A 120,464-nucleotide genomic window follows, 5' to 3' on the forward strand; every position below is an offset into this window, starting at 1 on the left:
TCAAAAAGAATGGAATGTGGGATGGCCTTGGAAGAGCACCCGCCTAAAAGATATCCTTGTGTGGGCTAAAAATTAGGGTTTTCCTACTAATCTAGCTCCAAACTCTAGTGGGGCATTGCATAGAAAGTAAGATAATGATAATTAAAAGAAGGAAAATACTAGTATGCCGCTAAGTTTTGTCCCTCATTTTGACTGGTCATGTATTTAAATTTATTTTTTACTTAATGGTTAAGGAATTGACTTTTAGTGTATTAATATATTTTTTATTTTTTAACAATATTTAAAGATGTTTAAAAAATGTAAAAAGAAAAAGAACAAAATAAAATAAAATATAGAATTTGTAGTAGTGGGCACGCCCAGCGATCAAAGCTGGGTGACATACTAGCATCACTCTTAAAAAAACAGTGGATAGATTCTTTTTTTTTTTTTTAAATAAAAACATCTTATTGTAAACAAGTTAAAGAATTTGCTAAAAGACAACTGGTATAGAAGTTGTCATTTTATAATTCATTTATTAGCTATATAATAAAATTTTAAAATTTTAAATCCTAACATGTCAAAATAATAGTTAAAAAATTCTTTTAAAAAATAACATTTTATTATGTGATTGTAAATAAATTATATACTACTTGTGTTAAAAAAAAAAAAAAAACAATTTCCTTTGGCAACAACAGCTTTTCCTTTTTTTTACCATATTTTTAAGGAGAGTTGCTACGTACCACCGGCTTGGGCAACCGGTGTGTAACCGTCTGACGTGGCACGTCGACATCTGTCAGAAAGTGAAAAAAACAATTGAGAAGTTCAACGCACTTAAAATTTTTGGCAACACGCCTAGCATCCCGGAACTTATTTTTTAAGGAGAAGTCCAATAAATTTTAAAGAGAAAAGATATTTGTATTGTAAATTGTGTAATTCTAGTGTAATTATTTTAAAGAAAATGAATAAAATATAAGATTTACATAAAAAATTAATTTTTTAATAGTAGATTTCACTATTTTTTTAAGCAATTACGCGGTAGTTGCACACTTCATAATTGTATATAGAATTACTCAATTTCAAATTGAAGTCCAACACGCCTAACATCTCGAGAGAGAAGAGATCTGAGAAGGGAAGAAGCATTTTGTGCGTTCCATCTTTCATTTTTCATTGGAGACGCCCAAACCTATTTTCAACAGAGCATTTCATTTGAGAAGAAAAACACCATTACTAGGTATCAAGTTTTTTTTTTTTTTTTTTAAAAAAAAAAAGAAGGAAAATACTTACAGTCATTTTTGGCAATGAGTTTAATTTTTTGACAAAATCCTTTAATTCAGAAACCATATGGGTCTGAGAGTCGCCGAGTAACAAAGCATTCCATCAAAAAACGCTTCAATACAGTTAGACTTTCTGGAAGGGAAGCAAGATACTATCTGTGTTTTGAGGATTGAAATATATATGTGCAGTATAATGCCAAGATTTGGTTGAAAATCTGGTTGAAAATAATGCCATGAATCTGCAATCATACTGTAGATGGCAACTAAGAAGGGACTTCAATGGTTTTACACTGGTTAAGGAGAAGGGGACGCGGGAGCTTAGGGAATTCTAGGAAAAAATAGACAAAAGGTGAAGGGAAAAGGAAGAAGGGGATGTTGGGAAGAAGAAGGAGAAGGTAGTAAAGACTAAAGGGTAGAAGTCGAGTAAAATGGTGTTTCATTAAATTACGTGGCGAGTACCCAACGTGTGCAAATGCCGGTTGTATCTAGCTTTTTTGATTTTTAAGAGAACCGTACGGAAAATATCATTTTACAATTTCATAATAAAATATTAATTTTTTAATTGAAGGATATTAAAGTGATAATAATAATAAAAAAAAATTTTTAGTAAATATTTTATTATATATATAGTTGTACATTAGTTATTCAAAATTAAAATATTTTATCTCATCTCATATAATTATTACAATTTTCTTAAATTTTCATATAAAATATAATAAATAATTATTTTTAAAATTTTAAAATAATAATATTTTATTTAACTTTTAACAAAATATTTTATTTCAAACTTAACTGTATAATTAAATGAGACCTAAGTTATGTTTCTATTATTTCTTTTTTTTTTTTTCTTTTTTTCTTTTTTTTATCATCCAAGTTTTTTGTTTTTACTTCTGGTCATCAACAGCAGCTTCTCGCCTTCTCCAGTAGTGGGACGTGGAGGGACTGGACCTGCCAAACAAAGTTGCGGACCTCATGTTTCCGCTGTAACAAAACAAAACAAAATTAAAAGAATTTCTTTCCACTAGCCAATGAGACTCGGACAACTATCGTCCCCTCCGCTGATTTCCCTCCTCAAATTATTTTCCGTTAAACTCCTTTCACTTCTGGAGCACAGCCCCGAAGATACAGACACATCTCTCTCTCTCTCTCTCTCTCTCTCTCTCTAGCAGAGAGAGGAGAGAGTCATTTCAAACTTGCACGCAAAGCTCTTGACCCCTAAAGAGAAAAAAAGAAACTTCTCAACCCCCCTCCCCCCCTCCTCCACTCTCTCATTGGAATTAAATAAGGCACATCCTTTGCTTGGACTCGGCTAATAGACACTACCCGCTAAAAATAATGGCAGTGCTACTCCCGGCCTCTGCTTTTTCTTCGTTTCTTGGACTATCATCACCATTATCGCTACCCAATAAATCCCTTAAACCCTCCCTTCCCTTTCTCTCCACCGACATCGCGAGCCTCTCTTCGAGGAAAACACCGAGTACTGGCACCGCAAGTAGATATCTTTCTCTTCCACGTGTAGCTGCTCCTCCAACCACAACAGCATCTCAGGAAAACCGAGAAGAAGAAGAAGAAGGAAAATACGTGGAAGAAGAGGATGGTGTTGAGGATGACGTCGGTGACGAAAGCTCGTCTGGTACCAAGTTCTCTTGGAGGGATCATTGGTACCCAGTTTCTTTGCTTGAAGATTTGGACCCTCATCTCCCTACCCCGTTTCAGCTTCTGGGTCGAGATCTCGTGCTCTGGTTCGACAGGTCTGCCCGCGAATGGGTTGCTTTCGACGACAAATGCCCCCATCGCCTCGCCCCCTTATCTGTAACATAATTTCTCCCTTCACTCTTATTCTACGCTCCAATTTTTTGTGAGAATTGAAGTTAGGCTCTGTTTGGTTGCTAACACAATTGAGGATAAGAAAATAATTGAAAAATAAAACCTCACCCTATATTCGATTTGTTGACCAAAAAAAAAAAAAATAATGAATGAATAGTATAAATGAATAACTAAGTAGATAGGGAAACTTAAGACATGTGTTGGTGTAGTGTCTCGCAAATTCTTTAATAAATGGGGCTGTGTTTTTTTGTTTCCCTCCCTGTCGTTTTGGTTTCTACTTTCTAGAGGAAATCGTTCTTTATTGGGTAGCGAAGCGCTGGAGTACATAAAATTCAATATAACTATATCTTTAATTCTTGTACATTTTCCACAACCGAGTGGGGAATTGGGTTCTTGATGGGCCGTCATGATCCTGAGGAGTTCACTGATTCTTAGGAAGGGCGGATTGATGAAGGCGGAAACTTGCAGTGTTCATACCACGGTTGGTCATTTGATGGGTGCGGATCTTGTGTTAGGATCCCTCAGGCTTCAACTGAAGGTCCTGAAGCTCGTGCTGTTAAGTCTTCGAGAGCGTGCGCTACAAGGTTCCCTACTATGCAATCTCAAGGCCTGCTCTTTGTTTGGCCGGATGAGAATGGCTGGGAAAGAGCACGTGGCACCAAGCCTTCTAGGTGATTGATTCACTTCAGATCTACAATGTGTTTAAATATTTTTGTATTGATTTAATAATTGAAGTTGAGGATATAGGTTCGTTATGATATTTTAAAAGTTGCCAGATATAGTTGATGGCAATATGATGGATATCTTAATAAACATGCCATGTTATGCAGGCTGCCTGATGACTTTGATAAGGCTGAATTTTCGTCGGTGACAATTCAGCGTGATCTGTTCTATGGCTACGATACCCTCATGGAGAATGTCTCTGATCCTTCCCACATTGATTTTGCTCATCACAAGGTGTATACTTTTAATATTTTAAAATGAAATTTTATTCTATGAATTAGGGGATGAACTGGTTTGGTCTATGAATTTATGCAACTTTTCGCCAGTGTTGTGTGCACTGCCAATGATGCTTCATCATTTTAACAGTCATTTTTAATTCACTAAGAATATGATCAAACCTGATTCTCATTCTGGATTTGTGCTTTAGATAACCAAACCACTTTTTAACATTTGAATATTTGCAACCATGAAACAAATGTAAGGGCTTGGCTAAATTTGTACAGTGCTCATGGCTGAGTTTCTCTGTAATATTGAAGGAATTGTTGAATTGAAGGCCAGACTAAGATAGGAGAATAAGGTTCAAGCAAGTGACTCTGTGTTTTGCCTCTGCAGACAACAAGCGTTGTCTAGATGAAACAATTTTCTTCTAATTCCTTTTAAAGCCTGACCAGTATGTAAACTCTGGTTCTGTAAGAGCAGAAATCAGTTGGTATATTGCTTAATGTGCCTGGGTAAATCTAATGCTAAGGTGCCTCAATGCTTCTAATGCTTATCAGTCTGAGTAAAAAGCTAACTGTGCATATATGTTGGATTGTTACTTTCATTACTTGGTCAATTTGTATTTTTCTTATTGACCTTTGGTTCAGAAGTTTTTAAAAATACAAGCATGTCTTTGGTTGGCCATGTTTTTCTGACAGGAATATCCTAGGGGAACTTGCTAATTATAAATAATGGTTAATAATTGCACTTTTTATAATAGATGATGGATAACTTCTTTTGTTTGGTAGAATACTCATGTACCCAAGGGAACTCGAATAGTAGATATCACCCACCACCCCGTGCTTGGGGTGGGTAGATGTGACATTTGAACCAAAGGCCATTGACTATAATTAATAACTTTCCATGTTGCTTATAGGATAAATATATTTTTACAGGTTACAGGAAGGAGAGATAGAGCCAAGCCTCTGCCTTTTAAGCTAGAGTCTAGTGGTCATTGGGGCTTTGCAGGGGCGAATGATGGCAACCCAAGGATCAGTGCTGAGTTTGTTGCACCTTGTTATTATATCAATAAGTAAGTTCATCACTCACACTTAAGTAGTTACAGATGCATACTTCTTACATTTAGCTTTGATTAAGTGTTGTTTGCATGATCATAACAAATCCAATGCATATGGTTCTTGTATCTGGTTTGGTTCTCGCATAAAAAAATTATTCTTTTATGTGATTGCTTAGGAGTCTTGAGTGGCTCCTTAATTTCATTGTATAAGTTTGAAGTATCAATAACAAAAATATATGTAAAGAAGATCATGTGAGGCTTAGCATCAAGGGATTCTTCAATACTGCTTAAGGTCAATACCTCAAGGCTATCTCTTGAGGCTTCACTCTAAAGTTTATCATGAATACGTTTATTTTGGCTCGTTAGAGAGCGCTGGGACCTAAAGGCTATACAAGAGGAGATAGCTGAGGAGTCAACCCCAGGTCCTGCGTAAGACGTCAAGATGCTTAGTAGCTAAGCTAACTGGCGTATTTTGCTTGAGATTAATAAGAGATGCACTAGATGATAATTTTCCTCTATTGTGTAGCCGTCATTCATAACCCTATGAAAAGTATATCTAGTTAACCAAGCTGTTACAACTCCTAGTGAATTTAAAATCTATGACATACTTTCTTATCTTCTTGAAATCAGTTTCCCGAAATTCCCTTTTCAATTCTTAGATGCTAGAGAATTATTATTTTAATTTTACACATCTGGATCCTACTCATACTTGTATTGATGTTTAACAGAATAGAAATAGATACAAAGCTTCCAATAGTTGGTGATCAAAAATGGATAATATGGATTTGTTCCTTCAATGTGCCAATGGCACCTGGGAAGACCCGGTCTATTGTTTGTAGTGCTAGAAACTTCTTCCAGTTTACAATGCCAGGGCCTGCCTGGTGGCAGGTAAGAATTCTTCAATCATACTTTAATATTTAATTTAAAATTTGACAGCAGTAAGATGGGTGATCCTATTATTTCTCTCTTTTAGTTATAATCTGACGAGAGCATACTATTTTCTTATGTAAATTATTATAATTGCATCTTAAAATGTTTAGCAAACTTGGTATATTTCATTATGACCTCTTGTGGAATAGGCACCGTTCAATGATAAGATATGGCAACATTGTCTGGGAAGTGATTTGAGAGCTGGGACCCCCATATTTTGAGGTTTAAGATGATAAACTTATCTTTTACATTGTCTAAAATGCTGAGAATGAATAATTTTCATTATAAGATGAAGGTGTTGCTGAAAGGCAGGTCAAGGTCCTTCATAACTTGTGAAGATCATATAATCTCATATCTTGAGTTCACACATATTAATTGTGCAGATTACATTAGCACTTATTTGGGATCTAGATAATTGGAGTATTAGAAGGAAAAGAAAATGGAAAAAAGTCCTGGCCCACCTCTGTTATTTGTAATTTTTTATGAAACACATCCAACCTTTGAGATTATTATGAAGTTAATTTGTCTCTAGCATCATCCTTACCTTTAGCATCTTAAATAGGCTTAAACAAGAAGATGGGTTGCACACGAACATAGACATGTGAGACAAATGCCCTGCAACTGCTGAACAGAGACTGAGTAGGAAGAATTAATTATTGCTGAATCTGATTTAATTTGAGTGGAAACTGTTCCTCATCTCTAACCTATTGATGACACACTAGTTTGTCGTTTGGGCAAAGATGCTAAAATTAAGTTCACAAGGGTCATTGTTTGGTTTAAGGCAGTTTCAGTGCTTTGCTTACTCTTGGAAGACAGTGATCCTTGTCAAGAGGTTGCATTTTTGTGTCAAAGTTTGGCATGAATGACTGAATGGGTGGAGACTCAGTATTGGGGTGGAAAATGTTTTTGATATAAACATGCTTTAAAATCATCTGGCCCATTGTGTCCTCCACAGATGGGAAGGGCACTAGAATGTAGGGAATCTACAATGAAAGGAACAAGGGATGGGCTTTTGAGTAGGGCTGAGAAATAGTGCAGTTCTTGACGATGATATCATGTGGGGAACACCCTTAACAGAAGAAATTTCTTACTTCTTCAGCTCTAGTTTTTACAAGAATCTGCAAGTGAAATGTGGTACGGTTGTCTTGAGAATTCTAGCTTTGTAATTGCCTCCAAAGAGTATAAGTTACAATGTTGCGATTGTTTTTTGGTAATCTTCCAAAGGGTTGTCCACAATTTCTAATATTCATGGTTACAAGATACCGTTAGATGTATTAGAGTCATTATTTACATGGTTGCTGGTTTTTTGTTTTGATTTTTTGGTTGCTGGTTTTTTGTTTTGATTTTTTGTTAGTTCCATTAGATCAGCTTTACTGAATGAGGACCTTTTGGTGCTAAGCATGTAAGGTTGATCATATAAGCCATTTTACTCCGCACGTGTGTGTGTGTCACCCACACCTATAATGTTTTTGATCGCTCTCACTCATGCATATAATATAGATGCCATTATGTTCATAGAAGCAAATGTATGCTAGATGTGCTGTTATTTAGATTTAGCAAGTTGTAGATATCCACATGAAGGAAGTTCATCTTCTCTTTCATTCCCTTTTTTTGTGCTTATTTTCTAGTTATTCATTTAATTTACTATGATTCCATTTACTATGTAACTGAATAATGCAAACCTTACCCTCAATATTTAATTTTTCTTTCCGTTTTAAGGAGTGCTTGTATCGTTATAACTTGAGTTCCTCCCATGTATGCATTGATTTTAGGTGGTTCCTAGATGGCATGAGCATTGGACTTCAAATAAGGTGTATGATGGGGACATGATTGTCCTTCAGGGTCAAGAGAAGGTCTTTCTTTCAAAGACAATGAAGGGTTCTGTTGATGTTAATAAGGAGTATACAAAAATAACATTCACACCCACCCAAGCAGATCGCCTTGTCTTGGCATTTCGAAATTGGCTGCGGCGACATGGCAACAGCCAACCTGAGTGGTTTGGCATAAGCAACCAACAACCTTTGCCATCAACAGTTTTTTCAAAACGTCAGGTATGGAAACTTATTTTCACTCACATTTTTGGAGCTCTCCACCTTCCAGGGACAAAAATAAGCTCTCTCTCTCTCTCTAATCAAGGAAGAAAGTAAATCAACAAATACAAGATAGACCTGCTATTTAGTTTCTAAGATGAGGCCCATACAATATCTGAATTTATAACAAGAGTTGGGAAGACACTTTGCTGTCAGATCCCGAGCCCCTCTTTTCTTTTCCCTTTTCTTTTTCATTGTTTTCAGAAGCTATGAACAATAAAATAGACATGTTTCTAAGGTACATGAAGCACTTTCGTACATACACATGCACGCTGGCAAATATGCATATGTAGGCAGAACATGTTTGAAATAAACCTTAAATTAGAGAATATCTTAGTAGGGGCAGCATGTCCTGTGGGATAAATTGATGCTGCTACTGTTTTTATAGTTTTCGGCTTCCATCGTGTTTCCCAGATGTTGGATAGATTTGAGCAGCACACTCTTAAATGTTCATCTTGCAAAGGAGCTTACACAAGATTCCAGGCATTGCAGAAGTTTTTAATTGGTGCAACAGTTCTCTGCTGTGCAACTGCTGGGATCCCTTCAGATATGCAATTACGGATTTTCTTGGCTGGGCTTGCACTTCTTTGTGCTGGATTGGCCTTTGCTTCGCATGAACTACAAAAAAACTTTGTGTTTGTTGATTATGTACACGCTGAAATTGATTAGAAAGAGATAAGATGATGCTTGGGCACTGGCTGAAACTATTTGCCTAAATGCATAGGCATTAGAAACTAACAGTGAAATCAACCTTTGTCCAAATATACAGAATCTATGCCAAAACCTGTACAGAGAATTTGTCATTCAAGTTATATGTGCCATTGTCAAAATGAGCTTGCTTACAGCTAACCTATTTTAAGAGTCGTTGACATTGTTTCTGTTTTAGATAAATACTCTAACCACAAAGTGATTACATAAAAGTAACTCAATAAATTTATGTGATTTGTCAAATTGTAAAGTAACTTTTATTGTAAAGCAGATCTGACAAATCACATGAAGCCACATCAATCTGTGGTATTACTTTGGTATAATCTATTTGTGATTGTAGCACTCCTCTCTCTTTTGTTATTTTAACAGTTCGACATAGTCATTGACTCAGTTGCCTCTGTCAACCTTAAGTCGGTCGATCGTAAGATATTTTTTTAAAATGATGATATTCTTATAATTCTGTTTTATAAAAAATGTCCTCTATTTAAATAGTTATAAAAAAAAAAAAAAAGGTTGTATATTTATCATTTTTCTAAACAAAAAGCAGCCTGCAAGAGGTCTTAAAACTTTGATTAAAGAAATTTTCTTCAAATTTCAGCTTAACTATACGCATACATAACTACAGGCCTGCGGCCTGAAAAAAATTACAGGGAACTAAACAGCCATCCTTTCGTAATCTTTACTAATGAAAGCATGCTGCATCAGATAGAGAACTTCCCCGCCAAATAATTTATGTAATGCAAGGAAATGATACAAAGCAAAAGCAAATATCTTTAAGCCAGTGCCTCAAAATGAATAAAAACAAAAACAAAAAATACATCTCATTCATTCCCTGCAATGGTTGACAGATACACTTAGAAAACTAATATGTGCCATGTCACTAATCAAAGTATGGCATCAAACTGATTATTTCTCATGAAAACTGTATGAACTTTGTTGTTGTTTAAAATCAACGAGCTGATGGAACCTAGACCACTGATTCCATTAGATGCCCATCAAATTAATGGTACCCTCTGTGGGATCAAAGCCATTCCGCAACATCTCTTCTAACCATATCCTAGCCTCAGCTTTCTTGCCACGTTTTAAAAAGCCATGTACTAAGATGTCATAAGTCCATCGATTAGGTTCATACCCTCTCTTACACATCCGATTGAAATACTCACAAGCAAGGTCCATATCCCTCCTGCTTAGTCTTCTCAACAACAAATTATATGTGTAGGTGTCGAGCGGGAAGCACTTTTCAATCACTTCTTCCAAGTTGTCAATATGTTGGCTCACAGTAACACGACCAGAAAATGCACCAACGAGCAGGCCAAGCATTGAAGTACCACCAGAAGAGCTCTCATCCTGTACTTCTCTCAAACGAATCCAAGTTTCATAAAGCTCTTGAGTCTTCAAAGAATGGAACAAGAGTACATTACCGATAAAGGATGTTACATGACGGCCGAGTTTCTCCAAATCATTAATAAGGTTTATTGCAGTATCATACTTTTTACTCGAGCACAAGAGCTTTATTAGAGACTCGTAGCATTGAATACTTGGAACAATTCTATAATCCCTCATCTCCCCGAACAAATCCAATGCAACATCCACCTTGTTGACTTTGCAAAGACCAACAACCATGGGATTGTATAGTTTCCCTCCAATCTTTCTTCTCTGGTGCAAATCTCTAAAGAAATTCAAAGCATCAGAAATTCTTTCGCTTTTTAGATAACTCTGCAACATAAGAATGTGAGAACTCCGATTGGGCTCAACCCCACTTCTCCGCATCATCTCAAATACTTCTCTAGCCAGCTCAGGCCTTTTGGCATGGCCAGCTCCGTCAATAAAAAAGTTGTAAAGCTCACAATTGGGTTCATGATGAGACAACTGGATCTCCAATAATTTGAGAAATTGCTTTTCCGGATTTTCCATATCACACAAACATCTAATAACAGCTCTGAACAAGGCTCGAGTCGGGGTGTGACCCCTTTCTTGCATCTCAATAAGAAGTCTCGCTGCAATATCTCCCCTGTTTGACTTGTTAAAACCATGTATCAAGTTAAAGTAAGTATTCATCGAGGTAACTTTATTCATTCTGTTAAGTTCCCCATGTATTAAATACCCGTCTTCTACCCTCCTAGCCTTGCACAAAGCAGAAATAAACCTGTCGTATATGGAAGTACTTGGCATAAAATTCCTCTGCAAGGCAACCATGAGCAACTCCTTCATCTTATCAAGCTTTCCCTCTCTGCACAAAGCATCAGCAAGCACAGAAAACATTTTCCTACCTGGGAAATAGCCTTGGTCAATAGAATTTTTTAACACACGATATGCTTCATCGATGCTTCCATCACCGCATAGAGTATTGATCAAATAGTTATAAGCCATGCTATTAAGAGAGAGCCCGAATGCAAACCTCAAATTGTACAACTTGAGTGCAACATCAACCATCCCGGCTTTACAAAAAAAGCACAATGCTGCATTCATAGTGACCTTATCAGGGGATATCTGACCCTCCTTCATCTCCATCAGCAAATCACACAATTCCTCGAGCCGATTCTCCCTCAAAAGCCGACATAACAAAACATTGTACCGAAACACCTCAGGAACATACCCTTCCATTGACTTCTTGCTCCGTAGGAATTCCAAAGCCCCATCTAACCTCCCAGCCTGAACCAGATCCCTCATCCACACCCCATAAGCATTCTCCATTGCAACCATCCCCGACTCCCGAAACTCCTCGACCAACTTCCCTGCTTTCTCAAACTCATTACTCTTACAAAGCGCATCCACAAGCCCGCTCACTCCATGGCCGTCCAATTCTCGTCCTTCACTCATCAACCCACGCAAGAAAGCCTCCGCTTCGTCCAACCGGTTCTGCTTGCAATAATTCTTCACCGTTATCGAATGAGTGATCCCATTCTCAAAACCTCGCATTTGAATCTGCTTAAGAATGGCATCAACCGCGTCGAAACAACTCTCCTCCACCAAAGCATTCAGAAGCACGTGATAAGAAAAAGAATCCAAGTCAAGACCTTGAAACCGCATTCTACCAAACACTTGAAGCGCAATATCGGGCTTACCCGCGACAGCGTATCCCATGACCAAAGTGTCGTAGAAACGAACCCTATGAAAGTATCGCTGTGTCTTATAGTTGTGGAGGATGTCGAGCATGAGGGACATGAGCTTGGCCTTGGATAGGATTTTGAAGATAGCGTAGAAGGTGGCGCGGGTGTGGTGGAAGCCAGGCTGGCGGCCGGCCCAGTCGAAGAACTTGAGGCAGGAGAGGACGTCACTGCCATACCCGAGAACCTCCAACACGAAGGATTCGGAGAGACGGAGGCCAAGCTGAGAGAGAGCGAGGTCGGCGGCGCGGCGGGAGGGTAAATCGTCGTCAGCCTGGGCACCTAAGATGCCGAAAATTCGGTCCAAAAGTTGGTTGTTGTGGAGCTTGAACCAATCCTTGAAGGAGGAGGCCAAGAAGTCGGTGGAAGCAGGGAGGAAATGAGTGTTCTGGTTAGAGGAAAAAGAAGCAGTGTAATAGAAGTGGGGATATAGAGACAAAGAAGAAGACAAGGATTGAGAGGTGGAGATCACGGTGGCCAGTCGGGAGAGAAAAGCATTAGATTTGGCTACATGTTTCAGCGAGAGCATTATTGGGATTTCGGATTCAGACTCAGAATTTGGAGTTTCGCGAGAGAGAGAGAGAGAGAGAGAGAGAGAGAGAGTCACTCTACGGCCACTCCTTCATATCCTCCAAATTCCCCATTGTTGCAGGTGCAGGATCTCTCTGCATCTTTCGCTCTCTCTTCCAACCCAACTGGCCCTTCCCTTGCAGAATAGATATACATATATGTGAATAAGGACCTACGTTTATTTTTGTCCAAGTTTATGCATTCGTATTCGCTCCGACTAGGGATACTCATTAATGCAGCTCCATGGCTCGATCTCCACCTCTTCGTTTGATGGAGACTATTCTTTTTCTTACAAGAACGGCTATAAATATAAAGAGATTATATAAAAATAAATCTACAAACTGACGTGATTTCATGTGATATATTAAATCTATTTTATATTAAAAATAATTTTATAATCTCATGTATCGCATCAAGTCATGTCAATTTATCAATCTATCCCCACTTTAGTTTGTTTCTTTTTTTTTTTTTTTTTTTCTTAAAAGGGATGTCACATGTGATTATTTGATAATGTTGAAATCACTGGACATCTATCTCGATGACTTGAGCATTCCTTAATCATCATCAGACTCAGGTACAAAATACCAACTTCTTTTTACTCTTTGATGCATTGATTTGTACCCGGATACAAATACTTTGGAGAATGATAAGATTCAAAATGTATTTTTTCAGTTTTTCTTATAACTAAGTAATATATCTTGGGTTGAAAAAATTATCAGAAAACTTGCATTCTATCAAAAATAGGTAGATGAGTAATCTCTTTTATATTGTTAGGGTAATTTCAGCATCACCTCCTTCCTTTTCACACCACATATAGTTCTTTCTCTGCTTGCTCTCCCATTACTGAAGTTGCAGCATTAGATCTAGGATTTTCACTTATTACTAAGACTCCTACAGACACCAGCTCCTGAAGAGTAGAAAACAACTATAGGAGTACCACAAATTTGTGAGAATAACCATGGTACTGTAATCATTTGTGTAAGTTTCATTTACATGGGCTTAAAAAGCCATAGGTAACTAAATAATCATAGAAAGAGAGAAGAAATCTAATTTAGCTACAAGAAGCTGGAAGGGGAAAAAAAAAAAAAAACTGCATTATCAGTATCCTAACATTGTAAATATCAAGTTTCAAACTTCCTGTTCCTCAAAAATGTATCAACTTGATCAAAAGGTAGGTGGGAAATTCCACAAGAATGCAAGCATTTTATTCCATTTTTACCTGTGAATAAAACTACTTGCAAATGCTTTATCCCTTCCTTGTTCATTTGTAACAGCTTAAGAGTCTCTTTAATACAAGGAAAAAATGCTTGAGGCCGAGCACAAAAAGGCTGAAAAATAAAAAACAATGCTTGCATATCAGTTTCAAACTGACTGACCCCACTCTCAGAAAATTGAAACTCATTTGTGAGAGTGGTGCAAGAAATGAAGTGATCAAGCCCTTCAGCCACACTTCTCCACAAATCCAAGAAGTCTTTTGGATTGAGATTAGTCTTCAAAACATGAAGCTGACTTCTAAGAATGTCTAGTGCTTCAACGAAATCACTTGACACAACTAGATCCATGGTTGCAGGAGCCAAAGTTGCTTGCTCTTGCTGTTGCTCAAAATGTTCCTTATTTTGGACATATTCCCATGAAAGATTTTCAAATTCACGAAGAATAAAAGAAATTATCTCCATGAGCCAATTGGTTTCAAGCTCTGACAAGTTAGCAATTTCTTCTCCAAAAAAGCAACTGGAGTCTATACTTTCCTCTTTATTATGGAGGTTAGAATCATTTTCAGCAATTCTCATCTCCAGGATGTCTACATCATCACTCCACTCTTGCAGTTTAGATTCAACAAATCTGGCAGCATTAATTAGTCCGCATAATCTGACCAAGGCATCATCATCAGAATTGTCAGGAGAGAATTCAGTTCTCTTGAACCGCAAAAGCAGAACTTCGAAGAAGTACCAGAGGAATTTGACCACAGCTGATCTGATAAATTGTAAACGTGGAAATGTGGCTGGCATAGTTTGGCATCTTTCAATCAATTGCCAGGCAATTTTAAGGGTAAATTCTGCAATGAATGGAGCTTTATGTTCTTCTCTAGTAGAAAGAAGATATTGATCAATGTCTGTGTTGATGTGCAATGCAGGTCCAGTTTTGTTATCGATTTTCCAAGCTCTCTCATCTTTCAGTTCTGCTTTTAGTTTCTTACAAGCATCCTTGAGCTCTATCTTTGCCCAAAGCTTGAGCCAGTCAGGCTTATCAACAAATATCATTAATACTGATATGCCTCTAGAAAGCCCTTCAAAGCTTTCAGATCCTACCAGGAAGAGACAAGTTTCCAAATTTACGAGCGATTGCATACGCTTATCAAAAGAAACTATAAGGTCTATCAGATGAAGCCATGAAGTCATAACTTCAGATTTCGAATGTTTTTCCTTGTATCTTTCAGCAAGACGAGAGAAAATCCTCTTTGCTAAAAAACCGGACAGAATTTGGATCATTGCAGAAACCCAAGCTTCTTTAGCGCTACAACTTACCAATCGCGCTTTATCAATCAAAGGCTGCAACACATCATCCACTCCGGCAATAAAATCCCTCGTAATTTTATACACAAGAGCAAACATAAACTCAGGCTGATCAGCCCATTTCAAAAAGTGGTATTCCATCCGTGATGCAATGGGAGATACCAGTTCATCAATGGCCCAAAGCTGCATACTGTACTCTTTTCTTCCTAAAATATTTAGCTGACGTTCTTCCCTTCGCTTCTGCAGATGCTGCAAAGCACAAAGAGCTACAAAGCTATGAGAATAACACTCTCTTTTGTTACCTTGCATGAGAACTAGAGGATTAGGGAGGCCAGATATTTGTGCGCTTTCAATTGTAGATGTTAAAAGTTTTGGTGGCCATCCAAGAGAAACAAGAAGGGCTCGGTGTTCGGCAAGAACTTGTGGCCTGAGAACACCCAAAATTTTATCTACCCTTGTATCAACACATTTCAAAAGATTACACCACTGAGGCTGGAATTTTACAATGCTGATCAATACTTCTTCAATATCGTTCATGAATTTCATGGCTTGAAGCAACTTTTCTTGATTTGGTTCAGAGTCCTGCATTCCAAAAACATCTTACAGTGTTCAGCATTTGCACTCATCAACTAATCCACCATTTCAACATGTAACCAGGAATATTGAGGAAAAAAGGAGGACAAAACCATTACAGTAGCAATTGATGAGTTTGAAAACTTTGCAGCAAACATGGCCCCGGAATGGCGACTCGTGGCACAGAAAACAGCATCCTCGAGATCCCCAATCTGAGCCTCTAACCGTAGAACAGTCTCTGAAATATCAAGAGGGTATTAAGCTTAGCCTCCAGAAAGGGGAAAATAGAAAACGAAAATATACGCAATAACCTAGGCATAAGAATCAGATTACACAGTCAAACCAGATGAACCTATTTTGTCCCAACTGGTATGCATGGAAGTAAAGAAATACATACACCAACTGCTGGCTAATAATGAAAGAGGTGGAAGTGAAGACATAAGGATCTGTTCACGTTTCGGTCTCTTTCTCTCTGACATGCACTCATACGCACAACGACAAAGTTGAACTTCAGAAATAATCTAGCATCATAAGTTATTTCGAATTAAGGGATTTTTACTCTTGAAAAATTAAATACATAGCACGAGTAGTAAACGAGACGAAGGAATGTATGCGAGAGTATACAATGCAAATGAATGTGGCGAAAATAAATTGGCAACAACAATACTAGAGTTTTGACAAGTTGATCACAAGCAGACTTGGAAAAACAGACAGCGAAATCGATATTTATTTTTAATTAAAAAAAAGAAGAAGAGAAGAGAGATGGAAGTCCCAAACTCACCGATATAATGGCGGATATCTTCTATTTGCTTGAGTTGCTTCGCAAGTTGAGGCAGCTCTTCGCCCAACATCTTCGAACGAAACCCTTCTACAGTCCAAAAAGAAATTAGAACAGTTTGATTTATAATAATATGAATAAAAATAAAGTTAAAATCAAAATGAATGAAACCAAATAGTTGAGTGGGCAGAGCAGCAGAAACGAACGAGGGAAAGTGCGGAGGCTGAGATTCTCAAGCTTGAGAGTGACATTATGAAGGGAGGTTCTGGCTGCAAATGAACGAGAGATCCACGAAACAGCTCGTCTGGCGATGTTCCTTCCAAGGGCTCGGAGATCGTCGTCCAGATCAGCGCAGCGTCTGGTGAGTGCCGCCAATAGATGAGGAGATCGGAGGATTAGATCTTCGCGGGTTCGAAAACGTTCCTCCAGAAAAGCGAATTGGTGTGGAGAGAGGTCGCTGTATTTGGGCAAGGCCGGAACCACCGGAGGTTCCATTGAAACTGCTTGTACACTGAACTGAACCTCGTACTTGTATTATAACTGCATCTACAATGAACTGAACATCGTACTTTATAATTTTCAGCTAATTTTGGAGGAGGCGGTACTCTTGTCTCGTACAAAGGACATATTATTTTTATAATAATATATTTTATAATAAAATAGTAAATTAATTAATAAAATAAATTATAAAATAGTTGTAAATGTATTAACATAAAAATTAATTCTTCAAGTTCAACATGAAAAAATCATAAGAAATTATATGTTTTTCTTTTTTTGCAAAATAGAAATTCATTGAAAACTCTAAATTTGAAATCTTTTTTAAGATATTAGATTGATAAAGATAATTATGAAATTGAAGTTTCTAAATTTATGTAATACATTAAATTTACCTTACTAAACATTATGATTTATATAACAAACTAAGACCGGAAGTTTATAAAATAATTATTTATTTATTTATTATTTTTCAATGGTCTAACTTTTTATCTTTTGAATTTCCTCTTTTCAAGCTTTGTCCATTAGACATGTTTGGATAGTGAGATGAGATGAAAATTTTATGAATAATAATAAGATAATTTATGAATAGTAGTGAGATAATTTGAGTTGAGTATTTTTTATATTTTAAAAAATAAGAGAGAAAAAGTTGAATAAAAAATATTATAAAATTAAAATATTATAATAATATAGTTTTATAATATTATTTTTGTTTAAAAATTTGAAAAAGTTAGAATTATTTTTTATTTGAAAGTTTGAAAAAGTTGTAATGATTAGTTTGAAAAAAATTATAATAATTAATTTGAAAATTTTACATTTGAATTATGTTTAAAAATAAAATGGAATGAGATAAAATGAGATCAGATAAAAATTTTGCAATGATTTATATATATATATATATATATATATATATATATATATATATATATATATATATATATATATATATCAATTGGTAAAGCTTCCAAATGATAGGTACGGTGAAGGTGGGTGGATGCTCATCACCTACTTTCATCTCCACTCTTTGTGCTATAAACAAATGTAGCCTAAAAGAGCCTAAGGGAAACAACTCGATTAGTACAGAAGTTAGACTATTTAACATTGTTTAAGATTCCATTGTGAGTGGTGTTTGTCTGTTTTTAGCCTTTAGGGTTGGTCCGGTGGGATGGTGCTTTTATCTTTTAAGATCTTGGAGTTTAAACAATTCTATTTGAAATCTTTTACATCACACATTATTCACTTGCTATAATTTAATTGAAAAATTTTATTTAATAGCCTTACACCACATACTTGATAAGAAAAAAATAATAAAAAATAAATACGGTGTATGATGAAGTCTTTCAAATCATCACAAATCACATCGGGTTGATTAGCGAGAAAAATTCTCTCTTCCAACGGAGTTGGTGAAACATAAAAGCAAGTGTATGATATAAAATCTTGTTTGTTTTTATAACTATTCTCATTTCATTTCATTTCATTTTATCTAATCATTATAATTTTATCAAAATTTCACACAAAATAAAATAAACAATTCAACTTTTTCAAATTTAAAAAAATAATAATATTAAAAAATATATTTTAATAATATTTTATTTAACTTTTAATTTTTATTTCAACTCATCTTGATCTCATCTCATCTTATCTGCGAAAACAAACTAGACCTACGGATAACTCGGAGTCTCGGGGCCCATCCCCAACTCGGACTCGACACAAGGCCCATAGCTGACAAAGATTTATCCATAATCAAGGCCTGGCCATACTGATTCAAACCCACTTAGCAAAGAATCCACTCCCTTCGAAATCCTCGTCAACCCGACAGACAGACCCAGCTTCCCTTCCCTTCCCTTCCCGACTTCACTTCTGCACTGCGCACCCACCACAATCACACCGCGAACTCCCAACACAATCAAGCTCCTCAAAAACTGAGCAAGGGGGTCTCTGATGACACTTTCTCCGACCCTCAAGCAAGGAGCTCGATGAAAATAGAGCCGGCTCTTTTGTCTCTTAAGAGGAAGTCAGATGAACCTGGTGGAAGCTCTTTTGTCCCTAACAAAAAACCCAACTCAGTCGAAGATGGTGAAGAAGATTTGATCCCTCTCCACAGCCTCCAAATCACCATTCCCTCATCCACAGCACTTGCTCTGACCCAACCTCACCATCTGATGGTAACTGATACCATTTATGAAACTCATCTCCATTCCCGTTCTTTTTTGTATGTGTTGAAGAAAATTACTTTGGGGTTTGGTTTTTGTTGTTATTTTATTTTATTTTCTGATGGGTTTCTGGGCTTGTTGACTTCCTTTCTTCTTGATCGAGCTTTATGCTGATTCGAGAGAGTCGACAGTGTGGCTCACCAAAGTTTTTGCTTCATTTAGTTTGCTTGCTACATGTCTGGTTGTTATCAAAACTTTCTTGGCTAATGCACTTACCAAGTGAGCGTCTTTTTGAGTCTGAAAGGAAGCATATGCATATGCGTGTATCTTGGCGAGTTTTGGGTTAAACTCAGGCATAAGAAGAAAACATGTGGCGAAAAAAAAATGATAGAAACATATATTCCGTCATTGAGGTTTTCTGTTCTTATTAGTATTTTTCGTCACTAGTTTGGGAAGTATTCATGGAATGATGGTGCCTCTTCAGTTTGTTCCTGACTTTAGATTATTGCGGAAGGCCTAGCTTTCTTTTCCACAATTTTGATTCAGTAGTTTTCCCAAAAGAAGTGTATGCCTATTTAAGTCCATTCGTACTGTGTATGAATGAATGGAATGAATGTGGGGGTACCGTACCTCATCCCTGACACTTCTGCTTAATTGGCCTGTCTTTGAAGGAGTCAATCAGGCAAGCTTACAGCGTGATTGCCAACTTGAATGGGCTTTAACGGTAAAAAGAGGGATGGATCTCTCTCGTCGATTTTTGGACATGGGGACATCTAACAGATGATTCTCGCCATTATGGGATCCCCTGCCGCCGACTTTACTTTCTTGCTGAATAGCATTCATCCTGTAATAAATTAACTTCAACTGGCTTTATGATGTTTCATTTTAGTAGTTATTTTTTCCCCAAAGAGTCCATGGGAAGGATGATAATAGAAGGATCATAATAATGTTCAGTATTTTTTATTATCATTAACTATCATCATAACGTGTACGCCTCTCCCTCTTTTGGGTTGAACAGATGTAAAAACAGTAGTCAGGAAAAAACTAGCATCCTTGATTGTTACTTGCATAGGAACTACATATGTATGAGTTTTCTTGCACAATTCAGATGGGAAAAGAGGTTTGAGATAATTTGCATGCTTTGTTACTTCTACATACAGATGTTTATTATCATTATTTGTCAATATGCAGAACACTTTCTTTTGTCCAATGGAGGATGGAATGGATGCACATATAGAGGTCGAAAAACCTACTCCTACGGACTCTCATTTACAGTGGAGTCAGTGGCAATTGATTGATTCCATCCTACCTACAGGTGGGTTTGCTCATTCTTTTGGTCTTGAGGCAGCAATCCAAGCCCGCATCATATCGGGTCCCGAGGATCTCCGAACTTTTGTAATCCATGTGTTAGAGAATACTGGAAGCTTACTCCTTCCATTTGTTTTTTCTGCAACAATTTCACCTGATTTGGAAACCTGGCAAAAACTTGACAGAACATTAGATGCAATGCTAACTAATGAAGTGGGTCGAAAGGCATCAATTGCACAAGGATCGGCACTTATGAGGGTGGCTGCTGCTGTCTTTTCAGAAACCCCCTCTCTTAAGTCCATGAGAGATACCTCTGTAGGTTCTGGGGTTGTTTCTTTCCATCATGCTCCTATATTTGGGCTTACATGTGGACTTCTTGGTTTGGATAGTAGAAACTCTCAGAGAGCTTACCTGTTTATCACTATGAGAGATGTTATTTCTGCTGCAACAAGGCTGAATTTGGTAGGACCTATGGGTGCAGCTGTATTGCAGCATCAGATTGTTGTTCTTGCTGAAGCGATCTTGACAAAGTGGATGGACCGTACAGTTGAGGAAGCATGTCAAACAACTCCTTTACTTGATACCGTGCAGGGTTGCCATGCTTACTTGTTTTCTAGACTGTTCTGCTCCTAAAAGCACAAATAATTGCATCAAGTTGTTGCCTTTGTTGTTCTCTAAGTACACAGCCTGCCTGAACTTTTTTTTTTCTTTTTCCTTCTTTGTGAAAGGCCTGAAAACCAATTTATAAGCCTGATTTCACTTGTAGTTTGCATTGAACGGTGGTGGGTAGATGCCTTGAAATGAATTTACCTAATAATATATTGTAACTTTTTCCCTGAAAGTGAATACCATAAACTGATGGGTGAGGGGTGATTGTTGACAATTTCCATTAATTTATTCAGTGTGTTTGTTAGATTTATTCAGGGTGGTGGCAATGAAAGGAAGTTTTTGTTCCTGAAAAGACTGGGGGAAAGAGGAGGATAAAGAAAAAATAAAGGGGAAAAAGAAGACTTCTTCCGCAGATGCGTCTATATATGTTTCTAAAACGAGGAATGTTATTCATTATCTTAATTTTTATCATTTTATAATATGATATTAGATGATTAGAGATTATTTATTATATTTTATTTGTGAAATTATTATCTAATATTGTATCTGAAATTATGAGAGGATGATGATGAGGAGGAGGAGTAGGAGGAGAGGGATGAAGAATATATATTTTTCTTCTAAAACTGATACAGCAAACATATTCAACCTTGTTTCGAAAAGGAAAAGCAGTTATGAAGGTCACTCGCCTGACAAATGTTGCAGTCATCAATGAATGCACAGGTCCAGGCCCCTTCTCTGAGATATTCCTTCTGCATGGGGTTTTGCAGCTTGCTTCCTCTTTTGTTTTGCATAAATGCTTTTCAAACATGGATAGCCCATCAAAATACTAAAGTTGAGAAACCAAAAAACGGGTAATGTTGCCAAAGCTTTGGGTCGAATCTACGTTCCTCAAGCAAGCTGAGGAAATTAATGACTGCCAAAAGTAGGTTTTGAATGCAAAACCGTAGACTGTAGAGGGTTGGTTTACAGTATTATGGCATGAAGCCGCAATAGAGTTTTCACACCCTCATCAATTCGATCCTCGGAATAGAAAAGTATGGTTTAAGTTTTGACGTTGAGTTGAGTTTAGTTGAATTGAATCTATTAAGTGAGTTGAGTTTAGTTATAAATAATAGTGAGTTGAGTTGTAAAAAGAGTTATATAGAATCTATATAAAATGAGTTTAAAGTATATTTAGATGTTAAGATAAATTTAATATTTTTTATAAAAAATTAAAAAAAATTGTAGATCTTATATATAAAAATATTTTAAATTAAAAAAATTATAGATCTCACATATAAAAAAATTTTGAGTTTAGATAAATTTAATAATTTAAAAATTAAATATATATTAAATTTAATTTAAAACATCCAATTAAATTTGAAAACTAAACGTATGCTAAGACTCATGTCTATTGGCTGTAGAATGGGGCGCGTGTCGATGGTAGAGCTGTGGATGCAGATAGAAGAGAAAAAGTACTTAAAACATAGGAAAAAAACTGGGAATCATGTCAGACTAACATCAACAATGTTAGAGGCAAACTTTAAATATTAAAATCTATACAAAATTTTTTATAAAAATGTGTTCTCTATTAATAAAAATTAAAATTTTCATATTTTTTTTTTTTAAAAGATTTACACAAAATTTATACATTTAAAGTTAGTATATATCAATTTTTAAGCAAGAAACACTAAAAAAATAAATAAAAAAGAGTATTATTTGCACCGTACCGACTATCGAGGCAATGAGCAGTTGTCACGTGCATCGATGATGATGCATGTGGGCCACACACCTGTGATATGGAGGCCGTAGATGCCGGCCATTATTGGGCTTGGGAGGAGGGTTCCATTGACGGTGGGCAAAAGAATGAATTTGATTTGGCGAAGAGCAGTAGATATTGTCTCTAAAATGGAGGAAAATGAAGAAGAAACTCAAATGAAGTTCATAACCAAGAAACGAGAAAGTGACATCTTAGAAACTCATCTTTTATGTTAAGACTCATTTTTTTAAGAGGTTATCGCTTCGTTTAAATCATCTCATCTTATCTCATATTAACATTTAAATATCATTCAAAATATTTTTCAATTTCAAGTTTTTAATTTTTTTATCTAATCATTATAATTTGTTTTAATTTTTAAATAAAACACAAAAAAAATTATTCTACTTTTTTAAATCTCAAAATAAAAATAATATTAAAAAATTATTTAGTAGGATATTACAGAAAATAAAATAAAAAATAATGACCTATGGGCAATTGCAATTTTTTTTAATAATATGTAATAATAAATTATAATGTCTTTATCTTTTCATCAATCTTATTCATGGAAGTTAAGGGCAGGACTGTTGTTACTTGTTGGGGGTTCATTCAACAGACACTGCTTCAAGCATGCCAATTATATGAAAACATTAAAAAAATAGGTACTTGCATGATACGTTCTTTGCCCTACCAAGCATCTATTGGGAATGAGCTGCGATATAGACTTACAGTACAAAAATAGAGTAATGTTAGATACACTTTTAAGATATACAAGTCTCGCGTACTTTGTTTAAAAAAAAATGAAGTCTAATATTAAAAAGTTAGTTTTTTTTTCACATGAGTACTAAATTTGTCAATTTTTTTTAAAGAAAGTACGAGACATTTGGGTATTCTAAGACTATACAACTCACTTTCTCCAAAAATATGTGTGTTGACTTCTTTATCTACCCTTCTTTTGATATTGTATATGGAGATTCAAAGCCATTATTTCGAGTTTTTATATAGAACTTTCATTTTTTGCAGAAAAAATCTATTTTATTTTTTATCTTTTTATCGTATTCTTGTCATCTTATGATCTGGTATTAAATGATAGGTTTACAAATGAAATATAATAAATAGTTTTCAGTCATCTAATACCACATCATATTAGATGATAAGATGATGATAAAAAAGAGATGATGAGTAGCATTACTCTTTTTTACATATGCTTTTTTCTCATTAAACTCTAAAGAAAAATTCTATTATTAAGCGGATGTATGTAGAGCACATTTAATAAAATATTTACATGACATAATTTGATTTAAAAATTAAATTTAAAAATTTAAATTTTACAAATCAATTTTTATTATTTAAATAATGTAAAATGCGCATCCTACCCATCAAGTTAAAAATAGAATAACTCAATTTCGTTTTCATCTCAAAATCTCCAGGGAATAACACATTGTGCATTGAAATTATCATTTTTTTCCCAACTCGAATCCCATCTTAATCAGAAACATTTTCAATTACTTATAAAAGAAAATAAAAAAGTATAAAATAAAAAATATGGTTGCAAAACTTTGGAAGTAATATAGAGTATTCCAAAAGTATTCAAGGTAGCCAATGTAATAAAGAAAAGGGAAAATAATTCAAATATAAGAAATATAGGGATAAGAAAACTCAAATTCAAAAATAGCAAGAGAAAAAGTAATAAAATAAAAATAAAATAAAATAAAATAAAATAATAATAATAATTTAAGAAATAGGAAACAAGATGTGATGCGTAAGTTGCTATTAAAGCGGTCTGACCTTAATTTTGGTAAAACTTTAGTAGAGCTCCGTCTCCGGTCAAAATGGAATTCGTACACACTTTCAGACTGCATCACATCACCTCACTCACACAAAAACCCTACAAAAGTAATTTCTTATTAAACTTTTTTTCCAACTGTACATTTTATTTTTTCATACATAAATAAATAAATATAATATTTACATTTTTAAAATATATAATCATCATATATTTTTTTAAAAAGTAAGTAAATATAGAATATATAAAAAAAATTAATTTCTTAATAATAGACTTTATTTTTTTAAAAAAATGTGTGACGTTTGTATAATCCACAACTATATCTAATATAAGTAATTTTATTTATTATTTTTTTTCTTATCATCCTTTCATCATCCTATAATGTGATATTAGATGATATGTTCATAAATAAAATATAATAAATAATTTCAAATCGTTTAATATCATATCATAAAATGATAAGAATTAAGATGATAAATAGAATTACTCTTTTTCTAAATAAATAATCTCTTCAATTATCTATAATTTTGTTTTTTTACTTTTTCTAAAAAATAATATTTTAATAATATTTAATTTTAATTTTAATTTTTATCTAAATTATTTCTCTTTATCTTACCTCACTATTAAAATTCACCTAATCTCAAGACTTTACAGTGTGAAAACAAGAAAGAATTATGAAGTACAAAAAAGTGTAAAACATACTAAAAAAAAAATTTATAAATATGAAGCTTAAAGATGAAAAAAAGTAGCTGGTCATCTCTCCTCCCTTCTCTCTCCTACTTTTCCTCCACTATTGCCATCTCCTTTCTCCATTTAGCTTAGGTTTCTTCCTCCATTTTTTTTTTAATTTTTCTTAAAATCCACCATTTCTAAAAACATTCCCATTTCTCTTCTGCCCAGCTCTCACCTTCTCTCTGCGTCTCTGACTCTATGGTCGGATCCATTAATTTCTTCTTCACTGACTACGGTTAGGGTCAGGAGGTTTATACGTTTACACCTCTTTCTTGTTCTCCCTTTTGTTCACCACCTTCGTTTTTAATCTTCACTTCTGGGTTTTCGTTTTTTTTCCAAGTTACTGAGGTGGGCCTTTGTTAACTGATCTGGGAGCTTCTCTGTTGTTTGCTTTTCTGATTCTGTATTAATTTTGTCAGTGGTGGATCAAAATTGAGCTGAATGTGGGTTTTTAATTTGGCTTTTAATTTATTCCGCTGCCTGTTTCATTTTCTATATGTTTGAACAAGGCTTGAATTTGTGGAACTCTTTGTTAATTTTAGTGAAGTCCAGTATTTGAAGCGAGCTCCTGTGGATCTTTTTTTCTTTAAACTGTTCTGCTTCAAATTTGTGTTCCTTTTTCTGGATTAAGTAAGGTTTTTCGGATTTGTGGGGGCGGGGGTTTCAAAATCATCAGTTTCTGATACCACTCGTTTGAGCTCTGCAACTCCAGCAGTCTTCAATATTTCAGGTAAAAATGAAAAGAAGAACATTTCTTGCCAATTATGTTCAGTATCATTATCAACATCATCTTTTGCAGTTTCATAACGATGGGGCTTAGATAGGGCCCTTCCTTATTCATAGTAAAATAGGTTGTTATTATTGTTGTTATGATGATAGCACCGATAACCAAAAAACAATATTAATAATATTAACAATGAAAGTAATTAATATTATTCTTGTAGCAGTTGTTGTGGTTGTTACTGAAATTCTATGCTTGTCTCTATTAATGAATCTTATTCCCTGTATTTGGTGTTATATTTGTCCTAATAAATTGGGTAAGAAACTCAAAATTTTCAATGAACCTAAAGCTACTATTTCACAGAAGCCAGTCCCTTCAGCATGAACTGAAAAGCAAAAATTTCATTTTCTTTTGTGTCGTTTGATATACGGATTATGCTATGAATATATATATATATATATATATTTTTTTTTTTTACTTTTACCAATGAGGGCTCATATTTTTGTTGAAATTATTCAAGTGCGTTTGAGTTCAGCAGTAAAAGCTATTTTCAGTAATTGAGAACAAAGTTCAAGATAGGTTTTGTCTTCCTTTTTCTGTAATCCCCTTCCCCCCCTTCCCCTCCCCTCAGCTGGATTATTGCACTAGACTATTTCAAGTTTAGGAAATGGGGTGAATTAAACTTCGAGGTGCTTCTATGGGTTTTGCAAGTTATCCAATCTTGTCTTCAATTGGTCAAAAGTTCAAACCTTCTGAATCATGTTCTTATTTGAATTGTAAAGATTTTATGATTTGTTAGGTTGTGACAAAGGAAAAAATAACATAATAAAGCTGTTGTGTCTTAGATGTTCCCCATTTTAGAACGTGAGAAACCAAATCCTCTCGATTTCTTACATAAAATTTTAAATCTCATCTTCCTCTTTTGTTTTTACTTATAAAAAAAAAAAATTTAAATCTCATCTTCCTCTCCTTAAAAGCTTACCTATAAAAGTTTATATAAATTTTGCTGTCTTTTAGCAATAAGGACTCCCATTGTAGTGTAAAAGGTTTTGAAATTCGAAATTTTCTGCTAGTAAGTGTTGGAGCTACGTTTTTGTCTTTGAATCCTTCTTCGGTTTCCAGCAAATCTTTTTTTTTTTCTTTTTTTTTTTGGGGGGGGGGGTTGTCAGGGCAAGTTTCTCCTTCGATTATTGTCATCTTATTGCTAGAATCTCCCTACTTCAAATTTATTTCATGTTTATTCACTCTTGATGATATTAAAAAAGCTGCTATGACTAATAGCTCTTATCAGTTAAATCAGCATGTTCATGTTAAGATATGCCTGATCACTTGCTGCATTTTTATTTATTTGAATGTTAATTTTCCCGATCTTTTAGGAATATTTAAGGAGATGATGGGCACAACGAACAAGAGTGAGAACAAAAAAATGTCTAAGGGTAACTGTGATTTGGTATCAGTTGAAGAAGCTAAAGTTGGAGGAAACTTAGGAGGAGGGGGCCCTTTGAAGAAAGGACCGTGGACATCAGCAGAAGATGCAATTTTAGTGGAATATGTTAAAAAACATGGAGAGGGGAATTGGAATGCTGTACAGAAGCACTCAGGACTTTCCCGGTGTGGGAAAAGCTGCCGTCTTCGATGGGCGAATCACCTAAGACCAGATCTGAAGAAGGGTGCTTTCACGCCAGAGGAAGAGCGCCGTATCATTGAACTCCATGCTAAGATGGGAAACAAATGGGCTCGAATGGCTGCAGAGGTTAGTGGCACTTTTCCACTTTCAGTCTTAGTTTCCAATATATATATTCTCGTACTTATGCCCATTTGCTTTTATAAGTGAATGTTATGTTCAGTTATAGTGTACTGCACCTCATGCCCATGTATCATGGGTGGAATGGAATCTATGTCACATGATACAGCAAAATCTCAAGTCAATGGACATACAAGCATGTCTACACATTCAGAGATGCACAACCTATTTTAATACATTTGTACTTGCTACTTCGTAACAAGAAAAAAGATCTAGATTTATATTTACAGACTTCAGTACATTCGGGCATGCATGTCATATACTTTTGTATATGCGTATGTTTACAGAATGATATCCGTAGAACAAACTGATATACTTTGCACCCCTGTAACCTATCAAAACAATCAGTAGAACAAACTGATATACTTGGGACTCTCAGTATTCGTACTGTCTCTTTTGAATTCTTTCCTCTTTTCTTCAAGAATAGAAGGGTCGAAAGTTGAATCTATTTAGTTTTAAATTTGGAAGTAATGTTTTGGTTACTGCAAATACATTCTGTTAATTGGGGCATGGCTAAAAGCTTTCTTGCAAGATGCCTGTATAATTGGCTTGCTTTTAGTCTTATTCCGTTAATTTACTAGCCCATAAGATGTACATATGCACGAATTGATTATTTCAGAATAATTGCTCTTTTTACAAGTTTTTTATTTGGGTATGCCATATGATGTCTTCATGTTTTGCCTATAGCTCATGTTTTATCTTTGTAAGCTAGAAATCTGCCAGTTTTCTTGCATAAGTTCAAACTAAGACTCTTTGGTTATCAGAAGCTGTTTTAAACTAATTATTACAACTTTCCCAAACTTTCAAACAAAAAATAAAAAATAATTCAAACCTTTTCAAATCCCAAAATAACAATAATATTAAAAAATTATATTCTAACAATATTTTAACTTTATATCATTTTTTATTCAACTTTTTCTCTCATTTCTCAAAATCTCATAAAACATTAAGGCCCCGTTTGGAACTTGGACTGAATTGAAATCAACTCAGTTCGGTCTAATTTTAAGCTGAGTCTAACATCCAAACACCCAACCCTCAAATCACTAAACTTATCTCAACTCAAAACCTCTTTACACATGAAATTCACAACCTTTTTCAACTTAACACATCTTTACACGCCGGACCCACAACCTTTTTCAACTTTCCATAAATACATCTAAACTTATTTTAACATCCAAACACATTTAAACTCATCTTAGGTGGGCCCCACAAAACTCACTCTACCATCTCAACTTACTACTATTCATAAAGAACTCAATTTATCTCAACTTAGCTCAACTTCCAAACTGGGCCTAACTCAAACTATCTCACCACTATTCACAAAACATCTTACTACTATTCACAAAATTTTCATCTCATCTTATTCCCCAAGCATCCCTTCAGACTACCATCGTTTTTGCCTCATAGGAAAATTGATACTTTCTTATTACTTGATTTGATAACGAGGCAAAGCTTAAAACCTTTTTGTGTGAAGAGGAACCAGTGGAGATCATTCTCTGATGCTCTGAGAGGCGCTGTAATGGGCGCGCTTGAAATCTAGGATTAGGATTGTCTTGACGGCTAAAAGGTTCAGTTTCTTGGATTGTTTGTGATCAGAAAAAACGGAGAAACAACAAGGAAAACAAGAGGAAGAGGCCTTAGTTCACACTAGGGTTTCTAGAATTCACTCCTTGGGGTTGAATGCATCACAGGCTCTTGTAACTGGCTGTAGAAAAATACCAGAATTTTTAATATTTTCTTAACACAGTTACTTATGCTTTCATAGCAAAGCCCCTGGAGAACTGTACAAGTACTAAAATTACTACCCTGGCTTAACGCTAGAGAAACCAATGTTAGAACTGGCTAAAATAAAAGCTCCCAACAATCAAACAAGGTAGATAAATCCTAGGCGGGCCTTAGAATTCAGATTCCCATTTCTTGTAACCTTCCAAACCGTCTAGTTGGGTCCCCCATCAGGTTTTACTACTCTGGCTTAACACCTAAGAAACCAATGTTAGAATCAGCTAAAATAAAATCCCCCAACAATCAAACAAGCTAGACAAATGCTAGGCAGCAGATTCCCATCTCTTGTAAACCTTCCTAAGCATCTAGTTGTGTCCCCATCATGTTAGTTTTCGGCAACATATATATTTTTGATTATGTGCTAATTGAGTGATATGGAAAACATTCTGGTTTTCTTAGTTGTACACGATTCATCTGTTAGCATTGGTTCCACTACTTTCTATGGCTTTTTTTTTTTATTTCTCTGTAAATAAGATCACCTTTCCACGGTGAAAATTAAATCTTCTCAGTCTGGGTTTCTTTTGGTGTATTGCAAACCACACTTTTCCTTTCCTTGCAGCCAAAGACAGCTGTACCGTGATCACAGTGTTGACTATATTTCACTTTTTACCAGTCCTGCAACACTACATTACTTTTACTCCACAGTCACTTCTTTCTAAAGGTTTTCGCATGTTTTTGTTTATTTGTTTATTCATTGTGCTTATATGTGCAGAAATAGACTGACCTGTCAATCTTTTTCATATTCTTCCTTCTCTTGCTGTAACAGCTACCTGGGCGTACAGATAATGAGATAAAGAACTACTGGAATACGAGAATTAAGAGACTGCAGCGTTCTGGCACACCAATTTATCCACCCGACGTGTGTTTTCAATTAATGAATGGCAGTGAAGACAGCCACATGGGGACGTTGCCCATTGGGGACACACACCATCATGATCTCTTGCAGGGAGACAGTATTGAGATTCCGGTTGTCGAACTCAATAATTTACTCAATAGTGGGTATCTCTCTTACTCTCCAAAATTTCTTGATATTCCTCCAAGCAGCATGCTCAAACAAGGTGTTAGTTCTTCCCATACTTATGACTTACTGTTCCCGACAATGCATCCCCCCAAACGCTTCCGAGAGTCAGAAACCCTGTTCCCTGGTTTAGACGGTAGTGTCAGCAGCACTCTCCCAGTATTCAATCACTACATGGATTATACATGTGATTTGAAGGCTGCTGAAGCCTTAAACTTTTCTTCTTCATTTGATCAAGATCTTAACACCAATGACCAGTTACCTTTTGGTGGTCTTTCGGGCAGCCATGCCCTTTTAAATGGCAATTCTTCTTCTTCCGAGCCCATATCTGGGGCTATGAAGTTGGAGCTCCCTTCACTCCAATATTCAGAAACTCAGCCAGGTAGCTGGGGCAAGCTTGCTTCCCCTCTTCCTTCGCTTGAGTCTGTTGATACTTTGATCCAGTCTCCTCCTCCTCCAACAGAGCAGATTCATTCAGATTGTCTTTCACCGAGGAGCAGTGGTCTGTTGGAAGCAATACTCTATGAGTCAAGTACTTTGAAAGACTTGAGGAAGAATCCTCCCCAGGAAACTTTGGGTATTTCTGTCGTGCCTGATGTGAAGAAACATTCGTCCATGAATCCCTGTGGGACAGATGGTGATCCAAATTCACCTTTAGGTCATTCTGCTGCATCAGTTTTCAGTGAGTATACACCTGTCAGTGGAAGCTCAATAGATGAACACCAGTCGGTTGAATTCATGCTGGGTGAGAATGTTAGAAAACCATGCTGCATCACCTTCACTCTGTTAGATGAAATATATAGTTATGTTGATACATTTTTGTATTCATTCTTATGCTGCAGGATGTGATGCCATGCCTGAAACAGTTGATCAGGATCCGAGTCATTATCTCGTGAAGAAAGAAATTTCAAGTCTGATAGACTTTTCCAGGCCAGATGCTTTACTTGACCTGTGTTGGTTTGGGCATAGGAATGATTATTGATAAGGATTAGTCCATTCTTACAGATGCTATATGAGGCACTTTTGGGTGTGAATATAGCAATGGCTACTCCCAGAGAAGCACTGTGGCTGTTATATTCAGAATGTGACTTAGATCTTGTGCACGAGACGAGACAAATATTTTCTTTCAAATTCTTGCAGATCATTGAAACCTTCATGGAACCAAAATCATCTGTAAAACTGTTTGTTAGAGGGGACACATTGAACTATATGCTATTGGGGGACAATTTTTATGGTATTGTATCGTACCTTCGCAAGTCATGATTATTTGTTCTTTGTTGCTGTTTTGGAAGATTTGGTTTCAATAATATTCCCAACGACATGTTCCAACGAAAAGGTGTGTGAAATCAGTTTATCCTAAGCGTATTGATCAGATTCTATGATGTTAACCTTCACTACTTGGCAAGTTGATGGTTTTTGGCTAGTTTTGGTACATATATTCTTATGGCACTAATGATATATTACTTGTAGTTCATCTTCTGTTCTTAGTTGTTAGAACTGTTGGTGGAGCATTTTCTCAAAGCATATCATGAATGATGCTGTTGTGCTTGCATGATATGGTTTGCAGGTACACCTTCCTCAAACTTTGGGCGTCAAAACAGTAGGTGTGCTTAATATTCCATAATCTGCTTCCTCTTGCTAGCCATATTTACCATTCCGTTTGAAGAGTGAGATGAGATGATTTTAATTGAAAATTGAATAAAATATTATTAGAATATTATTTTTTAATATTATTATTATTTTAAAATTTAAAAAAAATTAAATTGTTTATTATATTTTTTATTAAAATTTAAGAAAGTTGTAACGGTAAGATGAGATAGATAAAATCCAAAGGGGCCTTAGTCTGTCTGACATCACTCCTGCTCATAATTGAGAACAAAACATGGTAGATCTCAGATTGGCTTCTAGTCATGGTTTGCCTTAACAAGAATGCAATTCCAATCATGTCCATCCATAGATTGATCAGTGGACATCAATTTCCAGAAATGGAACACAGTACGCTGGAGGTAATATCGATCGGACAACACGTGACTTTATTGACTCCAGAACATAAAAAACTATAACGTACACTCGTTCGAGCTTTATCTTTGATGATTCTGGTATGCTACTGTAATGCAAGTACTGAGGCTGGTAAAAGTAAATGATTTTCTTGAACAGAAACATAATTCTTCAGGAGAGCTTGAAAAGTCAACTATATATTGGAAGTCATTATAGTCAAGCCGGCCATCAGTTCGTCCGGTTCTGCGCAAGTACTCTTCTTCAGTAATAGTTAGTACTAGTCATTTTGACGAAGTCATACATCACTGTAAAGACCTGAATAAAAGGTCCATAAATCTATGAAAAATTGAGAAATGCTATGTCTACACTGAATTATACGAGAAATTTTATAAAGAGAAATGATAGTTGTAGTAGTGAGAATGTAAGCATTGTGTAATTACTTTGAAATAAATGAATAAATACGAAATTTACATGAAAAAAATTAATTTTTTAATAGTAAATTTTACTCTTTTTCAAAGCGACTGCACAATACTTGTAAACTCTACAACTGTATGCAACATTAATGATGTAGAATCCTAAGCTTCTAGATCTCTGTTATATATTGAAGGGAGAGGGTAAGTAATTAATTCCCTCAGAAAAGGATATATTGATCGAGGTCATGAACATGACCGAGCAATGAATATTGGAGGCAATAAAAATTAATTTCAACAAGTAACAAAAATAGATGAGAAAATAAGAAGAGCATGTACTTCATGTGGCCACGAATATGAACTGACGAAACTGTTCTTAGAAGCATGAAGATAGAACTAAAATCCAAGAAAGAAAAAAAGCCAGCATTTGAAAAAACTAATAGCTAAGCAGCTCTATGTCTATAATATTCCCGAGATGCAGCAGATCAGGCAAGCTGAGAGAAGAAAATAACGTCCAAGTTGGAAAGGATGAATCATCAGCCACCTTGTGATTAATCTTCCATAATATCACAGGGTTCGTTAAGATCAAAATCCAATATTCTTCGAATACTAGTACTACTCTGGCTAGCTTTTAGGGGCAATTCTATTTTAGGAGCAGACTGAGAGGCTTCCCCTGGTGATTCTACTTCTCTGCAAACACATGATCTTATGTGCCCACTATCATCATGATCAGGAGCCTGACCCACATGATGAGACGATGTCTTGTTGCTTTCTTTAGGATTTTCAACTACTGATGCATCAGCAAATGATGAATCTGTGGATTGTCTCAGCTTCTTATCCTTGGTGTGGATGGATCTATGACCACCCAAGGCTTGGAATGTTACGAAGGATTTGCCACAATTGCTGCATATATACCCATTATTAGCAGCCATTTGAGCAGCTGTACTCTTACTCATGATCAAGGTTTCTTCAGGATCTGGTGAGCATCCCATCATCATTTTCCAATTCTTTCCTTTCTTCTTCTTTTTTTTCTTCTTCATCATCTGGGTTTTAACTGGCACGAATCCGTCTGTACTTTTCTTTCTCTGTGATGACTGCTCTTCCATGAACTCTTGTTCATGATCCTCACGGCCGGTCTCATCGTCTGTTAATTTGTTTCTAGCCTTCAATATTGAACCTCCTTTATAGGCTTTAACAAGTGATCTCTTCAAACCTCTCCTTTTAAAGAGTGAGCTATCGATCCTTCTTTTCAAGGATGAGACTGATAATCCAGATTTCTTGCTTTCTAGTATAGCTTTCTTGTTTGCAAGCTGGTATTTATCATTTACTGTGAGAGACGGCTGGCTTCCCAGAGATAGACACACGAGACCCTCGGCAGCCAAAGCGCAACTACTACTTTCCATCGTTTCTCTCCTATGGTCAGTATTAGAGCGGGGATCAGGTCGAAACTTCAACAGATCAATATCAGAATCCTTGCTGCATTCCAGTGTAAAACTACTGTGATCATCATCAACTTTCTGGGAAAGTGGAGGGGTTGAATTCCCCTCCAATCTCTCTCAGGATGAGCCCTCATGTGCCCGGACAAAGACATCACAGACGGGAAATCCTTACCACAGACGTTGCATATGTGTCGTTGGTGATCTCCACCACTATTCAGATCAAAGCCCTTCCTGGCATTAACAAAGCACTTCCCTCTTGCCTTGTGACCACCAAAAGCCTTTCCAGAGTTGAATATTCTACCACAAGCGGGACACGAGCGTTTTCCTGAAGCACCTTGATCATCATAGTTTTGAAGGCTCTCTTCTTTGGCTTTTGGTCTTCCATTAATGGCAGTACTACCGGAATTCAATGTTTCCGACGAAGTAAACCGGTTGGCATTCTTAGTCCCTTCACGAGAAGGACTTTCTTGTCTATCTAGACACATCTGAGAATTAGCAAGAAAAAGAAAAAGAAAAACAAGAAAACTGCTAGGCCGTGAAGAGAACTAGCTAGCAAACTCAGAGATCATATTGTTAACTAGTCATGGTTAACAAGAACTCTGGGCAAATTAGGAAACTTCGAGGGGGAAAGAAATCAGTTTTTTTTTTTTTTTTTAAATAATAATAATAATAAAAAAATAAAAAAGGGAAAAGATCAGCCATAGCTAGCTAGGGTTCTATAAGGCGATCGATCATTGAGGTCCCGTATTGCGAGAAAATCTCGCAGATTTTCGTGTCTTTTTTGAGAAACGTCCTGTACGGCCCTAAATAATATCATACTCATAACCTTAATTAAACCTATATATATATATATATACATATATATATATTATGAAGCATTATATATCTCATAATTCATATTTTATATAATATATGAGTTATTCTATATTCTCAAATCGATGATAAAATTTAATTTATAAGATTTAAAATTTAAAATTAATATTTAAAATTAAATTAAATTATATAAATATTTTACTAAGTGTGATTTATATACAATAGAATTTTCATAATATATATATAGTTTACTACTAATTAATTATATGTTCTTATTATAATTATCAGTATTATTTGTTATATATATGTAATTAAATACTTGATGATCCATAGATGCATATTGCACTAACAAGATCACCATATATGCATAGTTTCAATTTTATACAATAAGCATGCAATTAATTCCAAATGGATGGATTTATATATAATTAGTTAAGAAAATAGATAATAAGATCATCATTAACGCATGATGAGTCCTGTGGTTTTTCACGATTAATATCCTTAATTTATATAATTGCAGGATAATTCTTTTAATTTCATGCTTTTAAAATTTTGAAACAAGATCAGTACTACCTAGCTACTATGATCAGTACGTACTTGCCATATATTTTATAAAAGAAAAGTTTTATTTATAAACCAATGTCGATATATATATATATATATATATATATATCTATAACACATAATAAAGTGTTAACGTGATATAACTAATTTGATTTGAAAAAAATTTTAAAATTTGAATTTAAAATTTAAATTTTACAAATCAAATCTTACTTTTTAAGTGATGTAGATGCATGTATACGTGCTCTACATACTGACTTAAAAATAGAATAATTCTTAAAAATAGGTCACTAATTCGATATATATATTTTAATATGTACATATGAAATTAAGAAACTAGCTAGGATATATATTGTATTGATCAATTATAGGAAAAACTGAAATTTTCTATTTATATATATATTATATATATATTTATATATATATATTATAAGAATGTCATATTTTTAAGGTGCTAATATTATTATTGATATCTATATATAAATCTTAGGTTCATTATTACAATAGATTTTATAAAATGCTTTTGGAAATATTAACTGTCTTCTTTCATATACATATATATATATATATATATATAATATGTATGATATAATTCTGAATCTAATTAAGCTTCTATATAGGTAGCAGATAGATCCCTTTCTTTTTTATCAAAATTTTCAATTAATGAATGACATGATGATGATTTGAATTCTTAATGGCTAATTAATTTGAATTCTCAACATATATATATATATATATATATATATATATATAAGAATATATTCCTTCATGCATACTAATTTAAACTTCAGTTTCCTGCAGGCTGCCCTAATTCATATTAATTTTGAAATTTTGTTTCTTTTTCTTCTCTTCTAACTGTGCAGCAGATATATAGAAGCTGCCTGTGCCGCCGGGTTATATATATATATATATATATATATATATATATATATATATATATATATATATATATATATATATCTCGATGATCTTCATCCTTTGGTTTCTAATTTGATAACTATTTGTAGCTTGTTTTTATATATATCCGAAATTCAAAGATAATTAAACTTTAATTGCATCATTATCAAATAATTAATCTTGGGTCAAAATAATTTCTTTATTTTGCTTTCGGTTCGGTCAAAATATTTATTTTGTACACAATTTAATTATACATATATTTACTTTATATATATATATATATATCATTATTCCCATTAGATGATCATGATGCCCATCAAGTACTAATTAGTACTTCATGATATTGATGCAGCATATTATATATGCCTAAACAGTATTTTATTTTTGATAAGTAAATTCAATATTTAAGTTCATGCTGCATGCATATATATAATAAAACTATATACTCCTACCTCATAATTAAATCACCTCCTTAATTAATTATTTCATGTTAAATATATATGAAATTTGATCCAACCCCAGTACTTACTTTGTACAATCCAAAAGACTACCCTGCATATTATATATATATATATATATATATATATGCACTACTGATAACTAGGTTTCCTGATATCATGATATATATATATATATATGTATAATTCCTTTTACTAGCCTATTTGCATGTTTGTTTCAAGATGACAGACTAGATGCAGCTGCGACCACCTGATGTTGCGGGAATTTTCCGGCTGGTTTCGACTGAAAAATGATAAATACACAGTATTTTTTACAATATATTTCACAATCATGTTTTAAAATGAGGGATATTATTGTAAAATAACATATAAAAGTAACAATATTTTATAAAAATACCCTCATTTTATATCATGTATTGTGAAAATTAAGTACTGTTGTGAAAAGTGTTGTGTATCGTTACTCTTATTGACTTTCTGCGGCAAAAACAATCGCAGGGAAAAAGGCAAAACTGTTGTAGTGCCAATTACTTCTAATTTGTGGATGAGCTCCCTTGCAAATGAGTCTCTCTTGGCTAAGTACGAATGAAATGATGATTAAAAAACGAGAGAAAAACATATTCCCGACGATTTTAGGTACTTTTTGCAACGAAAAAGGATGTTAAAAAAAGTCATTTTTCTTTCAATATAAATGCTTTTTGTTGGTTGATTCTCAATTAATATTTGTGCAAAAAATAAGATCAGCAAATTATAACAATCAATATATATATATATATATATATATATAAAATATAGATGGTAGGAATTTGACGCCTTAATGACGGCATTAAAATGAGCAAAATTTAAGCATAAGCATTTGATCATGATCATACCAGCGCGCAGCAGCTAATTTTGAATTTTAATGAAAAGAAAACGTTCCTGATCATCTAGCTGTGCTTTTCAATCTGATTGAAGCTAGCTAGCAGGTAATCAAACATCTTGATGAGGTTTATTGAGATCAAAACCCATTAATCTTCTCACACCACTCTGATCAGTACTACTGGCTTCTTTTGGGGATGCTATTTTTGCAGCAGACTGGGTACTCTTGGCTTCTGCTGGTGATGCTCCTTTATTCAATGGAGTTTCGGCAACTCCTCCTGTCCGATACCATGATCTATGATTAATATTGGCACTGGCTGGAGCAGCTTCATGTGATGATGCATTTGATTTTTGCATCTTGTCTTTGTTGTGGCTGGATCTGTGACCACCCAAGGCTTGAAAAGTGGGGAAGGATTTACCACAATCACTGCATTCATAACATGAGTATGGCACCTTCTGAGTTCTATCAATCAAGTCATGATAGACTTCCTCCATGTCTGAATTCCTCATCAACGTCTCTTCCCAACACTTCAAGATTTTCTTCTTGTTCATCTTCTTTTGACCAATCTGATACCTATCTTTAGAGGGTTCATCTGGCATCCCACCTTCAGCAATCTTCTTCTCTTCATCTTCCTTTCTGCCGGAAGTACCACTTCCATGGATCTTAAGTTTCCTCATCCTTTGTTCCTCTACCACTGCAGAAGGATCAACTGATCTTTGATCCGTGCACGAGACTGTCTTAAGTTTCTTCATCCTTTGTTCCTCAAGTACTACTGCAGAAGGATCAACTCTTTGGTCCATGCACGAGACTGAATGTTTGGGAATAGGTGAATCTTTTTCTCTAGAAAAAGACATGATAATCTCAGCAGCCCAAGCGCAACCAATGTTTCCCCGCCCTCTTCTGTCAGTCTGAGACCAGTTGGACAGAGACTTCAAGAGATCAACATTGGGTGCCATACGTTTATCTGTAGAAGTTATATTGTGATCATCATCATCCACAGAATCTGATGTGCTTGAGCTAGAAATACTGTTTCTTCTTGACGGAAGTATTGGAGGCTGAATCCCCCTCCAACTCCTTTCAGGATGAGACCTCATGTGCCCGAACAACGATTGCATTGATGGGAAATCCTTGTTGCATATGCGGCATCGATTGCCATTTATCATTTCATAATCCATTCTCAAATCAGCACCTGCTACGTCTCTTTTCTTGATGTTCTTTGAGAACCCCACAGCTTTCTTAGTCTGAAAGTGTGATCTTCTGTGACCTCCCAAAGCCTTTCCACCACTGAATGTTTTGCCACAAAGGTCACAGATACGAAGGTCTAGATGATGATCATCATGATCAGTATCTTGACGGCTTTCTTTTATGGCCTTTGGCTTTCCATCTTGATCATCATCGTTATCCAATATCGTTCCCCAAAAAGTGAGCTCCTTCAACTTCTCCATCTCTTCAATAGATACGTGATTATCTCCTTCAAACTGGTTTTCCTGTCCATCAATATCCATTCGGGAAAGAAAAACAAAAACAAAACAAGAATCAGCACTACTCTAAGGAGGGGGTACTTATGGAGAGATGGGTATTAATTACCAAAGAAAAAAGAACAGAATAGAGGTTGCAACTGTTGGTATTCTTAGAAGAAGTGGAAGAAGAAGAAGAAGAAGAAGAAGAAATTAAGAGAGAGCTACGAAGAGATTTGAGGTGAATATGAAGATCGTCATGAGTATCTTAGCGGCAGCTATCAAAGAGAGGAGGAGAAGTAAAAAAGGAATAAAGAAGGGAGAAGAGATTTTAAAAGGAAAGAATGAGATATGAGAGAAAGAGGGTATATACTTAGAGGGAGGGAGGAGAGAAGATCTTGGTCATGTGAACCGTGATAAGGCGAGAATCTCCCAAAACAACTAGCCAGCCTCCCTGCATATAAGTCGGTCTTCATTGAATTTCCAAAACTATAACAGATTTTTCCACTTGCCAATTAATTTTTAATTACTGCAATCAATTCAACTATGAAACCTTTCCGTGCCAAAGCTCTTCGGCTTCGGTTTCCAAAGCAATAATCCCATTTAAAGCTATTATATATATATATATATATATATATATATATATATATATACATACATATATTTGTTATTCTTTTAACTTCTCCATCTAAATTTTCAATTTCATCTATGTTCTATATAAGGAATAAATCCTCAACCAAAATTTGGAAAAACTTTTCATTCCAAAATTCTCATATCATCCTATCTTCGGTTTAAACATCACTCACTACAAGAAAACTGTTATTTGTGACCAGTTAATACCAGCGAAATGACTATTTACAGCCAAAATTAATATGTTTTGGTCATAAATAGTCTTTTCGTCGCAATTAATTGGTCACAAAAGTCCATTTTTCTTGTAGTGACTAAAACACAAATATTTTCAAACTAATCATTATAACTTTTTAGAATTAATTATTACAATTTTTTTAAACTTTCAAACAAAAGATAAAAAATAATTCAATCTTTTCAAATTTTTGAATAAAAATTATATTAAAAAATTATATTATAACAATATGTTAACTTTATAATTTTTTTTATTCAATTTTTTCTCTCTCATTTTCTAAAACTCCATAAAACAATAATTCAAACTATCTCACTACTATTCACAAACTATCTTATTACTATTCACAAAATTTTCATCTCATCTTACTTCTCAAGTTTATCTTTAATTATTTTCATCTCATCTCATTTTATCTTATTTCTTACTAAAGAAGGGTTATGAATTTTATAGAGAGATGATTTTGGTCCGTGGAGACTTTGTGAGCTTGTCCATACGGATAGATGGGGTATCCTTATATTTGTTGGTAGTCTTTTTTTTTTCTTGTGGTTGATGTTTTTATTTGGGATGGAATTATATTGATGGTTATTCCTTCACCTTAGGTCCTTAGGAGGATTATTAAAATTAAATAAATAAATTAAAAAAAAAAAAAAAGACCCACGAACGTTGTCCAACTTGTTTGGGAACTTTTTCACGATATTTGCTCAATTCAACATGAAACTCATCATGACGTGTCAAGTTCCTATAAGTGAGTGAAAATTCCTCTCTTAATTAGAGCATTGGCATCAATTTATGTATAATTAAATTTTGGGTAGAGATGACATCTTGGCTATTTTGCATAATTCAGTTGCCATGGGATTCTAAAAACTTGGTTAAATTATTAAAATAATATCTACTAATATAATCTCTTTGTTGTATTATTTTTCATAAGATTATTATTAATGCCTAATTATGAGTTTGATGAGCAGGCTTATTATAGCAAAAACATAATCATCAGTACTAATGTACACCAATATATCATAGGCCAATATGGCACCAAATCCAAAAGCAATAAAAAAAAAAAAAAAAAAACAAATATCTATGAAATGGGTTCCTATTATTACCTTTGAATTTCCTAAAACTGAAATGTAAATTAATATTCATTGACAGCAAAATCAGGCTCCTTAAAATAAAAGTTGGATTTTTTGAGAAAAATTTTAAAAAAAAATAAATTAAGAAGGAATATATATAATCCTATTAAGTATTAGTTAAAGATAAGGCCTAGCTCTCCCCTCTCTTCATCACTTATCTTACTCTTATCCCCAATCCTTTCTCACCCACTCCGGAAATTTTAATTTTTTAATAAAAGAAATTAGTTTTCAAATTGTATAAATATAATATTTGAAACTAATATATATTATAACTAGGAAAATGCCTTTCTAATAAGAAATTAGATTCTAATGAGTTTTACATATATATTTTCTTATATGTAAGATTTAAATTTTTAAATTTATCTTCTAATTCAAATTATGTCACATAAAAGTGTATGGTGTAGAGACTCTCGAATAGCAGTGCTATATACATACATACATATATATATATATATTGTTTTATCGAGACTTTTAATCAAGGCAATGCACTGCTGCTTCATGAAGGTAACCCATTTTGAGTGCAGATTCATACCTTCGAGACAATAAATAAATAAGAAAGGTAGCTGCCTAAAAATTAGTGGGGGGCAATATGAAGCTGTCCCATTGGCATAACACTAAAAATAAGAAAACCAAGGTCAAATAACTCTCTCTCTCTCTCTCTCTCTCTCTCTATGAGGGATATATGGTGCCTATAAAAATGTCACCTACAGGCATAATTGCCAAAGCTAAAAAGCCTACAAAAGCAGCTACTTTCAAGCCTAAACGTATTTTCCTCTATATTTTGGCTTTGGTTCTCTACTCAAACTAGAATCACCAGCTGCAGCTATCTGAGAATCAGCTGGACTAAAAACTGCAGAGTGAAGATTACCATCTTCTAACCACTTCAGATGATTCTCCCTGAACTCTATATGTTTCAGCTGAGCTGCCTCTGCAATTTCCTCAGTGTAGGGACCTATCTTCACCATGGTCAGTAATACACGGCTGTAGCGTGAGCTAAGTATCTGCTCGGAGGCAGCAATCAGTTTGAAACACGGATGCTCCGGGTAATGGTGATCTTCTACATAATCATCTTCTCTTAATACAGGGTAAAAGAAAACAAGCCTGCCACCCAGTACAATCATCCTAGCAGCAAGGTCAAGCAAATCGTGGACGCACTCAACTAAGCTGTAAGCTGCAGTGGATGGTATGTGGTCTGTCCTCTTGTCATCAGGAACTGTATAAGGGTCCACGGTCCCCTTCAGCAGCTTGCGGCCACCAGATTTACGTCCCCCAGCACGAACTCCATAAGGAGGGTCACAGATTATCGCATCAAATATCTAACATAAAAAGCATCTGAATCAGCACAGAGGATGCAGCCAACTGAATGAAAGAATCAAAACATGGAACTACAAGCTCTTACGTAGAAAGAAGATTCCTTGTTGACATGGACAAAACAAAGTAATGGCAAAATAGTGCATCTAGTGAATTAACAAGATCTATATTCAGCCTCCGAATTTTACCCACAATAAATCTGAAAGTCAAAAGTTGTTTTGGAATACAAATAACTACGATGCTATATGATTTAGTAAATCTGCTTCATACGACGCTATCCAGAAACCAGTTACCTAAATATTACTCAAAATGGCAACTTTATAATCCCAGAAATCAGCTATTTGTGGTTTCTACTGTCAAATTGAGAAATGTAAAAATAAAATAAAATTCAAGAAGAAACCATGAACTTGCAAGAAAACCTTCTCAAACATTTCCATCTTCAAGATCAACAAATTGAAACATTTCTGAAAGAATGACCATCATTGGGTTTCACCAACCAAACTGCACAAAGGTGATCATGTTATTCCGACTCTTGAATATTAAGAAAAGTTTACTGTGCTTTATCTTTGGGTACATAGCCATAAACAAAAGGACTGCAGTACTAGCAGCAACAATCTTTCAAGCTATCATCAGCAGAGAATCATTGTTAACTACAGACAATAACCCATAACAGCGAAACTGCTACTCAAGTATGGGACTTCCTAGACCTTAAGTTTTAGAGTTCTACTACATACAATCACTTTTGCGTACTCATTGCGCACTCCGTTGATGTGATTGACCAAAACGGTTATTTTATATTAAAAAAAAAAGTGACGCAGCCAATTACATTAGTAGTGTGTACAAAGAGCACACAAAAATGACTGCACATAGAGTTTTTGTTAGATATAATAAAAGGAGAATAGATAACAACAGCAGTGGAACCATTCAAAACTTAGGATAGCATTGCACAAAATAAATGACAGATGCCTTTCAGACTGAAAATTAACACATACATTAAGAAACAGAAACAAACATGATAGCAACTTATACATGACATGAAAAATAAATTTTGCAAGGGATGACCTCTTTCAAACCAGGACGCCATGGAGGAAGGTTATTATCTGCCCTCAACAGAGCAACTGGCATTGGTAACCCATACTGCAAAACAACATGGATAGTTAAGCACAGCTGTAAACAGTTCTCTGCAGCAAAGGAAAAGAACCATAAATTCCATAAAGTCATTGTAATTATAAAAAATGTAAGAACTGGCTGGAATTATAGAACAAAAAGCAAAAACCCTCATTATTGATTTTTAGTTGCCTCAAGAAATTTCAACATTCAAATTTTCTGTTTTGGTTGTCTGCTGCTGATAATAGAAAATCAAAGTATTTCAAAAGTACTTCGGTGAAAACAACTTTCAAAGTACAAAAGGTTCAATACAGTTGAGCACATTCACCTGCTTAAAATTACTCCAAACATTACAATCGGGGCCTCGCCCATCACGTACTACTCTAATATCAATGTCTGCGCCCTGAAAAATTCACATCAGTTCATATTGAAAGAAATTTATAAACATGCACATGACTCAAGTAAGTCCTCCAAAGAAATAGTATCCTTTTTTTTAGATCAAGAAGTGCAAACCATTGTCATTGCTCCAAAGTGAGCTGCGGCAATAAGAATGCTACCGGTGCCAACAAAAGGGTCATAAACAAGTTTTCCTGGTGTGGCCAATGCTTGGTTGGCCATTAAGAATGCCATTTCTGCATCCATGGCAGTTGGGCCAAGATAAGTGCGACTTTTTAACTGATATGTTGGCAAAAGCTTCCTATCAGCACCTCCAACCTCCCGACCAAAAAAGATTCGTCTTTGGACAACTGGTGGAAGTCCATTATTGGTTCCATAGTCATCAGTTTCCATAAGCCAAAAATTATGGTCTGGATTTCTCAAATTAGCTCGACCCTGACGCGTAAAGGTAAGTAGCAACCACTTTCAATAACGATAACAAAAGACGACATAAATATCAGCATTTCTTTGTTTGTGAACAGCGCGAATGACAAGAATTAAGTTACAGAGCAATATTGACAATTCTCCTCAGTGAAAATTAACTTTTTTTCCCTATAAATATCTAGGCAAAATGCAATTACCAGTAGAGTAAGACCTTGCTAAATATATAAGCCTGGTTGGGGCAGGTGGCCATAAAAGTTTAAGACACTGCATGGTGCCAATGGAGCATAAGACGAGCAACGGATGCCAAGCAAAATGAATTGGGAGAAAAGACAAAACAGTGAGATCATCCAAAAGCTACATAGCATTATTGGAGAGATGGCCACAAAAGTTTCAGTCAGAAGAACGTAGCATAAACATTCATATAAAGCTCTTGGGAATGTGGCTCCACTTTCTTAATCACCCCATTCAACGTGTTAGCCAATGCTTTAGCTGATAGATTTAACAAACTCAACCAGCAAGCTAATTGGCCTCAGAAATATGAACATTTGAAGCTCTAAGAAGCAAAGAAGCATTTAGTATCCTCTTAGAAACACCTTGTGAGTGAAACTCATGGAGCATTCTCATGAAATCTCATATAACACTCTCAATTGGTAGTGTAATAAAGCCAAATTTTTTTTTTTGATAAGTAATCGATAATATTATAAATAGAGATAGGCAAAAACCCAAGTACACAAGATGGATACAGGAGATAAAACCTATCTAGGTCAACGAAAGGGAAGCTAAGAAGTCATGTACATTCAGGCCATTAAAATCTATAGCAATGGCCCATAACATTAAAGTACGGAAAAGTAAAGCTCTAAGTTCCCCCGGCGACCGCTCCTTGTTTTCAAAAGTCCGATCATTGCGCTCTTGCCAAATACACCACATGATACAGATCGGGATCATTTTCCACACCTCCTTAATTTGTTGAACGCCTCTCGGGAGTGTCCAACTGGCCAACAGATCAACCACAGTTTCTGGCATCACGAAGGGTAACTCTACTTGACTGAAAACTTCCACCCACAAGGCTCTCGTTGTCTCGCAATGTAACAATAGATGATCCACTGTCTCACCTGATCTCTTACACAAGCAACACCAGTCTAGTATAACTAACCGTCGCTTCCTCAGGTTGTCAATGGTCAGAATCTTCCCCCATGCTGCTGTCCATGTAAAGAAAACCGTTTTCGGAGGCGCCTTATTTCTCCAAAGTCTCTTCCATGGGAACTGAATGGTTGTGGTGTGGGAAAGGGACTTATAGAAGGATCTAACAGAGAAGATGCCCTTACCCGTCGGGTTCCACCATAAGCTGTCAGCTTGCTGTCTATTCGGCTTCACAGAATATATAAGGCTGAAAAAGGCTTCAAAAATGTCTACTTCCCAATCTTGTGCCGCTCTACTAAATGTCACGTTCCACTGCACATGATCCCCTGACATAATCATGAGGTCCTCAATGGATGCTTCCTGGTTGCGAGCCACACGGAAAACAGCTGGAAATGCCTCCTTTAGGGCCTCACTCCCACACCAAATGTCCTCCCAAAACTTAATACGGGATCCCCTCCCCAACACCATTTTAGAATGAGTAATAAAGTCCCCCCACCCACGCCTAATGTGTTTCCATATCCCCACTCCACTTGCCCCAATTACCTCTTTTGTGCACCAGCCCCCCCATAAGCTTCCATGTTTATAATCAATCACCAGTTTCCATAGAGCTCCGGTTTCCAAATTATACCGCCATAACCACTTCCCAAGCAAAGCCCGATTTAATGTTCTCAAATTCTTTATGCCCAACCCACCTGACGAGATTGGTCTACACACCTTGTCCCAGCTAACTAAATGAAATTTGAATTCATCCCCTATCCCACTCCATAGGAAATCACGATACAGTTTCTCAATCCGAGCCGCTACACTGACAGGCAATTGAAACAAAGATAGAAAGTACGTAGGTAAGTTAGAAAGGGTACTCTTAATGAGAGTAACCCGGCCACCTTTCGACAAATACAATCTCTTCCATCCTGCCAATTTTTTTCCTATCTTTTCAATAACAGAATCCCAAATGGATGAGGCCCTAGCAACAGCCCCCAAAGGTAATCCCAAATAGGTAATGGGAAGAGAAGCTATCTTACACCCAAGAATGCTAGCTAACTGCCTAGTATTGCTCACATTCCCCACTGGTACTAATTCTGACTTGTCAAAATTAATTTTCAGGCCTGACGCTGCTTCAAAGCATAATAACAGAGCCTTCAATGTCCTCAACTGGTTGTGATCAGCCTCACAAAATAAAAGGGTGTCATCTGCAAATAGTAAGTGAGACAAAATAATAATACCCCTATTGGGGTCACCAATCGGAAAACCAGCCACCAACCCATGCGTGACCATCGCCGATATCATCCTACTCAATGCCTCCATAACGATAACAAAAAGGAGTGGGGACAGAGGGTCTCCTTGTCTGAGACCTCGAGAGCTGCTAAAGAAGCCAGTCGGACAGCCATTTATCAAGACTGAAAATCTGGCCGTAGAGATACACCACCTGATCCAAGTACACCATCTCACCCCAAAGCCACATCTACCCAGCACATACAAGAGGAAATCCCAGTTTATATGGTCATATGCCTTCTCCATATCTAATTTGCACAGAATCCCTGTAGATCCAGCCTTCAATCTGCTATCTAGTCCTTCATTAGCAATAAGAACTGAATCCAAGATTTGTCGCCCCTTAACAAAAGCATTTTGTGTTTTCGTGATAATCTTCCCCAGAACTACCCCCAATCTGTTAGCCAGAACCTTTGAAATAATTTTATACACTCCATTCACCAGGCTGATGGGTCGAAAATCCTTAATTTCCACCGCCCCCATCTTCTTAGGGATCAACGCAATAAAAGTGGCATTTATGCTTTTCTCAAACTTCCCAACCAATGAAACTTCCTGAAACACATTCATTAAAGCTACTTTCACCACTTCCCAACAAGAGTGGAAAAAGCCCATCGAGAAACCATCTGGACCGGGAGCTTTATCTTTGACCATACGTCTCACTACCTCATACACTTCCCCTTCTTCAAAGGGCCTCTCTAACCACGCCGCTTCTTGAGGCTCAATCGTATCAAAACCAAGGCCATCCATCTTTGGCCTCCATCCCTCTCTTTCTGTAAGTAGTTGTTCATAGAAATCCACGACATGTTCACTAATCACAGGGGCCTCCTTACACACCATACCATTTATATTCAACATTTCAATGGTATTATTTCTTCTATGGGAGTTGGCAACTCTATGGAAGAACTTTGTACTCCGATCCCCTTCTTTCAGCCACAATGCTCTCGACTTCTGGCGCCAAGAAATCTCTTCTAATGATAGTACTCTCTCTAATTCTGAAACCAACTCAGTCTTCCTCAATATTTCCTGCGGTACGAGAGCTCTAACTTCAAGTATACACTCGAGCTGTTGTAATTCATCCACCATGCGTTTCTTACGCTCCCCTAAATCTCCAAAGGAGTGTATGTTCCAAAGCTTAAGGTCATTTTTCAAAGCTTTCAGTTTACAGGCTAAAATGAAAGAGGGGTTACCATAAAACTGATAAGATGACCACCATTGCCTCACCTTATCCACAAAACCTTCACTTTTCAGCCACATGTTTTCAAACTTAAAATAACGGCGCCCACTTCGAATGCCCCCACAATCCAATAAGATAGGAAAATGATCTGAGCAAAGACGAGGCATTCTCTTTTGGCACACCTCCGGATAGTGCACCTCCCATTCCGATGAGATAAGAAATCTGTCCAACCGGGACCATGTTTGATTATTCGACCAAGTAAAAGCACCTCCCGAGAGAGGGATATCCAACAAGTTTAACTCAAAAATACAATCAGAGAACTCTATCATTGCAGGTCGCATCCTACTCTCACCCGACCGTTCACTTGTTGATCTAATGACATTAAAATCCCCTCCTATACACCACGGAAGTTCCCACCAACTGTGTAGCCCAGCAAGTTCCTCCCATAAAAATCTTCTGTCATTGTCCACATTTGGACCATAAACCCCGGCAAAGGCCCACACAAAATTATCTATCACACTCTTAAAAGAGCATGCCACAGTATATTCCCCCACAAACTCCTCCATTTTGTCAACAACTCTTTTATCCCACATTACTAAAATACCTCCTGAAGCCCCGTTTGAAGCAAGATACACCCAATCTGCATAAGTACAGCTCCAAACACTTCGAACTAGTCTTCTAGAAATAGTTTTCAATTTAGTTTCTTGTAAACATACTATGTCTGCCCTCCATTCTCGCAGCAGATTTTTTATTTGAAGCCTCTTATTTGCCTCATTTAGCCCCCGGACATTCCAAGATATGATTTTTGGCTTCATAAAGGAGAAGCAAGCCCCTTCCCTTTTGATCTTTCTCGGCTTGAACTTCCTTCATAATTTAATGACCAAGTAAGACGCTTGAGCTCCCGCTGTTTTTTCGACCCTGATTTCTTAGCTTGTGAGTGGCCCACTTCAATGGCAGTAAGTAGGGCAAAAAACTGCTCTTCATAACCCACACAGTCCATACCTATCAAGTGTTGCAATTCTTTCACCTTTTTTAGCATCCAATCCGGTGTAGTTGATTCATTTGGAAGTAAACGTTTCAATGGGATAGGCTCCCCAACACTATAAGCCCACTGTGTAGAATGTATCTCCCTCTTTTCTTCCTCCCCAAATAAATTTCTACCCTCCCATTCAACCACAGCATCACTAGATGGAAATTGAGTCTCAGGGACTAAGCTCCCAAGGAGCCCAACATTCACCATCTCCAAGCCTATCCCCTCTGCCCCGAGAACTCTAGCTTCAGTACTGTCATCATGCATTATAAGCTCTATGTGATCCTCGGAATGGATCTGAAGCTCCGGCAAGGAGGAGGAGCCTCCCCCTAGGTTCCTCGGCACTGTCTGGCTGTGTAGATCTTCAGCAGCTACGCTCGGTGGCTGGTTTACACCCCGCGTGATACCTGGTAACCCCCCTATCGCAGAACAAAGAGGGGACTCCAGGTTCGGAACCTCTGCCTGATGCAGAGGGGACGCCGGCGAAACAATGGTGTCGCCGTGTACGCCGTTGTCTCTCACCGTGGGTTGAGAGAGACCCAGTTTCACCTTAGGCTGTAACACAACAATAGTGTCGCCGTGTTCGCCGGCACCATCTGCCGATGGTGTCACCACCGCCGATGGTGTCGCCATGTTCACCGTGTTCGCCGGGGCCATCTGGTTCGTTGCCGGCAAGGATGGAACTGACGGCATCACCGAGACAGACGGGGTGCGTCTCCTCCATGCGTAAGGGCCCGTGGGCTGCGATTGACCCCATAAAGCCAAATAAAACCATCAGAGCATGGAGTCTTCAGTCTTCCCATTCACTACTTCAAGAGTCCCTCCATTTGGTGCTCTGCAAGCAACCTCACCAACCACACACAACTCTCAGCACCTATAGGCAGAAACGGTTGAATCATCCACTCGTGGTCATATTCCACAACTTATTGGTATACTAAGGTTTACAAATTTTAGGAATTATTTCTTCACTAATTAAACTTCTATACCTAGATTTTTTTATAGGACAAGATTTTCAAATTAGATTAGTGGAAACCACCACTATCATGGCAAAAGGAAGATATGATTTCCAAGAAGTAGATATAATTGGGAAAATGTCTCTGAGTGCAAATCAATCCCAAGTCCAAGAAGGCATGCCACCTACCTCTACAGTTTTATATTCATTCCTGCTTGAGCAAGCAAGATAAATTGTCACGCAACTAAAAATCTACAAATATGATTTCATACATATTGTAATTCAAAATGTCTCCAATTGGTAAGTAAAGAAAAGGATTAGAGAAAAAAAATGAAAAATCAAAAGAATACTACTTTTAAACTTCTATACCATATCACTGGTAGGCGTACACGATAAAATAACACTTTGACCTACCTTTTCCAGCTCCAGAAGGAGCTTTGAAGTCCAGATCACATCAATTTCAACAAAGACAACAGGTAGATTGGTGCCACAAGTAATTCTCCCATGCATAGAGCATTGGCATAATTTACTTCTAGCATCACCAAAATGGTATCTAGATGTCTCAAAATTTTGAACCTAGTTAATTAGCCAGCTAAACGTTCATCGATTTTTCTTACAAGATAAATAACCGAGCTATTCCCCATCTAATTCGTTTCTCAAAAAAGGAAGTTTGAAGGCCATTCAGTGGCGGCATTTCTATGCAAGGTCTTGATGCTCACGCAATTTCAGTAGTGAGAATAAAGTGGTATGTTAATGTAGATGCTCCAAGTGCTCGTGTAAGTACAAAAGTGGAAAACCAACCGTGATGCAAACTCCAGCACATAACGAAATTCCAAAGTAGGAATAAATAATATAGAAAGGACAAAGACCATACCTTGAAAGGAATGTAAGCAAGTCCCTTAATACGATCATTTTGCTCTTGGAAGCTAATGACCTTCCCGAAGCAGTCAACAGTAATCTTGAATGTGCTTCCAGAGTCCAGGTATGGCAACTTCCTCTCATCTGGATAGCATCTTATAGACTCTTCCAGTTCCTCATAGCTACTCCCTTCTCCCCAAAGCTCATAAATTCCCTTCACGAGTATACCTACAATTTCACCAAGCTACGATAAATAAACTATGCAGTGTAATTGAACCGGCCTACTCTACCAATACAGAGGAAAACAAAAAACAATTCCTATAATCTAATCTACAACAAGTAAAGAAAAGAACAAGCAGATGTCGATTATATTGAGTACTTCGATTGGCGATGTCACGAGCGAAGTCCTCTGAAGGGAGATTGACGAAATGGAAGGGAGAGTCCGGGTGGTGATGCTGGGGAAGCCTCCACTCCAAAGAGCTGCTTTCTTTGTTGTCACCATCGTCGTCTCCGAATACTCCGAACAGTTCCGCCAAAGATTCCACCTCCGCTTTCCTGTAGTCCAGCAATCTGTGGTAGAACACGCACAGATACCACATTTTCTTTCTTCGAATTTGTGTGGTGTTGCTTCGAACTGTAACGGGCCAGAATCTTCAGAGGGATACTCGAAAACCCTAAACCCATGGACCTGGCAGGGTGCCTGTGGATCCAACGACACCGTTTAGAGGAAATTAAATAAAATAAAAAACATTTTGTATAAAGGGAGTTTTTCTTCCAATTGAGTTGAAGAGAACTTTTTTCAACTTATATAAAAAAAAAAAAAAAAAAAAAAATGCTATTCAGACATCGAGTTTACCGTTCATATGAACCGTTTTATCAATTGGGTTGCGTTTTGAATTGAAATGTGTTAAAGATAATAAAATATTATTTTTTAATATTATTATTATTTTATAATTTAAAAAATTAAATTATTTAATATATTTTGTGTTGAAATTTGAAAAAATTATAATGATGAATTAAAATGAATTTAAAATCTAAACTTACCCGTAATCGATCGGTTTGATTTAATTTTAAACATATTTTATATTTCAATCCGATTATTTCAATCCGATTCGATCCCATTTTTTTTATATATACCTTTTCAAAGTATAACTTAAACAATTGACATATATCCTTTCATTAAAAATCTGTGTTTGTCATATGCTTAAGGAATATATAGCATTTTTTTAAGAAAACTGACAGACGTACCACTTTTTTCAAACCTTCTATATAACTATGATTTAAATAATATACATTATTATAAAATAAATTATAAAAATAAAATCACTTTACATAAATATCTTCATTTTAAAACATGATTATATAAAAGATTATACATTGATAAGTTGATCATTATTATTTTTTTAACTTTGTTACTCATCATCTCCACACATAACACACCGTATTTATTTTTTTTTAATTTTTTCTTTTTATTTATTTTATTCTTCTTAAACTAATTTATTTTTTTTACTTATTATTTATACATCATATATTTAGTAAAAAAATAAAAATAAAAAAGTTATGTACGATGCATGGTGTGAGGACGATAATTAGAATTTTTTTTTTTTTTAAATGGGTTTGACCCAACTTAGGGAAAAACTCTGTCGAATAAAACATAGCTAGATCCAAGTCCAAGCATGCAAGTCCACTTATGAAAAATTAATGAGAATTTAACAAATCATTGATATGAAACCGGTTACATGATTAAAAAAAAAAAACCTTGTAGTTAAACTTTTTTTATAGCTTTCATGGCGGAACATTTGGCAACTTTTTTATACTGTAATGGTTCTCATAACAAATGGCAGCTGCTGGTGTTTTACGTGCTTCATGCTGAAAGGAAAACCTAGTTTCTGCTGAATCTGTTAGGTATTTCATACACATTATAGCTAGCTGTCTATGCAACGAGGATACAGCACTCTGTTCTTTCGCCTCTTACCTAATAATGACATACACACACACACACACACACACACACAGTTCAAATTGCAGTAAGAGTCAATCGGAACTGGTTGGCCACAAAACTTTTTATCTTGGCTCTCAGGTGTGCTTGCCTGCTGCTGCCATGCTTCCGGAACAGAGAGCTAAGCATATTCTGCAATTTCCATGCACGGTAATCCACACTACCCATCAAGTTTCTTTGTTCTGTGCTGTTGTTGTATTTGCTTGGCTTTGGCCGGAACATAGAGCTGAACATTTTCTCCAGACTTTGCACGCTGTATTTCACATAGTTGCTGGCTGCACCATCTTGTTCAACAAAAGTCATGTGATGATCTTGCATGTAACTGCTATAAACAGGTAGAATAGCTTGCACTAAGAGTTCACACACTTTCTCCCTCAACTTCTCGTCGCAGATGATCCTGTTGGATTGCTTCTTATATATTTGATCAAAAGCCTCATTAAATGCTAAAAGCCTTTCCATAACTGGATCTTCACCAGCCAATGTAGTCATACTCTTTTGGTTGAGAAGTGCTAGAAGCTTACCCCAGCTCTCTCTCAAGTAAAGTTCTGCATAATAATCTGTATACTGCTCATGTCCTGTTAGCCAAGAGTCTCCCATCATGTCCCCGAGCTTCTTGCCTTTCATGTTGCATAAATGGAAGTGATTGTTCATCATGAAGAGGTAGGACAAGGATATATCCTCATAGACCTTTGACCATCCATCTAAATTTAGCCCAATTTCCTTCATTATGACCAAAACCTGATTGGAAATTAGATCCTCTCCATAATTCTCTTGTTTCCAGCTCTGATGGATCTTGAGAACCTGGGTCAAGATGGGGTTGTAATCATCACCAAGCAGCTGATTACAGTAGTGAGTTATGAAGCTCACCAGCCTTGGAACACTGCCATCTGAAGGAGGAGAAGTTCGCCTTTGCAGCTCCAATTGAAGAGGAAGTTGCCAGAAAATCTCACAGGCACCATTAACAATCCTTTTGACAAGATCCCTTGTAGAATTCTGGATTTCAGTGCAGCTTTCTCCACTGAAAAGCAGGTTGAAATCCAATCTCAGATTGTTCAAAGAAGCAAACATGTCCAATAGCTTCAAGAGTTTAATCGGATCCTTCTTACATTCTGTCACATGTTTCCCGAATTGGAGAAAAGCATGGATTCCGGACTGAGCAGCGATCTTTGCAAAGCATCCCATTGCAACATCTGATCCAATCTTCTTGAAAACATCATTGCAGAGTCTATACTCGAGTTCAAAAAGATGCTTCACAGCCAACACCAAATGCTTATTCCATTGATTGATGTAACCCTCTAGACGCTGCACATCATCAAATTTTGAGATACACATCTCAAGGTAATCCAAACCAAGAGTTTGAAGGCTTCGTTTAGCATTGGAACTCCGAGCATCAACATACACCGATATGCACATCTCGAGTTTGTTGTTGGAATTTAATCTTTCAACAATTGCCTGCAATTTCTCCATGACTGGCAATGGCAAAGATGATGATGCAATGGTACTGGAGGCTTGCTCCACAGTGAAGGTTGCTAGAGAAGCCAAATCAAGAGGAACACTCCTTTCTGTCAGAAGTCGCTTGAATTCAATTCCAAGTTTTTCTAATGCAGCACCAAGAAGCCCTCCACCAAGAAGGTCACGTTCCTCATTGGCCTGCAACTCTTGTAGAATTCTCAAAGATTTCTTCACAACAGCTAGGTACTTTTCATTGGTGACTACAGCATCTTTCTCCACGAGTTCATTAATGCCCTCCAACCACATAATTGCCAACCGGCAATTATCAGCAAGAAACCTCAATACTTCTTCAAGCCTTTTCATGACTAAAAGGTAGTTGAAGAGATCAGAACATGGGTCAGATACAAGTGACATCTTAAGCTCACGAGCGGTATAAAAGACCTTCAGAACTGCAGAAGCAGGTCCTAAAGCATGACCAATGTGGTCTTTGCTTGCAGAAACTGCAGATTTTTGCACAGAGATGGATCTTGCTGCAGCTTCCAAAGATGGCAATCTTTGGTTAATCTTTTCCAGTTTCGGCCCCATCTCGTCCAGTGCAGAAGCAAAAGCCCGTGATTTCTCTATGCTAGTCTTCAACCGCTGCCTAGCAGTTACAAGACCCTCCATGTTCTCCAGAACCTCCTTGGCCATTGCCCAAAGAATGTTTCTTCGAATGAACCCAACAATTTCAGCTAATTAATAAGGACATTTCCCTCTTTATTTTATATCATCCATTCTACTTTCCTTCACCAAACTCACCAAACAAAGTAAAGGAAGAACACTTCTACCATATTCAAACCAAACCTTAACTTTCAAAACAAACATGGAAGAAACCGCAAGCCACCAGCACCAAAGTGAGGCTTTCATTGCCGAAACTGCAATCTTACGAAGTGGGCTGTCTTTGGTCCTTTTTCAGATCTCAATTGATTGGTGTGGGTTAGGCCCGTTAGTTGACAGTCGGAAAGCATTAAAATGTTTTGACTTTTTTTTTTTTTTTTTGCCCTTTTTTGAAGTCGCTTCAAATTTTTTAGGAAAAACAAAGAAACGCTTAAATCTAAACATTGTAACGTAACGTTATAAAACTGAAATAATTATGAGACAGTAGTGTGAGTAGTTTTTAGCTTTTTTCTGCGATATATACATACTAGTCTTGGACCCCTGCAAATACGCAGGTATAATTGCAATTCCAACAATTTCTCTTGTCCGAACTTGAGAATTTCAAGTAGGAGAGAGAAAGACACGTGAAGTGGGTCCAACAATATTTATTATTATTCATAATATTTATGCAAACAGTCATAAACCTAATTAGAGGCGTGTTATAGCCATAAAGAGATTACATAAAAATAATCTTACAAATTGATGCGACTTTATTTGATCTGTTGGATCTACTTTATAATAAAAGTAACTTTACAATCTAATAAATCACATCAAATCATATCAGTTTGTGAGATTATTTTTGTGTAATCACTTTGTGGCTAGAGAATTTCTCTAACCCTAAACCTGTCTTTCTCATTCCCACTTTGAAACCCTCAAGTTTGATAAGAAGTCAAGGCCTGAACCTTTATCCCTACACATACCATATAGCTCCTCGTTCCAAGATAGCTGTGTTGCAACATACTATAGAAACTCTGTCTTGTGCAGCTCATGATGCAGAGTCACCCGATACAGAATGCATATATGGCAGCCCACCAACTATGCAAATCTCTTCCCCTCCACAGCATCGTTGACATCGTGATAATTCAGAGAACTAGTGATATTTTAGGATTCTTACATGTATTGCAAATTCTATGTACATTTCAAGATTATAATCCATTGACTTGTATATCTATATATATATATAAAAGTACTACAGCTTTATGGTTTGTTCAATTCGACCAAAACCTCTCTATATCTATATCAGGAGCCCATTCGACTTTGTTATCAGGACGGACTCAAACAACTAGAAAGTCTCCCAAAAATATACGTGTGTGTGTGTAAAGGGCATATGGTTGGAGAAATAACCAATAATACAGTTAAATATTGTCGTAAATTTGTCTCATTGAGTAACCAGATTAATGTAGCATTGATTAATTGAAAATGATTCAGTAATACTACATGATCAGGGAACGAATACTTGATCTAGATCTATGCTGAAAAACTCCTCTGCTTCTGGAGAGCCTGGTAACATTTCATCATACATTACTTGGGTCATGCGCTGATTCATCTCACCGAAGGGTCTATGGTCTGACGTTGCTTTTGGTGCTCTTAGTAGTCTGATGTTGTTATCACTCTTCACCCTCGATATTCCACATGAGAGCTTATCCAGGTAGAATTCCCTGTCTTTTTTCATCTTCCTGTACCGCATTTTAAAAAAAAAGAAAACAATTGGATCAACATGTGATATATTCCTCCTAGCTAATACGTACGTACATAGTGTTTAATTTCATCATCAGAAGATTCACATAAATTAAGGTTTTGATGCTTTTTTGACCTGTCAAGTATCAACCATGTTGCCTTTAGACTTCTGGCTGCTTTTAGTGCGACTGCCTTTGGAGAAGGCCCTGCAGCCACCTCCATCTGAAATTTAACCTGAGATTTTAATGCATAGAGAGAGAGAGAGAGAGAGAGAGAGAGAGAGAGAGAGAGATCAGAGAACTCAATTAATTAGCTCTTTAAAATTGTCATGACCCTCAATTCATTTCTACGTTTGAAAGATTGATCCAAATGTAGGTAGCATGCATATTGTAGCAGTTGCATTTAGCAGTACCTGGTTTTGTTCATACATTTTGGAAATCTCAGCAATGTCGGAGTTGTTGTGATACTCGTTCTTCATCCTACTCACTTCTCTTTCCAGGAATCTCTCATTTGCTCCGAATATTGAGCTGGATCCCACTCTGGTGTTAAATCCCACTAAAGGAAACGGGAAAAACATAAGAAGAACATAATAATAAAGGAAAAAATAAATAATATACTAAAAAAAAAAAGGTGCAGCGCACAGTAGAGAGCGAGCTAGCAGTTCACTACGTTTTGCTTGTTATATATCCTACATGACTTAAAATTCTTGCTTGTATGGCTTTGCTTTTTCTCCCTTCTTTCAATCTCCTTTAATAGAATAAAGACATGAATTCTTACACTGCCATTTGCTTCCCATGAAAGATAACATACTAGGATTTTTAACCTGATGAAGGACTGCGAGTAGGGTGACCTTATCTCCAGGTTTCAAAGATAACCCATGCAGTGCCCACCCGATGACGCTTGAATAAACTTTTGTTGATGCATCCTGGATCACCACCACCCTCTGAGCTGCTTCCATGGAAATGATTTAATCTTTTTTTAAACACTCACTATATACTTAAGGAAAAAGGGTCATGCCCATTTAGGGTACTGGAAATTAATGAAACATGATCAGATCAATGCAGAAAGAGGCCGATTGATTTTGTTGAGTTGTAAGAAATTCAAATCATGTGAAGAAAATAAGCAGAAATATCATGAATAACTCAAAAATCATTGATGACTAAGTACATAAGGTGATTTTAATTAAAGAAACAAAATGACATGCAAAAATCATCATGCATAAGTACTTGCATGCATATATATAAATATATAGCTCAAATATGTGCCTATAAAGTGTAATGTTTGAACAGGTATAATCATAATGAACATAGGAATATATAGAAGAGAGTGGGTGATGGACTCCAGGATTATTATTGCACCTTTCGAGAGTTTTTTCAAGCGCATATTCGGATATCCAAAAAGGAATGAGAGAATTGGTTTTAAAGGTTCAAGCTGTTGTCAGAAACAAAGCTCATGAGCATGCATATTCAGACGTCCTTGTCATACTACGTACGTAAATAACTAGCCAATGCATGCAAAAGGACATTGAGTTGGGGGGGAACTCCGATGTTTTCTTTGAGAGTTTCCTATTTGGAATTATTTCAAACAGGAATCCAAACTGTTCTTATATATTATATTGTCGATCACTTCGATCAATTCTTTACACATTTTCTGTGCAATATTTTAGTTTAAGCTTTTGTCTTGGCAATATGATAATTTTGTATTCACTTTGGAACTTCCTCATTTCAATTTGGTTTTTCTCTTTTTTGTTTTTTTCTGTTTTTTTTTTCCCCCCTATCTCATGAGATGCATATATGGCTCTTTGTTGTCTATGAAGAAGAACTCGATCAAGCATTATTAATAAAGAACCCAAATTAAATTATGATTTCTCATCACTACAAGAAAAACGGACTTTTGTGATCAATTTATTGCAACCAAAAGACTATTCGCAACTAATTTTAGTTGTAAATAGTCATTTCGCTGGAATTAACTGGTCACAAAAGTCTATTTTTCTTGTAGTGCATGAGGAAGATTCTTTCAAGACAATCAATCTAAAAAATCTTAATTCTATACTTAATATCGGTATAGAGAGTATCATTAATTAACCTAGCTAATAGCATGTGTCCCACTTTATTTTTTATTTAGTTTTAAGGATATATATATATATATATATATTTATATATGTAAGCAACTTTCGATAGGACTAAGAGATCAAGAAGTAATATTGGTAAAGATCAAGCTAGCCAACAATAATCGATGGAGGAATTAAAAATGAATTAATTGTGGTGATTGAGAAGCTGATTTAGTGTTTTTGGGGCCGAACTAAATTTTGATAATGGTCAAACAGAAATTTTGGAAAAATATATGTATGCCTTTTTTAAACAAAAAGTATTAAAAAATATACAAATAAAATATTATATGAAATATAAAGCTTATATTCAAATAATATCAAAATATAAAGCTTATATTAGGTAATGAAACTTGAGAGGAAGTGTTTAGAGTTGACACCTACCAATTGATCAAGATGCGGTTGGGGCGCTTGTTATTTCTTTATGATATGCTATATGCACATGGTATTCAATATAATCTATTTTAGGTTATTTCTATATTGGAACTTAGTTTTATTTTTCACTTTGATAGCTATCAGCTGGACTTTTATTTGGATAGGACTTTGTATGAACATAGTTTTCTTTTGAATGGTTTTTTTATGTTGGATTTAGATAATTCTTCATTTTCTTTAATAGCTTCAAATGATGATGACATTGTTTCTACTTCATTAAAATAACATGCTAGACTAAGCCACATAGGAAAAACTAGAATGACTACACTAGCTAGAGAAGGCCTATTGGGGTCTCTTGCTAATGTAAGCATACATGTGTGTGAGTCTTGTTTAGCTTGGAAGGTTTGTAGGAAGCTTTTTGAAAAGGCTCCTAGGATATCTTGTCTTTTAGAGCTAGTCCATTATGATATTTGTAGACCTATGAATGTGAAAGCACGCCAATACACGCCTATTATTTTCTCACCTTTATATACGACTACTCATGTTTCTGTTATGTGTATTTGATCTATCATCGCTTTGAAGCATTGGACTACATCAAGTGCTTTGTGATTGAGGTTGAGAATAAGAAATAAATGAATTTAAAAGTTCTATGAACTGATCGGGGTCCGTGAGTATTTGTCTAAAAAATTTTAGGAACTATGTGAGCAAAAGAGGATACACATGCAATTAACAATTCCTAGTACATCATAACAAAATAGTGTTTCAGAAAGGAATAATCATACCTTATTGAAAATGGTTCGATCAATGATGGCTTAAACTAACTTACAAATATCATTTTCGAGGGATGCTCTTCTAACTAATGTCTACATTTTAAACTGTGTTTTTTAAGCCTATTCCTTCAACTCCATATGAATTATGGAATGACGCAAAATCAAATTTAGAATATTTGCGGCCTTGGGCTTTCGTGGGTTATGTTCACATCACTTCCCATAAATATAGAAAACTTGACTCCTAAAGCAAATAAACATACATTCATAAGATGTTTAGAGAGCTCAAAGGGCTATGTAATGTTTGGGGAATGACGAAAATAGAGTCGCGTGATGTCATATTTATTGAGAATAGTTTTTCCAATATTGGTGAAGCAAATAAAGATCTTAAACTTTTTTAGTTGCAAAAACTTGAGGGAGTTACACAATCTTTTGGCGATAGTAGAGAACTATCACATCCTAGAATCACAAAAGATAGTGGGAGTGACTTACCTCCTAATGAGAGTGTACAACTAGAAAGTGACTCACAAGAGTCTTAATAATGTATAAGCAAGCGTGAAACCATATCTTTTTGTCGTTTTTAGATTGAAGAGGAATATTTAATGTGTGCTTCATGTGATCTTGATAATTCTTATGAGGAAGTACTAAGTTCACTTACTTCAAATAAATGGCTGGCCCCTATGAGAGATGAGATGAGTTCTATGGAAAAGAATCAAGTTTGGGAGTTAGTTAATATTTCACCTGGACGCAAATCGATTGAAAACAAATGGGTTTAAAACTTAAGTGACATGCAGATGGATCAATTAACAAGTATAAGACTCAACTTGTTTCGAAGGGTTATACCCAAAGAGAAGGTATAGATTATGAGGAAACACTCTCACATGTGGTGAGATTTTTTTTTCCATTCACCTTATTCTAACTAATATCTAGATTTGAAATTTTTTCAAATGGATGTGAAAATTGCATTTCTCAATAGAGAACTAGAAGGAGAGATCTATATGGATCAAACTGTTGGTTTTAAGGTTGAGGGACAAGAGCACAAAGTATGCCAGCTGAAACATTCCATTTATGGTCTTAAACAATCGTCTAGATAATTGTACTTAAGATTTCAAGAATTCTTTACTTCAATTGGCATTAAGATGCTAGAAGAAGACCATTGTGTATATGTCAAACGTACAAGAAAGAGTTTTCTGATTTTGTCTTTATATGTGGATAACATTTTATTAGCTATAAATGATATGTAGATAATTGTCGCCACAAAAGAGTAGTTGTCATCTACTTTTGAGATGGATGACATAGGTGAAGCAAATTATGTGCTGGGAGAGTTAAGATTTCAGGGATCGATTTAGAAAACTTCTTAGTTTGTCTCAAGAGACTCGCATGTTGAAAATCCTAGAACGATTTCGTATACACAACTCCAAACTTATATACATTCCAATTGAGAAGGGTTATACATTGAGTTTAGAACATTGCTTTAAGAATGACGAGGAAAATAAAAAAATGTCAAGAGTTCCTTATTTAAGTGCAATTGGAAGTCTGATGTACGCTATGTTATGTACATGACTTGGCATTAGTTTTTTAGTTAGTTTGGTTAGTCTTTTTCAGAGTAACCCAGGACTTGTTCATTAGTAAGCAATTAAGAGGATTTTTCGATACCATTAAGTAACATGCAGATGGATCAACTAACAAGTATAAGGCCCGACTCATGGCGAAGGGTTATACCCAAAGAGAGGGTATAGATTATGAGAAAACATTCTCCCATGTGGTGAGATTTGTTTCCATTCGCCTCATTCTAACTATAGTTGCACATATAGATTTAGAATTTTTTCAAATAGATGTAAAAATTATATTTCTCAATAGAGAACTAAATGAGCAGATCTATATAGATCAACCTGTTGTTTTTAAGGTTGAGGGATAAGAACACAAAGTATGCCAGCTGAAACGTTCTATTTATGACCTTAAACAATCGTCTAGATAATGATACTTAAGATTTCATGAGTTATTTATTTCAATTGGCTTTGAGATACTAGAAGAAGACCATTATGTATATGTCAAACGTATAGGGAAGAGTTTTCTAATTTTATTTTTGTACGTGGATAACATCTTATTAGCTAGAAATAATATGAAGATAATTATCGCCACAAAAGAGTTGTTGTCATCTACTTTTGAGATGAAGGACATAGGTAAAGCAAATTATATGCTGGGAGAGTTAAGATTTGAAGGGATCGATTTAGAAAACTTTTTAGTTTGTCTCAAGAGACTTACATGCTGAAAATCCTAGAAAGATTCTGTATGCACAACTTCAAACCCATAGACACTCCAATTGAGAAGGGTTATACATTGAGTTTAGAACATTGCTTTAAGAATGATGAGGAAAATAAAGAAATGTCCAGAGTTCCTTATTTAAGTGCAATTGGAAGTCTGATGTACGCTATATTGTGTACATAACTTGGCATTAGTTTTTCAGTTGGATTGGTTAGTCTTTTCAGAGTAACCCAGGACTTGTTCATTGGTAAGCAATTAAGAGAATTTTTCGATACCTTTATGGTACAGCTGGCCCCGTTATTTGCTATCAAGTGGAGACATGACACTGAAGGGTTATAGTAATGCTGATTGGGCTACTGATAAACATGAGCATAAATCCATAATGGGTTACGCATTTATGCTTAGTGGGGGAGATGTTTCTTAGTATAGCAAGAAACAATCATACATTGTTTTATCCATGATGGAGTCAGAGTATGTTGCTTGCTCAGCAGCTGTTTAAGAGACTTTTTGGTTAAGGATATTTTTTCAGCATCTAAAGGTTACAACTATTGTAGATGAAGCTGTCAAGATATACAGTGATAGTATAGGGGTTTTGGCATATGTAAAGGTTCTCAAATATCATGGCAGAACCAAATACATAGATATTTTTTTCACTACATTTGAGATGTGTGCACGAGGTAAGGTGATCCTACAACATATATTTACTATCAAAATAGTAGTTGATCCTCTTACTAAGACTACTAATAGAAATGTTTTTCATATTCATGTTAGGAGTTTGGGACTTCATCGAGTTAGATATATGTTGATTAAGAATATCTTAAACTTTATTATACATTTGACATTTATTACATCGATGAGATTATTATATTTATCTCATATTATAAGTTAATTAATACTAAGTTGAGACAAACTAATTACTTTGGTGCTTGGAAAGCGAGCAAGTAAACATCTTGATGCTTTAGGAATATTCAAGATAAATTTAAAAAATGTCGCCTTAGTTTGGTTAAGATGAGACTTACAAGATTGTATATGAAGTATTTGCACGACTTCATGAAGCCTGATTAAAGTGGAATATGAGATCTTAGATAAATGCTAGATGAGTGACTGTGCTAAGAGACTCAAGTTAGAGTGCTTTTGTGGTGACTAGACTGAAATTCCTAAAACATTTGAATGTGACAAGCCCAATTGAGTGAGAGTTCCGCCATAACATACATTCATAGTGTATGTGCTATAGACGACCATATGAGGGAGTGATTAGATAAGTCCTACTCTATCAATATGTGAGCCATAACAGATAAATAAATGATATATTCTTATGCCCTTAAACCTAGAACTATATCATGAGATGAAAATTTGATGTTGCTACTTTAGCATTTCTTAGAGCCACGAATGATATGATCTCACGGAACATGTCTAGAAAAGCAATCAAGTCTAATTGAGTTGACATAAGTGTTTAGGAAAGATTGTTTGGATTATTACTTGTTATTTTATGTCCATAGTACGGTTGATTATGTCGTTTTGACTTGATATAATCATAAACATATTATATAATGTGAGGTCAAGAATTGCTTTGAGTTATAAACTCATAACAGATAAGGACCATTAATCTAGTGAGATCAAATAGTCTGGAGAATAGGCGAGATGTTATGAGTGATATACTATGTTAGTAAGATTGTGACTTAATATAGTACTTCTACCCTTTGCCTTTTCGTTAGATCACACACTTCATTTTTTGTATGAGAGATAATTGATTGAAAGGTAATGAGGAAATTTTTAAAGGGTATGACACCCACAAGTTGGAAATGTTAGTAGTGGATACCCCATGACCCATGTTGTGTCCACATGGGTCGAAAATTACAAGCAGTTAATTAACTCCTTACCACTAGCACTTAACTTCAAGAAAGTTAATTAACCACCCCATTATAAAACTCTATAAATGAGAGTTTTACATACATCAATTATAAGAGTGGAAAAAGTGAACGTACAAAAACAATTTTCATCTCTCTATAATTTCCTAAAACAATCATCTAGAGCTCTTAATCTAAAATGTAAAATTATTTTAGGAGACTCTAGTAGCTTCCTAATTAGTGACATTGAGGTGCAATCACAACAAAGTGACGTGGGTCATAAGACGAGCAAAAATTTAGACTTGTAAAAATTTCGCTTCACTTGAAATAATTCGAATTAACCTTATTTAACAATGAGAAATGAAAAGATAAGCATTTGATTATCCTTAGTCGTCATGTCTATTGAACGATTTTCAAATAGAAGCCGGCTTTGTTGCCACGTATAGGGTTGAGTTGCGCTCGAAGATCTCGAGCCATTTTGGCACTACCAACTTTTTTTTTTCTATCAAATGACTTGATCATAATTTGGCTTCACAAATCACAAGTCAAGATCAATGTTAACTCATTTTTTCTTGAACAGTTTAGTATTAAATTGTATGTTTGACCAATTTTATGACATCACTTTCGTTACATTATTATGATAAAATTCTCTCAATGCGAAATGTTATAGCTAGGAAAGAATTTAATATAAGTAAACTTACAAATTAATGTAGTTTGAGGTAGTATATCAAATTATAAAGTTAATTTTATTATAAAACAGATCTAACGTATCACAAGAAATCACGTTAGTTTGTAAATTTATTTTTATAAAACTTTTATTACTAAGCTTTAGTACCTAATCCAATCCATTGGCTTGTAGCTTGAATAATGAATTACTTAAAAGTCCTATTTTTTATGAAAATTATTATTATTTCTCAATAATGGACGAAGGTGATAAGGCTAACTAGGTGAAGGGGACAGTAATATTATTTTAAGACACAGCCAAGAATCGGGCAAAGATGGACTCCTTTATCATAAGAGTATAAAAAAAGTATTTTTATAAAATACGAAAAAAGGAAATTGAAAAAAAAAATCATGAATTCCCCATAAACGAGGAAAGAATTAAAATTTAAAAAAGACATCAGTAATATTATTTTAAAATAAGTGTTACAGCCACATAGATCTCATAAAAATAAATACAAACTGACATGATTTCATATAAATTTTTAGATTTATTTTACAATAAAAGTAATTTTATAAGGCAATGATACTCTTACACATTCTTTACTACTGTTTTATTATCTAACTATTTTTTTCCTTTTACCATTTGAATCTGGATTAAAAGTCTCAAAATATGACATTCTTGCATCATCCAGAATAAAATAAATTCAATCAACTAACGTTATCATGTAAATTAATTCAAAATAAATTCAATTTTATAAAAATTTACTCAAACAGCAAAAGAATGTCAATTTTTATACAATTGAATTTATTTTTAATTAATTTACATGATTACATTAGTTGGTTGAATTTATTTTGTTTTGAATTATGCAAGAAGGTCATCTTTTGGGATTTTTTATCCAAATTCAAAGAGCAAGATAAAAAGAAAATAGCTGGATAATAAAGCAGTAGTAAAGGAGGTATAAAGATATTATTATCTAATTTTATAATCTGATGTACTATATTAAATAATTTTAATTTATAAATTTATTTTTATGTAATCTTTGACTAAATTATTTGTATTATTTTAAACTGTCATTTAGAATGAAAATAAAAGCATATAATATAAGTCTCTGAATTTTTCCTTATCCCTCAATGGTATTTTTAATTAGGTAAGAATTTATTTTTTAATTTTTGGTGGGAGCAAGAGATTCTCGTTGTAACTACCAATACTGCGTAAAAATTTAAATATACTTCGTACATGTTACAGAAAGAGACAACCGAGACTCGGTCTTCCTTTCTTTCTTTCTCTTATCACTAATCCTTGTTTGGGTTTACAAAAAGCCCATCTGGGATTGAAATCTTCTCATTCACTTTTCTCATTCGTTTTCTGGTGAGTGCCTTTTTCATCTCTTCGCTCTGTAGAAATGCAATTTTATTTTGGGAATTTATGGCGGTTGTTTCATTTGATGGTTGAGAATCATATTTATACTCTTTTTTTTTTTTTTTCTTTTTGTTGTATTTATGCAGTCTCTTTGGCGATAGTTTTGTCTCGGAATTGGTTTCGTTTGTGTTATATTTTCTTTTTACTGTCTGTCTGAGTATTTTGTGGCGGAGTTTTCAATCAGGGTACCTTATTTATTTGGTTTTTGGTGAGAAATGAAACTGTTTATTATTATTATAATTATTATTATTTTTTGGTAGAGATGTTGATGAAAATGGTAATATCTGCGATATGACTGAAATTGGTGTTCAATTTCTTTCCGTGTGCTTTTTTTTTTGGGGGGGGGGGGGGGGGGGGGGGGGGGGGGGGGGGGGGGGGCGTTTTATAATCTCCTTTTGTAAATAATTTATGCCGAGTTATGCGCTTTAATACGATGCTGAAGTGTTGGATGGATGTAATCGAATTAAGTAGCAGTTTTGCTTGAATGGGATCATTTGCGTTTGTTTTCTGTTTTTTTTTTTTTTTTTTTTTTTTCCTTCGGTTCTGCTTGTCAATATTGGTTTGAAGGCTACTTGGACCGTATATTAAGATCATGTATTATGCACGCTCGTTAGCTTTTACCGTGTTGGGAATTTGCTTAAGTTGCGATCTAAGCAATTGATATTTCACTTAGTTATTTATTTTTGCTGTATTGCCAGTGAGCTCTGACTCAAATGGTGCTTTATCTCCAGCCTAAATGGGTGGAGGGTCATGGGTTCAAGACCTGACCACAAATATAAACCAAATTGGTATTTTCATCAATGACTTTATTGTTCTTGCTCTGATATTTCTGGCCTGGTATGGAAGTGGAGCAATGGTTGTGGCTCGTGACATATAGACTTCAGTTTGGTTTGGTTTTTGTTAGTTTTCAATTTACATTACCATTTTTTTCTGTTTGTTAATAGGTTGTTGTTGATCTTCTATTGTTAGGGGGAGAAGTACCAGCTATTGAGGTGTGAAGTTTAAGGTTTTGTGTTACGATTCAATAGAAAGGAGAGATGTCAAGTACTATACACACACACTGGTGCTACCCATGCAGGCAGCGAGTCAGGCCTGTAGAGCGAGAAATTGCTTGCCCCTACTGTGATGGCGGCTTTATTGAAGAACTTCCTGAGAATGAGGAATTGGTGCCAGAAGATTTCTTTATACCTAACTCAGAAGACCATTCCCATCAAACACCTGCAGAAGATCATATGATGGACCTTCTGTATTCTCTGATGATGCAGAGGGATCCTAACCCAAGAATTGATCCTGTGGAGCTTTTTGACGCTATTGTAAGGCAGAGAATGGGTGGAAGAAATCCTAACATCCATGTTAGAGTGAGATCTGGTGATCCTTATTTGGTTTTAAATCATAGTCCTGGTTCAGCCTTCTCTAATGGCAGTACAAGAAGTGGACCAAGGGATGTTGATATTGATGACTACTTTAACGACCGAGGTTTGCAAGAATTAATTGAACAGATTTCTATGAATGATCGACAGGGTCCACCCCCAGCGCCTCGTTCTTTAATTGATGCAATGCCCACTATCAAGATTACACAAGCACATATGCATACTGACTCACAATGTCCTGTCTGTCAGGATAGATTTGAGTTGGGCATTGAAGCAAGAGAGATGCCATGTAAACATATCTATCACTCTGATTGTATAGTTCCTTGGTTGGTTCAGCACAACTCATGTCCTGTTTGCCGCCTTGAGATGCCTACTCAAGGGACTGATACTGATAGTGCTGGAGGTAATCGAAGTAGTGGTAGAGAGAACAGCGGGGGCAGCAGCAGTAGAAGCAGAGACTATGGCAGCTCTGGTGGTGTTACTCTGAATAGTCTGCAGAATCAGGGTAGGAGGAATCCGTGGTATGTTATGTGGCCTTTCCGCCCATCAAGTTCAAACACCCATCATCATGCTGAATATAGAGGAAGCCGCACCTCATCCACGCGTGAACAGAATAATGAGATGAGTTACTCTGGATGGCCTTTTGAGTATTAAGGCTTCATTTGCTTTCATTGTCAAGTTCACTTGGCATACCAATCAAAGCTAGTAAATGGAGTGGGTGAATTAGATCTGGTTTTAGAGTTTGGTTTCAATCAAACTTTTTGAAAGATGCTTGCAGTTTGATTACGTTTCACTATTTTGTATACGACAATGTGCTAGGTGAGAGTAGAACTGGTTTGAATAATTCAATCTGTTCTTGAAAAGTAATGTACAACTTCCATAGGTACTTCTTGGCATCTAATATTTGCGAATTGAATTATGTGCTTCCTAGCATCTCTTTTATAATAGGATTACAGGTTTATGATTTCCTTGCGTTGGAAAGTCTGCTTCATTCATCTGTTCTTGCCTTATCTAGTATAGCTTGCACATTTTTGGATCATGGAAAGTTTTTTTCACATATTTATATTTTTCAAATATAAAAAGAGTAATGCTACATACAGTCGTGGAGTGCGTTTGCACACTCACGACTGCAATTATCTTCTCATTTATCTTTTCTCATATAAAAATAGGTGAAAATAGGCATATTGGCTCAAAATTTCTCACTCTTCTTGAGGAAGATCAGCCCCTGGGCACTTAAGGGAGCTTTTCGTGAATGAGTACATAAAAGGTTTGGATGTATATATGGAAGTTCAGTTTTAGACATAGCTAATGAGTTCGAGCTTATTTGGCATCTTCCTTTCCCTTTAATATAGAGATGAGGTGCAGTTTTAGGGGCAAGGACTAAGGAGGCTGTTAAATACAGAATACCAACTCATCCTCCAAAGGAAAGGGATGTAGGGCATATAAGACAGACGAATATCTGGTTTGTCTATCCTAATATCAGACGTCCACCCTCTCCAAATCCTAGTAAAATTTCCTGAATATATCTGGGTTCTTCAAATCAACGAAGGTCATTCCCAAAATTCATTTTCAATGTTGCTTCCTTCAACATTATCTCTTGATGGACCTGGACGGAAAAATCGTTTCTTTTCTGGAGGATTAAAACAGTGGCAATCTTGAGATCATCCTGCAATGAACTCAAGACTGTAAGGTAGAAACTCAGGTGATAAGGATGAAGGAACTCCAACAGGAGTAAAAAGTTGACACACCACTTATCCCTATGGAACAGTTCCTCCAAAACCTTGCACATTTTCATGCTCAGGGCTGTGAGACTCGTGAGATCAAAAAACAAGATTTAGAAGAACTAAGGGATGAACTTGTTCCATAAGATAACTTGATCGAATAAATAATGATAATACAAAGTACAAACACTACTTTTGCATCATATAGTTATTGTCCACAAAGAACTTTCGGAGAAATTAAACAGTAGTTTTTTAAATAAAAAAAAAAGTTATATAATGTTGAGTTATTACAAATAATCAAAGCAATAGGATGTATGATGCAAGGATCTTAGTTTGCTTAAGTATGGAAAACAAAATCATATACTTAGGGGTGCCCAAAGTTCTCAAATATTTCCGAGAAAATGACACATCCTGCCGCTCCAATGATGAGCGAAAGAGTTAGCCTTCCTCCTGGAACCAGCTGCGGCAGTTTTACAGCTGGGGATGAACTTGAGTACCTTTCTGACCAGGACATTGCAGCAGGGAGAACTCCGAACAGTACCAATACTAACAAAAACAGGGAATGGGGAAACAGCCTAGCCATGTCAGGTCAAATTTAAAATTCTCAAATGGTTAAAACAAATAAATTACTTTAAATAAATAAACTAAACTGAAACTTGCTTTATCCCTTGACTTTTTGTTTCCTTCATCATTGAGATCTGTTTGTGCTATTCCTGCTTGAAAGGGATAATTGTCTAGCTGTTTTGCTTGGTGAAGCTACTACAGGTATGATGCTATAAGCATGTTCTAACCCAACATTACACTTAATTGGTTCAAATTCATAATATACGAAGAAAAAAAAAAAAAAACACGGTAGTACCTCCATATGTTCCTGCAAAATCCAAGGCTTTGAAAAATATTTCTGGGTCTAGCAATGACAGTGCCAAAGGAGGAATCAATATTAAGAGGTATGGTAGAGGTTGGTTCTGTCCAGTTGGGAGTTTCAGCACTGAACGGCCACCAAATGAAAAGGTTCAGATATTAGGAAACAAAAATAGATCATATAGATACATAGTCTAGATTCGGATTTAGTAAACAATGAAATTAAACGCCCATAAAAAAAATGCATGTGATATGTTGGAATGCTTCACATTGCAGGATTAACTAACACAGGCTTTCATACGTGTACAAAAAGACAAAAAAAAAAGAAGAAAAGAGCTTTCACATGTTTATTCACTTCCAAACCTTTCTAAGCTGTGAGGGAATGGAATGATAGCGAATTTATATCACAATATAAGGGACGCCCTTAAAAAGAGCACCAAAAAGCCCATAGAAAAACCAGTTTGGTAACACAGGGTTTCCAATGATTTCCTCATACTGATCCCATACCTTATATAACATCACTACTTTTTTAGAGTCTAATATACGGCTGTGCTGTAATAGCATGTTATATTAGGTCATGTAAACCTTTTAGCTAATCTTTTGAGCAATTTTCAAATTATGACATATATATACCCTATAAATCAACAGAGGTATAATATAGAGGACTTCTGGAGAGATTTTGCAACCGATAGCACAAGTGTGCTTTTGAGTCTTTGTCTTAAGTGCAGTGTATGGTTGAAAGCGTACTGAAAAGAACTTGAAATGCTCATTAATATAAGAAGTGCAGAAGAGGTTCACCAGTTTTAGGGTCTCTAGGACGAATGCAAGTGATTTTTTTAATGGGCAAATGCAAGTGAAATGGTTGCTTTTATCGTAGATGATCATGAAAGACATCCGCAAATTTCTACGAAAATTTTTCTATTGCCTGGAGCTATGGTCCATTACAGGTCAGATCATCTTGAAGGAATAATCTGGAAGGGTATATGAATTTGCATGTATAGATATATATCAACAGACAGCAGGCTCCCCACATAATTTTTCATGACAAAAATTATCCATGTATATTGCTCATTTAAAAGTTTAATATGGATAAGTTTTTGTAATTCAAATAAAGAAGATCATTTTCCTTTGTATATTAACAACCTTTTTTTATAAGTACCGATCTCAATGTCTTCACCCATGCAGTGGTCACTATCTCAATTTTGTTGGCATTATAAACAAAATCAACACAAATTGAATCTTAACTTTTATTTCCATCCTAGCTTTGCCATTCAATTTTCAGCTCAGAGCTAATCCTAAAGACTCCTAAAATGTGAACACTGGAGGGGAAAGGGAGAGGGGAGAGAGACGGATATTTAGATTAGGCTATGATTCTCACTAAAGCTAGATAGTAAATATAAAAATATGGGGTACTGTGGTCAATAAATGAGGAGTATGCTAAGTTCCCTTAGTCTGATGCATGTTTGTAGGACCTTACTTAGGTGCAAAAATTATCTTTCTAATGATGTTGGCGTGATAGCAAAAACAAGAAGTGGTTTCCACTGTCAGCAACTACTTCCTCACTGAATACAAGATGAGTGATTCATAGACTGAGAGTTAGGAAGCAATAAACCTATAATATATTAACATGAAGTGGATATGATCTTCATTTAATCAGAAGGGGGAAGTGCAGCAGCTGACTTACAGTCTGCAAGAAAGTCAGCCAGACCCAAAACGAATCCAATATATGATGTAGCAATTGCAAGAAGTGAGAACACTTGAATAATAGGCTGCAGATCATATAAATGGAAACACAGAGAGAGAGAGAGAGAGACGTTATCATCACTTCACTTGCATGCCAGTTTTGAGTTTCGATAAAAATAAATTTAAATATTTCATGTTTTACTTACCCCAACAACTCCACTGGTAGATTGCAGTTGTTGTAATGGGTCCGTAATTTTACCAGAGCCCATTTCAAGATTTGGAATGCTTCCCAGAATAACAGCATTCCAGACAAGAAATAAGACAAGGGCTATAGCTGTGCCTAGAACTATGGCAGTCCTGCAAGATGTCAAGTTGGTGATGTACAAAGCATATAGTTTTGAACAGACATGTCAAAATAGAGATGACAAACATTTCATCTAGATCCTATCAGGGAGGAACTTTTTCAGAGAAGTTAAAATCTCTCTTATAAACAACCTCTTCTAAATTTTGGATATTACTGAGAATAATAAGTACTAAAAGCAAATGAGGAAGCCAAGCTAAATAGAGGACACTCAAGTTAGTCAAGTTACACTTCTGAAAAACTTGATAAAAATATCTGACATCCAGACTGTAGTTAATGATAAGATTTTCACCTTACTTTTGACAGGTTTCCTTCAAGATTCGTACACACAACAGGTACTACATTCTGAACAAATCAGATACAAACTGTCACAACCACTTCAGTGCTGAACTACTGCAGGTTTGGTTCAGTTACCTGGTAAACAAATGAAAGTGTAATTATGGGTATACTCATAGGAACTGCATCAAAGTTGGCTTGCAGAAGGGCATCCCAATGTAGGTTCCCGCTTGCAACAGCCTGAAAAAGAGAAATTAATTTCTGCTCAATCCAATATGTATAAAAGTATATTCACCACTTGAATACATCATCTATGAGGGATATCTGTACATAGAAATTCTATGGAAGATACGCAAAAAAACAGAAGAGTAAACAAATGATAGAGACACTGAGGAAAAATGCACAAATGTGAGAGACAAGGCAACAGAGATTGTTATTTGTCCCTTAATCTAAATTGAAAATCATACCCCTTTTGAGTTCAAAATTGTATTTCCTTAATATAATAGTGCAGATTGTGCAATAACAAAATACAGTTTCCTGAGTCTTATTCCCATCCAGAAGCCCATATATTAATTTGAAGATTTTTAACTTGACAAATGCGTCTAAATCATCCTTACTACCCTCGCATACATTGAATCAAGTATAGCTGATTCCAATGAGGTCTATTTGGTTGTCCTACAGAATTGAATGAGCCTATTATATTTTTGTCAAGGATCTAACAGACAAATCCATCATTTTTAATCCGACTGTTTAAGATAAAAAATGATTAACCATCATAAAATTGGTCTTGAACACCATAACAATATTGGTCTTAATTAGATAAAACATGATTTTGGACCTTGTCTGCTTAGTCAGTTTCAATTAGGACCTCAGAGCAAGATAACTTCAAAATCATGAAAAGGTTGGGATCACGAATCCAACTTGGTAACATTTTATAGATTCTAATGTAATACCAACAGTCTTATTAATTTGACTTTCCACAGTGTGGTCATCAACTGAATGAAAGCAAACTTGAGATGGAAATCCTCTAAGAAAAAGCTCAACGATGGTGAAGTTGTTTCAAAAATTGAAAAAACTTCTTGCAAGTTATTGCAGATTCTTGAGAACCAGGTAGGTAGAAATTGAAATTTGAAATTGGCAGTTTAGGGAAGGTTGTAGGAGAATTATAACCGGCCAGTGAACTGCCACAAAAAATCCCGCATCAAAACCACATCCATTGGCCCAATTTGCCAATATTCTCAATCAACATCCATAATTGTTAAGATCAGCCTCCACAGTCATTGCCTTCGCAATCCCAGCTCCATCAGCATCACCTTTGAATTGATTCGCATCCTCAAACTACCCATTTCACTGCCTTATTCACCTAAACATTCTAAATATCTTTGAACCATAAAACTATGATCTAGTCTCCCTAAAAATCCTTAACCTTCTTCCAAAAATTTCATCACCCAAACAACTCAAAGATTTGGTGAACATTGCAAAGTGTCACAACCATCAACCCTCAGATTTCTCTTCCTTTGCTCTTTTTATCCTTATAATATTGTGAATATTAGTAATTGGTGTTGACTGATATAGAATGAGTTGATATGGGTGAATTTAAAAGAAAATGGCTGTGTATTGAAGTGGGAGCATCAAAGTAATTGCGGGCTAGGATGCGATGGCAGCAAGTCTGTGCTGGTCTTTGTCAGAATTAATGCACTTGAGTGAGTCAACTCAAATCATGTTGTTGAGGTGGGGTGCACTCAGTATATCTTGATTATTTGCATCTGGTTCTTACATCCTATTTCATTAATCAACTTATCTCCAAATTAGTTTTTGCCAGCCCCAATCAACAGAATATTTACTTTGTCTTCAATTTCCATCCAATCACTTTAATGTCCATTTGGATTCCATAAAACAGATGAAATATGTACCAAAGCTATCATTTTCAAAGAATTTTCAAAATGAATATTATAAATAATCAATGTGATTGATGCCAGTTCATCTTAGTTTCATAAAATGATTATCAAAGAGGATTAGCATTTTTAATTAGTTGGATATTAATTTCAATTCGCAAAACATTTTAGGCAAATATGAAAAATGAGAATCCAAGAGACATCTGAGATTCTGAAATCATATACAAGCAGTTCATAAAGAAAGAGAATTACCACAAGAGCTGCAAAAGAAGCGATGAGTCCAAACACAAGAACTCCATTAACAGCACCAATAAAGCGCTGGCTACAATTTAAGATAAGTTTTTAATCAACTACCACCCTCATAGAAAAGGAAAAAGAAATAAGAATTTAGAGGCTTAAATATCCTTAAATCAACACTAGTTACCAGGTTGAGAATTCCTTATTTATTGGTGGTTTCGCATTGAAGTTTAAAATTGTAAAGATGCTATAGTAGTTTAATATCACTGCTGCTGTTCTACATCACAAACTAAACCAAGTTTTCTATCCAATTAAAGGATTTATCAGTGTTATAAAAACAATGATAGTTTGGAGGTGCAAAATGTAATTTCATCATTCCAAATGTAATTGCAAAATGTAATTTCATCAGAACTCGGCTTTGCACAGGCACATCCCACACCTCTTCATGGTGATAATACAAGTGCCATTCAAATTGTAGCCAACCCAGTTTTTCATGAACGTACGAAGCACATCGAGGTTGATTGTTACCATATCCGAGATGCCTATGAGTCTAAAGCTATCATTCTCCCTCATGTGTCGACTGAACACCAAGTAGCTGATATCTTCACCAAAGCTTTGACTCGACAACGGCATCAATACCTAGTTAGCAAATTGCTGCTAGTCGACTCACTAGCATCAATTTGAGGGAGGGTATCAAAGGAAGGGTTTTCTTCTAAGATATGGCAGCTAGGCAGCCAATCTCCTATTTTACTGGGTTGTGGCTAGGGTTACATGGCAACTAATCTCCTATTTTACTGGGATACAACAGAACTGAATTTCAAATAGATTAGGATTTATTTACTAATCTTATCTTGTATTTAAATTAAACTTGTACATATTTAGATAGGATAAAGTTAGGTTAGTTTAGATAAGATAAAGATGTAGTTTGTTGAGATTCAAATTAAAGTCAGGTTAGTTTAGATAAGATAAAGATGTAGTTTGTTGAGATTCAAATTGAATTCTCAATCTTATCTTTGTAATTATTTCTGGAACTATTTTTTATATAATGAGAAGGAAGCACCTCAAAGGGGTGATCGACCAAAATCTGACATGGTATCAGAACTACTTTGATTTCCTATTTTTTTGCACTTCCTCGGCCAACCCTAAAATTTTTAGGGTTGTTGTATTCTGTTTTTTCCAGAGGCTGCTTCTAGTTTCTTGCTTTTCCTGGGGTCCTCTATTTCACGGCAGCAGCTCTCTTTTCTTGCTCTTGGTCTGTTTTCATGGCATCTGAAAAATCTGATTCCTTGTGCATTCGGTTCAATGGAAAAAATTAGGCATTTCACTTTCAGCTTCTTGTCAACGGTAAAGAACTCTGGGGTCATGTTGATGGGACTATTCCAGCTCCTAACAGTGCAAAGGAATTGTCTACATGGGAGAGTAAGGATGCCAAGATCATGTCATGGATCCTAGGTTCTATTGAGCCTCACATCATCCTCAATCTATGACCCTACAAAACCTCCAAAGCTATGTGGGAGTATTTGAAGAGAATTTACACTCAGAATAATTCCGCTCGAAGATTTCAGTTGGAATTTGAGATGGCTAATTTTTCTCAAGGTGGCTTATCAGTGGAGGACTTCTAATGTTTCAAATCTGTGGGCTGAATACACTGACATTGTGTATTCTTCTATCCCTGCCGATGGTCCTTCCTCATGTGCGAAGTGTGCATGATAAAACTAGTAGGAGGTATCAGTTTCTTATGAAACTACGTTCTGATTTTGAATCTGTTCGTTCTCAGTTAATGAATAGAGATCCAGTTCCGTCTCTTGATAATTGTTTGGGAGATTTGCTTCGGAAGGAGCAAAGGTTACTTACTTGGAGTACAATGGAACAGCAGCTTGCATCTCCTGCTCAAGTGGCATTTACAGCACAAGGAAAATCCAAGGGCCGAGACTATAGCACTACACAATGCTATAGTTGCAAGGGATTTGGTCACATTGCCACCCACTGTCCAAAGAAATTTTGTAACTATTGCAAAAAATCTGGGCATATTATCAATGACTGCCCAATCCGACCTCCTCAAAAGCAAGAGAGTGCCTATTCCACCTTTGTTGAAGTCTCGGGTGCATCCTCTTCTTCAACTCCTGCTGCTGCCACTCATGCTTCAGCACCTGCCAGTTCTAGTTCTACTACTCTTACTCCCGATATGGTACAACAAATGATAATTTCTGCCTTTTCTGCTTTAGGCATCTCAAGTAAACCAAAGTCCTCCCCTAATTCTTGGCTAATAGATTCTGGTGCCTCAAATCATATGACTAATAATTCCACATTGTTGCACAATCTTCAGTCCTATGATGGTCCTCTCAAAATCCACACGGCAACAGGTAGTTCACTACCAATTTCTGCTGTGGGTGATATGTCCCCCGTCATTCGAAATGTTTTGGTTTCTCCTACTCTCTCCACAAGTTTACTTTCTGTTGGACAGCTTGTTGAAAATAATTGTAACGTCTCTTTTTCATCTTCTGGTTGTGTTGTACAGGATCGAGTGTCCGGGAGGATGATCCCGAGGGGTCCTAAGGAGGGTCGGCTATTTCCAATAAATCCTAGTTCAGCTTCTATTGCGTCTAGTTCCTTTATTTCTTGTAATGCTATCAAAATAAGTACTAAGGATTGGCATCGACGTTTAGGATATCCCAATCCTAATGTACTCCAAACTTTGTTTAAATCTGGTGCTATTGACAATAAAAATTCTCTTTCAATGGAAACAATTTCTTTTGATTGTACCTCTTGCAAACTTGCCAAAAGCAAAGTGCTACCATTTCCACAATCTGGTTCTCATGCTTCTCGGGTGTTTGATATAATTCATAGTGATGTTTGGGGTATATCTCCTGTTATATCACATGCTCATTACAAGTATTACTTTTATTGACGATGGCAGTAGATTAACTTGGATCTATTTTCTTCGTACTAAAAGTGAAGTATTTTCTGTTTTCAAGACCTTTCTTGCACTCATTCAGACACAATTTGCTTCCTCAATCAAGGTCTTACAATCTGATTTTGGGGGTGAATATATGTCTCATGAATTTCAGAATTTTCTTCAAGAAAAAGGTATTCTTTCTCAATATTCTTGCGCATCTACACCACAACAAAATGGTGTAGCTGAGCGTAAGAATCGCCATCTACTTGATATGGTTCGGGCTCTTCTTATTGAGTCATCCATTCCATCTCGTTTTTTGTGTGAAGCATTAGCTACTGCTGTCCATTTAATTAATAGATTGCCCACACTAGTTTTACATAATGTTTCTCCCTATTCCATACTAATTGGTCACACTCCTAGTTATTCTGATGTGCATATCTTTGGTTGTGTGTGTTTTGTTCATCTTCCACCACATGAAAGACATAAATTGACTACTCAATCTGTTAAGTGTGCTTTTCTTGGATATAGTTCCACTCAAAAAGGATTTTTTTGTTATGATCCTAATGCATGAAGAATTCAAATTTTCAGGAATGTGTTATTTTTTGAAAATCAGCAATTTTTTCTCTCTCATGTTGATCCTATCTCACCTAGTTTTTCAATTCTTCATGATGAGTCTGAGCCCTTCTCTATGCCCATTCCTGATACCTCTTCTGCTCCACTGGCTTGGTTTAAACCTAGTTTTGTCTACACTCGACATCATAGCACCCCTTTAGCCGAGTCTCCTATGGCTTCTCAAGATTCTCCTACTCCGGCACCTGATCCAACATTCGCCATAGTTCCTGCTGATTCCGTTCCTCGAAAATCTACCCGTGTCTCTCACCCACCAGATCGGTATGGTTTTTCTTCCCCCACTTCTATGACTGCTACATTATCTTCCATTGCTATCCCTTCTTGTTACAAACAGGCTATGGAACATGAGTGCTGGCAGCAAGCAATGCAGACAAAACTTGATGCACTTGCGGCTAATTAGACCTTGGATGTGGTACAATGTCCTCCTTCTATCAAACCAATTGGTAGTAAATGGGTATACTCCGTAAAGCTTCGTTCCGATGGCTCACTGGAACGATACAAAGCTAGATTGGTTGCTTTGGGGAATCGCCAAGAGTATGGAATAGATTATGATGAGACTTTTGCTCCGGTTGCCAAGATGACTATTGTTCGCTTGTTACTTGCTCTTGCTGCTTCTAAATCTTGGCAATTACGTCAAATGGATGTCAATAATGCTTTCTTGCATGGCGATCTAAAGGAAGATATCTACATGAAACCTCCATCCGGTATGCCTATTTCCTTCCCTACGGCTGTTTGTAAATTGAAGAGGTCTTTGTATGGTCTTAAACAAGCTCCTCGAGCTTGGTTTGAGAAATTTTGCGATACTTTGCTAGGGTTTTCTTTTAAGCAAAGTAAGCACGATGCTTCCTTATTTTTGCACAAGGGCAATGCTGGAGTAGTATTTTTATTGGTATATGTAGATGATATTATCATCTCTGGTTCGGATGGACTTTTGATTCAAAAACTTCAGCAACATCTTCATAATGTGTTTCACATGAAGGATCTTGGGGATCTTACCTACTTTCTAGGGTTGGAAGTTAGGTCTTAGCCACATGGTTTATTTGTCAATCAACACAAGTATATTCAAGACCTAATTCAGTTAGGGAGATTGGAAGATACTACTCCAGTTGATACTCCTCAGGAGGTGAATGTTAAGTATAGGAAAGACGAAGGAGAACTTCTCTCGGATCCTACCTTATACCGTAAGTTGGTTGGCAGCTTGATTTATCTCACTATCACGCGCCCTAATATTTCCTATGTTGTCCACACTGTTAGTAAGTTCATGGATTCTCCTAGACATCTTCATTTTGTAGCTGTTCGTCGGATTATTCGCTATCTACTTGGGACTCCTAATCATGGACTGTTTTTTCCTAAGGGTTCTTCTCTTCAATTAGTTGCCTACAGTGATGCAGATTGGGTTGGATGTCCGGACTCTCGACGTTCTACTACTGGATGGTGTGTCTTCCTTGGGGATTCTCTTATCTCTTGGAAGTGTAAGAAACAAAATTGTGTATCTAAGTCATCTACAGAGGTTGAATATTGGGCAATGCCTGCTGCATGTTCAGAAATTATGTGATTGCATGGTATTCTTTCAGAACTCGGCTTTGCACAGGCACATCCCACACCTCTTCATGGTGATAATACAAGTGCCATTCAAATTGTAGCCAACCCAGTTTTTCATGAACGTACGAAGCACATCGAGGTTGATTGTTACTATATCCGAGATGCCTATGAGTCTAAAGCTATCATTCTCCCTCTTGTGTCCACTAAACACCAAGTAGCTGATATCTTCACCAAAGCTTTGACTCGACAACGGCATCAATACCTAGTTAGCAAATTGCTGCTAGTCGACTCACTAGCATCAATTTGAGGGAGGGTATCAAAGGAAAACTAGGGTTTTCTTTTAAGATACGGTAGCTAGGCAGCTAATCTCCTATTTTACTGGATTGTGGCTAGGGTTACATGGCAACTAATCTCCTATTTTACTGGGATATAGCATAACCGAATTTCAAATAGATTAGGATTTATTTACTAATCTTATCTTGTATTTAAATTAAACTTGTACATATTTAGATAGGATAAAGTCAGGTTAGTTTAGATAAGATAAAGATGTAGTTTGTTGAAATTCAAATTAAAGTCAGGTTAGTTTAGATAAGATAAAGATGTAGTTTGTTGAGATTCAAATTGAATTCTCAATCTTATCTTTCTAATTATTTCTGGAACTATTTTTTATATAATAAGAATGAAGCACCTCAAAGGGGTGATCGACCAAAATCTGACAAGGGGAATTTTATTCTGTTGTATTCTAGCTTTTGTATATCCTACGAGTGTGGATATATACTTTCAACTCATGGCCCTACTCTCTACTTTGTTCCTAGCAGAGAGGAAGCACCATTTGAGACAGAGCTCATTTCATTGTACTTTCATATTTATTTTTATCTTTAAAACATTTTCAATGAAATTATTGGTCTGATCTTTGACCCACTGGTTCAAGCCCACCAACGCAGACCTTAACCTGCATAATGTCTGATCCAGGTTTAATAACAAAATAGAACCCATGAAAGTTTTGCAATTTCCTTGTCAAGACGAGTTACCTAGCTATACATGATTTGATTTATATGGAAGTCTCCCTATTCAAAAGCCAAAGAGCTCATCCTTTGACCTGTGAGTAAATTATATGGATTCATAATATAGCATATTATACTCCATCGACAAGCCACAGGTTTTCATTGCCAAGCCACGAATGATTTGACTAAACCCTAGCTTAAATCTTTCAACTTAAAGAAGAAATTGATATACCAAGACAATAGCAAGAAACAGGAACTAACCTTCCGAAGTAACATATGCATCCAAAAATCAATGAAAACAAAGTTGCACTTTCCCATCTGCAACCATAATGCTGCCATCAACACCTACCAAACATACTAAGTGTACCGAAATCTTAAACATAAAACAGCCACTCACAGTACAACAGATGTGAACGGCACAAAACAGAGACTACACTTGGGAACACAGAAAGATAGGGAGATGGTTCATACAATGGAATCCCTAGAAAATTCGTCAAAATATCTGAGGATCGAGCCACGTATGCCACAAGAAGAGCATAATGTATAAATATGTAAGACCAACTGCAAAACAGCAAAAACTACTATAAAAATTTAACAAAACAGTGCACATGAATAGTGTTACAGATTCATATCCAGATAGATAGATGATGGAAAGGAAGGGGAAATTGCTTATGTCAATCAACACTTCCAAGAGGAAAAAAGAGCTGCTTAAAGAGGGAAAAAATGAAAAAAAAACTAACCTTTCTTCCTAATATTGATCAATCTTAGCAGTTAAAATATAACATTCTCCTTTCTTAGCTAAATTAAGTTCAGTTTAACATTTTAAGGATATAGTGACATGGCTCAAGTACCTTAGTAGTTAATTATTAAGTACATTTTACTGCCTTGGAGTTCAAAGCAAATTTCAATTTAGTCTTTAAAGATCTAATTTTTTATAGGTATTTTACATATCTAATTTAAAACATTAAGAACCCAAATATTTTAAACTATAGCTATCACATCCAATGAAAGTTCAGATGTAAATTAAATTTTCAAAGCCCAATGGCAAGGTTCTCAGTAAGACCTTTTTAGATATATATTAGGTGACATGATAGCAATCCAACATTCATGAGTTCTAATATGATTTTAGACTACTCCAGACTTATGTCACAAAGAGGAATTGAATTATTCTACCACCATCTGCAGGCTTCATACACTATACCATAGCTGAGAAGCATCCATGACCATCAGAAGCTTAACGTTGTTGGTGAAGGTTTATAGCTAAGAGTTACTAAATTTTAGTTTTGAATGGTTTGGAGGGTGCTAATTTATCCCTATATATGCACCAGTTTTTGGGCAATTTCATCAGTATCAAATTTATTTCCTCACATAAAACTTAGTTTGCATCAATAAGCTTTTGTGGAAAAGAAAAACCTATACTGATAAGATTTTATTAAGATGCCTGCTTTGACATGTGAAGCTACCAAAAAAGAACTAGAAGAAAAGTAGCTGATATAAAAAAAATTACATGGCTTCTAACATTTTATATTTGCCTCAGTAATTTGCATGGTGGTGTACAATAATTAGCCATGTATGTGTATTGAAAGTTAAAAGGATACATATAAGCTACCAAGCAATTTGAACTCCTGCTGTTCCAAGAGTTCGCCTGGCCATTGATACCTGAAATCATTCATAAGATGAATGGATGATGTCAATCTTTTAAAATCAGCCACCATAATTTGCTCTTGGCAAAAGGAAAACACACACACACAAACATAACTATGTAAGATTTTGTTAAAGTATTAATACAGTTAAAACTTCTGCTATCTACACAGGAACACAGGGCAAACAGCAAGGTGCTGGCGCACATGTACTTCTGGTCATGTTCAATTAGTCATCCTTAAACATTTGGATATCACATTGAAACCTACATAGTTGAAGTTCTGCTCTTGAAGATGAAGCCAAAAACAGGTGAATCCTTCTCTGTGTAAGAGTCATCGCATAAAGTATGCTTCACTATTTGAATAATTCATACTCCAAAGATAACCATCATTTTGGCAAATTTGGAAATAATAGGTCATGATCAACGATGCTAGAGCCATTTTTAATTTTTTTCTGACTTTTAGGAAGTACTAAGTGCTTGTTTGGTTCTGTCCTCTGGAAGTACTAGCATTTTCTCAAAGCGATGGGAACATAAATGAGGTGGAAAACACTTCAGGAAGCGTGATTCCAGAAGCTGCTCTGCAAACATTGTCTTGAAGTCGCTATTTCTGTTTTTTCAGTTTCTGGTTGAATGAGCACAAAAATACTAAAAAAAGTGTTCCGGAATTCTTGTATTGAAAAATTGTTCTCTCTGAAGACAACCAAACAGGGTCTAAGATATTACTGTATTCAAATATTTTTTTTTATAGGTAAAGAATAATAAGAATAATGTTGAGAGTGAATAAGAATAATGTTGAGAGTGCATTACTGTATTCAAATATTGAAGCAAAGAAATCTCAAACCATAAAGGGAAAATATCTTCTTGACCTTCCACCTCCTCCTTCACTGACTAAATTTGAAAAGGGCAGGTTCATCTACTCATTGGTCCTCGATACTAATCCTATGATATAAAAATAATAATGCATAATGCCAGTGCCAGTTTCATGGCTACCATATATTCTTGAGTGGCACCAGCTTAGTTAACTTGTGACAAAATGTTTGAGTCAGGGAACATTAAACAAGAGTAGGTAGAGAATTACAGTAAAATGTTAAAGATTGTGGAAAAAAAAATCTATTGTTTCACATAAAATAACCTAAAATGATAATACATATGGGGAGCAGAAGTCAAGCCAGACACAAATATCCAGGAAGATTTTGACAATTACTGAACTATTAAGTGTAATTTACCCATAATCATCCGCCTATATGCTCTAATTAGATAAGAACAGATGTGCACAGATTAGCCATGCCAAGTCTCCGTGTATATCTTTGTTTGTTTTCCCTTGATAAAAAGTAAAGTCTAGTACTTGAGTCGAAGAAATCTTGATACAAAGACACAACTTACTAATGATACACCACCAGAACCCAGTTCACACATAGTGTTGACATTTACTTCAGCTAGGAGCAGCCCTGTCACAACCTGCATTGATAAAATTTCTCACTGCCCTCTTTCAAAAATGAGAGAGAGAGAGAGAGAGAGAGAGAGAGAGAGAGAGAGAGAGAGTTACCATAAAAACCCAACAAAGAATGCACGTAACTGCAGAGGCTAGAAATCCAGATTCTTGTGTCACCGAAGGAATTGCAAGGATTCCCGCACCCACCTAATGATATTTGATAGCATTCAACGGAATGGGATCACATTAAACCTTACTAATATACTAATATGGTAGAAATGAACATCAAAACAAGTGAAAAAGAATCAGTACTACGAGTACCAAACAAATTATAGACCAAGAATAAAATAATTCAAACAAAAAAGTGCTCTTATTCTTCTGAAAAATTAGCAATTTAATGAATTAAATTATTTAAGCTAGGTTCATTAATTCAATTCCTACTGAGTACAATCTTTCTATAAAGCTGTACATATTCCGCGAAGTATTTCCTAATTCATTGATAGAAAAGCGATACCGTGGTGCCCACAACCAGGACAATTGCACTCGATAGGCTTCCTGATAAATACAAGAAAAACTAAAGTTACACAAAAAGTGACTGCACTTTGAATTGTAGAACAAGAGCAGAGAAAAATCACTGTATTAAGAGTGCATTAAATTTGAAAAGGAAGAAAAAAGTAATGGAGGAACCAGGTTCTCTCTTCAATGTGGCTTGGTTGAGGTTGGAGAAGAGCCGCTCGAACTCAAAGACTTCATTCTCCTTCTGGGTAGGCTCGGATGGAGATGACCGCCGGGAGCAGCATGTCTGAAAGGCTGTTCTTCGGTGGCGTTGAAGTTGAGAGTTGTGGTGAGTGTGCAACAATTGTTTTCTCGAAGGGATCAAGAGAAGGGTCGGAACTTGAAAACAAGCACTAGACAATGCCATTTCCAAGTTCCCAACTTTTGCCTGCACGGACTAACAGGAACAATTTGCAGCTATGGTTTCCTTCCTTGTCTGTTGTCTCCACCGGATAATGTGGGCCACAATCAATCTCTTAACTCTTCCTTTTACAGTACTAGTACCGTCGGTCATTGCACATGCAATTTCATTCATAAATAGGAGTAAAAAGAAAAAAATAAAATAAAATGATAACTCACATAAATAGTCATTATTTAAAGATCGTATGTAGACTCACTCTTCCTTTTTAACACTTTGATCATATTTTCTTGCCCATAAAAGTTTCAAAAGAAAAAAAAAAACAAATAAACATTTTTATGAATTATATGATTTCGTGATAGGCATTAGCCCCATATCAATGCTATTACAATTCATTTTCGAAAAATATAATAGCATTTAATTCAGAGTCGGTTATTTTGTAAGTTCTAAAAATTTTATATTGTTGAGGTGAAAGTATGCAAATAATATAAAGATAAATGATACTTGTAGTCTTAGTTATACAAATTTCGTACACTCTTTTTAAAAAAAATGAGTAAATTTTAAATTTACTTCAAAAAAATTTTTTTAATGATAAATTCAATTTTCTTTTAAAGAAGATGCGATATTTTACATTACTCTAATATAAATTATAAATAGATTGGCAAATGGATAACTTTCCAATAAATGATCATTTAAAAAGGATTAAAATTTCTTAATATTTGCTACTGATATGCTACATGGATTATGTATTATGTTGTTCTGTACCTAAGTTTATTACAAATTTGATACACTTTTTACTACTACAAATTTTATTTGATTTTTTTTTAGTCTATCTTTTTTTATCTTATCCGTAACTTCGATTCAATATTTAAATAAAGGGAAATTATACTTGGTTCACCTATGATTTAAGTGTAAATTATCAGCTTTTTATCTATATAATGTCTACTCTTATTTACTTTTAATTCACAAGGTAACATATTAGTATTGTGATAAGATTGTGTTTGGGAGATTAGTTTATTTTATTTTTATTTTTATTTTTAAAATCAAAACCTTCCTCTTCATTAAAAGAATCAATCATTAAATTGTCTCTCCAAATGAATACAAGGCATAACTAACTTTTCTTCACAAGAGAGGGCTAACTTTCCAATTGATTTGCAGCCCGGTTACCTTTTCTTGAGACATTCTGAATCCTCCAACTTCCTCTGCCTTGAAATGTAGCTTTAATATCCTCTATGATCTGTCCATACCAAGAGAAACTGACTTCACTTTCCTGGACTTCTTTAATGATTGTAAGTGCATCTCCTTCAAAAACTGCATTTCCAATCCCTATTTCCAGACAAAATTCGACAACTCTCTCTAAGGCTAAAGCTTCCACAAGAGGGTCATTTACAAAGGTTTTTGGCATACATAACGAGGCTATCAAGTCTCATTCCCAATTTCTGATCACCACTCCTACTCCCATCCTGGAATTACTCACCTCTAGTGCAGCATCTCAATTAACCTTGTAAGAATTATAATCTGGTTTTCTCCACCTTGTGGATGTAATGATAGAATGTGTTGTTATTATATGGGGTTCACTTTTCTCTGGTGCTTGTTGAAAGCTCTCCAATTCTTCCTTTGCTCATTGTAAAATAGATCTTGGACTGTCGAAATTCCTGTCAAAAACAAAATTGTTCATTCTAAACCATATTTTCCACAACACACAAGCAGCTACCTCTGGCTCCTTTTTATGCAATCTTATGACCACATTCTACCATAGCTTGTAAAGGCTAATATCTGCATATTGCCACTTTTGGAAACTTCTCAATGAATCTGCCTATACATCTTGAGCAGCAGCACAACTCCACACAGTATGACAGGTTATCTCCCCCCTCGAGCTCACAAATTGGGCAAAGGTCATTATTTGTGATTTTTCTTTTGAAAATATTACTTTTAGTGGGAAGCATTTCACTAATTGTTTTCCACAGAAACACTTTAATAGAATTTGGAACTTTCAACTCCCAAACTTTCTTCCATCCTGCGGAAACAGTGCCTGATTGCTCACACCTTTCCTTTCTTTTTTCAATCAAATTGCCAAGTGATATGTTGTTTTTACTGAAAACATTTCAGACTTGCAGAGACCCCAAATGATTCTATCTTCAAATCCTCTTTTGCTAATTGGTAGGTGCTTGATTACAACAGCCTCTTTTGTGCACATAACTTCATCTATAAGAATAGAGTTCCAGCCTCCCTTTTCATCAATTAGCTCTTTTACCTTGGCTTCACTTGAGACAGTCTTCACCTGTGATTGAATCATATGTGTTGTAGGAGTTGGTAGCCACTTATCACCCCATATTTTGATCTTCTCCCCATTCGCCACTCTCCATTGCATACCTTCTTTAATTAAGTACCTAGAACGCTAGATACTTCTCCACACCTATGAGGAACCACTATCAGCTTTGGCACCCAATACATCCCTTGTCTGAAATATTTTTATTTCAAGATCTTAGCTACTAGAGAATCAGGGTTTATTAATAGTCTCCAAAACTGTTTTGCCAACATAGCTTGATTAAAGCTCTCCACATCTCTAAAATCCAACCCTCCATGGTGCTTTGAAATCCCTACTTTACTCCACTTCTTCCAATTGATCTTCCTTGTCTGATCCATATGTCCCCACAAAAAATGAGCCATCATGTTTGATATATCTTTACACAATTGTTTATGTAATTGAAAAACACTCACAGCATATGTAGGTATGGCTTCTAAAACAACTTTTATTTGGTAAGACATATGATTAACACATAATTTAGTTGTCAAAAAAGGAAAGAAAACTAAAAGAAAACACCTAGTATATTAAATAAATTATATTACTTTACTTTTAGATCCAAAACCACGTGATTAAAATTTTTCATTTAAAAAACCACTTTTCGTTCTATACTAATGTGATTGAAATATACTTAAATCGGATCAATGTTATGTAAGTTATTGTCCGAATTTAAATGTCTTCAATGAAAAGGAGAAAAACTTATCAAATAAAGTCTACAATATTTATACGAGAAATGCTACTCTCACTGAATTCTTCCACAATTATTTATAGGTTTTTAAAAAAAGAGAAAAGATATTTATAATCATGAATTGTGCAACCGTCGCGTAATCGTTTTGAAAAAAGTGAATAAAACATAAGACCTACATAAAAAAAGTTTAATTTTTTAATAATAGATCTTACTAGTTTTTAAAACAATTACGTAGTATTTACGCACTTCACGATTGTATGTAAAATTACTTTTAAACAAAAGAAAAATTCTATACAAAAGCCTCATACTCCTGCACACCACTTAAAAATATGTAAATTTATTTTTTTACTCTTATAAAATATGAGAATAAATAAGTAAAATCACATATTTTTTAAGTGATGTGTAGAGTGTGAGATTTTTATGTAGTACAACTCTAAACAAAAAAACCAGTGTGAATGAGCAAGACAGATAAAATATGTTTTACTTGAAGATAAATACACTACCATCAATGAACCAAATTAAAAGATGGGTTCAGTTAAGACTAATATACCAATGTAAAAAAAAAAAAAAAAAATTGCCTTCGAGCCTCAGGTACATGCCAAGTTATATCCAAATCCTATCATTTGCCTCAAAATGTATAAAAAAATTAAAAATATAAAAATAAAATAAAATAAATCGAAAGAAAATAATAGTCATATAATTCACTATCATGGGAGAGTGAAGGAGGCAGTAGAGGGTGCCGGGATTTGGAAGTAGCGTGCCTTGCCTTTTTTTTTTTAAGTCTGATTTGTTTTCGTAAATGAAATGAAATGTAATAAATTAAAATAAAAATTAAAAGTTAAATAAAATATTATTATTTTTTTAATATTATTTTTATTTTAAAATTTTAAAAAATTAAATTATTTATTTTATTTTATATAAGAATTTAAAAAAAATTACAATAATAAAATAAAATAAAAATAATTGTGAAAGTAAACGAGTCCCGGCTCTCAGGGCGGTTCTGCCACGTCATTTGGTAAAAGTATTCGGTGGAAATATTCGGTGGCCGTAACAATGTCCTATTGAAACGATTATATGTTTCTCTTTTCAGAACAGACAGTATCACATGATTCACGTCATTTAAAGCGCAGTCTCAATAGGACAGCTGAAGCCCAATTCAGCCCCAAAATGCTTTTATAGAAGAGCCAGTCATCACCACGGAGACTGAGGGGTGAAGTGGATCAAGAAAGAATAGAAAAATCAGTTACTTCGAAAGAGATTGATTCCATTTCTTTGTTCAAATTGAATACTTATATAGGTACTGACATCTATCAGCAAATTTGCTCGAGCTTTTCCGTGCACTTAAATTGGGACTGCAAATAGAGTTGCCTCACCTGAACCCATTCATGGCTTCCACTCATTTCCTCGGTGGTCCCCATGTCTTCCTCCCTTCTTACAATTCCTTTAGAAAGAGCCATCAATCTTCATTTGGGCCATATGGGTCCTCTTGTCCTCATTCAAATTCTCAGTTCCAAAGGGTTAGAGCCATGGTTTCTGATTCAAACACTACCAGAAGACAACTAGAGGTTGCTCTTTGACCCTCTTCTTATCATGCTTTCAGTTCTAGTTTCTGTATTTTCTCTGCTTGTTGAATTTTTGAGGTTTTTTAATTTGGAGTTGGTTGGTGGGAATAATTAGATAGTATATAGTCCTGAAGAAAGGTTAAACAAGTTGGCGGATGAAGTGGACAGGGATGCTCCCCTGTCAAGGATGACTCTGTTCTCACCTTGCAAGGTAATCACATTCTATTGCTTTGAGTTGACGTTTGTATCATTTTGGCTTCTCAATTATATGTTGAATTTGGTAGCCTATGTGGTGCAGGTTAATGTTTTTCTTAGAATAACAAACAAGAGGGAAGATGGTTTTCATGATTTGGCATCACTATTTCATGTAAGTTTAGCGTAGTTGGATTTTTTCTTCTTAAGTGTCAAAGTTTATTCAAGTTAAAACTATTGGATGATTGAATGCTATCTCCAGATAATACTATGTTTATTTTACATTCAAGTTATGCTGCAAACTAATGTGTATGGGTTCACTTGAGTTTGTCACAGCTTTATCCTCTGGTATTCCACAAAAGTCATATCTTTGTTCCCTTTTCGCCCAGGTTATAAGTCTGGGGGATATAATAAAGTTCTCTTTGTCTCCATCAAAAAGTAAAGATCGTTTGTCAGCTAATGTGTCTGGGGTTCCCCTTGATGAAAGAAATTTGGTGAGGCATAAACCTACTGTTTTTCTTGTAAGATTCTCTTGTTCTAAATCTTATGAATATTGGAAACCTTCTTTTCACAGATTATAAAGGCGCTTAACCTTTACAGGAAGAAGACCGGCAGTGAAAACTTCTTTTGGGTGTGAAATGTTTTCGGTGATTTTTTTTTTTTTTTTTTGGCTATGTATCTGAATAATTTCCAAATATTACAGACATGATTCTAGTAAATGAAGTTGAATAATTTCAACTTTCCAATTCAAAAATTGTGGGCAGATTCATCTTGACAAAAGAGTGCCTACTGGGGCGGGACTTGGTGGTGGAAGTAGCAATGCTGCTACTGCACTGTGGGCAGCAAATCAGTTTAATGGTTGTCTTGCAACTGAGAAGGAACTCCAAGAATGGTCAAGTGAGATTGGTTCCGATGTTCCCTTCTTTTTCTCTCAGGGAGCAGCCTATTGTACTGGTCGAGGCGAGGTATGTCTTTGTTTTACAAGAGTTCATTTTGCAGTTCAGAGATCAGTTATTTTTTATTTCTTTTTTCCTATCAAGTTCTGTGAGCACTTTTTGTCTTGAAGTCGATTGTAGATAGAGGACTGGCTGTATTACCATAACTTTAACCTGTTTGATACCAGACAGTCACAGTATTATACTCTTGCTATGTATGCATTGAGCTTTAAGTACCAGTGATGGTCAGATCATTTTGTCATGTACAGAAATGGAAAGTTGACTTTTATTTTTCCAACGAATTAGCCTGGATACCTTCAGTTATTTGTCTGGCATTTGCCGCAACAATGTATCGTCTGATATCAATCCTTTCCCCAATCACATGCACACCAACACATAGAAAAGAAACTGAAAGTTGTATATTTTAGTCCTGGAATTGCTTGGATATGAAGTTCATAGTCTGCTAGAGTTCCCACAAGAGTTTTGCTCTGACTTTTCCAGGTTGTTCAGAATATACCACCACCAGTACCTTTGGACATTCCAATGGTTCTCATAAAACCCCAGCAGGCATGTTCTACAGCTGAAGTTTACAAGGTAGAGCAGATTTGGAGATAATCATCATTTTTTTTTTTTTTTTTGCGCTTGTTTTATACAGTGGATTTTTTTCTGAGAAAAGCATTGATTTTTCTTTTCTGAGAAAACCATGATTTTTCTCAGCGCCTTCGGTTGGATCAAACCAGTAAGGTTGATCCTTTAACATTGCTGGAGAAGATCTCAATGAATGGAATATCTCAGAATGCTTGCATAAATGATTTGGGTATGTTTGACCTTCTGTTATTTTCTCTCCTTTTTCCTCTGTTTTGTTTTCCTTTATATTTTCTTTGTACTTTCGAATTTTCCTTCGTTTCTCATTTGGGTAAGTTCAGGTTAGGCTTCTAATTTGGCTCGTTTAGGGACCATTTATGTGCGCACATATCCTAGACATATGGAATCGATCCCGGTAGTATAGGGTTGTTTTCTTTAGATATTCTTTGGTTGTTTTTCTTTTTATTTTTGTTTAATAAGTATTTCTTCGCAGAACTTCCTGCATTTGAGGTTCTGCCATCTCTAAGAAGATTAAAACAGCGTGTATGTGCAGCTAGTCGTGGACAATATGATGCTATTTTTATGTCTGGGAGGTTGGTACAAGTATTTAAATCTTCATTTCCACTTTGGCATTTAGCCCAAGTTCAAGAATATATGTATATGTATATGTATATATTGTGTGTGTTTGTGTTTGACATAAATTTGTTCTGTTTGTACTTAAATGAGATTGATATTCAGATAAATTAGATATATTATGGGTGTGGCACTGAAGTCAATATGCTCCTTTTATTTTTAATCCTGACACTGTCATTTGCTTGATTGTACAAAATCATGGAAAGCTTGTACAAACCTGAGATTACCTTGAATGGGTTCCCCCATCATCCATAGAGGAACGACTCTTTCAAGGCATAATCCTCGTGCCATAAAATCAAGCCAAAAGCTCACCTACTCACCCCAACCACAAAACTGAAACAACCTGCGAACTCCTCCAAAGTTGCCTGAAATTCTCCAGAGACATGTCTGGGTACCTCAAATCAATTCCTTTGTCAACTGGCCCCAAGCTTCCCGATATTTAGAGGCTAAATTTTCTCGAAAGGTGAATCTCCACCTCCTCTCTGAAATGCCATAACCATTTTTCCAGTAAATCTTTGGTCAAAGTACTTAATTTTGTCTCCCCCAAAATCCTCATTCTAGAAAGGAGAGTGCACTAAAATCTAGTCTTCAAGATTAAAATTGAATTCATCGACTATCCCACCCCATAAGTTACTACACTGAAACTTCACCAATCTGTTCACAACAAGTGGAGATATAAATTTGGCACGCCGGCAGACTGGATAAAGAATAATTTGGCACACTGGCAGACTGGAGAAAATACTCTTTAAGAGTAAGCCTACCATCCTTTTACAAGTACAACTTATTACACCCCATTAAAGGTGATCCATTTTCTCAATAATTGGATTCAACAACACACTTGTTTTATGAAGATGCCAAAGTCATACCAGCATATTGTGTAGGCAGAGAACATGCTTAACAACATAAAACACCCACTGGCACCAAAACATCTTCAATTTCTCCCACTGGAATATTCTCACTCTTGCCAAGTTCACTTTCAAGCTAGATACTACCTCAAAACAGATGCAGTGTAGAGGAGATGTTCTAGGTTAGCATCACTAAAATTTATTCCACCATCCTCAAAAAGTAGATGAGAGATAAAAGTTATCCATCCCTAAACTGAAAAACCAGATTAAAAAGATTACCCTCAACTACTCTAGAAAGCGTTCACTGAGGGTTTCCATTACAAGAATAGACAATCATGGAGATAATGTATCCCCTTTCCTCAATCCCTTAGAGCTGTTGGAAAAAGGGGAAAAAGAAAAGAAACAGAGCCCTCACTTTATTGATGGAGGACATTTTTATCCCTTGTTGACCAAGCAAGGTCGCACTGAGACTGAGAACACCAACAGATCACTCTCTTACCCCCACTGCCTAGCTAGTGTTCTAGCATTAACCCAAAATGAAACTACAGTGCCACAATGCGTGAAATAACACAACTACATCTTCTTTGAAACCCATTTATATCCAATAAATAAATTGGGCATTCCCAATTTACTTCCCAAAGTACTACTTTTGAGCCAAAAATCCTAACACTCATTCTCAACACTACCCCCAAAAAGCATTCAGAGAATGTGAAATAGATTTTCCCAACACTACCTCCAATATACTTGCAAAAATCTTCACCAGTAATTTATAAATGTGCACCATACTAAAGGACTGTGCAACAAGGAATCTTGCTTCCCCAGGACAGTTAAGAGTTACTGTTGCCGTTTACTGAGTCTCAAAGAGCACCTTTTGTCCATCTTGGAGAATGGAAGCTGGACCAAAAGTCTGTAATATTGTTAATCGAGCATTGCTAGGCAAATGGTTGTGCTCGTTTGCAACAAAAAGGAGGCATGTGGCAATTGCTGGTGGAAATTATGTATGAGTATGGGAGTGGATGGTGCCCAATGTGGTTAATGGGACATTTAGAGTGGGTGTATGGAAAACCATTTGTTGAGAATTGGGAGAATTCTCTAGGTCAGCTAGATATGAGTTAGGCAACGGGTCTAGAATTCATTTTTGGCATGATTTATGGTGTGGAGATTAAACCTTAAAAGAAATCTACCCAGAACTATTCTGAGTATCTTCTTGTAGGGAGTTGTTAGCCATTGGTGGCTTATATGTACCGAGTCAATAATGGCAGTCAACATTGGTGTGTAACCTTTACCAGACCAGTAACAGGATTGGGAAGTGGAAGCGGTAGTTTTCACTTCTTGACTTCCTGTATTCATTCAGAGTGAAGAAAAACTGTGAGGATCAATCAGGTTGGATTCATTCAAAAAGGAAAAAAAGTTTGAGATTAGATTTTTGTGGCAGATATTGCATGCCACGGCTGAGCGTTCTCTTCCTTTAAAAAGCATTTGGTGGAATTAGTCCCCCCTAGGGTGGCTTTCTCTGTATGGACGGTAGCCCATGTAACATCTTGACAATGGAAAACTTAAGGAAGAGGCCTCTTATGGGTCATAGATTGGTGTTCCATGTCCAAGAACAGTGGGGAAACTATCAACCATCAATTGCTTCATGGTAATGTAGCTAGGGCTTTGTGGGCATTGGATTTTCACCTCCTAGAGATTTCGTGGGTGATGCAACAAGGGTGGTGGAGTTATTGGCAGTTTGGGGAGGTAGGCGGGGAGGCAATTATGTATGGAGGATGGCTCCGATAAGCTTAACAAAGTGTATTTGGAATAAACACAATGCTTGCAACTTGGAAGACACTGAGAGAACACTACCAGGGCTAAACATCTTTATGCTCAAATCTTTGTAGGAATGGTTTCTAATCTATGTATACTTCCAATGTAATTGGGTAGCACCCCTTAGCTCTTTTAATGAAATTCATATCATTACTCGTATATATATTTAAAAAAAAAAAAAAAAAACACTTCTTAGGCACCAACATAATAAGGGAAGCATTTAGAGACTTCTCAAGCCTGTGGTTATCATGAAATTCTATAAATAAAGCCATAACATCTCCAGCAGAACCGTCCAACATCGTTTGCAAAAGGCCATGGTGAGCCCCCATCTATATTTGAGCTCTATCCCCTCTCTTTTCCCTGCATACTTTAGCACTTACTTCCTTCTCAAAAAATCTTTCCAGTGATAATGTTTCTCTTCTCTATAGAGAGAGGTTATGATTCAGTTTTCTAGCGAACAGAGCCAGGAAGCCATAGAAATCATAATCATTCCCCCAATTCTGGTTTTTCCAAATGGCAAAGTGAGTTATTCACTGAATATGCCTTTACATTTCGGTCATTCTGCGCCAGTCAAACAATTGGAAAAATAGAAATAAAGTCAGTTATTTCAGTTAAAATTGTATTAATAATCAGTTGTAGCATTGGATTATCTATAAAAAATTCTTGATTTATTTACTATGTTTGTGCTTGCTTCTATGGATATGCACCTCACGCAATGAAAGAAGATAACCATCTCAATTATTTTAAGTCTTCCATATAACAGATGTTGACATGCAGTTTTTCATCTTCTTTATCATCATAATCATATTTTAATATTCTCAATGTATTTGATGCAGTGGAAGCACCATTGTTGGAATTGGTTCCCCAGATCCTCCACAATTTATATATGATGATGAGGAATACCGCGATGTGTTTTTGTCAGGTAAGTCTCAGATAGTTATGCCTCATAGCTTATCATTTATTTGTCTCATTCATGTCTTTGAAGTCCTAAGCCAATTCCTAACATTAATGAAACAAGTAGAAACGTTCATCTTAAAATCCTTGGGAACGTACTAATTATAGGATTCCTCTTAGATGGTTGAGTTGGGCTGAATTATTTCTGCTGTTCCTGGCATGAAATAGGGTAGATTTTAGGATACAATGTGCTAAATCCCTTGTGATTTGATGGCTATCTATTGAGAACCGGGGGTTTTCTGTATTTTCTAATTACACCTTGTGTTTCCCCATTGCTCTGATTTGGTCTTTCCATCCACTTTTCATTTAAATAGATCTTTAAGTAAGATGTGAATGCTTTATTAACGTATACTGTCGTGACAGGTGACACAAAGTTGCACACATTTTATATTTTATATCATGTTGGTGTATTTTACTCTAGATTTTATTTAAAATCCAGTGAGATATGAGTTTGTTTATCCCAAGATCTCCATTATGTTTGTGTTTCGAACCAAAATGGAACTTCCAATTGGTGATGTACTGATCCAGATTATAAGTTATAACCATGGATGCGACCTATCTCTTCTTTCTTTTTTTCTATAGGTGGGTACCCCATTATTTTTATTAATACCCTCACTTATGGCGAATGAATACTATGGTTATATTTGGTGGCAACAAGATAATAATAAAAAAGAAAAGAAAAGAAAACAAGGTGAAAAAAATCCAAACACTATCCAACTAAACTAAAAAACAAGAATAGCTGCAACTTATGTACAACCTCTTACATATAACAACTAAAGACAGTAAACCAATTTCACCTCTCATCTGCAGCATGGTGATGGAACCCTGTACAATCCACAGCCAACAACTCCCTAACCTCTCTTGGAACAGACTTTTAGGTAAAGTATTCACGAGAGACCCCTTTTGCTCCGTCCTTAGCCAACCAGTCAGCAACTTAGTTAGCCTCTCTGAAGGTATGAACCAAGTAGACATCAAGAGAATGAACATCTGTAAGATTCTGGCCCAAAAATCCCTTACTGACCAAGGCACCCCAACACATCCTTTCATCCAACTTATCACCAGCTGCAAGTCTGATTCCGAAGTGCAACATATCCCTACTATGATTAGTAAAAGCAAATTTTCTTTTCGACTTACTGTTCCCTTTTCTTTATTGTGTGTGGGCGCACGCGCCCATGCATGTACCTGTCCATTGTCATTCTTTGCACGCACTCAAGTGAATATGCATTTATTATTCCCCATGGATATCTTCATACACATTTTGTTTGGAGCCATCAATTATTGTGGTTTTTCAATCCTATTTACATGTGGTGATATTTTGCAAGACTGACTTGTTAGAATATTTCCACATCTCGGAAGAAGAAAGATACAAAAGGTTTTTCTGCATAGACCTTTGGTGAAGTATCTTTCATTACTAAAAACTAACAGTATAAACTACGTATAAAAATATATATTTTTTATTCATCATAAATTAGTTCGTATTCACATTGCATGTTATATATGCTCTTGAAACCTAAATATCATGGCTATAGTTAGATGTAGGCTGGGGTTAGCAATATTTTGCCATAGACTTGGATCCCTGCTATTGCAATATTTTATTTCTCAAGGAAAGATGTGAAGGGGAAATGTATTTTTATCCTTTTAGGTTTAATATATGTGCAATGTTCAATAACTTTGACAAACACCTTTAAGGCTTAGATACTATATCTAATTTCCAATGTTTTTTTGTGTTAAAATGATTTTAATCCTAACAAAATGAACCAATATACTACTACTTTCCCTCCCTTCCAATTATCTATAAGTTTGATGATATCTTGCCATTGAATTATTTTTTAAATGCAGCGGCCAACTTTCTCATTCGCGAAGTAAATCAATGGTACAGCGAACCTGCTTCAACAAGTGCTAGTACTTCAGCATCCGATATCTCCGAGTCTAATGAGTAATCACCCCCTATTAAGATAAAATAGTTTTATCATTTTAGGTTGATGAACCTTAATTTGTGTTTCCTACGTCCTGATGTGATGCATACCGAAGATCTGTACACATAACAGCAGAAAATTCAAGTAACAATAAAAATAAGCACTTTCTGTTTAGGAGAGACCATACTTGGGAGGTGAAAAGATGCCAAACCCACTTTTTGATCATTGATTATTCCTTAGAAGTCAAGGAATTGCTTCACACAATTAACCCGCGTCGTTGGATTGTCGCCAAAGTGATGAGGAAACTGCATCTTGAAATTGTCATGCTTGACTCTGTTGTTGCACCCCTAGAAACTAGTGATGAGCCCTTATCCTTGGGTTTCCATTGGATTTACTTAAGTTGTGCTAGGGAGTGCCCATGCTATATCGAGAGAAACGCCTTATGGTGTTCACAGTCTCTTCAATAGTATGAAGCCTTGCTCTTATATCTTTGATGTGGGGGAGAGCACAAAGATGGATATCACCTTTCGATAAGGGTGAAAGTGAAACCACGAGTTTTTTTGTTAAAAGTTCATCTCTAATCAGAGCCCCAACGGTACTTATATTAATGAATGACTTCAGAATAGGATGAAGTCTTGCACCATTCATATTCCGAGAGTTACTGATAATTTTCTAGGAGAAGTGTTAGGTTCATAAAAAAAAATTAATAAAGCTCACAAACTAATGTAGTTTGTTATGGTATACCAGGTTGTCAAGCTCTCGAGACTAGAAAATAGATTTAACATGTCATATTTAGGAGCCGATACATCAGCTCATAGTTTCATTTTTGTGAAATCTCTTTTCAATTAAACATTTCTATGAACTTAATATATGATATGCTTTAAGTTTAGGTCAATACCCTCTATGCTTATTAGTGCAATTCTTAAAAACAAAGTCTTGGATTTAGCATCTTTGGTTCGTTTCATTTGGTCGTATCTAGGGTTGTAAATAAACAAGGTTAATCGACAAGCAACTTTGAGATTAGTTTAGTCAAATTCGAGTTCAACTCGATTCATTTATTATTGTTGTGAATATAAACTTATTATCGATTATTAGTTTGTTCAATTGGTATAAATTCGAATAATTTTATATTGATTATTTTTTTTTAATAGGTTTATCTCTCTATTTATAATAAGAATATTTTTAATATTTAAAGAGAATAGAGAATCATACTCTTACAAAAGATATTAGCAAAAAATCAGATATATATATATATATATATATAATTTATTTCATCAAAATATAGCAACTCGTAAATAAATTTCCAGTCAAACGCAACCAACTCTACTAACTCGAAATTGACTTATTTACAGCCCTGCGGCCCGCAACCCCGCTATGTGTCGATCGCCGCTGCCTCCTACCACCGCACGCCCCCTAATCTCACTTGTCACACTCCCTCTCTCCCTATTTCCTCTGCTGCTGCTGCCTTTCTCTTCCCCTTTTTCTTAGTTCTACGCCTTTTACTAAGGCCTTTCAATCTCTCCAGCACAGTAACCATTTCGGACGAGGAGCACCCACTTCGTCCAAGTCCGGCGTCGCAGCTTCCAAAACCTATCCCTTCGCAGGCCGTTACCATTCATACGAACGGTCATTATCATCAAGTGCAGCCCTTGCAAGGTGTCCTTTTTTTCTATGTCTTCACTCATCATCCCAGAAGGGAAGGTCTTCATTCGTTTTACTGGAATTCCTCCGCTTCCTGTAAACGTCATTTACTATTTCACACGATTCTAGTTTTGGCTGGCATTTTCACAAACATCTGGAGGGATACCGCATTTTCGCGATCCTCTCACTACTCAACTGCTTAAGGTGCAACATTTGACACGTTGATGGCCACCACAAGAATTGTTAAACTCGCTTCAGTTTTTTTGGATGAATTGCCTGCGCATTTGTCGTGGAGAGTCATCAATTGTTGGTCCAAGAATCAGTATCGATTTATGACCAGCAGTAAGCGTGTACAAGACCGAAGCAAGAACAAACGCGTGCACGACCTGGAAATCGTAACCGAGAAGTGGAAGATAGCCAACAAGGTCCTCTTCTTAATGGAGATTCTAAAGAAAGAGCCTGAGATGATCATTCCCATCCGGTCACTGGACCAGTACCGCAGGCAGATCAACCTCCCAAAGCCCCACAAGATCTCAGACTTCATTCGCAAATCCCCGAAACTCTTCGAAGCCTACAAGGATCGAAACGGCGTGGTATGGTGCGGAATGACCAAGCGAGCCGAGGACCTGATGGAAGAGGAGGAGAGGATAATCGATGAGCACCATGACAAGGCGGCTGAGCATGTGACGAGGTTTCTAATGATGTCGGTGGATAAACGGCTTCGTTTGGATAAAATTGCTCATTTTAGACGAGACTTTGGCTTGCCAATTGATTTTCGTACCACCTGGGTGCACAAATATCCTCAGTACTTCAAGGTGGTTAAATGCAACGACGATGAGATTGAGCATTTGGAACTTGTTTCTTGGAACCCAGCTTGGGCTGTTACGGAGTTGGAGAAGAAGGCAATGGGGATGAGTGAAGTTAACAACATTGCTCAAACCCCTGGATTACTTTCGCTTCCTTTTCCTTTGAAGTTCCCTCCCAATTACAAGAAAGTGTATAGATATGGAGGAAAGATTGATCACTTTCAAAAGAGGTCTTATCTGTCTCCATACGCCGATGCCCGGGAACTCAAACCCGGATCACTAGAGTTTGATAAGAGGGCGGTAGCCATTATGCATGAGCTGCTTAGCTTTACTGTTGAAAAGAGATTGGTGACTGATCATCTTACGCATTTTCGCCAGGAGCTTGTGATGCCCCAGAAGTTGATGAGACTTCTTTTGAAGCATTTTGGGATTTTCTATGTCTCGGAGAGGGGGAAGAGGTTCAGTGTCTTCTTGAAGGAGGCGTTTGAAGGCTCGGAGCTCATCGAGAAAGGGCCATTTGTGCTTTGGAAGGAAAAGGTCCTGGGTCTTGCTGGTTACAGAGGAAGGAAGAAGAAGATTCAAACGGCAAGTGACATGTCAGACATGGGAGATGATGATTATGATGATGATGGCGGCTTGTTTGAGAACGATTCTGAGAATGAAAACATTGAAATACAGCTTGAACAAGAAGAAGATAATAGCATTGGGATATGGGAGGAGGATGCTTTTCTAAGAGACAACGATGAGATGGAGATTGGAGATGTTAGCTGTGCATACGAGGAGGATGCTTGAGGTCAATACATTTTTGTTCACAATTTCTTTGAGAAAAAAGAAAATCACATCTTTGTTTAATAGAGTAGATTATTAAATAAAGAAAAAATCTAGTTGTAAACAATTATGCGCACTAATACGCACACCCATTCAATATGATTGGTCAGAAAGTAGACTTTATTGAAAACAATGCTAATTTAAATTTAGAATATGAAGATAATAGTATTAATACGCAGATTGGTACACAAACTTGCTTGTATATAGCAAAACTCTTAAATAAATGCACTGTCTCTGCATTCGATTATGAGGTAGATGATAGTGGAAGAGTAGCAGTTTAGTTGAAAACAGGTTTTGATGAAAATGAGAAGTTGAAGCTCGTCCATTGATTTCTCAGTCTTCAAAGCATAAATCATTTTGTTCTCTTCCATAAAACTTCAAAATGATGCGACGAAACTGTTCTATACATGCAATCCCACTATCGACGACGTTTAGGTGATCAGTGCTTTCAGTTAAGAAATTCATATCATTTGTATTTTCTGAAATTCAACTTTGATTTTTCGAGGCATAACCTAACCAATATTATTAGTTTGTGAGCTTAGAAGCATGGACATCCATTCGGTTTTCTAGTGATTGATCAGGACCATACTTAAAAAGCTTCATTCTTTTAAGGTTTTGTCGTGGCTCAATCACACAAGGTTAACTGCATGCATACCAGTGCCCAACCTCTCTCTCGCTCTCTCTCTCTCTCTCGGATGCTGCTTTTTTTGCTTTTCAAGTCTTAAAAAATATGAGAGGGAAAAAGGAATCAAGCAAAGGATTCTCTGATGCTTTCTTTCACTAAAAGCTTATCCACCAACAATATAATCGAGACACCACAGCATCATAAGAACCAACACCAACATGAAATCCACTCACATTTTTTTAGGTCTTCCTTTTCTTTTTTTCTTTCATTTATTCATTAGAACTCCTTTCCCTCACCCACTACAGAGAAGGAAAAGATACAAACCGTCTGGGTAAACTAAAAAGATCTTTCCCTTCGAAGGGGGAAGTCCACTCCCTAGAACCAGCAGCAGATGGTGCATCAGCAGTGACCACTCCACCATCCTGCAACCCTGCTCTGAGCAAACCATTTGCATTAGGCACTGATCTCATAGATGGCTGAGCATTCACTCCAGAAGTATTTGAATCGTGTGTGTTGTTCCTTGAAAATGGAGGCAGCCCTAGCCACAATCCATTGGGACTCGGTGAAGACACACCTCTATCCAAAGTCCAATCTATGTTGGTGTAATCTAAGTGTGACATCAAGCCACCTGTGTTCCAATCTACAGGAGATGATGCCCCCGACGAGTTGGATGAACCCAAACCAGAGAAGAGTCCAAGGGAAGAAGCAGCAACAAGGGTAGGAGATGCAACTGTTCTACTCCAAAAACCATTCCCTCTACTGGTTCCAGGGGAATCTCCTGGGCTGTGGCCGGGGAAAAACTGTTGTTGTTGTTGCTGATATTGAAGTTGGTGGTACATCTGATTCAAGTTCTGATTGTTTGCACTGAGGCTTATAGTGCTAGGAATTTGTTGCAAAAAGCCACTGGGTTTCATAACTTCAACACCATTAGTAGGATACCAACTGGTGGCTGTTCCTGGGGGTGATGAGCTCATGCTACTGATTGACCCCTGTTTTGTATTGAGAGATTGAGGTCGCTGCATCATTTTAACTGGTTCCCTCACTGTTCCAGCCTGAAGGTTCTTAAATTCAGTTCCAACGGCCACATAACGGGTTTCAGCTTTTGCTGGTGACGTCAACAACTGCATAGATGATGCCAAAGAATAGGAAGCTGAAGGATTTGAGCCAGTACTTGACCACTTTTTCTCAGTTGGCATTGCAGTTTGTTGGGGTTTTGGCCATTCCAACTTCGGTTGACTTCTCTTCGAAGGCTGCAGCAAATTTTTGCTCCCAGGCTCTGAAACATGAACTGCTGTTTTTGTGTAGTTAAAATCCTTTTCATCCTTTTTATGTTGTATTGTAGGAGGATTCGGTTTCATTTGTGGCCTTGAGTTCATGGAGGCAACTGAAAGCTTGCCATTACTAACAGTTGGAGGATCACCATTTTCTTCTGGTTTAGGTGGAGCAGATGATGGCTCTTGCTTCATTAGTTTTATATTTTCTACCGCCTTCTCAAGATCACCCTCACAGGTAACGACAGCTCTTTCTACTTCTGGTTTTGAGCACTTGTACCTTGTTTCCATATCTGCAATCTGGGCAAGCTCTTCTGATATGTCAATTTTCAAATTACTCCCAGCAAGGTTTTGATCCATGTGCTTTTCTGCTTCTTCGCCACCTTCAAACAACCAATTAACTGACTGCTCTACTTTTCCTTCATTCATTATGAGGGCCATTGTCGCACGCTCGTGTGGAAATCCCATTTGCACAATCTGTTGAGCAAGCAATTCAAGCTTTCTTGACATGAGATAGCCAGTACAACGCTCATGCAATTCCTGAGCTCGCTTTTCCTTTTGACGCTGATGCTTCCGTTCATTCTTCTGGCGGATTTTTTCTCGCTTGTCACCGTCAGCACCTGGTATTATTGTTTCTTGCCGAACAGGAGGATTTGCCATTTTCTCTTTATGGTCTTCTGACTCACCAGACCAGCTACCATTATTTGAGACAGAATCATACTCAACCCCAGCTACAAGCGAGCCTCCCGGATGCTCATCTGTCTCATCTATGTTTTGGAAACGGCCATTAGTTTGAAGAGGCAAAGCAGAGGAGGTTGGGGGCACTTCAAGAGTATGAAATGTTCCCAACAGTGGATTGTATGCACTAGCAGGGATGCCACTAGTTGCATTAGCGGGCCCTGAAGACTTCGCAGAAGCTTTCTGGGTTTCCTTGCTGGCCTTTTTGTCCTTTGACTTAGATTTCGAAGCTGGAGACATCTTAGAAAACACAAATGCTCCTGCAGCGTTCAAAATAAATAATAAATTATGCAGCAACTTTCTAGATGACTTACTACAAAGTTCTAACAGTAGCAAGAAGATATGAAGCCATCAGAATATCCTTTGAATGCCAAAAATTAGTGTCGTCATGACTGCATATATCATTCAATTATACTGCTACTGAACCATATCCATATTGATTACACAAACTCAACAGGAGAAATATAAACCTTAAAAACCTGAATGTTTACAAATGAGTGCATAAAATTTTCTATGGAGAAGATATCGTTGATAGCTAACTAGAAGGATTCCAATTTGAAAAACCAGCCCCTCATTGCCAATAATTAACTGATCAACTTCTGGGAAAACACCTTTTTTCGTGATGAGAGAGGCATATAGCAAATCGGGAAAAGAAACTCTTAAGGTACGAAAGAAGGGGAATTATACTGGGATTTCACAGAGGCTGAAAAAAGTATGGGTTTAAAATAGCATCCCATCATACTACTACACCCCCCCCCCCCCCCACCCCCCCCCCCCCCCCCCCCCCCCCCAAAACCCACGACACAAAAAAAAATCGCATGGGAATTCAGGTAATCAGAGCCCCAACAGAACTGTTTTTATAAGTAATAATCGTTTCATTAAAAATGCTAAAATGTCAACATTCAACGAGGAGAGCCCCAACAGAACTTTATATAATAAAGCAAAACAACAAATGAAAATAAAGTCACTCAATGCACAAGTTATAGATGATATTCCATCTTCTTAAGTAATTTCTGTACGCAGAAAAGCAAATGCAAAATTGCCAGATTAAATAAATTTATCCATTCCACATATTGAAATTTATCCATCTGCTTCCAGTTTTCTTGTTGGATTTTCCACATATTGAACTCACCCAGAGGGCGCCTTGGCTGTGGTTTGAAATAATAAGAACTTGAATCTCTCTTTGCATACCACAAGATTCCAAGGAACATAAAGAAGGGGAAAGATTTCGACTGACTTTAAATTGGCGCGCGAACTTTAATTGCATATTTAACCTTTGATCAAAAAATTGACTTCCAATATCTTATTGCATCTATTTCAAACTAGTCTGCGTAAGTGTGTGTATGAGCATCTGAGAGAGAGAGAGAGAGAGAGAGAGAGCGATAAGAACTAGCAATCAGTTATGAGAAATATTAGAAGTCAAAAGTAATTAAAAAAACTAAAGCCACATTGAAACAGTTATTTCCATAATGCAATAAACAGAGATCACTCTATTTATTTCTTTTGTTTGATTGGAAATATTAACCGAGGACAGAACTCAACCCCTGCATAAACAGATATATAAGGTCACATTTAACAGGTAAGATAAGCTAAGACCTAAACTGCACACCTGCATAAACAGATATTTATGGTCACATTTCATGCCTACCAATACATATGGAGCACTCAAGTGTAAGTCTTCTATGGCAAAATCCTCTTGTCAACAAAGCAGCATAATTTTCATTAGCTGTATTGGACCTATCTAGTTTGTTAGACCACTTATCTGTTCCAATGAATAGTTCTACCCACTCATCATTTAGGCAATCACGCATTAAATCATACCTGTGCTTCTCAACAGCCAAAAAAAAAAAAAAAAAAAACATTATATCCCAACCCTCATATGTGACCAACCGCCCCAATTTCCTCTCGGGTTGGTCATGAGCCTCGCTTGAAAGTCTTGTATCTCTAATCCTTATTTTAAATTTATCAGGTGATTTTTAAATTGAGCCAAAATTAAGTATTTAAAATTCTTCCAAGTATTTGTAACAGTCCAAAATTATTTTAAATGGGTATTTTAAGTGTTATTGAACCAAACCTAAATTTTCAAGTTAGCCTCTAATTTTTGGAGCCCTAAAAATAATATAGTTTTGGAAAATTCAAAATTCATTTTTATTTAACTAAATTTATCTCTCTTAAAAATATTTAGTTAAGTTTCACCATTTTATTTTTCGTCAAAAACTCTATTTATTTGGATGAAGAATAAAAGTTTGATTTTGCACTTAGTCCATTTCTATTTTCTCTATTCCTTTCTCTCTTATTTCCTTTTTATTTCTCTATGTTCTAATCTCCACTCTGGATTTATATTTAGCCCCTATGCCCATCTACCCTTTTCTCTCCATCCTGATCTCCTCTTTTCTCTCTTTATTTTAAGACCATACACCGACAATCATTCAGTCAGCTCCATCAGTCCCAAACCGACTTCACACAACTCCTCTCTCTTTGCTGCCATTCATGGCCCACCTAGAGCCACCGTGAATTGCAGCGAAGAGAGCCAGCACCAAGGATTTAAGTGGAAGCTGCATCAACTGAATTCAGCCAGCCGAGACACAGGACAACTCCTCTTCTCTACTTTTCGCCTCCCTCCCTGGCAGCACTCGTCCACAAGCAGCCCAGCTGAAGCTAACGATGCCTTCATCTAAAGCCCCAAGGGAGGTCCAAGCCACATCTAGGCCTATACTCCAAAAAAACTAGTCAATAATACAATTAGAGCCCCCATTGAAACCAATCATAAAGAGCAAGAACTTTTCTTTCCCATGTAATGTGAGATCACATACATCACCTATCCTTATCACTCAGTATGAGATATCACAATCTCCCCCCTTAAATTCCTGATGTCCTTGTCGAACCGTCCATTGTAAGTGGCAGCGCTTAGGTCCCACATTTCTGATTGGGGCTTTGATACCATTTGTAATGCCCCAAGGGACGCCCAAGACTAGGGCTGTGGAAATCCTCTACCGGCTCCAACTCCGGCTAACTTCTGCTCCGAATCCGACTCTAACAGAGTTGGAGTGGTCGGAATTGGAGTAACTCTAAAATTTCATGTCGGAGTCGAAGTTCAATGCTCATCTGGGCTCCGAACTCCAACTTAAAAAACAAAAAACAAAAATTCTGCTACCATTTTTATTGCTTCTCCGAACAAAAACAGATAAGTCTATATTATTTTTAGTGTATTTTTTGTCTATCAATACGTCTATCTCTGTATCTGTCTGTCACTATCAATCCACTTGTCTTCTGTCTCTCTTTTGCTTTTTTATGTTTACGTTTGGGTTCAATTTTCAATTCACCATCCCTTATTTTTTTTAGTTTTTTCTATTTTTCTTTCATGGGGTGGAAACTAGAGAGTCGAAGACGGTAGAGGTAGACTTGTAGATTTTTTAGTTTTCAAATCAATGTTAGTTTTTTGCTTTTTTGAGTTTTTTGTTTTTGTTTTTTTTTTTAATCTAGTGTCTTGTGAGGAGTGATGAATTGATGTTAGTCTTTTTTGAGTTTTCAACTTTTCAATTTTTAGATCATTGTCAGCTTTCATCTTTGTCAATTTTTTCCTTTTTTTTATTACTTTTGGTTTAAGGATGGTGAATGTTAGTTTCGAGATCCAATCATGACAGTTGTTCCTTTACATTGACAGCTAATTTGAATATAGTGGTAACAGTGCACATATATATAATTAGTTTTTAATCTTTCTGTATCCGAGCTCCTATTCATTTTGATTCTTCACCACCAAGCCTCTACTTTCTTCTCAATCCCATTTCCTTTTACGTGTTTCTATGGAACACTTGACAAAGGAAGAAATGCATTAGAGGGGTACATGTATATCATTCACCGGAATATATAGGCTCTATCATCACAATGGTTTTAGCAGCGTCAACTATGCCGTCGTTCAACGACGGCAGCCAATGGAGCCGTCTCTCGACTCCGACTCCGACAACTCCGATCAGAGTTGGAGTCCAATCCTGATCGGAGTCAAAGCCCAACTTCGACTCTAATAAAAGTCAAAGTCGGAGTTGGGCTTTCCAACTCTGTCAGAGTCAGAGCCCAGCCCTACCCAAGAGACATATGGACATATATTTCAAAATGATTGTTCAATGATACAATTGGAGCCTCATTGGAACCATTATAAAGAGCATGAACTTTTCCTTCCCAAGCAATGTGGGATCTCATACACCACCTACTCTTATCACATAGTACGGGTATCACACTTCAGCTTCTATTTTCTTCACCGCAAGCCTCATCATCTTACCTTACACCTCATCCCTTCCTCGTGAACCATTGCAAGGAACGCCACAAGAAACCGAGAGCCACACACGACAACCTAGGTCCCACGGTTTTGCACCACTGTCACATGAGGCCTCAAGCTGCACCCTTGCAGCAACTCCTCAAGCAAGGTCACAGCAACCCCCTCCTCCACGTTGCCTCTCATGCACAACAACGAAGTAAAGGAAAACAAAAAAAACGACAACAACTCAACAGCACACGGGGACAACACATGGCCAGCTATCCATTCATGACCGCCGTTACCAATTGATGGCAAACAAAATGGAACACCAAGCCACTACCATGCACCACTGAGGCAAGCCACTGGTCCAGTCCACCATACAACCATTGTGGCAAGAACCAACTCAACCACACCTTTGTTTCAAGCAACCAAAAACAGAGCACCCCAAGCTACGCGTCGCCCCTTTTCCTCTCCATCCCACGTACAGCAACAAAGCCAAGCACCTATGTCGTCTCCCTCTATTACACCACGATAATATCCCATGGCCAGAGAACCAACCGGTGCACCACATGAACGAGTGCCTCCGGCCTCAACCAGTCTGAATCACCATTCCCAGCAACTATGAGCTCAGCCGTGAGCCACCTAGTGGCACCACCTCTCAACCTTCACAGTAAACTCCCTACCTCTCTCTTAGTCTCTTCCTCAAATCACACTTTGTATCTTTCAGTTACTCTCTACAAACGTAAACTCTCTCTCTCTTTTCCTCTCTCCCTCTCATATGGGTGTTTAAATGATGACCAAGTGTTGTGGAGAGGGTTTTACCAAGTGATGTTTGAGTGTGAGAATGATGGTACAACCAATGTAGGACTGTGTAGTATGGGTGTAATATGTCATACGTGTGTGTGTGTAGTATGGACCACATGTTGGTGAATTCGAGTTCATAGGTTAGATGTTACGAGTCTTAAGTGATATGGACAGGTTGTGTTTATAGGAGCTATAGGTGTAAGGGTGGATAGTACAGGTTACATTATGTGACAATGAATGGGTTAAATTATGGAATTATGATCAAGTGCTTGATATGGAAGTTGAGAATTATGCATGCTTAGTTTGAATTCGTGTTATACATTTGGATGTAAGGTAGTGAATGGGACCTAAGATTGAACATCATGAAATGTTGAATTGAATTGAATTGTGCATGTATGGAGGAAGGGTATTTATTTATAGTTTGAATCTCAAGTTGTAAACCTTGAGTGAAGCATGGGAGCTCACTTTATGAATTAGAAATGGTGTAATATAAGTAGAAGGATGCAAGGGATGTGTAAGACCACGATGTTAAATGTAAAGTGTTTGAAAGGTGTGACCTCAAGAGGTGTAAGTTTGTAAAATTATGAATGTTATGAGGAAGTATGCTAATAAAGAGTTGAAGGAGATTAATTGGACGACGACACGTGGAATAGAAGGCATCTATAATCAAGAATAGTTTTATTATGCAAGCTATAAGTTTAATGTTTCTAATGTGAATGAAGGAAATGATATAAAGTTATGAATGCATGAAGGTTGTCATCTGACATGCACATGAATGGACTGCATGAAATGAAAATGGCATGAAGTTCATGTAAGTATTATGTTCATACTCTTCTAGAGTTTTCTAAATGATATGAAAATAAAAATGAAATGTTTCTTTATGAAAATGAAATGAAATGCTTTTATAAGAAAAATGTCATTTTTATGCAATGAAAGGAAATGAGATATTTTTCTTAGAAATGAAAATCTCTTAGAAATGAAATGAGGTTTTATAAATCTATGCTAAGGTATTCATGCTTTGAGGTCTATGTATGTAATGACCTTTCATTGGCAACTCCTTTTTATGCATCTCTATGATAAGTAGTCTTTTTTTTTATAAGTTCTCTAAGATAAGTAGTCTTAATGACTTTTGTACTATTTTTCAGGGTTAGCTTGTAATTTTTCTTTTTTATAAGAAAAGATGTTATTAATCCACGTAAATAGGCAAAGCCCGAGTACACAGGGAGTATCCAGAGAAAGCCTAGTCACAAGCTAAGTGCTATGAAAAGCAGCATAAAAGTTGTTAATAGATGTTCCATTCAATACAATAGTAGAAGCCCAAAGTAACAAGGTATGATAAAAAAAGTCCTGAAACCCTTCTGGTGTGCGCTCCTTGTCCTCGAAACGACGACTATTCCTCTCATTCCATGTGCACCACATTAGGCAAAGAGGCACCATCCTCCAAATAGCCACGATCTGCCCGTTACCCGGATTCCTCTCCAACATGCCAATAACTCTATCACCCTTCTAGGTATAACCCATGCCATACCAAGCCTTGTGTGAATATCATCCCATAAAGCCTTAACTACTTCGCAATGAAGAAGTAGGTGGTCCGCTGATTCGCTGTCAAATTTGCGCATGAAGCACCAATCTGTTAAGTAGAGGCCACGCCTTCTCAACTTGTCGATAGTCAAAATTTTCTCATGAGATGCTAGCCAACCAAAGAAGGCCACTTTGAGAGGAGCCTTAGTCCTCCATATGCACTTCCAAGGGAATGCATTTTTTTTTTTTTTGGGGGGGGGCGATAATGCCTTATAGAAGGATCGGACTGAGCAGTTTTTGTTCCCTGTAGATGTCCAAAATAGGCGATCCTCACCATCTGTATGTAAGTTCAGCGCATATAATGCGCTGTAGAAATAAGCAATATCATGCTTTGTAGAAATCAGCAATAACTCCCATTTCCCAGTCTTGTGCCGCTCTAATAAATCTCACTGACCATTAAGAGGAGTCAGATGAGGAGGCCATATTATCAGCAACTGCGGCGTCCTTATCAAACACAATCTTGAAAAGAGAAGGAAAAGCGATCTTCAAAGCAACATCACCAAACCAAGTGTCGTGCCAAAATCTGACTTGTGTGCCCCAACCCACCGCAAACCTACAATTAACAAGTAAGTCTTCCCATTACGAATAAATTTCCACACACCCACATAGTGGGCCCCTCTTACTTCATTAGAGCACCAACATCCCCTAATGCTCCCATATTTAACGTCAATAATTTGCCTCCAAAGGGCATCTCTTTCCTTATGATACCACCATAACCATTTTTCGAGGAAAGCCTTGTTGAAAGTTCTCAATTTACAAACCCCCCAACCACCGTTGGACAAAGATGTGCATACCTTATCCCACTTGATCAAATGAAATTTTTTCACATCCTCAAAACTGCCCCAAAGGAAATCATGAAAAAGCATCTCCAGTCTATGCGCCACACCTACAAGCAAGGGAAATAGAGATAGGAAATATGTCGGGAGATTGGAGAGAGTGCTCTTAATTAAAGTGATTCTGCCACCTTTGGACAAGTAAAGTATCTTCCAACCCGCTAGTTTACGCTCGATCTTCTCAACAATCCCATCCCACATTGCCTTGGATTTATAAGGGGCCCCCCAGAGGGAGTCCAAGGTATTTCATAGGCAAGAATGACACCTTACAACCCAAAATGGCAGCCAAGTCGCTTAAGTTATCAACTGGGCCAACTTGAACGATTTCAAATTTTGATAGATTCACCTTGAGATCGGAGGCAGCTTCAAAGCAGAGCAAGAGAGCTCTCAGGGAGCAAATCTGATCGGGATCTGGTTCACAAAAAATCAGCGCGTCATCAACAAAGAGTAGATGGGAGATTGATAGACTACCTTGAGAGGAGTCGCCTACAAAGAACCCCGAGATGAAGCCCCAATCCACCATCCATTTCAACATTCTACTCAGAACATCCATTACTAAAATGAATAGGAGAGGGGACAAAGGGTCCCCTTGCCTAAAGCCCCAAGAGCTATTGAAGAAGCCTTCAGGTTAACCAAAACAGAGAATCTAACTGTTGTGATACAATGCTTCATTCATTGACACCACCGTTCACCAAAGTCGTACCTGCCAAGTATATACACCAAGAAATTCCAATTTACATGATCAAAAGCTTTCTTCATATCTAATTTGCATAAGATATCTGGAATGCCAGCTCTGACTCTACTCTCCAAGCATTCATTAGTGATGAGGACCAAGTCTAGTATTTGCCTTCCTTTCACAAAGGCGTTTTGCGATGTCAAGATGATCTTCCCCATGACAGTCAAACACTGGGCTAGCACTTTGGAGATGATTTTATAAACCCCATTCACCAAACTAATGGGTCGAAAATCTTGCACCTCACCGACCTTGCCCTCTTCGGAATAAAGGCGATAAATGAAGTATTAGATTTTTCTCATTTCCTAAAAGTGTGAAATTCGAGAAAGACCTTCATGATGTCTCCTTAACAATGTCCCGACTAGCCTGGAAGAAAGCCATTGTGAAACCATCTGGACTTGGGGCCTTGTCTTTTTCCACCCCTTTAACACTTTATGCACATTCTCTCTTCAAACGGTCTCTCTAACCAAGTTACACTTGTGGATCAATAAAATAGAAATCAGTCCATCTACCTTGTGATTAGGTGTCTCTCCCTTGTACACTTCTTGTGTATTTGGGCCATGCCTAATTATGTTTTTTAATAAATTTCTTACCAATAAAAAAAAATGATGCATGATAAATGGATGTTATAAGTAGTAATTATTGTCTTTATGATCCATAAAATGAGATGATGATATTTTTTTTATTGGCACCGGTATCCAGGAACAGCGTCCCAACTATCCGGAGGTGCACAGGCCCTCGACAAGGAGTTTCCCGCAAGTGCACCTCAGGTAATTCAAGGAAAAAATCCTCCAGTTCAATGGCCCCTAGAGATTATTTGCATCCAAAGGATTTGAACCTTAGACCTGAGGGGAACATACCCTCAAGCCCAAGGCCTTTACCACTTGAGCCAACTCCTAGGGGTTTGAAATGAGATGATGATGTTTTATGCTCAATGTTATGAAATAATGTTTCACGAAATGAAATGGAATGATGAATGAAAATAATGAAAAGGAAATGACTGAAAGGAATGAATGAAAAGAAATGAAAGGTAATGAATGAATTTTTTAATGTATGAAGTTACATAACAGCAAATGATTGAATGAATTATGGTACAATAGATTGGGTAGATTGCAATGCCAGGTAAGTACTACTGGTAGTGCACCAAGTGTTGCCCCCTGACTGAAAGGGATTCCCAACCTAACGGGAGAAGTCCAGATCCAAAAGACCACTAATCCTAACACATAGGAAATTATAGCGTGTACCGGCTAATGGATAGTGATAACACTTAAATTAAGTGAATGTTTGGGTAATGAGATGAGATGAGATGAGAAATTCTCAACTTCTCACAATTTCTTTCCCAAACATCACTCAAACACAAAACACTTTTCCATTTTCAAATCTTCAACTTTTTTATTTAATCATTACAGCTTTTACAAATTTCAAATAAAACACAAATTTTAATACAACTTTTTCAAACTTCAAAAAAAAATAATATTCAAACAATTTTTTAACTTGATATTTTTATTCAATTTTCTCTCATTTTTCAAACCCAATAAAACATCTTAACTTAAATTATTTCACTATTATTCACAGAATTCTGAGACACTACAAGTGTCCAAATGAGCCCTAAATGTTGTAAAATTGTTGAGCTCTTTATAAAGGCAAGTACAAGGTGGGGGGAATTTTTTATGAGGAATGAAAACCTTTTTAAAGAAAAACTTCACCTCGTAATGTTTTCAAAGAATAGAAATAGTTTATGTAATGTAGATAGAGGAATGAAGAATGTATTAATGGAAGCCTATGTTAGTACATGTACAGTATGAAGTAATGTTTTACTGAATATTCAACTCATTTTGTTTTTACGTATGCCCTACCCTGGAATGAAATGAGGACGAAGCATCAAGACGGACATGGCCCAAGGAAAATATGCTAGAAGCCTAGGCATGTTTTATGTAATGTATGAAGTCCTATGTTTGTAAAAGGACTTTGTAATTATTTAATGAATTCTGTTGTGGACTCTTTTTAATTTAAAAGGCAGGTTTCAATTTTTACCTATATAATATTTTATATCCTTGAGAAGCAAGGAAATGTTCTAAAAATTTCAGTAATTCCCGACTGATTTTCTAAAACTATTTCTTAAAGTCCCACCACAAGGATGAACATTACATCAAAATCATTTCATGACTTAAAATGGCCATATGGAATATGCAATACAACCACTGTATAGAGTGATCTGTGGATAAAAGTCAAATAAGCAAGTCACACTTCTAAGTATGTGCTTCTAAAGCCTCGCCTTAACGTTATTTTTTTTTATAAGTAAGAAATTTATTGAAACCACGTAATTAGGTATATCCCAAGTACACAGGAAGTATACAAGAGAAAACGCCTAATTACAAGCTAAATCTGAAAAACAGCACGAAAGTCATTGGGACTGGACCCATAGCCTTAACATCAATTTGCAAAATCAAATAAAAAAAACCATTGCCATGGAGTTCATATTAAGCAGCAGCTGGAGTGATATCCCTCTAAAGTCTAACCTGTTATTCATGTTTCATTCACTCCCACACAAACATCAGTTAGATAAATTATGCCCAAATTGCAAAATGTTTGATCAACCAAGATATTACAAGTTCACTGAAATGGGGTGTTTCCGTGTTATGAAGAAAACTCAATACTGGAAAGACTACACTTGTAACAACTTATCGGCATACTAGCCCCTTTTATGAACCCTGCAAAGCAATATTCTATAACAGAGTAAGGTCATTAATACTAAGACAGTCAATAGGACTATCAACGAAGAGTTCTATTATATTGTCCCAATTGGTAGGTTGGTAAAGTAAATTTTGATATGCAATTTTGATCTATGATGTGGCTAGGCTATAAAATGCAGAAGAACGGAACTAAAGACTGAAAGTAGGTAGCATCCATACAAAGAAGCCAAAACACGCGCACTTGTGCAAAATAATGAGAAATAGGCTTCAGAAAATCCACAACTTGTATGGATTTTGACACTTTGACAAATAGAGTGGTGACAAGCACAATGTAAAATTATCGCAACTATCACAAATAGAGCGTCCGTAGTCGCGCAATGCTACAAGTGACGACGGAAAATGAATACGAAGCCTCTCCGAGTCGCCACAACCAAAAATATCCATCAACATACGTATGAATCCTAATCTCTCGGAAATGAACGCGCAATTCCAGAAAAAAACCTAAAGATTCCTTCGCGCTAACCGTAACTGCCTATAGAAGGAAGAACGAAAAACTAAGGCAGATCCAGAAAAGCAGTTTCTCAATTCTCGGTTTTTTCGGTTCTCAGTTCTCAAAGAACGGAATCCAAAATTCGCCACAAAGCGTAAATTAAATCCCTGAATTTCATTGATTAAGAAGATCGACATAGACACCGAATCGAAGAGGATCGAGGGTCACAGGGAGCGGTAATAGGAATTGGAGGAAGAGAGAGAAAGAGGAAGAACAACCAACCTGCGGTTTCTATGCGGAGAGATTGGAGTGGATCGATTGAGGGATCGCTGTTCAATGGCAATCGGTGGAGATCTTCCGCGAGAGAGAACGAGAGATAGGTATTTCGAGGCCCAAACTGAATCTCCGAAAGAATTAGGGTTTTGATATAAAAAAGGGAAATCGAGAAGGATTTGTTAAAACCAAAATCCACTGTACGAACTGAAGCCTCTCTTTTTCCCCTTTAACCCTTTTTTTCTTTTTCTTTTTTTATTTTTTGTAATGTATTATTTTAAGTGACAATCCCGAATATGACGTGTTATTTTTATTAAAAAAAATATTAGGTCTCTAAAAATAATTAAAAATAAAATAAAATTTATATATTGATATACATCTTATAATATTTTTATAATATAAGCCAGACATAAATTAACTTTTATAATTTTTTATAGTTCTAATATTTTTATACCAACCCGTGACGTAATTATATTAAAATTTACTTATATATCTCTATTTTTATGATAAGTTGAAAATAAAGTTTTTATTTATTTCAAAACAATCAATAAAAGAATACTACTCACCATTAAAAGAATGTATTTTCTCGAATGGGTCAAGGAATAATCTCATACCATTAATGTCCTTTTTAACACCTAAAAAAGGCAAATTTGTTTTAATGAAAAGTTTTATTTATCAACTTCCCATGTAATCTTTTGAATTAGGCATTAGCATCTTATTGATTTCAAAAACGCTTAAAATCACTATCATTTCTTTTTAAAAAATTATCATATCTTGACTCTCACCCCTTATGAAAGGTATTTTCATTCATCTAATGCCAATATGAATAAAAGAGTTAAATACATATTTTGTTGACGTGATTTGCACTTTTCGACGAAAAATTTAATTACTCGTGACTTGCAGAACTATCAAAGTAGTTCCGTCTTTTTTTTTTTTTTAAGAGAGTCCCGTCGTTAATATATTGTCAAAAACCGTTAACACTATTGACATGGTATCACATGTAAAAAAATTAAAAAAGAAAACTTTTATATACATGTTAGAAATATTTTTAAGAATCTAAACATGTTTAAAACTAAGAACAAATCTTAAAACCAAAATAAGAAAATAAGAAATAAAAACTTTGAATAAAAATAAAAACAAAAAAGAGGACTTCGGGGGGCATTACCCGACCACCTTGTGGTGGTCTGGATGGAGAAAGGTCTTAGAAAAGAGGACAATATTCATTTCCCTTTAATGCCTAGAAAGCTGAAGATCGGTTAAAATTAAAAAGATAAAACGACATGAATTATGGAAATGAATAATTGAAGTATAATCTTTCCCCAACATTATTGCCTCCAATTCACAACCAATCTACCCTTCCTCGTCACTCAACCATGAGGCATGAAGGAGCTGTCCTAGCAAGCAGTGAAGAGCCATGTTAATAATCTATCTTTAGGTATTTTTTTTTTCTTTTTAAATTAAATTATGTGTGCTTGCTGCCCATATATAATAGGGCAACAACATACCAGTATATATTATTCTTTGGTAAACTCGATCCCTAAGAATATTTTTGAGGCCATGCTTGGATAGTGAAATTGTTTTATCTCCTTTTATCTTATCTCATCATTATAATTTAGATAGTGAAACTATTGAATAGATCAAAAGTTGTCTTGTAAATTGGCAGAAGGACGCACTCTCCATATTGCTAACATGGTAGACATGCCAACAAAACAAAAATGAGGGATATGGCGAAATTGATAGACACCACGGTATATGTTCCAAACTCCATTTACTTTGGAGCATTGCATCTTTTCTAGTTAAAATCTAACTAGAAAAGGCATCTTGAGTAGTTCACATAATCTAGTTCTTATGCATCTCGCATTGGGTTATCTATAAATTTAGGTTATCTATAAGGTTAATTTATGAAATAGATAGATTAAAATATCCAATAAATTTATTGGTATACAGTGGCTTCAGCTAGTTCAACTATGTTTTTAAGTATTCCAATGCAGCTCAGTTTTATATCATCTTATGTACATTTTTCCTTGCTAAATGTTTTAAGATACTGCAAATTAAGAGTCTTCAACCTTTTAAGATATGGATTCTAGGGTTCGGTTATGCCCAAGGAAGAGATTCACCAAGTTTTAATTTATGGTATATGAGAAACTGAGATTGTTTTGAGAATTTATAAAGACAAGGCAAGAAAGTAAGATCAAGTGAATTTATTGTTTGTTTAAAAAAAAAAATAGAGATTTTTATGAGAGTCAAGAGATAAAACTCAAGAGGCATACATGTCCATATTTAATCTATATGAAATAATATTTCAGCTAACATTGTTACATTCAAGTATCAACTTTAATAAACGTGTCAGTAATAAACGGGTGAAAAGTTAGGGAGAATATGGAGTAAATGACCTAAAAAATTAGGTCGAGAATAAATTAAAATAAAGTAAAATAGTTGTTGAAGAGTCAACCATGTGAAAGATAGATAATGACAGTCAAAAAGTGGTTCGGAAATGTTAATTCGATGTATCAAAGAAAATTTTAAAAAGTAAAAAGGCCTAACTTCTCTGGAAAAAAATAAATGAGAAATTTTTATAGAGTTAAATATGTTGATTGTACTTTCTGCCTGTTCGGTACTAGATCAAAACGTAGGCTTTATTTATCATGTGTTTAGACTTGTTCCACGATCTGTCATAATCTATTGCTTGCAGCAAATAGAGGTGGTGGCTCGGTGTGCCTGATGTATCTCTGATACCTAAGTCAGTGATATGCAAAATAAATTATCACCAAGATAAATAATCAAGATGAGTCATGTTACCTGAATATATTGTTTGCTTCTTGTATATATAGGCTTAGGTGGTTATTGATAGACACTAATGATGATCATCCCAACTGCTCCTCCACGTCGTTAGCCTCAACTGCAGTTAACACCAACCAGTCGTGCCGTCTTGTTGAGCACCACCACCTCAAGCCTCCCACACCCAAAGTCTTCCAGTGCACACCCCACCACCATGCAAGCCTCTTCCATGTTTTCGTTGGTTCCAGTTACGCAGAGAACTCTACACTGCCCCCACCCTGTACTGTGAATCCCAAGCCACCATCAAACGTCCAAGAGGCATCGACTTTCCCTTGCCAAAAACAGAATAGTTTTCCCATCAGGGTGCTTAAGCCACTGCTCTCTCTCTCTCTCTCTCTCTCTCATATTTCCTTGTTGTGCCGCCTGGAACAACCATCGTTGCTCACCCATGCCGGAGGTTCACGATCGAGCCACAACCCACGTTGCATGCATACACTGCCCGTAAGCCTCTCTCTCCTCCATTTCACTTGTTAAAAATTTAAGCCCCTTAGAGAGTAAGTTACATGTATACCCCTAGAAAGTGATCCAATGTTTATTAATTATGATGATATTATTGTGATAAAACTAAGAGAAATTAGATGTGGGGGGTGGAGAATATTTTTAGAGTTTAATCGATTAATAGGTGAAAGTAGGTGAAAATCATAGTATTTGGGGAGCGATTATAGGTAAATGAAGTCTAGGTTATTTAGGTACTTTGGGCTTTAATAACGAAGTACGTGTTCAATTGGGAATTTACGTAAGTTACGTGATTATTTTATAGGTAACGATTAATATTTACTTGGCACTATTGTGGAAAATTTTTAAAAAGTTAAAAAGTCCAGGTAAGCGGGATTCCTATGCTAGACTTTGCATAAAAAAAATGAACTGGGGTTGATTTTGGAAAATAAGCATATTTCGAAAAAAAAAATTGAAACAACCTCAGTTATTTGTTCTACATTACTCATGAATCTGTATGAAAGAAGTATTTTTGTCATGACTGGTGTAGACATGAGCCAATTTTTGGCATTCTGTTTATGAACTGTGCAAAAAGAACGAATATGAAATTTAAGAATTTGTGCATGTGATGTAAAGATATTCTGAATCTGTTTTTGAATACGTGAAATGATTTGAATCTGTTCAATACTCTGTTTTGATATGATGTGGCATCTGAAAACATTTGGCATGACTTTTTGATTCTGTATATGTATCTAATTCTATTATATTTCTGATATGTTCCGTTAAGGCCCTATCACGGGTATAATAATAGTATGCAGTCCTGCCACAAGTGATAATAATGGTATACGGCCTAGCTAAGGGTATAATAATGGTATACGACTCAACTACGGTTGATAATATTGGTATACGGCCCTGTCATAGGTATAATAGTGGTATATGGCCATGTCACATGTATAATAGTTGTATACGGTCCTGCCACTAGTATAATGGTAGTTTATAATCCTATTATGGGAATTAAACATGATCTTTGTCCTGATGTGATGCTCTGATATGATATGAAGATGATATCTTAGATTATGCTATGCCAAATGATTTTTGAATAAGAATGTTTTCTAAAAGTTTCGCTCTAATATTTTGTTAACACGTTTTGACTCTGCATTTTAAAAATAAATGTTTTGTTCTGCATTCAAGACTCTGTAAATGCTCATGTTTACATACTAGTATATGTTCTCTACTTACTAAGTTGTTGATAACTCACTCCTTATCTCCACAATATTTTTCAAATAATTTGAATATTTCAGCTGATGATCAAGATTATGAAGCATGGGTGAAATGATTTAAGTATAGTGGATTAAGTATAAAAGGTTTCTATAAGTATTGACGAATTTTATTAAGTAGTTTTGTCGTGTTCTAATGATTTGATATTTGGGGAGGTTGATTATATTGAGGTAGTTGGTTTGAAACAATAATTTTTATATGGCATTGAGAATTTGGAGTCTATATATGTACTATAAGATATGATTTTAAGTGACAGAAAGTAACTTTTGACCCATCCGGGACCGGAGTGTTACAAAGGACGTGTTTCACAATTTGTCAGAATCCACTGCCTGCAACAAATAGGGATGGTGGCCCAATATGCCTAATGCACGTATGCATGATGCACATCCGATGCCTAAGTTAGCGATATGCAGAATAAGTTATTACCAAGATAGTGATCAAGATGAGTCGTGTTAACTGAACATGTTGTCTGCTTCTTGTATATATAGGCATAGGTGGTTATTGATAGACACTACTGATGATCATCCCATTAGGTCTTATCTTCATGTTCTTTTGACTTGATGCTCATCCCGAGAATATTGGATTCATTCCAATTTCTTGGATCAGTTATCCATTCCACCTCATTTGGCAGTTACAAGAAGGGATCGTATGAGTCTTTAAAGATTTCCATCAACTTGATCCTTACCATCTGTTGGGTTGGGCCTCTTAACCAAGCCCGCTCCTTGTTAAGGGCTAAACAAGTCCCTCAATCATGATTCCAAAAATAATGATCTATATCACTAGAAGATATATGACTTTTTGCAACAATTCTTAGTCCCGCAAAAAGTTCAAAAATACTGCGGACCATTTGCAATAAAAAAATACACGTTGCAAAGTGGACACAAAAGGCTCGTCTCAAATACTCTGTTGCGACGATTTTGTAGGGCGGTCGCAAATAAAAATTTCATAAGTGCAATACAATTGAACAATGCAGATAAGTTTTTGATGTGAAAGAGTGTTTAAATTGCCAATGATACACAGAGCATATTGGATTTTTTTATCCATAAATTATTTGATTGATTTGGCATCACAATATAAATATTGGGGTTATGCTTGACCAGTTTGATTGCTCCTGTGCTTATCATGAAGCAAGACTCTACCCTCCTGAAACTATGTGGAAGGAAGACA

At 36.1% G+C, this 120,464-nt stretch overlaps 12 protein-coding genes and 1 long non-coding RNA gene across 24 annotated transcripts; 7 read left to right on the top strand and 6 right to left on the bottom strand.

Annotated features, from left to right (window-relative positions):
• The first annotated feature begins 2,354 nt into the window (after positions 1 to 2,354).
• LOC121239925 (pheophorbide a oxygenase, chloroplastic-like) lies at positions 2,355 to 8,929 on the top strand. Its single transcript, XM_041137316.1, has 7 exons — positions 2,355 to 3,065; positions 3,516 to 3,751; positions 3,911 to 4,037; positions 4,958 to 5,094; positions 5,808 to 5,967; positions 7,782 to 8,060; positions 8,514 to 8,929. The coding sequence occupies exons 1-7, from the start codon at positions 2,589 to 2,591 to the stop codon at positions 8,766 to 8,768; spliced, it is 1,671 nt and encodes a 556-aa protein (XP_040993250.1). The 5' UTR covers positions 2,355 to 2,588; the 3' UTR covers positions 8,769 to 8,929.
• Positions 8,930 to 9,605: 676 nt separating this feature from the next.
• On the bottom strand, positions 9,606 to 12,712 carry LOC121239923 (pentatricopeptide repeat-containing protein At1g71210, mitochondrial). Its single transcript, XM_041137312.1, has one exon. It carries the CDS (start codon positions 12,441 to 12,443, stop codon positions 9,792 to 9,794), a length of 2,652 nt encoding a protein of 883 aa, XP_040993246.1. The 5' UTR covers positions 12,444 to 12,712; the 3' UTR covers positions 9,606 to 9,791.
• An 850-nt stretch (positions 12,713 to 13,562) lies between these two features.
• LOC121239924 (RINT1-like protein MAG2L) lies at positions 13,563 to 16,950 on the bottom strand. 2 transcript variants are annotated; one of them, XM_041137313.1, is made up of 4 exons: positions 16,555 to 16,950; positions 16,352 to 16,438; positions 15,690 to 15,808; positions 13,563 to 15,579 (listed from the first exon to the last, which is right to left on the bottom strand). In XM_041137313.1, the coding sequence occupies exons 1-4, from the start codon at positions 16,841 to 16,843 to the stop codon at positions 13,606 to 13,608; spliced, it is 2,469 nt and encodes an 822-aa protein (XP_040993247.1). In that variant the 5' UTR covers positions 16,844 to 16,950; the 3' UTR covers positions 13,563 to 13,605. The 2 variants fall into 2 exon arrangements, with proteins under 2 accessions (XP_040993247.1, XP_040993248.1); XM_041137314.1 differs by lacking the exons at positions 16,352 to 16,438; positions 16,555 to 16,950 and adding an exon at positions 15,968 to 16,089.
• A 1,678-nt stretch (positions 16,951 to 18,628) lies between these two features.
• Positions 18,629 to 21,187, top strand: LOC121239814 (urease accessory protein F). Of its 2 annotated transcripts, XM_041137140.1 has the most exons (3): positions 18,872 to 19,008; positions 19,668 to 19,842; positions 20,188 to 21,187. In XM_041137140.1, the coding sequence occupies exons 2-3, from the start codon at positions 19,777 to 19,779 to the stop codon at positions 20,935 to 20,937; spliced, it is 816 nt and encodes a 271-aa protein (XP_040993074.1). In that variant the 5' UTR covers positions 18,872 to 19,008; positions 19,668 to 19,776; the 3' UTR covers positions 20,938 to 21,187. The 2 variants fall into 2 exon arrangements, with proteins under 2 accessions (XP_040993075.1, XP_040993074.1); XM_041137141.1 differs by lacking the exon at positions 19,668 to 19,842 and having other exon boundaries at positions 18,629 to 19,008.
• Positions 21,188 to 25,189: 4,002 nt separating this feature from the next.
• Positions 25,190 to 31,821, top strand: LOC121239821 (transcription factor GAMYB-like). Of its 2 annotated transcripts, none has more exons than XM_041137151.1 (4): positions 25,190 to 25,896; positions 27,264 to 27,640; positions 30,240 to 31,236; positions 31,334 to 31,821. In XM_041137151.1, exons 2-4 carry the CDS (start codon positions 27,278 to 27,280, stop codon positions 31,471 to 31,473), a joined length of 1,500 nt encoding a protein of 499 aa, XP_040993085.1. In that variant the 5' UTR covers positions 25,190 to 25,896; positions 27,264 to 27,277; the 3' UTR covers positions 31,474 to 31,821. The 2 variants fall into 2 exon arrangements, with proteins under 2 accessions (XP_040993085.1, XP_040993086.1); XM_041137152.1 differs by having other exon boundaries at positions 30,240 to 31,173.
• A 10,125-nt stretch (positions 31,822 to 41,946) lies between these two features.
• LOC121239313 (tRNA (guanine(10)-N2)-methyltransferase homolog) lies at positions 41,947 to 51,725 on the bottom strand. The gene is made up of 6 exons (XM_041136531.1): positions 51,406 to 51,725; positions 51,043 to 51,254; positions 44,298 to 44,615; positions 44,113 to 44,187; positions 43,740 to 43,814; positions 41,947 to 42,682 (listed from the first exon to the last, which is right to left on the bottom strand). The coding sequence occupies exons 1-6, from the start codon at positions 51,623 to 51,625 to the stop codon at positions 42,125 to 42,127; spliced, it is 1,458 nt and encodes a 485-aa protein (XP_040992465.1). The 5' UTR covers positions 51,626 to 51,725; the 3' UTR covers positions 41,947 to 42,124.
• Positions 51,726 to 52,814: 1,089 nt separating this feature from the next.
• On the bottom strand, positions 52,815 to 55,493 carry LOC121240070 (exocyst complex component EXO70A1-like). The gene has a single exon (XM_041137528.1). The coding sequence runs from the start codon at positions 55,165 to 55,167 to the stop codon at positions 53,044 to 53,046; it is 2,124 nt and encodes a 707-aa protein (XP_040993462.1). The 5' UTR covers positions 55,168 to 55,493; the 3' UTR covers positions 52,815 to 53,043.
• A 10,598-nt stretch (positions 55,494 to 66,091) lies between these two features.
• LOC121238792 (probable E3 ubiquitin-protein ligase RHC1A) lies at positions 66,092 to 68,625 on the top strand. Of its 6 annotated transcripts, none has more exons than XM_041135820.1 (3): positions 66,092 to 66,240; positions 66,990 to 67,184; positions 67,261 to 68,625. In XM_041135820.1, the coding sequence occupies exon 3, from the start codon at positions 67,329 to 67,331 to the stop codon at positions 68,313 to 68,315; it is 987 nt and encodes a 328-aa protein (XP_040991754.1). In that variant the 5' UTR covers positions 66,092 to 66,240; positions 66,990 to 67,184; positions 67,261 to 67,328; the 3' UTR covers positions 68,316 to 68,625. The 6 variants fall into 6 exon arrangements, with proteins under 6 accessions (XP_040991754.1, XP_040991753.1, XP_040991752.1 ...); XM_041135819.1 differs by having other exon boundaries at positions 66,990 to 67,179; XM_041135818.1 differs by having other exon boundaries at positions 66,990 to 67,174.
• A 987-nt stretch (positions 68,626 to 69,612) lies between these two features.
• LOC121238791 (tyrosine-specific transport protein) lies at positions 69,613 to 84,865 on the bottom strand. 2 transcript variants are annotated; one of them, XM_041135815.1, is made up of 15 exons: positions 84,529 to 84,865; positions 84,356 to 84,396; positions 83,956 to 84,048; positions 83,793 to 83,867; positions 82,377 to 82,426; positions 81,239 to 81,328; positions 81,029 to 81,085; positions 74,711 to 74,780; positions 72,702 to 72,803; positions 72,580 to 72,632; positions 72,133 to 72,283; positions 71,928 to 72,012; positions 70,242 to 70,370; positions 70,033 to 70,168; positions 69,788 to 69,928 (listed from the first exon to the last, which is right to left on the bottom strand). In XM_041135815.1, the coding sequence occupies exons 1-14, from the start codon at positions 84,761 to 84,763 to the stop codon at positions 70,071 to 70,073; spliced, it is 1,329 nt and encodes a 442-aa protein (XP_040991749.1). In that variant the 5' UTR covers positions 84,764 to 84,865; the 3' UTR covers positions 69,788 to 69,928; positions 70,033 to 70,070. The 2 variants fall into 2 exon arrangements, with proteins under 2 accessions (XP_040991748.1, XP_040991749.1); XM_041135814.1 differs by lacking the exon at positions 70,033 to 70,168 and having other exon boundaries at positions 69,613 to 69,928.
• LOC121238793 lies at positions 74,939 to 80,515 on the top strand. The gene is made up of 2 exons (XR_005935174.1): positions 74,939 to 75,078; positions 80,484 to 80,515. It is a non-coding gene; the product is annotated as an uncharacterized LOC121238793 (long non-coding RNA).
• A 3,978-nt stretch (positions 84,866 to 88,843) lies between the features above and the next one.
• On the top strand, positions 88,844 to 97,352 carry LOC121239856 (4-diphosphocytidyl-2-C-methyl-D-erythritol kinase, chloroplastic). 2 transcript variants are annotated; one of them, XM_041137200.1, is made up of 11 exons: positions 88,846 to 89,312; positions 89,425 to 89,520; positions 89,608 to 89,676; positions 89,891 to 89,995; positions 90,076 to 90,132; positions 90,266 to 90,466; positions 90,938 to 91,030; positions 91,154 to 91,253; positions 91,515 to 91,614; positions 95,145 to 95,230; positions 97,102 to 97,352. In XM_041137200.1, exons 1-11 carry the CDS (start codon positions 89,133 to 89,135, stop codon positions 97,200 to 97,202), a joined length of 1,188 nt encoding a protein of 395 aa, XP_040993134.1. In that variant the 5' UTR covers positions 88,846 to 89,132; the 3' UTR covers positions 97,203 to 97,352. The 2 variants fall into 2 exon arrangements, with proteins under 2 accessions (XP_040993135.1, XP_040993134.1); XM_041137201.1 differs by lacking the exon at positions 91,515 to 91,614 and having other exon boundaries at positions 88,844 to 89,312.
• Positions 97,353 to 98,483: 1,131 nt separating this feature from the next.
• On the top strand, positions 98,484 to 100,785 carry LOC121239855 (protein WHAT'S THIS FACTOR 1 homolog, chloroplastic). The gene is made up of 2 exons (XM_041137199.1): positions 98,484 to 100,493; positions 100,673 to 100,785. Exon 1 carries the CDS (start codon positions 99,044 to 99,046, stop codon positions 100,415 to 100,417), a length of 1,374 nt encoding a protein of 457 aa, XP_040993133.1. The 5' UTR covers positions 98,484 to 99,043; the 3' UTR covers positions 100,418 to 100,493; positions 100,673 to 100,785.
• A 416-nt stretch (positions 100,786 to 101,201) lies between these two features.
• LOC121239854 lies at positions 101,202 to 114,955 on the bottom strand. Of its 2 annotated transcripts, XM_041137197.1 has the most exons (3): positions 114,756 to 114,907; positions 104,220 to 104,438; positions 101,202 to 103,347 (listed from the first exon to the last, which is right to left on the bottom strand). In XM_041137197.1, the coding sequence occupies exons 2-3, from the start codon at positions 104,296 to 104,298 to the stop codon at positions 101,378 to 101,380; spliced, it is 2,049 nt and encodes a 682-aa protein (XP_040993131.1). In that variant the 5' UTR covers positions 104,299 to 104,438; positions 114,756 to 114,907; the 3' UTR covers positions 101,202 to 101,377. The 2 variants fall into 2 exon arrangements, with proteins under 2 accessions (XP_040993131.1, XP_040993132.1); XM_041137198.1 differs by lacking the exon at positions 104,220 to 104,438 and having other exon boundaries at positions 114,756 to 114,955.
• Between the last annotated feature and the right edge of the window lie 5,509 nt (positions 114,956 to 120,464).

This window comes from Juglans microcarpa x Juglans regia, chromosome 7D (assembly GCF_004785595.1).
Source record: "Juglans microcarpa x Juglans regia isolate MS1-56 chromosome 7D, Jm3101_v1.0, whole genome shotgun sequence".
In the NCBI taxonomy this organism is placed as follows: Eukaryota; Viridiplantae; Streptophyta; class Magnoliopsida; order Fagales; family Juglandaceae; genus Juglans; species Juglans microcarpa x Juglans regia.

Bases quoted from the DNA above. Each gene is read 5' to 3' on its own strand.
- LOC121239925 (XM_041137316.1), top strand. From the start codon at position 2,589: ATGGCAGTGCTACTCCCGGCCTCTGCTTTTTCTTCGTTTCTTGGACTA. The intron at 3,752-3,910 runs GTGATTGATTCA...CATGTTATGCAG, and splicing joins CGTGGCACCAAGCCTTCTAG to GCTGCCTGATGACTTTGATA. The intron at 8,061-8,513 runs GTATGGAAACTT...CGTGTTTCCCAG, and splicing joins CAGTTTTTTCAAAACGTCAG to ATGTTGGATAGATTTGAGCA.
- LOC121239923 (XM_041137312.1), bottom strand. From the start codon at position 12,443: ATGCTCTCGCTGAAACATGTAGCCAAATCTAATGCTTTTCTCTCCCGA.
- LOC121239924 (XM_041137313.1), bottom strand. From the start codon at position 16,843: ATGGAACCTCCGGTGGTTCCGGCCTTGCCCAAATACAGCGACCTCTCT. The intron at 15,809-16,351 runs GTGAGTTTGGGA...TTGATATTTCAG, and splicing joins AGATATCCGCCATTATATCG to AGACTGTTCTACGGTTAGAG. The intron at 15,580-15,689 runs GTAATGGTTTTG...TTTGGAATGCAG, and splicing joins CAAACTCATCAATTGCTACT to GACTCTGAACCAAATCAAGA.
- LOC121239814 (XM_041137141.1), top strand. From the start codon at position 18,820: ATGAAAATAGAGCCGGCTCTTTTGTCTCTTAAGAGGAAGTCAGATGAA. The intron at 19,009-20,187 runs GTAACTGATACC...GTCAATATGCAG, and splicing joins CCCAACCTCACCATCTGATG to AACACTTTCTTTTGTCCAAT.
- LOC121239821 (XM_041137151.1), top strand. From the start codon at position 27,278: ATGATGGGCACAACGAACAAGAGTGAGAACAAAAAAATGTCTAAGGGT. The intron at 27,641-30,239 runs GTTAGTGGCACT...TTGCTGTAACAG, and splicing joins GGGCTCGAATGGCTGCAGAG to CTACCTGGGCGTACAGATAA. The intron at 31,237-31,333 runs GTGAGAATGTTA...CTTATGCTGCAG, and splicing joins GTCGGTTGAATTCATGCTGG to GATGTGATGCCATGCCTGAA.
- LOC121239313 (XM_041136531.1), bottom strand. From the start codon at position 51,625: ATGTGGTATCTGTGCGTGTTCTACCACAGATTGCTGGACTACAGGAAA. The intron at 43,815-44,112 runs GTGAATGTGCTC...GTTGTTTTGCAG, and splicing joins TTTGGAGTAATTTTAAGCAG to TATGGGTTACCAATGCCAGT. The intron at 42,683-43,739 runs GTCATCCCTTGC...TTTTTATGTTAG, and splicing joins GGCGTCCTGGTTTGAAAGAG to ATATTTGATGCGATAATCTG.
- LOC121240070 (XM_041137528.1), bottom strand. From the start codon at position 55,167: ATGGCCAAGGAGGTTCTGGAGAACATGGAGGGTCTTGTAACTGCTAGG.
- LOC121238792 (XM_041135820.1), top strand. From the start codon at position 67,329: ATGTCAAGTACTATACACACACACTGGTGCTACCCATGCAGGCAGCGA.
- LOC121238791 (XM_041135814.1), bottom strand. From the start codon at position 84,763: ATGGCATTGTCTAGTGCTTGTTTTCAAGTTCCGACCCTTCTCTTGATC. The intron at 81,329-82,376 runs GTAGCTTATATG...GCTGTTTTGCAG, and splicing joins GCAGGAGTTCAAATTGCTTG to TTGGTCTTACATATTTATAC. The intron at 81,086-81,238 runs GTATGAACCATC...TTATGGTTGCAG, and splicing joins AATTTTCTAGGGATTCCATT to ATGGGAAAGTGCAACTTTGT.
- LOC121239856 (XM_041137200.1), top strand. From the start codon at position 89,133: ATGGCTTCCACTCATTTCCTCGGTGGTCCCCATGTCTTCCTCCCTTCT. The intron at 89,313-89,424 runs GTTGCTCTTTGA...GGGAATAATTAG, and splicing joins CTACCAGAAGACAACTAGAG to ATAGTATATAGTCCTGAAGA. The intron at 91,031-91,153 runs GTAGAGCAGATT...GATTTTTCTCAG, and splicing joins CTACAGCTGAAGTTTACAAG to CGCCTTCGGTTGGATCAAAC.
- LOC121239855 (XM_041137199.1), top strand. From the start codon at position 99,044: ATGGCCACCACAAGAATTGTTAAACTCGCTTCAGTTTTTTTGGATGAA.
- LOC121239854 (XM_041137197.1), bottom strand. From the start codon at position 104,298: ATGTTCCTTGGAATCTTGTGGTATGCAAAGAGAGATTCAAGTTCTTAT. The intron at 103,348-104,219 runs GTGAGTTCAATA...TGAACGCTGCAG, and splicing joins ACAGCCAAGGCGCCCTCTGG to GAGCATTTGTGTTTTCTAAG.